Source organism: Globicephala melas, chromosome 4 (genome assembly GCF_963455315.2).
Source record: "Globicephala melas chromosome 4, mGloMel1.2, whole genome shotgun sequence".
Classification (NCBI taxonomy): Eukaryota; Metazoa; Chordata; class Mammalia; order Artiodactyla; family Delphinidae; genus Globicephala; species Globicephala melas.
The window spans coordinates 23,620,860-23,765,038 of NC_083317.1; the positions used below are offsets into that span (position 1 = coordinate 23,620,860).

The 144,179-nt window shown below is 35.8% G+C and overlaps 1 non-coding gene across 1 annotated transcript; it reads left to right on the forward strand.

The window, feature by feature from the left end:
• The first annotated feature begins 83,638 nt into the window (after nucleotides 1–83,638).
• Nucleotides 83,639–83,744, forward strand: LOC115864292 (U6 spliceosomal RNA). Its single transcript, XR_004043887.1, has one exon. It is a non-coding gene; the product is annotated as a U6 spliceosomal RNA (small nuclear RNA).
• Nucleotides 83,745–144,179: the final 60,435 nt, after the last annotated feature.

Sequence of the window (144,179 nt, forward strand, 5' to 3'; positions counted from 1 at the left end):
ATCTCAGCAGGTTTCTGAGGGCCCAAGTGGGCAGGGGAAACCTGGCCACACTCCCTTTTAAGCCTGTGCCCTCCCAATGGTTCCCCAATTTCCCCCTTCGGGTGTGGGATCCCTTCCCCTCCCTCAGCTGTCCCTCAGGAGTGCCAGTCCTGTCCCACCTCCACTTCTCCTCCCCCTTCACTCCCCCCATGCCCCACGTCCTACCTGGTTTCTGGGGGTTCCTCCCATCCCCTTAGGTGTCTGTCATCCCCCACCGGTGCCTGTTAGGTGCCCTAGTTGTGAGGAGACACTAATTCCGTGTCCTTCTAGTATGCCATCTTGACTCTGCCCCCTATATATTATATACATTTTTCAGAAGTATCTGAAATTTACAACAAATTATAATAGAATCAAAACCAAAATTCTATTCATTTATTCTCAATCTCTAATTACATAATTGGGAAGAACCTTGTTATATTTTCAATGTTTTCAGCATCTGCTTGGGAGAGTGATATCCAATTCCTCATATATCAAAAGTGTCAAGGTCCTGATTATTTAAAGCCTTGAAAGCCATGGAAAAGATCATAGAATGCATTCTATGGCAAGCTATGTGGAATGACACTAGAAAGATTAGAATAGAATAATAATACAGTAAAGTTTAGGTTTAAAAAAAGTAAGGTTAGTCTGTGGAGAATATAAATTAATACTCACATATATCATCTTAAGAATTTCATGTAAAAGCAGGAAGCTGGGTACATAAATTCCTATGGTATATATAGCAAAGACTGTAGTAACAACCTACTGCTACTACTGTATCTGCTATACTTATGAGTTACTGTTAATATACAATTCAGTTGAAATGCCATAGTAACAATGAGGAAAAAATTGGACCGTTGAAAATTTCTTTTAATCTTATCTGGTAAGTGTTGCTGATTTCACAGCCAGATTTTGAAGGTAAATATTATTATTATTATTATTATTATTATTATTATTACTATTTTTTGGTCAGGGGAGGTAGGAAACTTATACTGTCCACAATAACATTAATGTTTACAGAGAATCATTAGGAACATTATGGTGTCTGATTTGCACAATTCATGCCTGTATCATTTAATCTTTATAACAACCAAATGAGAAACACAAAGTTCTAAAAGGTTTTTCTTAGAAATGCCAAGACATACATGTAATAAGTGAGAGGTAGAATTCTCACCTAGGTCTTCATTTATCTTTTAATTTTCTTTTTTTCTAAAAAACTAAAAAACAAAACTATGCTAGCCAAAATAAGTTATTCTTTTTTGAGTTGAATGTAATGTCAATGTGAATTTAAAAATACATAAAAGTTTCAATGTAGATACGGATTTTTACTTAAAAATGCTACTCCTAGAAATTTATTCTTAGGAAATAATTAGACATTTAGCATAAGCAACAATCTAATTGTCCAGTGGAACACCACCCAGTGATTAATTACCATATAAGGCTAAAGATATACACTTATTCATATAAAAAGTTGTTCCTGGCCTTCCCTGGTGGCACAGTAGTTGAGAGTCCACCTGCCAATGCAGGGGACACGGGTTCGTGCCCCAGGCCGGGAAGATCCCACATGCCACGGAGCATCTGGGCCCGTGAGCCATGGCCGCTGGGCCTGTGCGTCTGGAGCCTGTGCTCTGCAACGGGGGAGGCCACAACAGTGAGAGGCCCACGTATCACAAAAACAAAAACAAAAAAAGTTGTTCTTGTCATGTTGCTAAGTGTAAAGATGGAAAAGAAAAAACACTGAAAAGAATGCATACTAAAAAGCTATTTGGTTTTGTTTGCTTGCTTATTTGGGTAAAAATAAACATTTCATGTGTCCATGTTTGAGGGAGTATCAAAGATGTCCTACAATTTCTAATTCTTAAAAAAACAATTTTTAATGCTTGAATAACAATCATCAAATCTTTTATCCCACATGATTACTGGAACCACAGGTTTTACCCCATATTCCTGCCCAAATCATTAGGGAATATTTTAGTAATGCTGAAAAAGTTCACACATCCCTTTCAGCCCCAATTTTAGAAAGTCATTTTGCTTCCATCATTCTCTAGTCACTATTCCTTGATTTTCCTAAATATCTTTTAAACTTTACATAATTTCATCTCTACTGCTATCACTATTCTCCACTTCATTATCTTCACCCATCTGAGTTATGTTAATAGCTTTCTAATGACCCTTCTATCGTTAGTAGGATCGTCCTGCAGCTACAATGATTTTCATAAATGCAAAGTTCAGCATACCATGTTTTCTTAAACTTTCCAGTGACTTCCTAAAACCCTTAAAAGAAGTTTTAATTAAATATTTTAACAGCAGTGTCCATGTTTTCCATAACCTGGCTTTTACCTTTTTGTTTTCTGTGTTACATCACATCCCTCTACCTCTTACAACTCAGCCACATTGAACTTGTTTTAACTCTCTCTAGCTTTAAAAAGATTGTTAGTTCCTTTCTAGTGTACATATCAAGCATCAAAGAATCCCAGGAAGAGGAAGCGAAATGCACACTGAGTGAACCAGAAGCAAAGTGCTCTCAGATTGTCAAGTCTGCCAGAACTGGTAGACACAGCAATGATTGTGATAAGAGGTGCGGCCAAGAGAATTTGAAGTTTTTTCATGTATCTGTGATAAAGTTATGCACAGAAACATACTTTATAGACTCATATTTTATAGAATTCAGAATTCCATTTACCCTTACATTTGTTGTTGTTGTTGTTTTAGCACTGCCATAATACTTGTTCTCTATTTGTTGCAAACCTTATTGCTTTTCTTTTCTAATATTTTATACACATGTTCTTAACTCTCTTTTTTTCTCAACAACGTATCTAAACTTTGTCCGAAGAAAATATATTTATTTTATTTTATAAGCTTTTAGATCACACATTTTAATTTCTCCTATCTTTCAGAAGTAAATATTGCTTAGGTAATCTCAGAATCAAAGTTAAGTTTAGGTAGAGCCAATTTGGCCCTTAGGAAATCATATTACCTAATATAAATAGCAAATACCAATTCCTTATTTCTGCCTTTTCAGATAATGAAAGTGTTACCTTAAAGCAATAAAATGAACTTGTTCAGCTCTACTAGATATCTCACCAGCAGAAAGCAATAGAACTGGACCAAATAAGCTACAGAAGACAACAGGGCACATTAGACAATGTTGTACCTTTATTCATCATCAGAATACTTGAATTTTTCTGGAGTTATTTTTTTCTTTCTTTCTTTCTGTTCTTTTGACCTAGTAGCATTGTGTTTTAACTCTCTGGTCCTTGCACATTACTTATCAAACACACTACTTGTCTTATTACATTATCTATATTGTCTATTCTTTCTTTTCCTATGTGTCACCCTATTTCTTGTTAAGTATTTTGACTGGCTCTGACCTAGCAATATTGGCATAGTCTCACTTATTTATGCATTCCACAATTATTTATCAGCTATATGATAGTGACTACACTTTGTTATATATTGTTTTCAGATTATTTAATAATGTTTTATTTATTATTGTCATATGTTACTTATAAAAGTGTATAAAATAAAATACTGTGCTGTCTAAAAGTTCAGAATAAGGATAGCAAAACAATGTTTTCACTAGATAAGATTTGGATTTTGACAGAGTTAATTACTGGGGAAAAAGTGGGAAGCCATCTAAATCAGCTTGGGAAAAATGGGAGCCTTTTAAGAAGAAATAACACTAAAAGGAATTTTCCATGATAATTTGACATTATTGAGGAAAAATGTAATCTTGTGTTTTATTATGAGAGGTACAAGTAATTTCATTTGGCTGTTCATAACATAAGAGTAAGATATAGTCAAAGATGGAGCAAGTGAAGTAGAATGAAGTGTAAATATGATGAATCATTAAAGAATTTTAGATAGATAGAAGGCATGATAGGATTTATAATAGGAAGTTTAGCAATACTATGAACTGTTGGTCAGAGAGCTGTGACTGTAGTAAGTCAGATCAATTAGGTAACTATTTAAGTAATCCAGAAGAGAAGTAATCTAGATCTTACTTTAAGAGGGTATAGAAGATACCTCCATTTGAAGAACATTTATGAAGCAGAATTGAAGGCAGTAAAATACTGAGTTCCTGAATATACATAAGAAGGAAGAGAGAAAAAGAGAGAGAGAAAGAAGAAGAGGAAGGAGGAGGAAAAGGAAGTGGAAGAGGAGGAGGAGATGAGAGAGACTTACTCCATGAAACATGAATTACTCCACAAAGTGTGGTCTCGTTCAATGAGTTAATCACTCCATTAGACTTCTTCCCCATGGGTGGTGAATGTTCATAACTATAGCCTTACATAAACTGTATTGTTTTGAGAAAATTGTAAATCTATTTTTATTTGTTCAAAGCGTTATCATTTTTATAAATTGCCTTGAGGTGCAATTTCATTTACTAAATATTCTATTCAATAAACAAATATTGATTCAATACTCTATGGCAGGGATTATTTTTGGCTATGAGTACACAATGGTAAATAACAGAAATATAGTCCATATCTATCTTCCTTCAGATTTTTTGACAGGATATAAGCACATAAATAAACACAGCAATTACAGATTTGTATAAAAGTTTTGAAGGAAAAAAAGGAGGGTATTTTATAGAGAATAAATTTTAGAACTGTGTAGTCTGATAGTGAGAGATACCCCATACGTTGTTCACAAAATACTTTTCATAAGAGAAGATATTTTGGCTGAGACTAGAAAATGGAGAGGTGCTGTATCCACTCTTTAGGAATAGGATGGACTCTTACTCAAAATTTTGTTCAGATGTCAAGACTGATGAGGCTACACACACTGAAAGGGTATGAAACGTTTAATCACTAACACAGTGAGGCTTCCTGAGAGCAGAGCAGGCCTCTTAAGTTGATCCAAAAAATGGCTTGAGAAAGTAAGGAAAGGAGACATGCTTGGGGTAATGAGTGGGTCCATAGTAAGGGTCCCAGAGCACAGAAAGGGGCTTGTAGTAGTTTGAAACTACTATAGGTGTCAAAGAGCTTTCCTGGGCTTTCTTATCAGCTTGTCCAGATATGGAGCCAAAGAGGAAACACAAGGGGTGAGGCACCTGGCAGAAGTCAAACATCCAAAAATAAAGACTTTCTTACAGAAAGCTACCTTTGGACAGAGCTGGATGATGGGTGAGGAGAGAGCTTGTTAAAACTTAGAACTTAGCCATGAGGCCTGAGAAAACTGAGCATGATCAAAGCAGAATGCTGGTGTGGATGGTGTACGGTAAATAAAGGTGAGGAAATTTCTAAAAACATTCATCATTTTATCCACGTTTCTCTGTATTTTTTCAATCTCTTAACCAGGATGTCATTCAGAATAACATAATCAGAATGGACACCAGCCTTAGCTCTAGAGTAAGATCCTCCAGGCTCCCCACTGAGCCATGAATTAACCCTTTAATATTCAGATTACTTAAAAAGTCCATGATGTCTTAGAGAGAGGCCACGTGCCCAGATCAGTAGGGAAGATAATTGGGAAGCTCAGGGCAGTGGCTCTTTCCCAAGGCACACAGAATATTTCAAACTTTTAAAGCTGGTATAGTACCAGCTGAATGTTGACCTTATTTTAAATATTTTCTACAAGTGAATGAACTAGAAATTGAAACTTATGATCAAAAGTCAAAATGAAGATACAAACATTTCAAATAGTACTATTTCTTAAACTTCAACATAAATATAAAGTATAAAAAAGATATTTTAAAATGACTTGCATCCTCAGTTTTAAAAACATATATGATATTGTACAGGGATATGATTAGCCCATATACAAACTTGTGTAAATTTAAAAATATTTCTCTTCCTCTGGGTGCAAATATCCCCATTCTTATTCTCCTGATTTGGTGAGGACCACAAACTAAATTACAGCTCCTATGTGCCACTCAAAGAGTACCTTTGTGCAGTGAACAACTTGAAACAGTATGTAGGTTGGACTTACTGTTAAAATTCTTGAAAAGTGCTAATAATCTAAATGTTCTTTAATTATTTTGAAAATTAGGGAAGAAAAGAGTAGCTGTCTTGCAAGTAATAGCAATGAGTCTGTACATATTTCGAAGGAGAATATTTTAGATCATCAACATTCAGTTCCAGTTTGGCTAGGAGAAAAACAAGAAACACTAGTCACTAGCTTTCTGTTTTTAGGAAAGAAATTGGTAAGAAAAATAATTCATTTCTTATTATTTTCAGTTGTAGGTTGTTGGTGAAATTATCTCCAATTTGAGGAAGGGAGGACTCTTGGATATTTGCTTTAAAATATCACTAGAGGGCTTCCCTGGTGGCGCAGTGGTTGAGAGTCCACCTGCCAATGCAGGGGACACGGGTTCGTGCCCCGGGCCAGGAAGATCCCATATGCCGCAGAGCGGCTGGGCCCATGAGCCATGGCCGCTGAGCCTGCGCATCCGGAGCCTGTGCTCCGCAGCGGGAGAGGTCACAACAGTGAGAGGCCCGCGTACCGCAAAAAAAAAAAAAAAAAAAAAAATCACTAGAAAATCCTTCATTGCATTTTTTCATGGTTGATGGACACAAAGCAATGGCATACATTTATGTATGAGCAAAATCACCAGCTGAAAATGGACTTTTATTTCCCCGTGGGAACGTAATAGAAAAACTCTTGGAATTTCACTTTTTTTGTTACTTCTGCTTTTTAATGAAAATACTAATTATCCTCAGTAGGAGCTCTGGTAATACATTATTTAATCTTTCTTTTTTGAACTAACACAGATGCTGTCAGACTATTCAAAATAGTTTTGTCAACTTTTAAAAGGCAGTCTTTCTGTCATATGTGGGTGGAGAGGTTGATGAATTTACCTGACAAAATTCATTGGTAAATAATAATTCAGTTTGCTTTATTAAAGCATTTTTCATTTTACAGTTGTGATTAAAAGTCTTAGCTTTTTCTTTTGCATTTTATGATGTTTCAGAGTATATCAGTAAAGCTATAAAAATATTTATTTTTCTCCACTGAAAGAATACTTTGTATAAACACATCTTAAGCAAAAAGGAAAATTCATTTTTATGGTTGATTTTTCACCGTGACTCACAGAGACAAGTGTATAGTATATTTAAATTAAGGAGCCCTTCTTTTCTAAGATGGTTTTCTGTTTTCCACAGCACTTTTTGTGAATCCTCTAGCTGTCTGTATTTTAATAAGAATGTTGGACTTTCCTGGTGACACAGTAGTTAAGAATCTCCCTGTCAATGCAGGGGACATGGGTTCGAGCCCTGGTCCGGGAAGATCACACATGATGTGGAACAACTAAACCCATGCACCACAACTATTGAGCCTGCGCTCTAGAGCCTGCAAACCCACAACTACTGAGCCTGTGTGCTACAACTACTGAAGCCCGCGTGCCTAGAGCCCATGCTCCATAACAAGAGAAGCCTGTGCACCGCAAGGAAGAGTGGACCCTGCTCGCCACAGCTAGAGAAAACCCACACTCAGCAAAAAAGACCCAATGCAGCCAAAATTAATTAATTAATTTAAAAAATAAGAAGTTTATGACCAAAGGAATATATGGATTAAATCAGGTACTATAAGCCACTTGAAAGATCAAAGTAAATTTCTTTAGTAAAACTGTGTGCCCACACTGTGTTGATAATTGAAGAGTTTTAGTTAAATAAAAGATACTGACATCTTAAAAGTCCACATTCATAAATATGCTTTGCCTAAGATTTTGAAGAGCTTCTGGAAAGAACATCGTAATAATAATTATGTTGAGAATATTTTGTTATTTAGCAAAACAATCAAATTGGCCAAAGTTCATTTTAACAGGGTGGAAAACATATATATAATAGACACTTTTAATGCAATGTCATAACAGAATTTCCAAAAATTTGTAATCAAAAGGAACTGAATTGGCATAACTGCTTATTTCAAAGTATTTCTAACACTGACTTTTTAATTGATAAATAAAAGGTTAAAGATTCACACATTTTATTGTGTAAGAATATTACAAAAGCTTAAACTATATCTGATAAAAATATATAATGCATTTAAAACATCTTTCAAAATAAGTTGCTTGGTGAGATATTTGCTAAATAAAATTTTACATGCTCAAATCTTACAGAGCTTTATAGAAATCTTAATAATTCATCTAAAATTATAAAAATATCATTGTATAAAAGTATGAAATAAACTCTGAAATGAAAATAACTGTATTTAATATTTTATAGCAATATTCACTTATAGAATAATAAAAATTTTTTAAAGTAGTGAAGATAAGGGGGGATAATCATAATAGTTTTCATTATATTTAAGTAGCAATTGAAAATATTTCATTACAAGATAATATATTTAATAAATGTTTTACCAAATATTTCTGTTTAAACACCACATACAATATTGGTTCCAAAAAATTAAATAATTTAAATTGCTTCAATATAATATTAAGAGAATTTCAAAAATTTTTTGCAAATATATAATTTTATTGTAGAGCCTTTTATATTAAAATTATAAAATAAAAATTAAAACATTTATTATTTTTCCTTTTTCATACTAAAATATAACTATGATTCTCAAAAATGAGATGCAATAAACTTAAGTATAACAAAATATAATAAGGAGATTCATTTGTTTTTTGAAGGAGTTTCATTTATTCTTGTTTTAATTATCCAGTATTAAATCAACATAAATTTGAAGTGTAGAAGGGAATATACAGAGGAAAACATAAAACAATGGAACTGGAAAGGAAATGGACCATTATGAAAGAAAGTGCATGGATATGTAGGTAAAGGGGGAGCCTACATATATTTTAGTTAAAAAAAAATTGTAATCACAACCTCATGTAGCTTGTAAACCACTTCATCATTCCAGTTCCTATTTGGTATGTTAGTTAACTAGAGTTTGGGTAGCTGCCTCACTTTAGCACAAACAACCATGTTGATGATTCACTCCGTGGCAGATGGCAGATGCTATCCTTGTCCTATATGTAACTCATAGATATCTGAGTGTGCAACTTCCAAATGCCTGAAGGAACTGCTGAAAGATGAACTGCCAGCCTGAAGTGCCAAGGAATGAATACTATGAGCAGCCCTGAAACAATGACGTTTCATATTTCATATAAACATACTCTAGTTATATTTACCACAGGATAAACAGGATAATTTTGAGGTGTGTTCTTTTGCATTGTTTCCATCATTTTTCTGTGGGATTGAGGACCTTGTTCTTCACCACTATATATAAGCCTGAGCTATGATGGGCAGCCACAGAAACACATGAATACGGTAAGTTATTTCTCTACATAATATGTTAATTATTTTATATAGAATAATTCACTGAAGTCAGTCTCTTGTAGACAGCACATATACATGTCTTTTTTTTGTATCCATTCTGCCAGTCTATGTCTTTTGGTTGGAGCATTTAATCTATTTACATTTAAGGTAATTATTGATATGTTTGTTCCTATTAGTATTTTCTTAATTGTTTTGGGTCTGTTATTGTAGGTTCTTTTCCTTATCTTGTGCTTCCTGCCTAGAGATGTTCCTTTAGCATTTGTTGTAAAGCTAAGCTGGTTTGGTGGTGCTGAGTTCTCTTAGCTTTTGCTTGTCTGTAAAGGTTTTAATTTCTCCATCAAATCTGAATGAGATCTTTGGTGGGTAGAGCAATCTTGGTTGTAGGTTTTCCCCTTTCATTACTTTAAATATGTCCTGCCATCCCCTTCTGGCTTGCAGAGTTTCTGCTGAAAAATCAGCTGTTAACCTTATGGGGATTCCCTTGTATGTTATTTGTTCCTTTTCCCTTGGTGCTTTTAATATTTTTTCTTTGTATTTAATTTTTGAAAGTTTGATTAATATGTATGTATTAATAATTTGATTAATAAGTGTTTCTCCTTGGATTTATCCTGTATGGGACTTTGTGCTTCCTGGACTTGATTGACTATTTCCTTTCCCATGTTAGGGAAGTTGTCAACTATGATCTCTTCAAATATTTTCCCAGTCCTTTTCTTTTTCTCTTCTTCTTCTGGGACCCCTATAATTTAAATGTTGGTGCATTTAATGTTGTCCCAGAGGTCTCTGAGACTGCCCTCAATTGTTTTCATTCTTTTTTCTTTGTTCTGCTCTGTGATAGTTATTTCCACTATTTTATCTTCCAGGTCACTTATACGTTCTTCTGCCTCAGTTATTCTGCTATTGATTCCTTCTAGAGAATTTTTAGTTTCATTTATTGTGTTGTTCATCATTGTTTCTTGGCTCTTTCGTTCTTCTAGGTCCTTATTAAACCTTTCTTGTATTTTCTCCATTCTATTTCCAAGATTTTGGATCATCTTTACTATCATTACTCTGAATTCTTTTTCAGGTAGACTGCTTATTTCCTCTTCATTTTTTTGGCCTGGTGGGTTTTTCCTTGCTCCATGATCTGCTGTGTATTTCTCTGTCTTCTCATTTTGCTTAACTTACTGTGTTTGGTGTCTCCTTTTCACAGGCTGCAGGTTCATAGTTCCTGTTGTTTTCAGTGTCTGCCCCCAGTGGCCTAGGTTGGTTCAGTGGGTTTTGTAGGCTTCCTGGTGGAGTGGACTGTGGCCTGTGTTCTGGGGGATGAGGGTGGATCTTGTCTTTCTGGTGCACAAGACAATGTCTGGTGATATGTTCTGGGGTGTCTGTGAACTTATTATGATTTTAGGCAGCCTCTTTGCTAATAGGTGGAGTTGTGTTCCTGTCTTGCTAGTTGTTTGGCATGGGGTGCCCAGCACTCGAGCTTGCTGGTTATTGAGTGGAGCTGGGTCTTAGTGTTTAGATGGAGATTTCTGGGAGAGCTTTTGCCAATTGATATTACATGGGGCCAGGAGTTCTCTGGTGGACCAATGTCCTGAACTTGGCTCTCCCTCCTCAGAGGCTCAGGCCTGACACCTGGCCAGAGCACCAAGACCCTGTCAGCTACAGGGCTTAGAAGAAAAGGGAGAAAAAATAAAAAGAAAGAATGAAGAAACTGAAATAAAATAAAATAAATACAGTTATTAAAATAAAAAATCAAAAACTATTATTAAAATGAAAAAACTTAAAATGTAATAACAAAAAAAAGAAAGAATAGAGCAACCAAACCAATAAACAAATCCACCAATGATAACAAGTGCTAAAAACAATATTAAAAATAAAGAAAACTGGACAGACAGAGCCCTAGGACAAATGGTAAAAGCAAATGTATACAGACAAAATCACACAAAGAAGCATACACATACACACTCACAAAAAAGAGAAAAAGGCAAAAAGAAAAAATTTATATATGAAAAAAGGAAGAGAGCAACCAAATCAATAAACAAATCTACCAATGATAATAAGCTCTAAATACTAAACTAAGATAAACATAAAACCAGAAACAAATTAGATGCAGAAAGCAAACCCCAAGTCTACATTCCTCCCAAAGTCCACTGCCTCAATTTTGGGATGATTCGTTGTCTCTTCGGGTATTCCACAGATTTAGGGTACATCAAGTTGATTGTGGAGATTTAATCTGCTGCTACAGAGGCTGCATGGAGAAATTTCCCTTTCTCTTCTTTCTTCACACATCTCCTTGGGTTCACCTATGGATTTGGCCCTGCCTCTGCATGTAGGTTGACCTCTGGCATCTGTTATTTGCCCAGACGAGGGGATTAAAAGAGTGGCTGATTAGGGGGCCCTGGCTCACTCAGGCCAGGAGGAGGGAGGGGTACAGAATCAGGGCGAGCCTGCAGCAGCAGAGGACAGTGTGACATTGCACCAGCCTGAGGCATGCTGTGTGTTCTCTGGGAAAGTTATCCCTGGATCACTGGACCCTGACAGTGGCGGGCTGCACAAGCTCCCAGGAGGGAGGTGTGGATTGTGACCTGTGATGCACACAGGCTTCTTGGTGGCTGCAGCAGCAGCCTTAGCATTTCATGCCCTTCTCTGGGGTCCACGCTGATAGCTGTGGCTCACGTCCATCTCTGGAGCTCGTTTAGGTGGTGCTCTGAATCCCCTTTCCTTGCGCACCCTGAAACAATGGTCACTTACCTCTTAGGCAGGTCCAGACATTTTCCTGGACACCCTCCAGGTTAGCTGTGGTGCACTAGCCCCCTTCAGGCTGTGTTCATGCCGCCAACCCCAGTCCTCTCCCTGGGATCTGATCTCCGAAGCCCAAGCCTCAGCTCCCAGGTCCCACTCGCCCTGTTGGGCGAGCAGACAAGCTTCTCAGGCTGGTGAGTGCTGGTCGGCACTGATCCTCTGTGCAGGAATCTCTTAACTTTCTCCTTGCACCCCTGTTGCTGTGCTCTCCTCCATGGCTCTGAAGCTTCCCCCCCGGCCACGCCCCATCTCCACCAGTGAAGGGGTTTCCTAGTGTGTGGAAACTTTTCCTCCTTCACAGCTCCCTCCCAGAGGTGCATGTCCTGTTCCTATTCTTTTGTCTCTGTTTTTTCATTTTTATTGTGCCCTATCCAGGTATGTGGGGATTTTCTTGACTTTTGGGAAGTCTGAGGTCTTTTGCCAGCGTTCAATAGGTGTTCTGTAGGGGTTGTTCCACATGTAGTTGTATTTTTGGTGTATTTGTGGAGAGGAAGGTGATCTCCACATCTTACTCCTCTGCCATCTTGAAGGTCCCCCTCCTCAAAAGATATTTAAAAATATTTTGAACTAAATGGAAACAAAAATATAAGCTACCAATATTTGTAGGATGCAGCAAAAGCAGTGTTTAGAAGAAAATTAGCACATAATACATGCGTTAGAAAAGAAGAAAGATCTGAAATTAATAATTTCAGCATCCACCTTAAGATATTAGAAAAAGAATTAAATCCACATTAAGCAGAAGAAAAGAAGTAATAAAAATCAGAGCACGTATCAAAGAAATTGACAACAGGAAAACAACAGAGAAAAACAAAGAAACCTAAAGTTCGTTCTTTGAAAAGTCTGACAAAATTGATAAACTCCCAACCAGTCTAACTGATAAAAAAGTAAAAATACACAAATACTAGTATAAGAAATAATGGAGGCTGTATAGCACAGGGAACTCTACTCAGTACTCTGTAATGACCTATATAGGAAAAGAATCAGAAAAAGAGTGGATATATGTATATGTATAACTGATTCACTTTGATGTACCCCTGAAACTAGCACAACATTGTAAATCAACTATACTTCAATAAAAATTAAAAAACAAAAGAAATGAAGGAGGGCACTCACTATCAATCCCATGGATGTTATAAGGAAAATAAAAAAATATAAACAATTCTATGCCCACAAATCTGATAACTTAGATGAAATGGACCAATTTTTCTTGAAAGCCCCAATCTACCAAAACTAATTAAATATGGAGAAACAAATAATTAAATGCACATGCGAGCACACACACACACACACATGCATATATGAAATAACATCAAAAATAGAAAGCACCAGGCGCGTATGGTTTCACTGGTGAATTCTACCAAACAACAGAAGAGCAAATCATTTCAATTCTCAGCAATCTCTTTGAGAAAATAGAAGCAGAGGGAACACTTTCTAAACTCATTTTATGAGGTCAGTGATACACAAATACCAAAAACAGACAAAGATATTACAAGAAAGGAAAACTACAGACCAATATCTCTCATGAAAATGGCTGAAAAATCCTTAAGAAAATATTGAATAATCAAATCAAAATGTGTATGAAAACTATTATTACCATGACCAACTTGAACTTATTCCAAGAATGAAAGATTGGCTCTAATTCAAACATCAATTAATGTAATCTATAACATCAACAACAGCTAAAGAAAAAAGATTATATTATCATATAGACAGATGCAGAAAGGGCATTTGACACAATCCAACTCTCATACAGGATAAAAACTGTTAGAAAACTACAAATAGAGGGGAACTTCCTCAGCCTGATAAAGAACATCTACCAAAATCCTATAGCCAACATCATATTTAGTGATGAGAAATGAGAAGCTTCCTGCTAAGATCAGGAACAGGCAAAGATTTTCCCTCCCACCAATACCATTCAACATTGTACTGGAAGTTCTAGCTAATGCAATAAGAAATGAAAAGGAATTTAAAAGGTATGCAGATTGAAAGGAAAAAAAAAATATCTCTTCATTTAAAAATGACATGGGGCTTCCCTGGTGGCGCAGTGGTTGAGAGTCCGCCTGACGATGCAGGGGACGCAGGTTCGTGCCCCGGTCCGGGAAGATCCCATATGCCGCGGAGCGGCTGGGCCCGTGAGCCATGGCCGCTGAGCCTGCGTGTCCGGAGCCTGTGCTGCGCAACGGGAGAGGCCACGACAGTGAGAGGCCCGTGTACCGCAAAAAAAAAAAAAAAAATTAAAAATGACATGAACCAAAATGTAGAAAATCACAGAGAATCAAACAAAAATCTCCTGGAACTAACTAGTGATTATAGCAAGGCTGTAGAATATGAGGTTAATATTCAAAAGTCAATTGTTTAAGCAATAAACAATTGGAAGTTGAAATTAAAAACACAATGCCTTTTATATTAGCACCAAAATATTGTGAAATACCTAGGTATAAATATAACAAAATATGTGCAAGATATATATGAGAAATACTATAAAACTGTGAAAGAAATCAAATAATATCTAAACAAATGTAGATATATTCCATGTTCATGGGTAGGAAGAATTGATATTGTTAACATATCAGTTCTTCTCAATTTTATCTATAAATTCAATGTAATCCCAAACAAAGGCCCAACAAGTTACTTTGTGATATAAACAAACTGATTCTAAAGTTTCAAAGGAAAGAAAAGAAGCCAAAATAGTCACTATGATATTGAAGGACAGAGTTGGAGGACTGACATGACCCAACTTCAAGTCTCACTAGAAAGCAACCATCAGGGCAGTGTAATATTGGTGAAAGAGTAGTAAAATAGATCAATAGAATATAATAGAGAGCCCAGAAATAGACCTACACAAATACAGTCAACTGATCACTAACAAAGGAGCAAAGGCCATTGATTGGAGAAATTGTAACAAATGACACTAGGACAATTAGAAAGCTATACGCAAAAGAAGAAAAAAAAATCTAGAGACGACCTTACATGTCTTACAAAAATTAACTTGAAAATTAACTCACAGACCTATACATAAAACATAAAACTATAAAACTTCTGGAAGATAACATAGGAGAAAATTTAGGTGACCCTGGGTTTAGCAATGAGTTTGTCAATAAAAACACCAAAAGATCAAAAGCATGACCCACGAGAGAATGAATTGATAAGTTAGACTCCATTAAAATAGACACTTCTGCTCTGTAAAAAAAAAAAAAAAAAATTAAGAGAATGAAAACAGAAGTCACAGATTGGGAGACTGTATTTGAAAAGCATATATATGATAAAGGGTTTGTATCTGAAATACATATTTTTAAAAACCTATTAAAAGTCAATAGTAAGAAAACAAACAACCTGATTGAAAAGTGGGCAACAATCTGAACAGACACCTAACCAAAGAAGGTATATCAATGGCAAACAAGCCTATGAAAAGATGTTCAACATTATACCTCATTAGAGAACTGCAAATTAAAACAATGAGATGCCACTACTCACTTATCACCCTAGGATGGCTAAATTAAACACACTGACAATAAATTCTAGTGAGGGTGTTGACCAAAAGCAGCTCTCATTCTTTGCTAGGAGGAATGCAAAATGGTACGACTACTTTGGAAGACAGTTTCTTACAAAGATAAATATAGTTTTAGCATATAATCCACTCCTAGGTATTTGCTCAAATGAGTTGAAAACTTAAGTCCATGCAAAAATATGCAAACAAATGTTTACAATCAATTTTTATCATAATTGCCAAAAACTGGAAGTAAGATGTTTTCCCGTAGGTGAATGGATAAACACTGTGTTACATCCATACAATAGAATATTATTCAGTGATAAATCAAAGTGAGCTATCCAGCCACAGAAAGACATGGGAGGACCTTAAATGTATACTGTTAAGTAAAGCAAACCAGTCTGAAAATCTGTTTGATTCTAACTATATGACATTTTGCAAAAGACCCAACTATAGAGAAAGTAAAATGATCAGCAGTTCCCAGGGGTTGGGGATGAGGGGAAAGGGATGAATAGGTGCAGCACAGGTGATTTTTAGGTCAGTGAATCTATTCTGTATGACATTATGATTGTGGACACATGACATTATGCATAGAACTGCACAACAGAAAAAGTGAACCTTAATGTAAACCATGGAATTTAGTTAATAATGATATATCAGTATTGGTTCATCAGTTGTAACAGAGGTATCTCAAGAATGAAAGGTGTTAATAATAGGGAAAACCAAAGACAGGGAAGGAAGCAGTATTTGGGAACTCTTTGTACTTTCTGTTTAATATTTCAACAAATCTAAATGCACTCTCAGAAATGAAGTCTGTTTATTAAAAATAAAAATCACCAACATCCACCCCACCCCAAGAAAAGGATTACATTTCCAAATCACCTTCTTATGGTTAGCTTTTGAAAATACATGTCTGCCAGATTAACAAACTTTGTTTAAAGTTAACTCATGCAATAGCTAGAGAAAATATATTTAAAAAATTAAGCACAACAGTGAATTGTACAGAAAGAAAACAATATGGATTTTGTGAAGGTTTCCCTGATCCTATTTAAAATTATATCTCCCCAAACTTGGAACTCCCTGTTGACACTTTCTGACTGTATTTTTGCTCATAGCACAAACTACCATTTTACCTACTATATATTTTATAACTTGTTTTGTCTCACTAGAATGTAATTTCCTTCAGGGCAAATATTTTTGACTGGTATGTTGACTGCTGTATCTCCAGGGTCATGCACAGCATCTAGAACATAGTAAATGCATTGTATATGATTGGATAAATGGATTTATGGGAAAAGATTTAAAATTGATGTGTGAAATAACAGAAAATATATTGATATATATTGGTCTCTGCCCTTGGTTCCCAGCTCAGAGCTCCTAAAACTGTTGTAACTTTTTAAGTTATAAGAATTCTAGGAGCATCTTTTTCTAATATCTGGTCTTTGATCCTGGTTCCTCAGAGAGAGGTCCTAAAACCCATTGGAATTTCCTGGGTAATAACAGCATCTTTTGTTCCAGTGAGGTGACTCTTGGTGGGCTCCTTAAGGGGGGCTGGTCAGTAGAAAGACCAAGCCATTATTAGAAGCTTGGAACTTTCAGCCCCACCCCCTCACTCTATGGGAAAGGGAGAAGGGCTAGAAATGGAGTTAATGATTGATCATACCTACAGGATGAAGACTCCATAAAAATTCTAAAAGTATAGGGTTCAGAGAGCTTTGGGGTTGATGAACACATTCACATGCCAGGAGGGTGACAAACCCTAACTCCAAGGGATCAGAAGCTTCTGTGCTTGGAACCCTTCCAGAAATTGCACTATGTATCTCTTCATCTGGCTGGTTGTTTATATATTTTATCATATATTTTATTATATAAGAAAGTAGTAAGCACAAGTAAGTGTTTCCCTGAGTGTGAGCTATTCTTAAAAATGATAGAACCCAAGCAGGAGAGGCATGGGAATATCTGATTTACACCTACTTGGTCAAAAGCACAGGTGGCAACCTAGACTTTCCACTGGCTTCTGAGGTGTGGGGTCAGTCTTGCAGGGCTAAGCTCTTAACCTGTGGAGTCTGTGATAATGTCAGAATTGAATTGAGTTGTAGGACACCCAGCTGGTATAGCAGAGAACTGCTTAATGGGGGGGAAAAACCCATACATTTGGTGTCAGAAGTGTTATAAATAGAGCATGAGTACAGCAGAAACAGAGTTTTTTTGAGACAGGACAATCATTAAAAATTTAAGACTCTTCATAGGACTGGCCTTTAAATGATTTGTAAGATTGGAGAGAAGGAGAAGAGAGACCACACTTGGTGGTAACACTATAATTCAAGTCAAACTGATAAATACTGGGTCATACAGAACTGAAAAAACTTTGGATCAGGTGGACCAGAGAATGGGAGTAAATGTGTATAGCATCACAGAAGCAACCTGTATCAGCTATAAAGGCCACAGCTTCCAGACTTCATGATAAGAACTATGTGTATGCTCTTGGTTAGCAGTCAGACCCTAATCCCAAATCCTAATGCATTACAAAGTTTACCGCAACACTTACACAAAAAGTCAACAAGGTATTTGGGGTTATCAGTGCCCAATTTTTGTTGGAAAGACCCCATCCCCGACCCCAGTGTGTTCTACACATCGCCAAATATTTTTTTTCAGTATTATTTCAATGTAAGAAACAAAAAAGCAAAAAGTGTACACACAAATAATACAACTAGAAAATGGTGAATTCAATTTTTCTTCATCAGATACATTTTTGACCACACGTAAGTGGATTAAAATGTAGATAATATAAAGAATGGGATACATATTTTGTAAGTACAATTAAATTACAATCTTTTTTGGTGAACACATCAGAAAAGACATCAATTCTTAACAATGAAGGAGCAAAGCAACACATTAAAAATATATCCAAAATAAGACAGGACAGAGGGAAAAATAATACATAATTATTACTCCAGAAGATCCATAGGAGTAAAAAGCATTGCATATTGTGCCTCAAGTGGCAGAGACATTTCATAGTCAGTGGATTTTAAGCCAGTACAGAAAGATAGAATAAGGCAAGGTACAGAAAATTAGGAAGGTGTTCCTGAGAGGGTTAGATTCACCACTTAATTTAAAATTCATTTTGTGCTCCCCCAACTCTTCCCACTTACATCTGATCTGATACACTTCACTTTACAGCAGAGCTACTTAGCACATGTCTCTGAGCCTTTCAAAAAGTAAGGATTACTTTGTACAACTTAGAACCATCAGTTCTTAGCACTGTGTTTTTTAAATTTCCTAATTTGAGTAGCTAATGAATGCATGCATTTAGGGGAATCAAAGAATTTTAAATAATTAAAACCTCACTAGGAAGATACATTTTGGGGCTAAAATATCATGTGGTGAATCCCAAAGCCATTTATAGCCAGCTTTTGCAACATTCACTGCTCTAAGTTACACTCTAACTTGCTCCAACTCTATTTCACATTGAGAAGAAAATACATTTTAGTTTATTTCAGAAGAGCCAAGAAATGCATTATAAAGGAGCAGTGTAGAAGCATTTACTGAAGATTTATAATAGTTATTAAAATTTTGGCAATTCCTGAGGTAGTTTTTACACGTTTCTTGTTAGATTTAAGAAAACAGCAGCCCAGGATGTCTCCGTTACTTGCCCAAGGTCACACAGTAAGTAAATGGCAAACAATATCTCCATTTCTCCAAAGACTCTCCATATATCACATTAACTATTATACAACAGCAGAGGGGCAGAAATGACTTTTTCTAAGCCGTGGGAGTATTTTGTGTCACTCTCTTTGAAAAATATTCAGCCATGTATTTTCAACCCAGAGTCATAAGGAATAAAGATAAGCCTCTAAAATAGCGCTGAATTGCAGAAGAACATGAAATTTCTTATGCACAATTCCCAGCTCTATCAATCATGAGTTGTGTAACCTTATATAGGTCATGTTAACCTCTCTAAGCTACCAAACTTTCATCTGTAAAATGGAGATTAAAAAATCACATCTATAGTGTTGTTATGAAGATTAAGTAAAACAATATTTTAACGTGCTAGGGGCTGGTACATAGAAATATTCCTTGGGCATGATAGATGCCCTTTTTTACTTTTTAAACTATTCCTCTGACCCCTAAATACATATTCAATCATTGAACAAAAGTAAAGACGCAGACCTCTTAGAGAACGGACTTGAGGTTATGGGGAGGGGGAAGGGTGAGCTGTGACAGGGCGAGAGAGAGTCATGGGCATATACACACTAACAAACGCAGTAAGGTAGATAGCTAGTGGGAAGCAGCCGCATGACACAGGGATATTGGCTCGGTGCTTTGTGACAGCCTGGAGGGGTGGGATGGGGAGGGTGGGAGGGAGGGAGACGCAACAGGGAAGACATATGGGAACATATGTTTATGTATGACTGATTCACTTTGTTATAAAGCAGAAACTAACACACCATTGTAAAGCAATTATACCCCAATAAAGATGTTAAAAAAAAAAAAAGTTAATACAGTATTTGTTATGTGTCAGACACCATATCTAGAATCTTGCTATACTATGATCTACAAAAAGACAGGCTCTTACCTCTCATCCTTTAGAAAACAGAGACTGTAGCAAATCAAAATACTGATGACATATTTAGAGAGTGAGGATCTAGGGCATCATGGTGAGAAACAATACAAAGTGAGGTAAAGAAAGACACAAACAAATGTTTACTGATGTGTACCTTTGGCAGGTGGCTCCACAAGTATAGTACCAGGTAGACTATACAGCATCAGTACTGTGCTGCTTGGCCTACAGGAAGAACATCTCTGGACAGGCTGCAAGGTAAACTCAGGTCTCAGAGTGGTCAATCAAAGAAAAGTAGGAAAGAAATTATGTGCCAATTTCTTTTTTACCTACTGTTTCCTATTGGTCAGAGTTGATCCCGCAGGGAAATACCTCACATCCATTCTAAAATGCACTACCTAGTGACTGGGCATCCCTTCTGGGATCCCAGATCCCCCTGCTTGTGCTATGGTGTTTCATCTAAATGTATCAGGTGAGCTAGAAGGCAGAAATTCCGTGATTTCACTGGTCAACCCACTCTGTTGAAATGGCCAGAGGGAATGGCTCAGAACCTTCATGACAAACGAATTGCTGGCCCTCAGAAATGGCAGCATCTTAACAGGAGGTGAAAACAAGCTATCAAAACTTTGTATCACTGGCACCAAAAGAGAAACATGTTTAGGAAAGGAAAAAATGCTTAGGAAATGAGAAAACGTGTCCATTACAGCCAGAGAAGCTTCCATTGGATTGAATAACATGAACAACCTAGTTAATATATGAAAAAGCATATTGTTTGGAGGAGAGCCCAAAAGACAGATTAGAGCAAAAAGGAAGCAAAAGCAGTCTCTCTCTATCCAACATTCAATGCCAGGCAAGACATGCAAGAAACTACATGATATGCTAAAGGACTGTAGGGCTAGGCTCAGAAAATAGAAATGGTATTTTGATATATCAGAAATACTGAGGCTTCTCCTGAGGGGCTGAAAATACATTGCCTTTGGCCAAGAAAAAGTTGCAATGGAAGCCATTAATTTCAGGATATGTAGGATACAACAAAATTTAGAGTAGTAATACTAGAGACATATGAACAGGATTTTTGGTAGAAATCATAAAGATGTTAAAAACCTGAAAGAAAATAAGATATATATCTATATCTTTATATATATATATATATATATATATATATATATATATATATATATACACATAATCTCACAAGTCATGAGAGGAAGACCACTGCCAGGAAGGAGATTAAGCAGCAGTCAAAAATATGAGAATCAGACCTATACTGGGAAATAAAGACATATATACAACTAAAAATAAAACTGTATTAATTTAAGTACGGATGTTAAATTTTCAATGTTAGAATTAAAATATTGAAATTCACTGTCTATCTTTCCAAGTAGTAGAGAGGAAATATATGCTTAATAAAAGCAATCAATACAATAAAAGGAGAAGAATAAATAATAAGAGGAATAAATAAAAGGCAGGAAAAATAGAGCACATAATTTGAGAATGGAGATATATCTAGATATCTAGATATGAAAAATGTATTAAATTGATTAAATTTATGTGTATATATATGTGTGTATATATATACACATACATATACAAGTGTTTTACTAATCACAGTAATTATAAATGGATTAGATTTTTTGTTAGAATACAGAAATTATCAGATTATATAAAAAAAAACTAGTGATATTTACCAAGGACATACATAAAAGAGAAGAAAAAGTATGATGCAGACAAAACATAGAACTGGTAAATGAAATCCAGCAATGATATATATCAGGGCTTCCCTGGTGGCGCAGTGGTTGACAGTCCGCCTGCCGATGCAGGGAACACGGGTTCGTGCCCCAGTCCGGGAAGATCCCACCTGCCTCGGAGCGGCTGGGCCCGTGAGACATGGCTGCTGAGCCTGCGCGTCCGGAGCCTGTGCTCTGCAACGGGGGAGGCCACAACAGTGAGAGGCCCGTGTACCGCAAAAAAAATAATAATAAAAAATAAAAAATAAATAAATAAAATAAAATAAAAATGATATATATCAGACAAAATTAATGTTATTGTAAAAAACATTATTAGGAAAAAAGAAAGCCTCTATTAATTAATGACTTCAACATTCAAAATAAAGTTAAAAAGCCAGGTAAAGAAAGTAAATTCTAAAAAACGTGTAAGGATTAGAAGAGGTTAAGCAAAAAATATTATTACGTACATAGTATCTACAGTAAATTTTTAGAATTAATGTGTGCAACCATGTTGCTATATGTAATATTTTTAAAAATCAACTGAATTCTTCTTTCTCAGTGGCAAATATTAAGAAATCATAGTTAGTAGATACCATCTGCAATGGCAACAATATATAGTGCATCTTCGAATAAATCTAAAAAGGATGTTCAAAAACTCAATAAAAAATATTATAAAGCTTTACCGAAGTAATTTAAAGACCACCTGAATTAGTTGGAAGATGAACAATTTGATCCTGTCCAACCATATATTAAGGCTGATTTTAAATATGTAATAATTAAAATCCTGAAGCAGAGACATAATAATACATGCAGAGTCCAGTAGAACAAAACAGAGACCCTATTATTTGACAAAGCCCACTTAGTGATATGAGAGAATCGTCATTCTATATTGTTAAAGAGAAAGAAAAAATTGAAATGTTGCATGATAACATGGCCACCATGATCCTAACTACACTGAAAAAATATATAACCAAAGGAAAGTAATAGTATATTAGATGATGATGTGTCAATGTAAGTTTACCAATTGTAACAAATGTACCACTGGTGGCAGATGTTAGTAATGGTAGATGCTATACATGTGTGGAGGCAGGGGTATATGAGAATTCTGTGTACATTCCACTCAATTTTGTTGTGAACCTAAAACAGCTCTAAAAGATAAAATTTACTAAGAAAAGAAGAAAAGAAAAAGGAAATCAGAAAAAAAAAAAAGGGTGGGGCAATGATAAAGCCTTCTATCCATCGCCTCTGTAAGAGATGGGAATATATTCTCCCACCTCTAGAGTTTCTTTCACTGGTTAATGCCAGTTAACATCATTTTAGGATTGTAAAAACAGAAGAAGTGAATGTTCTTGCCTATACTGCCAAGAAAGAGACATTATAACGATAACTAAGACATCTGCCAGTTTATGAATGCCTTTAAAATCTTTCCAGGAGTATTTGGATATTTTGATTGGCTATTATTTTCCATTTGTAAAACCTGCAAATAATTTGTTTGCTAAAATCATCTATTATACCTCAATTTTTATACAATTGACCTATTTAACTGGTATCTAATATTTTACATATTATTTAATATTTGGATTAAGCTATAAGATAAATTTCTGAACTCTTTCAATCTTTTAAAATGTAGTCCTATCAGGCAGAATGCAGGATAAGTAATAATATAATTAAATCCTTTTAAAAGCATGAATGCTTAGCTTGAGGAGTTTGAGTCTCCTGTGTTCAAATTCACACACACCCGTGCACATGCAAAAAGTTTTTTCATTGTTCTGGGAAATATTTAATTAACAAAAATAAAAAATGGAAGAAAAAAGGGATTGTTAACTGATAGAAAAACATTAAAGTTAACTGCTTCCAGTTAAAAACACTCTGTCTCTTATTTTACTGAAAATGAACAAAAATGCTTTGATCTGCAATAGCTATAATAAATAAAGTTACATAATGTGTGAAATCTATTATTAGCAAAGTAAAAAGCAGGTAACTATATCCAACTAAATACTGAAATAGTACACTATGAATTTTTGCAATTTTAATATCTGATAAATTTGATTCTTTTTCTACTCCTCTAATTTTATAAACAGAGAAACTCTTTAATCAAAACAAATTTCCCAATTCCTACTATGGGCTTTATTTTTATCTGTTTTTTAATTTCAGTTTTTCTTTATGCTTTTTTACCTTATGGTTTATGTCCTTACATCTCATCCAATGTATTAATTTCTCATGTTTTGAATAATTTTTTAGCAAATATATTTCTTTTCAGTTTCTTTTTAAACTGCATCTATTTTTTCTATATTATTTTATTGTTTCATAGCATGTTATTTGATGTTTCAATTTTACCACAATGAATTTTAATTATGCAATATATAACTTTTAGATAAGCTGGGGCATATAGGTGTTTATGACATTTTTAAATTTGGTTCTAAAAAATGAAGATAAAACAGTGTGAAAAAAGGTCTATTTTTCTAACCTGTTCTGTTACAATTTGAAGCCCATTCTTTGCTCTATGAGGCTTAGATCACAATTCTAATAATTAATACTTATTAAGCAACTTCAATACTTTGGGCACTGTTCTTAGTGCTTTGTACATACTTTCTATTTTATTTTTTATTGAGTTGGAAACATGTTCATAAATTAATCATCGCTCTCTACTTCCAACCACTTCAACATTTCTTATCCCTCTCTTACCCTCATTTTGAGGAGTTAGACTTTCTTCATTCATTGACTCAGCAAAGTGCTAACCAAAGAAGAATCACAGCCTTACCTTTTGTGCTAAAAGCTTAAGAGCAGGGTGTAATCACTAAATTTTGCAGATGCTAGTTATCAAAGAAAGGTTTTTCTATCACTCCCCCTCATTTCCTCATACCTCCCCACACTACTACTACTACTACTACTACTACTACACACACACACACACACACTTGATTCATATGATTTTGAGAATGATAGCATGATGAAGAGGGAAATAAAAACAAAAATAAAACTTATACATGGAGGAACCTTTGAGAAGGTACCCAATGCTGCAGCCCACACTGTCCTGGTTGGCCATCAGTGAGGGAGAGGATTCTGATAGAGACGGGGTCCAAACTGCTGAGGAAACATCTAACCCTGATATCCAAGTGTTCAGATTCCAGAGTTCTCCTCAGTCAACCAGGGCTCAAGAGTCTCAAGTTAACTGAGGTACTTAAATCCACAGGCCAAAGAGAACTCAGTAGGCAATAGATTTTCTCTTGTGTCAAGGGCCACAGGAAGCTTGGACTGAGGGAGAGTAAGCCTGAAGAGAATGTCATGGCAGTGAACTGCTTGGTTCCAAAGTCAGAGTCTCACCCTGAAATGTGGAAGGTGCACTCAGCAGATGGCAACTTGTGTGGGTGACAACTGGACCCACGGTAATGTGCCCCCTGCACATAAACACACACAGTAGCCATGAAAGGGTCTGATTTTTCCAACTACTCTGATTTAGAATTTAAATGCTGGCTCAAGAAATGATGAAAGGAACATGATTTAAGTGAGAATTTGTCAGCCAGCGGAATGAGAAATTTAATTATATCCCAGTTATAGATAAACAAAGAATATTTTTTGCATATGTGCATTTGTAATTTGATACACATATTCAGACTGATGCAATCTTACCATCCACATTTGATGGATAAAGAGAACAAGGCCCAGTATGACATTAATTTTTCAAGGTCACATAGCTAGAAAGATCTACAGTCAGAATTGAAATGCTTGTAGGCTGATTCTGAACCCACACTTTAAAAAGAGATGTCTTCTGGGCTTCCCTGGTGGCGCAGTGGTTGAGAGTCCGCCTGCTGATGCAGGGGACACGAGTTCGTGTCCCGGTTCGGGCAGATCCCACATGCCGCAGAGCAGCTAGGCCCGTGAGCCATGGCCGCTGAGCCTGCGCGTCCGGAGCCTGTGCTCTGCAATGGGAAAGGCCACGACAGTGAGAGGCCCGCGTACCACAAAAAAAAAAAAAGAGATGTCTTCACAGAAATTATTTTTTATAGTAAAAGTGGCTGAAAAGCTTTTTTTTGTTTTGGAGGGGAGGGGCATTCTGCCACCCCAACACTAAATGGGTGGATTATGTCAATAAATAGTCACATGAGATCTCTATCTCTATCTAGCTATCTAAAATTTGAGGATTTTTGCTTAAATGCTTAATATATTTTCTCACTTTCTTTTTCATTAAAAAAGAAATGAAAAACTGTGTGATATTTTAAAAATTTGCTTTTCAGGTTTATTAAAAATTAATTTATTATCAAATTAAAATAAATAAACTGACATCCTCTTTGTCCAAAATACTGTGTAACTGAGGCACACAGTCCCTGATCTTGAAGAATAAATGTGGACACAGATGTCTTAATGTTAATATCACATAGTTACTCAAAAGTGTGTCAAAAGAAGGTACAGTAAATGCACATGGCTGTGGTTCTCATCAGGAGTGAATGTTTCTATTTCAGAAGATCGATGAAGGAGATTCCATTTGAGCCTAATCATGAGACTATATAGAAGAATATCCATAAGCAGAAACACAAAATAGTAAGAACAATCTAGTTTGGGGAGAATATATCAAAGCCCAAAGGCCAAATGACACAAGAATTTAGAATATCTGTTACATAAAATAGGTAGTGAAAGTAGAAGCTTGAAATATCATTGGAATATTGATCAGAGAGGACCTGACATAAAATATTAAGGAGTTTGAACTTTATTCTTAAGGAATTAAATTATATGACCTAAAATATAAGATACACAGATATTTAAGATCTCTGCGCATGTGCACTCCACAGCCCAAAATGGTGTGTGTCATTCACATAGGCTCCAATATAAGTTATACCCCCTACAGTTGGGCCAAATGGTGGCTCTGAAGACACATTAGTTTGCAGAATAAAGGATACATCGAAATATCAGTGGCAATGGAAAATGAGACAAAGTTTAGCCCCGTGGATATGTGAGATCGTGGTTGTAGAAATATTTCAATTAGACAACCAAAGAAGAATGCTCTGGTTATCAATGGATTGCTCTTGTCTCCAGATGAACTTTACCTGTTCTGCAATAAAGGAGATTTCTGGCAAGCACAATAGTAAGCTTTGTCAGTAGAGAGCACTGGAGGGACATTACGGTAGTAAGGAGCTTCTCTTCCCAGGTCTATTTTTTCTTCTCTTCCCAGCTCCTCTTCCCAGACCATTTTTCTTTCTTATTGCTGAGATTGTGCAGCTGTACAAGGATTCTGCTTGAGCCCAGAGCATGTAGTTTCTCAGCAAGCTTGCAGCCCCTGCCCAGGTCTGGTGACCACCTTTCTGCTGCCCTTCTGAAATAGACACTCAAGACTTCAAGTTGCCCTGGCAGGACAGGTTCACAAAGCTGCGACTCCCCTTCTACCGTTGCTTGCTAGTATGAATGTAAAATATTTATTGCTTGCCCTATCAGTAAACAAAGGATGCTGCAGCCACCAAGCCATCACTTTATGGTGAGCCCTGAGGGAACTCAGGAGGGAGGCAGGATGGCCTGCCCCCACCCCCCAACTAGCAGTCAGCTGCTTCAGGCACCCCCAACTGTACACTCGGAGTAGACTTAGGATGAGAAGCACAGGATACTGGCCCCAGATGGCTGAGGTGCATAGCAAAGGAATGATTTCAATGAATCCAGACGTTGCATCTTCCCATACATAGAAAAGCGTTAAATTATTTAACTTGAGATATCCGGTTTTCTTTATTTCTTCATTTATTTATTTTTAAAGGGTGACTTTATTTATTTGCTTGTTTATTTATTTTCAGGACATTATTTTACTTTTTTAATTAATTAATTAATTTTTGACTGCGTTGGATCTTTGCTGCACGTGGGCTTTCTCTAGTTGCAGCAAGCAGGGGCTACTCTTCATTGTGGTGCACAGGCTTCTCATTGTGGTGGCTTCTCTTGTTGCGGAGCACGGGCTCTAGGCGCGTGGGCTCAGTAGTTGTGGCTCGTGGGCTCTAGAGTGCAGGCTCAGTAGTTGTGGTGCACAGACTTAGTTGCTCTGCGGCATGTGGGATCTTCCCGGACCAGGGCTCAAAACCCTGTCCCCTGCATTGGCAGGCGGATTCTTAACCACTGCGCCACCGGGAAAGTCCTGGTTTTCTTTAATTAACAGTAATATTTTGATATTCCAACCACCTGGTCTTTGTTGCAAAAACTGTATCTCCTGGCTCCCCACCTTGTCTCTTCGGAGCAGTCTCTCAGATCTATCTGAGATGCTGTGTCCCGGGGTTAAGTCCTCAGTTTTGTCTGCCGAATAAAACATAACTCTCAACTTTTAGGTTGTGCATTCTTTTTCAGTTGACACTAGCTTCTCTCAGCCTGCACCCTCGAGGATAAGAGGGTAATTTATGCAACCCTACTAAGAGCACCCTAGGCTTCTGATGTCCCAAACAACTCTGCACACCCTCCTCTCGACCCACCTGCACAGTGGATGGAGTCTTTCCATCCTCTCTGGCTGGGGCAGCCCAGTGTGTTTTTCCACTATCCAATGGGCTGCACCCACAACTTCTGCCAAGGAGACTTGGAGCCCAGCCTTGGGGCGGGGGCACACTTGTCCAAATTTGTCCTTTCTTCCTCATGTACTTTAAAATTCTGTTTATATTTTGATCATGTCTTTGCTTATTGTTAACAATTATTTATATTAAATTTCTCCTGTTCAAATTAAATTGTAGTTTCTGTCTCCTGATTGGATATGAACTGATACCAGAGGATAAAATAAAGGAGGAGGAAAGAAGAACTGGATGTAATTATAATGACTATGTGTTTGTTGCAATTTGACAAAGTAATAATGGAGATAATTTCTGGGAAGATGGTTAGGGAAAGCAGAGAAATATTGCTAAAATGCTTATTTCATTGCTTAATAAAGAAGCTGCTTCATAAATACTTGAATGCCCAAATAACTAAGTTAATGAGATATATCATGACACAGTCACTGTGTCCTTGTTCCACCCCTTACTTTATAGTTTGAAGTTGTTAAATGTATGCAGAAACTATTACAATTTTACATTAATCATATTTACAATGCATTTGTGTTTAAGTAGGTTTTAATTTGTTTACCATGAAAATATAACTCTCTAGTATGGCGTGTTTCTGACAGCTTCTCAATCACATGTTAAATATATGTTTAAATTAGCTAGTCAGTATATCTTCTATCGTTGAAGCTACAGAGGATTTCCTGACAAAAATTTGCTCTTTGATCCCTGTCTTGCTAAATTTTATTGAATATCCCCTTCTTTTATATTGTTCTTTCTTCAGACAGAGGACAATGTAATTGCTTGGGTATGAACTTATTTATTACGTTATGTTTCTAGATCACATCAATTAGAAAATGGTGTTTCTTAATATCTTCAACGATCTATTTACAAATTATTCCTTTGGTAAAATAATTGTTACAGATGGTTGATTCTACTTATTGTATATCTTCATTTTATTTATAATGTGTATATTAGTTTCCTAAGGCTGCTATAACAAATTCCCAGAAACTGGATGGCTTTAAACAACAGGATTTAATTCTCTCACAATTGTGGAGTTCTGGTGTCTGAAATCAAGGCTATCGTTCCTCTGAAGGCTCTAGGGGAAAATCCTTTCTTGCCTCTTCCAGCATCTGATGGCTCTTGATATTCCTTGTTCTTTTTTTTTCTTTTTTTTTTCCTTTCTTTCTTTTTTTTTTTTTTTTTGCGGTATGCGGGCCTCTCACTGTTGTGGCCTCCCCCGTTGCGGAGCACAGGCTCCGGACGCGCAGGCTCAGCGGCCATGGCTCATGGGCCTAGCCGCTCCGCGGCATGTGGGATCTTCCCGGACTGGGGCACGAACCCATGTCCCCTGCATCGGCAGGTGGACTCTCAACCACTGCACCACCAGGGAAGCCCATATTTCTTGTTCTTTGATTGTAGCAACATAATTCCATCTCTGCTGTCTTCATATGTCATTTTTCCCCGTGTGTATGTGTTCTCTTCTTGTAAGGACACAAGTCATTGGGTTTAGGACCTATCTCAATTCCATATGACCTCATCTTAGCAAATTATATCTGCAAAGATCCCATTTCCAAATAATTTCCAATCTCACATTCTGAGATTCCTGGAGCATGAATTTTTGAGGTACATTATTCAACCCACTACTCTAGGGATATTAATTTTAAGGTTAAGGAAATTATCTAGGGTGGCTTCTGAAAAACAGAAATAACTTAGAGATCCATTTCAGTTCTTCTTAGTCCACTTTTATATTTGAAATATAGTACATACTTTTTATACTATAGACTTAAAATGGAGAGATAAATGAATATATCTGGAGATAGTAAACAGCATGTGCCTAAGTTCCAAACTCCTCTTCTGCTACACATTCTTTTAATAGGAATGTTGCTTTCTTTAAACCATTTTATTGACCTTGATAGAGGTGGGCTAAATCTCTGCCAAGATTCCCATAAGAGTCAGGATATATTATCCTGAAAAATAAATAAATAAATACTCCAGGTTGTTAGACAATGATGCATATAAGGATAAAAATCTAAAAGGAAACGTAGATGAGAATTTCAAAGCAGAGTTCATTGATAATGGTATTATTTAAACAGAAGAGGAGAGGGAATTATCATAAAATGATAACCAGAGATGAGCTTTCTGGAGAGAGAAATAGTCAGTGTAAATGTCCTGAGATGGGTGTTGCCTGATGTGTTTCTAGGATAGCAAATAGGTCAGTGTGACTGCAAGAAAGTGAGCAAGGAAGAGCTGCAGGAGATGACAGCACAGAGTTACAAGGTGGTGTGGGATCCTGGGGCATTTCTAGACCATAGTAAGGACTTTTCCCTTTAGTCTGAGTAAGATCAGACACCTGGAGGGTTTTGCCAAGAAGAGTGAGATTATGTAATGCAACATTGCAAGAGCTGCTGTGTTGCAAGTAGTCTTGGCGGTGGGGGGGCGGGGGGAACAAAGTGGAAGCAATAATATTAAATTGAAAAGAGAGAGTTTATTGCAATAATCCAGGTGAGAGATGCCTGTGGTTTTGACCACGGTGTGAGGAGTAGAGGTAGTGAGGTTTAGCAAGCACTTTAAAATATCTTTACACATCCACTTACGAAAACTCGTTGATTTTGTAACTCATACACATTTACATAAGTAAACTGCCTCTTCAAATTCAGCAATGACATGAACATTGTGAAAGGCAATGTTCAAATCTCGTTTTCCATCTCACAGGATACACTCCCTGATTAAAGGTTGATTATCCATACACAGTAGTAGAGAAGTCTATGGATACAAAAGGTTGGGGAGAAGGCAACCAGGAATTCTGTTTCCATGTCTAACCTGAGATATCTACAGGCCACCTAGATGGACATATTGTACAGATAGTTAAATATATGAATCCACAGTATAGGAGGAAATTCAAGCTAGAGAAATAAACTTTGAAGAGATATTGTTGGTACTGTTAGCAAAGAGGTAAAATGAGATCAATATGGGAGTGAGTGTATCTGAAGAATCAAAGGGGGCATTTGATGTTAAGAAGTCAGAAAGAAGAGGAAGAAGGTGGGGGACCTCCCTGGCGGTCCAGTGGCTAAGACTCTGCACTTCCAATGCATGGGGCACAGGTTCGATCCCTGGTTGGGGAACTAAGATCCCGCATGATGTGCAGCGTGGCAAAAAAAAAAGAAAAAGAAAAAGAAGAGGTAGGAAAAAGCAACAAATGGAATGAAAAGGGGTTGTAGCAAGTGAAGAAGAAATAAAAAGGCCAAAAGAAAAAAAAAAAGAGTCCAAAAGCCAAATAAAGGCAGTGTTTCTAACACATGGGAGTAAAGCATGAGCTGTGGTCAATATGGCTGCTGGGTCAAGTGAAATGAAGACTGTGAACTGACCAATGGCTTTAGCAATGTGGAGGTCTTTGGTGATTTTGACCAGAGGCATTCTATTTAAGTAAACTTGGACAAATCACAAAATCTCTGCACTTCTCTGTCTGGACGTACAATGGTAAAATTAAGTGACCCATGTACCTTATTTGCCTGTGGCTCATATAGAAGAAAACATGTCAGAAGTGTCTTAAAATTGGTAAAAGTTTGTACAAACGTAAACCAGTATGCTTTTTGTTATGAATAACTGACATTCCACGCATGTCCTCTCTTTCTTAACTAACTCAAACAACCATTTGCTATGCTTTTTGGTTTGGATTTCACTTCTTTTTATTGAGATGCTCTTACTCTATGTCTTAAAATATAAAGATATGATTTCTGTGAGGTAATAAGTGTTGGAAACTCTTTACTAACACTTTTTCTTTGAACCATGCAATTTATCTTTCTGTTAAATCTCGATTGCACTTAGGTTTAATCTCATTTTTATAGAATCTACACACATCAAAAAAAAAGTATTCAATACAAGGCAGTTAACAAACGATTTTTTAAAAAGTAATATGGACTTGCATCATCTCATAAGTGCAGATGTGGAGTGTACGTATTTAGTGCAATATTTATTTTGTTTGAAAACACGGTATTATATAAAATGTGTGAGGATCTTATTTTGCTGCTGTTACTAAACTGTGGTTAGAGGACATTTAAATCTTTCTATGTCAAATCTTCATCTATGAAATTAATACATTAGTTTAGATGTTCCTCTAAATTCCTTTCAACCTCTTAATTTCTGTGGTTCATTTCTTAGAATAATGTCCAAACATACTTGCTTCCATATTTCTAGGTACTGCCTTTCTTGCAGGTTTCCTAGACATCTCATTTTATCTCATTATAAATAACTCTTCAGTTGAAATATGCCACTCTTTTTCCATAAAATTCTTAAATGTGTCTTTTAATTTCATTTAAATTTAATAGAAAATAACACCCCAGACTGTAAGTATTCATTGCACATGTTGGAGAAAATAATTGTTATTAAAGGATTGACACTAAAAAATTTTATACAAAATCCAGGTATTTCATTGACCTCCCTTTAGGATCCACTTCTGAAAACAATATTACTGAGATGTTAGTCATAACATCATATGTTAGTCATAAGTCATATATCAAAAGTATGCAGGAATATGAGTTAATGTTTATACTTTATGTAATTTCTAAAGCAATTATATTTCTATAGGCATTTCAAAAATTGATAAAGTATTTTTTAAATGTTTAAATATATTTGAGTCAACAATTATTATACACTTACTATCAGGTAAACTAGTTTTCCGGATGTTGCCGTAGAACAACTGTTGAATAAAACACACTCTGTCTTCAAGTAATTAATAATGCAAGGAAAGAGATAAGATTAAAATTATTTATTGTGATTCTAATCCATGTTAGGTATTACGCTAGGGCCTGGGGGCATGACAGTGAATAAGATAGTATTTCTTTTTGGAGTTTATAGTCTAATGTGGAGAAATAAATGAGTAAGTACACAATTAAAATAACATCTGATAAGTGTTATGGTGTTAATGAAAAGAGTACAATGGGAATTCAAGGAAAAGCCACTTAATTCAACTGTATGGATACAAGGAAAGGGTCCTAAGTGAGTATGACATTCGATCCCAAACCTGAAGAAATAGCAAAGGACGAAAGAGTTAAAACCAGGAAATAATATGGAGACAAGCTTAAATTAAGTAAAAGCAAGGCATATTTGGAGAAGTAATGTGTTTCACCAGATTTTAAAGGTGGCATGTGTTCTGGACTGAATTGTGTCCCCCGCAAATCCATATCCTGAAGTCCTAACCCCCAGTAACTCAGAATGTGATTGAATGTGGAGACAGTGTGTTTGCAGAGGTAATTAAGGTTTAATAAGTTCATTGGGGTGGGTCCTAATCTTATACAGCCAGTGTCCTTATATGAAAAGGAGATCGGGACATAGACACTACAAGAGAAAAGACCATGTGAAAACATAGGTGGAAGGAGGCCATTTACAAACCAAGAAGAGAAGCCCTAGGAGAAATCAACTGTGCCAACATCTTGGACTTGGACTTCCAGCCTCCAGAACTGTGAGAAAGTAAATTTCTTTTCCTCAAATAAATTAAACACATAGTCTGTGGCCCTTTGTTACAGTAGCTCTAGCATATTGCAACAAGGTTAAAAATATGTTAGGCATACCATAAGGAATGTTGAAGCTATTTCACAGACTCTGGGCTTTATTGTGAAGTATTTGTAAAAGTTTTGCATTGCTTTCATCAGTGGAGTAATGATTTTAAAATGTCACCCTACCTGCAATCCTTAATGAATTGGCAGGAGACATGACTGAATTTGGAATGATATATAGGAGGATGATGTACAGGTTTCCAGGTAAGAAATGATGATAGTCTTAATTAGAATAGATAAAGTGAGGATGGTAAAGGAAAGTGAAGTGCCTCAAGGGATATTTGAGAGGTAGAATTGTGAGGATTTCATTGACCGTGTGTGAATATTGTGGAAAGAGCCAAGGATGCCACTCACTACTAAAAGATGGAACACTGGTTTGATAGAGATGCCATTCACTGAGTAGAGGATTGTAAAATGCTGACATGTGCAACTAACCTCCCTTTCAGGATGGAGGCACTTATTACCTTAGGTCCTGGGAGGACTGATAGCTGATGTCTCATCTGAGTTGCTTCCAGGAACTGCCCTCAGCTGAAGGAGCATCCTTTCTCAAAGGTATCCTTTTTGCTAGGGAGTAACCCATATCCAATGACTGGTTACTGCAGTGATATAAAACTTAGGCTGCTTCCCCTCAAAGAAGGAAATGCTGAAAGACTAGGGAAGCTTCAGAGACCCCAGAGTATCCGCTATGGCTTATATTCCAACTATATCATTCTTAAATTCAAATGCTCCCATTACCCAATTCTGCTTCCCTCGCTCTTTTATAGGTGTTGTTCCTTAGACACTGTTTAGTAAACCTCCCCCCATACATTTTTCTCTATTTTATATTTCCAATTGACTTAATATAGTTAAGTCAGAAGTCATCCCAGGAAGCAGGTTTTAAAATAAGATTTTTGGACCAGGATCATTCACTTCATGGCTAATTGGCAATGAGGACCAGCATATTAGTGGTATGTGTAATAACAGTGATAGCCCCTGGATACAGTATTGGTACAGTTTGACTACTGATGGGATACTAATGGAAAGAAATGAGCTGAATAGTACAATGGCTCAGAGATTTGAAAGCTGTGGTGGGAACTGACGACCATGAGGACTGTGGAATCAGTTGGCTAAAACTAAGTGCTACCGGGCTTCCCTGGTGGCGCAGTGGTTGAGAGTCCGCTTGCCGATGCAGCGGACACGGGTTCGTGCCCCGGTCCGGGTGAATCTCACATGCTGCGGAGCGGCTGGGCCCATGAGCTACGGCCGCTGAGCCTGCGCGTCTGGAGCCTGTGCTCTGCTGCTCTGCAACGGGAGAGGCCACAGCAGTGAGAGGCCCGCGTACCGCAAAAAAAAAAAAGAAAACTCAGCAGCTGACTATGCCTTACAGGAGAACGTGTGAGGTACTCTATTATTAGTGAAGGTAACAACAATCTTGTTGAGAAGCTCAATGGTGGCCGTCTTCTCTAGAACATGAGTAACTACGTGGTATATTGTTACAGAATCAATCTCCTTAATAGCAATAGGGATGATAGAATCTCAAAATAATAGAGGTCAGATGGCTATGTTTAAATACAATGTTAATACATTCTTTTCTATCCCTGGCAGGAGTAAGGATCAGAATCAGCTATTATTTATGTGACACAAACATTCAATTCTCTAGTTCTCTGACATCAGCAGTGAAAATGAATGGGTTTTTTTTTTTTTTTGGTTCAAGGACCTGGAGATAAATTTTCAAAAAGAGTGGGGAAAAAGATCAAGGATTAAGAAGTTTCAAGAAATAGAATGTGGATGGAACTATGGCAGTGGCCACAACGTATGAAGACCTTTGAAATGCAAATTAGCCACTGGAGAGCACACTCTATAGAAGAGGCTTTAGCTCACCTAGTAAACAGAATAGCATAGTCATTTGACATCAGAAATCTTCTATCATTGATTGTAGGCACAGTGATTCATAACAGAGTGGCCAGTGTGGCAGAGATCATGGCTATGCATAGCCACAACAGCATGGGCTCCTACCCTCCAAGCCTGATGTGCAAATATCCAGTAAAACAGTGCTGAACCCCCAGAGCCTGTTGTCACATTTATTATGTAATACTACTTCCAACCTGAAAAGACAGTGATATACATTTCAGCTAAGGGTTTGTCTTGCCTGCCTATAGGCCTTCGGCCAGCAGATAATTTAGAGACTTGCAGACCTGTAATCCCACATAAGATTGCTTCAGACCATGGAGCTCAGCCCACTTTCTAGCAAAGAAGAATGCCAGTGAGCTCATGACCATGGGATCTACGGGTTATACTGCACACCAGACCACCCAGAAGCTGCTATCCTGATGAGCAAAAAAAAACAGATTTTGAAGGTGAGATGCCATTTTGAAAATGATACTCTGAAGTGATGGGGTTTCATGCTTCCATACTCCAGGATGCAGCAAACATCCTAAAGCAATTATCATTTTATGGTGCTGGGTCCCCAGTAGGTAAAAAATGTTGATACAGGAATCAAAGAATGAAAATAGAAGTGTTCCACTTACTGTCATTCCCCAAATGGGGAATTCATGCTTCTTGTCTTCACAGCATTAGGCTCTGTGGGTCTAGAGTCCCTGGTTGCTTGAGAAGAACACTTCCACCAGGGAAAAGAGTAAGAGTACCAGTGAACTTTAATTTATGGCTGCCACCTGCTGATGGCATCTCTTTATGTCACAGAATAGTGTCATCATACTAACAGGGGAGGAGGTAAAGTCGACGTTACACAGTGGGGACAAGGACGGATTCACTTGGCAATCATTTGGGGTCTCTCTTGTTACCCCCCTGTACAATTTTGATTGCAAATGGACAAATGCAGCAGTCAAGGTCTGAGCAGGACATGGTGAAAATAGACGAGCCCAGATACTTTGGGGATGAATTTCTGAATCACCCCACTCTACAATCTCCTTAGGCTAACAGAGATACTAAAACAGAGTGTGGGGAATCTAGACTGGGTGGTAAGAGACAGAAATGTTAAGTGTTGCCTTGAGAATTATAGCACCAGTGGGAGCTTCATTTGTCCCCTTTTACCTTACTTTTCTAAATTACTTCAGAAAAGAGGCCAACCAGAATCTTAGGGAAACTATACCTAGCTGGAGTTGGATCATGTGTTGCAAATTTATGGTCAGTAACAGATTCTTTCTTGAGTTGCCCAGATCACCCTTCAGAAATGAGGCTACCAGCTACCAGGAATGTTGTCCGTTGCTGGCTCACAACTAAGCCTTTCATAAGGAATTGCTCTTGTCAAGTGCGAGCCCACATCTAGTGACTGGTGAATGCCACAGTACAAAGGTTCAATTCCCTTGCCTCAATTTGGGATGACCCTGAAGGGCCATTCTAGTCCAGAGCTCACTGTGTTACTGGCTAAAACCTATATTACAGGTGTGTTACAGTTCAACTCCTTTCTCTGCCAACCCCATTTCTTTACTCTACTACAGGAAATATTCTCCAGATACTTCCCTAGAAATTTCTTGCTGGCAAATTTTCATGCCAGAGTCTGTTTTCAGGGAAACTTAACTAAGAAAAGAATATACCAGTAAAAGCGAATTAGAAGAAACATATAAAGAACTTAGTTGACTTTTATGGTGTTCTGGAATCTTCAGAAGGCTGGTAGATACATGGACTTGGAGTTAATTAAGGTGATCTGGGCTGGTGATATATTTGGGAGATATCGACACTAGATCTGGTACCTGAAGTCATGAGAATAAAGATCATTTAGTACAAGTGTTCAAGTAAAAAGAGAAGAAAGTCTTGGACAGAATCCTGATAAAACAACAAATTCAGTGGGTTGGCAAAGGGTTAGATTCCAGCAAAGTAAAAGTGGACACTGGGGAAGGAAGAAAGCCATTTAAGAAAAATGAGTCTCAATGAATACAAGTAATACTGAAAAGTCAAGACACCTAAGGTGTAAAAATGTACCTTTCACAAAAACATTAGCACTGATGCCCTGGACAAGAACAAAATTTATTAGTGGTGGCAGAAGCCAGGCTGCAATAGCTTAACCAACATGTGTGGTAAAGATTTGGAATCATGAACTTCAGACAAGGCGTCCAAGAGGTCTAACTGTGCAAGACAAGAGAAAGATGACTGGAGTGTGATCTGGAATTGAAGTTTTTTTTTTTTTTAATTTATTTTATTTTTCTGTAACGGGAAAAGTCTTCCCATATTCAAACCTATTTGTTCATCTTTTCCCGAGTATCTCTATCTTTTCATATATATATATATATATATAATATATATATGTGTGTGTATATATATATATTTAATTTTAGTAATCCTATCCCTTGCAATTCATAAATAGAATTAAAAATTGTGTAGAAAGGGACAGAGAAAAATGAATTTGAAGAATGTACAAGAAGAATAAAGATAAACAGGATAGGAAAACAGGAGGCCAGGGCATATCGAAGGTAAGTGATGGAATTTTTGTAAATAAAAGTTTAAGAAGCAGTGCAAGATTTTTTGTTTGTTTACTTTGATTTTAGTTATGATCTCTGTTATTGGATTTGTTCTTTTGTCCTCCTTGAATTGTACTTGTCCAGTGATGTGAAATGGCTCTTTCTCAGTGCTAATTCATAAGTTGCAAAGAGTATTGTTTATAATTCTTTTTACAATGATATAGGTCTATAAATTTCCAATTTTAAATAACTAAATATCAGTATTTCTGTGTCTCTTTTATTCTTTTACTGGAATAAACTATAAGAAATACCATTCAACATTTGTCACTGAAACCCAAAGGAAATATTCTTATCATCTTTGAACACATTTTTGGGGGGGTAGTTTCAACAATTTATACTCTTGATCCTGGCCATTTTATTTCTTCTCTACTTACAACAGTGCAAATATAATGAAATATAGTGCTATAGGATTGAATTCTTAGGCTGAGCAGGGAATATATTCAGAATGTCATCATCTTCCACTGCATCTACTAGATGTATTCCACTTGGCACATAATATGCTCATGAAAATGATGACCCCCAAAGAGAAAATGAAACTTCCCTCTACACAGTGAAGAGAAAAAAGGTAGGAAAAATATATACACAGTTTATTTTTGTTACACTGGGTAACTGTGTGGACATCTTCAATTCCCTAGCAATTGCTAGATTTGGTTTTCATTTCATTTTCTGAGAACATTCCTCTGCTCTATGTTAAATCATGATCTCCTGGGACATGACATGTTTGATGCATCATGTTTTAAAATAATAAAATATAACATGTCAAGGACTATTACACACCAAAAATCAAACAAAATAAAGGAGGTAAGCATAACAAGGTGCCCCCAAAGCTCCAGAGGACTTATTTATTTTTGTTTGAAATATGAGAGATTGGTTCAGTGCACTTCAACTTGGAAAAAGAGAAGACTACTAATGTCATTATTCCAGGCTCTGCTTCTACTTAAGGGTTACCTTGGACTGTACAATCACAATGAAAGTGAGAAAGGAGCAAAATATAAAAGAAAATGGCAAGCAATCTCACTATCAACAGATTTTCTCATAAGTCTTATAAAATCACAACTTGAGAACTGAACTGATCTAATATTCTATTGAATAAAGCTGTGCAGCTGAGATTTATAATCAATGTACCAACATATGCTTGTGTCAAAAATATTGTACATGCACTCAATAAAACTCTTGAGCACGTAATATGTGTTTGAATATCTAGATGGAAGGATTAAGCCTATCTGCTCAGGCTAGTGAGAAAAGGAGCTATGAAAACAGAACCAAAATTCATCAGTGATGCCTACATATCTGAGAGAGAGAGAGAGAGAGAGAGAGATAGAGAGAGAAAGGTGGGGAATATTCCAAATTTTGATGGGAAGACTATATCCTCAGTCCATTTATTTCTTTGGAAAATCAATGCTGAAAGCTTACAGATTCACCCTAGTCTCAGTCTCATGTATTTTCCTCAACATTTGTCCCTGATTGAAACATTCTTCATCTTATACATTGATTCTGCGACAGACTTGAACCTGCCAATATAGGTAGTCTTTTTCTGTAGCAAGATCCTGACCCCTTTATTGGAGGAAACTGTTCAATCACCCATTTGTGCATTATTGCTTGGAAGTATTATACTTTACCCAAGGCTAGGTCAACTACTGCAAGTTGATTTTACCATAATTCCATTCTTAAGTTCTTAGAGTTTTCTTGCTTTACTGCTTAGAGTGAAGGATGCTCTAATAGATGTAGGGAAATTGACCTGTAGAGTACAGAGGAGAAATAAGTTCTGAATGCCATTATTTCTGATGGTTCATACCAAAATAAGACTTTCTTATATAGGGAGCTTAAAAAAAAATCATGGTGTATGATCTGGGCTGGGATATTCAGTCAGGAGAATGTATAAAAGGCCATTCCAGGCAGAAAGACAAATATAAGTAAAAGCATTGAGCCGTGGAAGTTTATTCTGACTAGAAATAAAAAAAAGAAAAATCACTTAGAAGACACATAACTGCTGACTTGAGAGTCAGAGTAACACTTTTTCCCTCTCTGTCTGCCCTTCTTATTAAGGATAAAAATTTGTCAATTTATTCATATCTTGAATAAGCTCAATTGTGTGCCCATTACCATTCTGTAAGGAAGAGATTATGCCTACTTCAAAACACCCACATCTCAGAGGAGGAAAAGAAAGCATTAAAGATAATTATCATAAATGTGATAAAGATAGTAACAGAGGTACTGTCCAAGAGCAAAGAAAATAATCAGTAACTAAAAAAAAAAAAATCAGTAACTAAACCAGCCTGAGAGCAGAATGGGGGGGATTGGGGGAGGGAGTGGGCAAGGAAGTCTTCACAGTAGAGAAGAAAAAAATGCCTGATTTATTTAAGAAGATCAGTAGAAAATTGAAAAGAAAAGACGAAATGAGAAAGTCCATTTACTTACAGAAAATAACAAAGCTACAGAGAGGTAGGTGATTCTAGGAGTATAGTCTGGGTGCAGTGAAAATTTATGGAAGAGTTGATGTCAACAGGTCATACCAGGAAGGCCCTGTGTTCCATGATAAAGAGTTACACTTTGACCCAGTGCCATAAGAGCAGTTGTTGAAGGGTTTAAAAAGAAAAGGGGGCTTCCCTGGTGGTGCAGTGGTTGAGAGTCCGCCTGCCGATGCAGGGGACACGGGTTCGTGCCCCGGTCCGGGAAGATCCCACATGCCGCGGAGCGGCTGGGCCTGTGGGCCGTGGCTGCTGAGCCTGCGCGTCCGGAGCCTGTGCTCCGCAATGGGAGAGGCCACAACAGTGAGAGGCCCGCGTACCACAAAAAAAAAAAAAAAAAAAAAAGAAAAGAAAAGGACACAGCCAGCTATGTATGTGAGACAGATCACTCCGTAGGTGTATGGATGATGGATTTGAGGTTGCACTATTAAAGGGAGGGAGACCAGGTTACAGTATTTAATTGACAGATTATGAGAAGACTAATTAAGGCATTATTATTAGGGATAGTGATTAGTGAGTGTACTTACCATAAAAAAATTATGAAGCAAATATTTTTGCCTTTGTGACGGAGCTGTAGGGGAGATGAGAGAAAGGAAACAAATCTGAATTTGCTTTCAGCTTTGTAGCCCTGGTAAATTTATGAACAGTGTTGTCAGCAAATAAGATAACATAAAAAGGAAGAGGAGAATTACCTTTTAACTTTCAGACTGAACAAGTTTATCTTTGTTGCATTTCAAAACACCACTAAAATGGCAAGAGGCATATAGGTCCATAAGAACCAAACAATGGAGAGACAAAAAAAAAAAAATTGAGGAAACAATGCCACTGCAACATTTAAGGGGAAGGGATGAACATTTTAGCAGAGCAGAGAAAGATGGACTCTAAGTGAGAAGAGGGATAATAACAGGGATAAAACTAGTCCAATTTGCTTGAATATTTTAAGTATGCAAAGTTTTTAGGGACTATGAGGGGCAGATGGAGGACTAGGGGCTGAAATTAGAAGGATTGGATGAACAGCTATATCTTTACCTCCCTCAGGACCCTAAAAGAATCAGAAGTTTATTCTCTAAAAATATTGAACCATAATGCTCCAGACTCCAGGATATCTGGCACAGGTGTGGGTAAGGTGGGGAAATGGATAGAAAAGAGAAGCATAAGTAGAAGTCTTCACTCTGTATCTTATGACCCCCTAAGTCCTTCCAGAATATTCCTGGGGTGTTTCTAGTATGCTCTCTGACATGTATAAACCCTGTCCCACCACTGGAGTTGGGAATTAATTTCTGGAAAAACTAGTAAGCCACAGAGGAAGTATTTGCCCATCAGAAAAGCCTATTCATTTTTTAATAACTTTAGAGTAAACTGATCAGCTAGAATCCACACTGCCCATTCCCCTTCTCACCCTATATTAATTTCCTGGGGATGTTGTAACAAATTACTACAAATCTGGTGGGTTAAAACAACAGAAATGTATTCTCTCAAAATTCAGGGCTGGGCCAGGGGGGAGAAGTCTGTAATCAAGGAGTTGACAGGGCCACATTCCCTTGAAGGCTTTTGAGGAGAATCCTTTCTTGCCTCTTCCAACTTCTTGTAGCTCCAGGCATTCCTCCAGCATAGAAATCTCTGCCCCATCTTTACATGACCTTCTTCCTTGTTTGTCTATCTTCTTTCCTTTTCTTCTCTTATAAAGACACATGTCATTGAATTTAGGCCCACCTTAATTCAGGATGATCTCATCTTGAGATCCTTAATTACATGTGCAAAAAGACCTTTTTCCAAATAAGGCTGCATTCACGGGTTCTAGAGGTTATGATGTGAATATTTATTTCTGGGACCCACAATTCAACCCACTATGTATCCCATACTCCCAGAGCAGAATGTGTTCTTGTGATTCTTAAATATGAACTGGTAGCCAAGGGATGCTTTGAAGCAGTAGAGAAGGAAAGGTTGATGTAGAAGTGAAAGAGAAAGAGGACATCATGAGGAGAAGAAACGAGATGAGGTCAAGGTCAATGTAGAGGATTTTTTCTTTGCTCTAGAGAAAGGATCAACTTGACATCCAACAATGGAGAAATGGTGATAGAAACTGATGGAAATTCATGATGGTCTATGGATAGAAAGTAGGAAAACATGTCTGCAGGCCTTGCTTTTCTTGGTGATGCAATGTGTCGGTAGGAAGCAAACACTGAGACGGAGTTAGGAATGAAAGTGATTTCTTGGGGGGTAATGCCTATAAAAGATAAATGGGGCTAGAAGCAGGACTGGACAGAGAGCCTCAAAACACATCACATACCTTTCAGTGTCTCAGCCAACACCACAAGAAGCTCTAGAGCCAAGTCAGAGTAGTCCATATTTGAGCAAACATGACCAGGCTGTAGTATACCCACCACACTTGGTCACTGATGGAAGGCTGCCCTGGAAGAGTGTGGCCTTGGTTCAGCTACTGAGGGAAATCATGAAGACACTGCCTCCTTCAGATGAATGTTAGTCCTTTCTTGGAGCAAAGTTCCTCCTTGGCTACTACAATTTGTAGAAAAAGATGTTTGCTGCAAGTAAGTGAGGGCAAGGATTTCACAGAGGAATTGCAAAGAATGGCTCACATAATAAATTCCAAAATGTCACAATATAAAAGATTGGAAGGTGAGTATTTGGAGACTCCAGAAATACGTGATTTCACAAAGAGACAATGACATGACTGATGAAAGAATACCAACAGCCATACAGAATATTTTCTTTAGAAACATAATAAATGAGCCTTTTGAGGGATGTTTATGTACCTTAGGAGATAACACTCTGTGTTTCCAGATGGTGATATGGTTTTGCAGATCCCCAAAATTTCCCATTATTTTTTAAAAATTTGGGTCATATCACCTTCAGGTAGTAAAGATTTTGCCCAGCATAAAAATCTCTTTCTGCCATCCTCACAAGTGATTTTTATCCTCTGCTGCCTAACCCTAACCAAAAACATACAGGACACACAGACACATACACACACACCCACTTGGACACAGCAACTAAATAACATCTGGCTCCTTGGAAGCCATTAAGTATTGCAAAATAAATAAATGAAAAGAAAGAATAATCTCCCAAACTTTCTGAATTGTCTACTCTGAATTGGGTGAGGGGAAACTTGATTCATCAGGGAATATTCTTTGGTAGGCTTAGCCTTCAGGCTTGACTGAGGACCACTTCTGCAAGGGCAAAGAAAGCAGTAGGAGGAAAATATATGTGTAAATGGGAGGAGAGAAAAATAAAGAGATGTGGTGAAATTATCTCAAAACAGAAATAGAGTTACAGATGTAGAAAATAAACTTATGGTTATTGGGGGGTAAGGGGGGGGGAGGAAAAATTGGAAGATTGGGATTGACATATACACACTACTATATATAAAATAAATTATTAGTAAGAACCTACTGAATAGCACAGGGAGCTCTACTCAATATTCTGTAATGGTCTACATGGGAAAATAATCTTAAAAAGAGTAGATGTATGTATGTGTATAAAAGATTCACTTTGCTGTACACTTGAAAATAACACCACACTGTAAATCAACTATACCCCAATAAAAATTATTTTTAAAAAAAGAGAAATGTGGTGAAAGAGGATGGCAGTGATGAAGACTGTGGCTGGATATGACTGCCCTCAAATGCCTTAACTTTTACACAGTAACTTGGGTGAGGGAAAATTTATGAACCAAAAGTTTATTTTCAAATCAGTTTGGTACTAAAAATAATTTTAATAGAAAACTTACATCCATGGGAAAATACTTGATTTTGGAATGGAAGATATTACAGAACTTTAGAACATAATTTGGTCACCTGCCAATCTACAGCTGCTCATTTGATATACAGCATGCCAGTATATGATGTTACACCACTACTGGTCTTTTCCTACTCACTCCTAATAGAAGACGTTTTCACATAGTGAGGGATGAGGAAGTCATTCTGGCTTATACCTAATTTGGTTTGAACTTCATGCTAACTAAACAGCCTGCCTTGTGGCCTGTCAACATAAATTGTATATCTGTTTAACCACTAAAGTAAAATTGGTGTTGCTCACCAACCAATTATACAAAGGGTTAAGTTGCAACCCACTGCAGTCACCCACTGACCATGTGCCCTGAGGGGAATTGAGGGGAAAAGAAAATAAAACAGGATAAGGCTTTCTGTGACTTGAATAACACAGCCCATAGACAGTTAAGATGCACACCTCAGGAAGAATTTTAATGACCCAGATTCTTGTATCATCCCAAATAGAAAGTCACTAAAGTCATTAATTTGCCATGTCTGTTCTTTGTGATTAGCAATAATCTCTTACCAAGATGTACTGGTACTTGACTACCTGTATTTCCCAGCAGAAATATTCATATATAAGCTGGTTCCTCCCCTACCTCTTAGAAACAGTGCCCTCAGAGCTACTGCGAGGCTGTTTCCAGGGCTATAGTCCTCAGTTTGGCTGTAATAAAACTCTCTTCTATTCTTATTATAGATTGTTTATTGATTATTTGCATTGACAATCTGTAGGACTGTAAACGAAAAGAAAAAATTATGTGGTTCAAGGGACAAAAGAAAAAGGAAAGGAAAGAAAATAAATTCCAGCTCTTTTCCTAGGCTAACCCACAAATTTCATTTACTTTTGTGTATGTACTCACCTCCCACTCTTCTGGAGGACCACAGTGCCCACATGCTGGCCTGACCCCTGTGAGGGAGTCCCCAATCTCCCTCACCAACTTAAACTTGACCTACACTCCTACCCACCTTCACCAAGATTTTCATAATCCTGGGTCATTTTCATGTTAAGAGCACTAAATTTTGGTACTAAACACTCATTAACATTTGTTATTGTTTTATATGCTGTTGTGTTTTCTTATACAATAAAGATATGCACACTTACACAAGAAGTGTAAGATTCTGTTTTCAAAGAAAGATTGAGGACTGAATAAACATACAATATCTTTACTGACTGAGGAAAGAAACACACTCTATATTCTCTATAATTTTATAGAAAATAATATACAGGGAAATAAAATTACACAGAATACTGTGGACAGCTAAATAAATTGTATACAAAGGTCACCAGAGATCACCAGGAATTTGAAAGTAAATATATTAAAATAGATATTTGGGACAATAACAACAAAAAACTCTGTAAATAAAACTGTAAAAGAAATTCTGAGTTCTCTGAACAAAAAACCTTTTGTTGTAAGTTCTACATATGAGTTAAAGTTCTTTTGCAACCAATTATGTCTATGGCTTGCAGTAAAGTCATAGTTCTTCACAGGTGTTAAATGTTGAAAAGCACAAAGTTCTGTTGACAATGCGAATATAGTAAACCAATTATGAAAATGACAAAAATGTCTTAAGGTGAAAACAGTGTGTTAAAAAGAGCAGCTTTTATATTTTTGCTATTGTAAAATGTTCAGATAGCAGTTGAATGTAAGGGAAAATAAATCCTGTATACTAGAAACCTTTATAAAAATCCTCACCTACAACTAAAGCAATTGACTGTGTCTTAATGTTGTTTATAAAAATATCTGTGTGTACATATTAATTCATATAATCATATGTGTACATATATATATATTTATACATGTATTAGTTCACACAATTAGTTTTCCTTACATGAAAGAGAAAAAAATTGAAACTAATAAAATAGTTGTAACATGCTTTTGAGCAAAAAAAAGTGTTTACCTACAAAAAAGAATGAAAAGTTTGTTGTATTAATTACTATACAAGATCAAGACATATGTGCTAATGTCACTACTTAAAAATTACTCCATTTTATCCCAGTTTATGACTCCCATTACACCTGTATGACAATGTTTCAAAATGGAAATGATTCTTAAGAGATAGAAGTGAGCATCTTCCTGGAGAATGTGAATGAGTTGCCACACAGGCACACAAACAGAATCTGAAGGGGGTGATTGACTAAAGTGATAATTATTGTTCTTTAATACCTGTCTTTTTGAGTCTTAAAATTGTGTAAAATTACTCCTGATGCATGCAAGTAAGAAGTAAGGGTTAACTTGTCCAATGCTACACCCCTGCAAGAGAGACTCCTAGAGAGGGTGCTAGTCACCCCCAAATCCACTGCTTAATGGAAAAAATTAAGGTCAACCTCAAAGCTTGGACCCCAGTCCCAGTTCACCCAAGAACAACAATGTCACAAGGAGTCTGCCACATAATACAACTGCAGTTGCATGTCTTGTGCCCCAAACCTCAAACATATCCTCCCAGAAAAGGGAGTTTTCCCCTCCAAACCTCAGTTCCCACCTACACTGAGCTGGCAATAGGGCTCCCTGGATTCACGGTACTGAACCGTGAATGTTATTTTGTATGTGATCCCTGCTATCACCAAAGGAGAGGCTCTCTGGTTCTTTCCGAAAGCCCCACAACCCGAAGGCTGCAGTCTATTTCCCCAAGTCTCGCTTCAGGTCATGTGAGCTCACTTCAGATATCAATCAGTTGTCCCAGAATGCAACAGGGCAATGGGGACTGCATGCCTGTCATTGATTTTCATCTCTGCAAGCGTTAACAATAAATGCTGTTCCAGCAAACCTGATGTTTCTGCTTGACCATCTGTCCTTTTTCACATGAGATCCAGAACACATTAATCTGGATACACACAGAAATCATTGTGTCCCCAACTCTGGTTCCTTAAACACAGCTCCAACTAATGACAGTTCGGAGTCCTTTAATATATTGTACTTGAACAAGAATATTCTCTGTCCATCTTTCACTTGGATCACAATGCACTCAGAGGAACAATAACACACATAATATAAATAAAAGGTCAAGACATTTAGTGTGCACTTATGTTCTGTTTGCTCAAAATGATTTACTTCCAGCTACCATTTTATTTTGTTTGTAAAAAGAAAAGTGACAAGAGAAAGATGAAGTGTTTCAAATATTAACTTCCCTATTTAACATTTTCCCCCCTAAGGTAAGTCTCTCTTACAAATATATAATAAATGAGAAAAAGGGCAAAAGACTTATTGGTTTGGGACTAAGTGTACAGCTATGTAAGTGAACTCATCATTTTTCACCTTTTCTTTTCATGCAGTGCATTCTTTGTAGGGTTGTTCAAAATAGAAAGTTAAGTGAATCTAAAAAATGACATATAACACTTGTTTCACAATCAATATATGATGTTTCTGACACATCGAAAGAAATGGTCAGTTTAAAATTATTAATTAAATGCAGGATTATTTTAAGATGTAAGCAAATCTTTAAACTCTTTATTAAAACAACTGGACTCCTATATCTAACCAATGTCTCAATTGAAATATTAAATAATGTAATTTATCATTTACAAATTACTGTATTGCACTGAAAATGGATTTAAATGACATCATTAAAATAATGTCACCACAGAGAAGCACAATAAATGATCTGACTCTCAGTCCCTTCAAATACTTGAAATTAAGATGGAATAAATCTTCACTTTGGTATATTCCTCAATTACTATTGATATTTTATGAATCATTGCCTTTTGGATGCATTATAAATACTATGAGACATTCAATACCCTTGGCAGAAAGGCAACTCTAGTTCCTCTAGTCTAAATCATCTGCTTTCCTGGGGTGACAAAATTCAGGTTTGCTGAAAAAGTTGATTCCCAAATAATCACTCAGCAGGTAGTTGCTGAGTGAAGACTAGGCAATAAATCTGGACAAGGAATTGTGATGTCATTAAGAAAGCGTAATATAAATTCCTTTAATGGAAACTGCAAATGAATAAACGGTACTAAACTCCATGCCATTAGAATGGTTCTTGATGATGTGTGCTCAGCTAACCTCTGCATCCTTCTCTCCCTCCACTCTCTCGTCATTCTCTATGTTTCATCCACACTGGTCTGCTTTCATTTCCATAACCACACTGTGCTCCTTCCTATCTCTAGCATATGGGGTTGCCTTTATCTAAATGTTCTTCCACTTTGTCCCTAGTTAATCTATTCATTCTTTATAATCATTCTTCAGATATTATTGGAGAAAACTTTCCTTTCTTCCTCAGAGTAGGTCAAGCACCCCTCTTCCATTATTTCTTAGTATTGAATATTTTTCCTTTTCCATTTTAGAGTTACATATTTATTTTTGCCATTTTTGAACTTATCTTTTCTCCTCCCTAAGTTGTAAGCTCTATGGCAGTCTGTATGATTTCTTTTTTGTTCAACCTTGTACTTCTGGGGTACAATGCCAGAGAAAGAGAAAGTGCTTATTTGTTAAATGAATGAATGAATGAATGAATGAAAATATGGATGAATAAGAAAATACCACAATTTGTTGTGTAATCTATTAATTATGTTATAGGTCAGGTGATATATCTAAGTATTTTAGTGTGCTCATTGGTATACTTGTAACATGGCAAAGAGATGTAGATGGGAGCACATTCTGTCCAATCTCAGCCATAATGAGGTCCTGCCTGCCTCTGTTGCTAGTACTCGTCCATACACATATTATACATTCTTTCAGCATCATAACATGTTTCTGAGAGTGAGGTAGATAGAATGTACCTGTCCAAAGATGAGAGTGAAGATGAACATTTATGTATGGAATATATTAGAAGAATGTTAATACTATCATCATTTAAAATCAGCATAGTATAATGCTGTCTTATACATGATTGCTTTGTAGCCTGTCCTTAGGGACTAGAACCTTCTTTGTTCCCAACAGTGAGAAATAATATATTTGTGTTTCCTTTGAGTTAAATGACCCAATTGTTTTCCCTTTACTGTCACTTTACTTTATGTTGTATAGCTCTCCTTGGTCAAAAAGAGAATAACCAAATGAGAATTAGAACATTAAAATCGAGTTTTACATTCCCCATCCTACGTTTCCTCAATTTGGAATATGTAACATTTGGGATGCCAAGATAAAACTGAATAGATTGAACTGTTTTTCTGGGAAAGACTTTTCTAAATATGTTTAAAATAAAAACAAACAAACAAACAAAAGAAAATAACTTCAAGTCTTTTAAAATAAATTAGGAAATGGTATTCTGAGTTTTCTGAAAATCATAAGAAAGTTTACGTAAAGTTATTCATGATAAAGTAAATTTTGTACTAAAGTTTAAAAATGTTAACATAAATTGTAAAAAGCCAGTTTCTTGTACTTGAGTAACTTTTACTACAGATTTTCATGAAAATATTTCCAACAAAAGTTCAAAAAATTGTAGATCATTTGTTTCATATAATTTTATATATATATTGCTTCTCATGATAATGATCCTTTAGTTTAGAAGAATTTATAGGGTAAATCACGATGGATATCACATAAGGGTTGAGACATGAAAGAACAATGTTAAAACATTCAAATCAAAACAGTGCTTGTTTGATAAAATAAAATAATTTTTGGTGTATTTTTTTCACTATTAAAAGTCCTGTATGTTCTTTATGTAACTTGAAGTTAAAAAAAAATTATGAGTAATCAGTGTAAGGAGAGTATATGATCAACGATTACACTTTCCTTGGAACCACTACAGTCCATCAATTATTTCAGAAGTTATCATATATTCAAAACCAGATTATGTCTATATCAGACATCATTCATTCATTCATTTTACTCTTTTCTTGGCAAAAGAGAAATTTTTGTACTTGTAAGCCAATAAAACATGTACAGTATATCATAGGATATAGATGTATACACTGCAAAAAAACGAAGTTTCCAAATTTCTTTCAAATATTTGAGTTTATTTTAAAACAGTTGACTTCTAGCTTGACTGGCAATCTAATTCTTCTGCATTGATAAAAAATATAGTGGTCTAAATTCTACTAGTAAAGACCAAGTGGATTTTTTTAATAAAAATATAATTATAGTGTACTAAAAGGTGCTCATTTACTCTTACTTTAAAATTCAAAATTAATTAGTGCCACAGAGCACAATTGTTAAATCATACATGGATATTATTAATTTCATCGAAGGAAATAAAAGTGTAAACACAAATAGGAAATTAAGTAGCAAGGAAACTAAAAGATTCATATTGACCTTAATCCCATCTCAGATTCTGAGTTTAATTGCCAGTTGCAGAGTAAGCTCAATTATAAAATCCCTCTAGTTTATTCAGAAAACTGACTTTTAAATTTTATGGAAATAGATGGAGACTTGATTTAAAAATCTGGAGAAATAAAAAATTCCTTGATGAAAGATTATGCAAAGTAGTATTCCCACAATAAGCACAGTATTCTAGCAACTGTAAAGTCAAACAGATTCTACTCAAAAATCAAAAAAAAAAAAAAGATATTTAATATGTACCTTTTGTTCCCTTTAAAAATGTAGTGTTTGATTTAGTTGTATGAATTTAATCTAGTAAATCATTTACTTAAGCAAAAATAATATTTAATGATTGATTATGAAAGGCCTCATGAAACAAATTTTTATGAGAAAATAGTGATTAGCAACCCAATCGGTTTGAAGTAAATCAGAGAACCAGCAGAGTATAAGTTGAGTGCACATCTTCCCATAGATAAACACAAATATTGTGATAAATAGTTGAATGTGGAGTCTTTCTACCAAGGCAGTTTTTCAATCCCATTTAGAAAAAAGTATAGTATCTGTCTCATTTCCTTCCGATTTATTATATGAAAAATGCTGTTTTGTACAACAGAAATTAAATCAATTTTCTGACCTATACTTTGGCGTAATTTTGTGGTTCATTATTTGTTCATTCTCTAGCTGTGGCTTAACTGTATATACAATCACCCTTCATACTGATGTTCAAAATTAGGCCTGTCTAGGGCTTCCCTGGTGGCGCAGTGGTTGAGAGTCCGCCTGCTGATGCAGGGGACACGGGTTCGTGCCCCAGTCCGGGAGGACCCCACATGCCGTGGAGCGGCTGGGCCGGGAGCCATGGCCGCTGGGTCTGCGCATCTGGAGCCTGTGCTCCGCGGCGGGAGAGGCCACAACAGTGAGAGGCCCGCGTACCGCAAAAAAAAAAAAAAAAATTAGGCCTGTCTTATCCCTCAAGAATTGACACATCATTTATAAGAATCATAGTCAACAGTCTTTTATTTAGAATTCAAATTTTTCTATATAGTTTGATATAATTTGGAGCTTGCTGTAAATTGCCTGGGTTTTTTATCTACCAAACATTTTATTTTAAATAACTCCTCCATCTCAACTACTCGCATTACAGCTTGACCAATATGTTGATTTGATGTCAAGTAAATTCTATTTTTATATTTTTATCCATAACAACTTCTCCTGTAAGTAGCTATATAATTTATATGCATATATAAATGAAATTATACAGAATTCATTCCATGTGTATACAAATTGGAATAAGTTACTACATAATCATACTTTCATACATACATACAAATTTTGAAAGAGGGAAATAGCCAGGTTCATATAAATTTTAACTTTAAGGAGTCTATTTAGAAAAACCTATATCTTTGTATATTTGTTCTGTTAGTGCTCTCCATTTGTTTTTATCATTAATAGCCACCTCCCCAAGCTCCATGTTCTAGGAATCATCCTTAAAGAATCATTTAAACTCCCTGATCTGTGGTTCCTGCTGTAAATTGATTCTATGCACAGCAGTCTAATGAAACCATATAAAAATAGTTTTGTGATTCTAAACCATAGATACATGTGGATGTTTCTTCACTAAAAGATGAACTTAGACACTAATATGATTCTTTATCTCTTCACATCCTTTTTCACAAATAAGATAGCAAAACCACGAAGCCCAGAGAGAGCTCCTGGGTTAAGTGTTTGTGTAACTCTTTTTCTCAGCATGCAATTTCTTATTTTGTGCCTGTATTTCTTTAACTGACTCTCACTGTATGTTCCCATTATATCTTACTGTAGCAATGCTTCAAAATACTGTCCTTAGTGAAAAGACTCTGATCTGAGAGCTAGTGATGAAGGTGTAAATTACATGAGAAGAAGAAAAAATGCACCCTAGGAGGTTAAACCCATTTGCCTTCATGATTTGGACAAATTAATTCAGTGAGGTAATGAGCTATGAGAAACGAGCTATGTTTTGAACGCTGCTGAGTGTAGAGAATGTTTTAGTGTCTTGATTCTATCATTAGAGAGTTGTGGTCTGGTACACTGTTAGGAAATTCAGAATATGTTTAACTAACATGTCTTGTATTTTTAAGAAAGAGTGATTAAAATAGTGGGAATTTTCAAGAAAGTAGTGTTTTTTTCTCTTTTTTGATAAATATGATATATTTAACATGCTTTTTATCGCCAATAGTGTTTTACTTTTTGTGTATCTGTTTTTATACAACTTGTTTTATTCAAGATAATTTATTGTGGCTGACAAAATTTACCAGCAGAGCCTGCTTGAGACTTGGAACTGATGATGTTTAGAAAAATAATTACTTAGAATTGACAGTGAGACCAAAGCTTAGCAAATGGTAAGAAGCAAGCCAATTAAGTGATAGGTACCACATATTAATAAAAATGTAAACCAAATGCAGGGAAACACAGAGGATTACAAAAAGGCTTTCCTGATAATGTCATGCATTCCAAGGAAGGAGTTCTTTACCCATATCAAAGATTATTTTACAAAAACATGGTGAAGCAGCTGCTCCATATTTTCAGGGATGTCTGAAAGAAAGAAACCACCTTCGACTTGCAGCAGTGAGAATTTTTGCTAAGATAACATTAATTGACTTAATAATGGCATGACACAATTCTATTATTACTGTATTACTGTGACCATACTATTTATACACAATAGTATGCTTTTAACCACAACAAAACATCATTACAATTTTTCTTATTTATTTTCAAGTAATTTTATGGAAAATTTAAGAGGCATAGCTTCCATTTCTAGATGACTATGAAAATGACCAATAAATGCAAGGAAAAATACCTTGATCTTATCACCAAGTAGTGAAAAATAAGATCCAGCTGCATTTGTGCCTTTATTAAAATAAGGATGTGGTGAGAAAATACTGAGAACACATTACACTTAAAACACCACAAATAAATAAACCTTTGGGTTTTCTATGTTTTAGGAAGAAGCAATCCTTCCTGTTTTATGATTGTATTAAGCTCATGCAGCATTTTCCTTTTTCATAAACCTTTTTAGTATTGGCTAATAATAAAATAATAGTTGATGTTTATTGAACATGTATGTACTGGTGGCAGGAGTTTTTTAGCTCTCCAATGAATCCATTCTCCTGCTCTTACCTAAGAAGAGCGTTGCTCCTAGGCCTGAGAATTCATTTCTCAGCTTATATATGGACAGAGTCTATGAGATTAAATGTTCCCCAGGCAGTGAACAGCATTGTGCCAGTTTGGGGCCTGAGTCTGTAAGACTGTGGTCTTTCCCATATATTCTTTTCCTCTTCCCCTGCTTGATGGAACCAGACTCACAGAACCACTGTGCAAAGTACAGATTATCACAGGCTATTTGCTCCTGCCTTCCAGGAAAACTGTCATGTGAAAGAAATATGCTTCTTTGTTTCTTTTTTTTTTTACATTATAATATTGCTTTTAAAAAATGTAATAAAGTTAGCCTTTTCTTCCACCTAATAAGTTTAATACATGTCATGCAATCTTCTAAGAACTTTATATGAACTCTATATAATTTAATCATCAAGACAGTTGAAATAGGTGGGTACTTTTAGTATTACCCTTCTTAGAATAAAGCAACTTAGTTTTATTTAGATGAAGTAATTTGTACATGTTCACTCTGCTACTGCCATATTTCATCAACTCTAAGATGTACTTTCTTTTCATATTTCATATTTCATGTTTCATAGGTAACATCTTTGAAATCAAGATGCATCTTGAAATAATTGGTATCCTACAAGTTATTTGTATAGGTTGCCTGTGTGTGTCTAGGAGATGATGTATAAAGTAATGATATGTTAAAAAAAGATGTCCTATTTTTGATAAAATAAGTAAACATGGTGGTAAGTCTTCAAATCCAGGCAGCCCTGCTCCAAAACTCTTAATCTGAAGCATTACTTCGCTTAAATAATAAAACAATTTCAACATAACACAAAACATTATCTAGAAAGGGCAGTTTTGTATGTTTTCCAAGTTGATTGATTCTGTTCATTTTCAGTTCCCCATATCTCCTGAAATTTTGATTTAATAAGTAAACAACTTTTAATCTTTCAGCATAAATAAACAACTTTTCTGAAATATCCAAACAAATAGTAATAGATGGGAAGATCATTGCAACTTATTTTATATTTCCTTGTGATACATGAATACAAGAGAGGACTAAATCTTGTCTCCTGGGATATGTCCTGCTTTAATGGAATTTACAAATCAGAGAAAATAAATGGTTTACGAGTAAGATATGTTTGAAAAATAATCTCAATCAAAAATACGTAGCCCTCCACTTAGTTGCTGCCAAAATTATAATGTATTTTTTCTTTTACCTTTCTTTCCTCATCCTTCCAATAACTATCTCTCCCTCCTTCTGTCTCTCTTTCTCTGTCTCTGTCTGTCTCTCTGTCTCTGTCTGTCTGGCTGTCTCTCTTTGCTTTTCCTTTTGTGGGGAGCAGGGAGAAGATTTAATTTGAGTCATTTGAAAGGTTTTAAAGCAATCAGAGGTGATAAAACTATGTCTTATACTTTGGTTTATCAACCAGATTATAAACTTCTTGAAGATATGCTGAATGATTTTTATCTCTGTTCTCCAGCCCTTGGTACAGAGTCGATTACTTACTAGCTCTTGAGAGTCTGTTAAATTTCACTGTGTTTTGAAAGAATGGGGTGGTAAAATTTTTTTCAATTACTTAACTCAATAATATTGAGTACTCTGTACCAATTCATATTCCTGGCAGAGTTCAAGTGTAAGAAACACACTCATACCTACCTGGGGCTATCCTAAAGGTAATGATTATTTATGTAATCACATTAAAGCTGATGTTTTCCATTGTATATTTCTCCTAGTGTGTTCACTTGCCTCATAAATTTTGACTATGCTCATAAAAAAGAAATATAATCCTCAAAAATACATTTTTATGTGACTTAAACATATAGACACATGATTCCAAACAACCATTCTACTTTATAAAATCTCTCCTAAAGAAATGACCCTAAATATGAAAAAAATATAAGAACACATTTTAAATATAAATACTTATAACTGGATTTTACAAAGCGGAAAATTGGAAACAAGAAGTTACTATATCACAATAAAAGAGTTGTGGTCTTTGAGTTTTCATAACGGGATGTATTTTTCTCTTAATTTTATTTTTCTGTGATTATAAAAGTTTGTTATATATAGATATTTGTACTAGGAACTGTATGGAAATTATAGAATATAATGTAATGCTTTTTGAGGAGTTATAAAGGCCAATCACTATGAAACACAATTTAAAAGAATTATTACTTCATTATTCATTACAAGATTATGAGATATTATACTATTATTCCCATTTTATTTCTGGTGAAACAGCCCAGGCAGATGAAATTATAAAAAAGCTACAAAGTAGGGGAACTAGGATTGGAACCAGGCAATTCCAGAACTGCTTCTTGACTCATCAGTTATATAATTTCCCCGGAAAAAGATGAACAAATATTGTCTCTCTCCTCAAGTAGTAGAGACAATATTATATACCTATGCGACAATGTTAAAGACTATCTGTAAATGAAAATAAAAGTCAGCCTGGACTGAAACGAACAAAAAATCTCTCTCATTAATTAGGCCAGGGAGAGGGGCTGGGTAGACACAGAAAATGACAGCTACTAAGTTAACAGGAATTATTGTATCTCCCAATGTCATAGAGCAGCTACAAATTGACATAATGATCTCCTTTTTGAGTGACTACTGCTTTCTTACCAATCACTTTCTTTGCTATCTTCATTTATAACTAGAGATACACAATTACTAAGCTAGCTTTACTTTACTGAGAGTCTCCAATGCCTAATTAATCCCCACTTCTCCTATCTTGCCTTAGGAAAAGTGACATCCAAAACTAACTCCTACTTTCCTTAGACCCTTCTCAAAATCATTCCATAGGATGCCAAACTTTACAAAAGATGCTCCTCTGGAATGTTACACTTGCCACATCAAGTCAATAGCTCTGGCTTAGATTATAGGTTTGTCCCTGTGGTTTTCTGACCACATGGATTTAGGCCTTGTCACATGGATCGCCTTAATGCAAAACAGAAGTTGATAAATGCTGTTAGATGAGTTTAAATATTCTGCAGTTGGTGCACTGGAGAGGAAATGATTACATTTAGTAAAAGGACCTATGAGAGTGGTTTTAAGTTGTAGACCAATTTGGTTGTGTGACTCTGTTTCAGGATCAAGGAACAGTTTGAACATGAGAAGGATACTGTCAGAAAATATCAAAGTATTCTGCTTTGTTTGAATTAGGATTAAGGATATTAAGTCTGGAAAGGAAAGTTGGAGATATAATGTGGAATGTCTCAAATACTACAAAATAAAAGTTAGGCACGTCTTCCGCAGGCCATGTGGCTGGAGACAAGGCATTTACATGGTGTATGATGGCTAAATCTTTGGATTGGAGCAAAAAAATCTAGTATCAGTTAAAGAATAGATTGAACATGAGATAGAGAGAAGATTTAGGAACGTATCACAAAATCTGAGACAGAGAGAAGGTTTAGGAACGCATCACAAAAATTTGAGTGTATATTCCTGAAATGGGCCAGTGCCAGAATGATTAAAGTAAGGAGATATTTTTGTGTGACAATATTTGATGAGAGATAAAAGAGAAGGGACAAAAAAAATGTGCTAAGAGTTTTAGTAGAACACAGATTCAGAAGTTGGTGATGTTATCAAAGAGGGGAAGATGAATACTTTTTTGCTTGCCAGGCTGCCAAAAGCAGGCACTGTACTAAGATGGAGCTACAAGCTGACGTCTGAAAATAAGTATTTAGAAGAAGAGGAGTGTATCTGAACTGGAAAGGACAATTTGAGGGTTGTCAATATAGAAGTGATTTTATTTATTTTTTTTTTTTTGGCGGTACGCGGGCCTCTCACTGTTGTGGCCTCTCCTGTTGTGGAGCACAGGCTCTGGACGCGCAGGCTCAGCGGCCATGGCTCATGGGTCCAGCCGCTCTGCGGCATGTGGGATCTTCCTGGACCCGGGCACGAACCCGTGTCCCCTGCATCGGCAGGCGGACTGTCAACCACTGCCCCACCAGGGAAGCCCTAGAAGTGATTTTTGAAAGTACATCAGTAGAGGATGTTAAGAAAGTAACTAGTGTGGAATGAGAGGAATGAGTCCATTTAGGAGCCACATTTTAGGAGAGAGTGAATAATAGAATAAAAAGGATGAGTGATAGATGGAAAACAAAAATGTGTATTGCCTGTAAAAACTGACTTTCAAGAAGAAAGAAGTTGACAATAACATTATACAGTGCAATGAGTGTAAGGAGGAAGAAAATAAGATTTGGTGGTTATGAAATCACTACTGCCCCATTTAGAAAGTACTAACACATTCTAAATCTTTTTCCAAAGCTCTTTTTTTTGAGCGGGGGATGTTAATTAAAGGTATTGCCATATTTAAATTTATATAATTTTCCTCAAATCTCTACCCCTTCCTAATTTCTCACTGATTTTATGACCTTTAAAGTCCTGTATTTCTTTAAAGTTAGAAGTTCCTATGAATGATGGTCCTGCTAGAATGTGGCAATGTACTGCAATACTGAATGAACACAGACCTGTGCTAGGAAATAAAGAGCAGTGGAAATTGGCAAGATCATCTGAAGCTACTGCTTGTATTCAAAGCACTCTGCCATCCCCACTGTTCTATGAATCCATTACTTAAGAATAATTGATTTTCTATTTAAATATAAACTTTCAAGGTCGTTTAAGCATAAAGAGTATATGTCATATATTTGAATATTGTGGGTAACTTCAATGAATGGTTGATCTATAATCTTTCCTCGTCACACACATCTGATTTACTGTGGCTCCATTGCTGCTAATTCACCATATGGGCGAAATGCCAAACAGGTTAATTTTCCTATGAATGTGAGTACTTTTATCCCTTATCATTTTTGCCAGTTTTTCTTTTTCCTAATACATGAGTACCATTCTCAACACAGAGCTAGGTAACATTTTATAACTTATCTTTTATCTGTTGAGTCATTCCAGGAATTGCCAGGAACAACTTGAAGAACAATGCTGGGTCAATTACTGTAATCATTTCCTCCTCTTTCTCTCAAAGACATTTGCCATTTAAGACACAGCTCAGGTCTGAATGGTCTCTTGATTTTAAACCTCTCGATGAAAGATTCACTGACTTCTCACATAAGAATCAATTTATTAATGTTTCCAGAGCTTTGACATATTTGAAAAAGTCACCCTCTCTTCACTGTAAATATCATTTTCACCAGATAATTACTTCTCTTTTAATTTAAGTGGAAAAATCCTCCTTCATCTTCATAAACTTTTTTATATTATTCTGCTGCCTTGCCCTAAACATGTTGCATTCTACAACATTCTTCATTTTATATGTGACATGTAATAATCTTCATTTTCTTTTTCCTGCTGGGATACTTTTCTGCTTCAAATGCTTTCTCAAAATTTGCTTATTCATTCCATTCTGAACTCTCCTTTGGTAACTTCATAATTGCTGAAGAAAAAAAAGTAGTACCTACAAGTTGGACTCAGATTAATTTTCTATTACATGACAGTGAATGACAAGGGAGAAAATCTTGCCTTTCCAAACACATGTGAAGAAACTGTTTTCAAAATATCTAATAAGTATTTTGAAACACTTTCATGAGTTATATTACTTTCTATACATGCAAAACTATTTAAAATATTTCTAAGGAGAATACTCATCTAGATACATGACAGTACTTCTCACTGGATATTTTCAACATGTTTAGGTAGGAAACAAATGTCTACCTTTTCTCTCAATGCCCACACTACCCACGGAACATCATTTTTGTCATGCCTGTTATGAAACAGCTTCATTGTCTCAGGATAATTGGTGCTCCTGGAGTTATTTCTGCCCAGGACCTCTTCCAACAATCATTACTAACAAACTATCACAGTATTTTAGAACACATATTTATATAGAATTATATCACTTTCCTTAGTACATTTATTCATGCATTTTTCTCTTCAAATAATTTTCCAAACAACAACAAGTAAGGAGGACGTAGACATTAAAGACAAGTCTGCTTTTTACAGGTATATCTCCCCTCTGGACTGTAAATTTTATGAGGGATTATTGAGTTGATATTTCTTCATATGCCTCAGTGAAGGAGGAGGTCATGGAGAGGATGTGACTGCTAGTTGACCCTCAAGCTGGATATGAGGTATCAGAGATTCCTCACCTCTTTCCCTGACCTTGGAATGTGTATTCCACTTGCCTTCCCCATGCAAGTAGCTGCCCCAGAGTCATAACCTTGAGACTGTAATGTGATGCTGAGATCATCTGGAGGGTGTACATGGCTAATCCCAGTAAAGGTCTCTATATAAACTTTAAAATTCTGGTGATGGGTGCAGAGATGTACTTGTTTTGAGCCACCCAAGATAAGCCTTGTAAGTAAGTTTCCTTACCTATTAAACCTGTCACCTACCAATCTGGAGTGGTCTGCTTCTTTCTTCACTCTCCCTGCCCTCCATATAAGGGGACCAGTTTCAGATTATACCTGGGAAGTTCCCAAGTTTGTGAAGCAGTATTCAGAACAATTAGAAATAAGATTTCCTTGAGAACTTTAGAAGATGGTAGCATAGAAAGACCCTGAGCTCACCTCCTGCCCCAGACACACCAAATATACACCATTACAGAGTCCTCTGTATTGCTGGAGAAGCCAGAACGGCAGATGACAAAGGATACTACAGGGCTGCATATACCTGCAGAAGCCTTGGATCCTAAGGAGAAGATTAAAGAGGCACAGTGAAGATTTATCCCTGATTGGCCAGCTGGCAATGATGAGTTAATATGATGAAATTTGGGGCTTTTCATATATGCAGGAAAATTTTTTCTCTTAACCTGGATTTTAAACTATCTCACTTTTACTGAGGATCTCTTGTGTAATCTATTTAGATATAAAGTTACATTCTAATAAGAAATAGGATCCCTCCCCCCCCAAAAAAAACTGAACTCTTAATTATACCAATTGTTAGTGTTAAAAATGTTGGGCCTATATTTTAGAGATTCTACATACTGAGAGAGTTATCAAAAATCTATAAAATTATCTGAGTTTAAGTAAGTGTGCTTAGCCAAGTTAATCCTGTTTATGAGTTTCAAATACAACAATATTGGTATCTAAAATCTTAGAATAAGTGCCTCTCTTTAAACAACATGCAGAACATGATGCCTGCTTTGGTGGCATTCTGTATGTTAAAAAGATGAAACTGTAAATAGCAGTCTAAGGCCAGTGGTTTCTTCAAATACTGCCCTCCTCCTTGCATTCAGAGATATGAAGATTTTCACTTTTTTTTTTTTTTTTGGTACGCGGTCCTCTCACTGTTGCGGCCTCTCCCATTGCGGGGCACAGGCTCCGGAACGCGCAGGTTCAGCGGCCATGGCTCACGGGCCCCGCCGCTCCGCGACATGTGAGATCCTCCCGGACGGGGCACAAAGCCGTGTCGCCTGCATCGGCAGGCGGGCTTTCAACCACTGCGCCACCAGGGAAGCCCGATTTTCACATTTTTTAAAGCCATTTGTAAGTGAAGGGAAACAGAAGGATGAATTGACAGGTAGGCAATTAGCTCATTACGGGATAGGCAGGTGGAACGCTTGCCCTTTTAAGCAGGGTCTCAGCTGTTTTTCTGAGCTGCTGGTGAAGAAAAGAGATGATCATCAATTCCCATTTACCCTTTCCCTAATCTCTCTATCACTAGGAACACAGTTCTGGCTGAAATGTGTCTGAATATATTTGGCATTTGTAAATGTCAATATAATATCCTGAAATAATAAATACATACAGATATACTCAGAGAAAAGCAATACTGGAGACGCCATAGAAGACGTGTTAAGTCTGGTTTTGTGGGTTTTTTAAGGCAGATTTAGATTTTCTTTCATCATTCTTAAGACTCCAGGAAGGAATCTGGTGAAAAGATGAAACCTAGGGCACTTCCTGGGAGTAAGAAAAATTCTCCCAAAATAGTAGGAACCTCTGTTCTGGCAGATTCTTCTAAAGAAATAATGATACCTTGTCACTTATTGTCACTATGAAGTCAAAACCAAATATCAACTAAACCCTATGCCACCAGAAAGCTGAACTAAACCTCATTGTTTTCTAAGATTAAGTTAGCAGAATTTTAAAGTGGTAGTGAGTATTCCAAGCAGAAAGATGTGATCTTTCATTTCTGTATTTTATATAACAACCGTTATGTAATATTTCCTCTTGGTGTTCACTCATTTGTGATTTTTTTAAATTGAATAACTTCCAACATAGTAAAATATAATGCTAATGGTGATTGATTGGCTTTTACATTTTTGTCTTTAACCCTCAAATATGACTTACAGTTGACACTTGAACAACACCAGGGTTATGGGCACTGACCATACAGTTGAAAATCTGGAAATAACTTTACAGTCAGCCTTCCATATACATGGTTCCACATCTGAGGATTCAATCAACCAAGGATCCTGTAGTTTCAAAGTACTACTTAGCGAAAAAAATCTGCAGTAGACCTGGGCAGTTCACATCTGTGCTGTTCAAGAGTCCACTGTAATTGCAAATCAATGCATTCTTTGGGAGGAACTAATCTACGGGCCCATATGATGACTTAATGACATATTGTGCTTTAATGTTACCCATTCTCTTTTGCTGGCACTTGCCCCTACCTCTATTTTTAATCATATTTAGCATCCTCTTAATAATATTTGGTATGTTGCTCATGGCAATAGGGAGAGAGAGCATGCTTACTTCAACAAAAAGAAGAAAAGGAAAGATTGAAAAGAATGTCAGCATTTCTGGGGGCCAAAGGGAGTGGATGGGGCCTCCCTCTGTGCATCAGTCAGCACATTTCTATAATGAGCCAATGATACAGATGCTAAGGGACTACTTTTTTTTTTTTCCTTCAGAAAGGTATCTTGCATATACAATTTTGCTCAAACACTTGACAACTTCCTAAAATATCTTATGAACAAAAGCAAGGAAAACAACACATAAAAATTTGATACTTGGAAAAAAGTTTGCCTAAATTACTATTATTATTTTTTTGTTCTATGATTTTCCTTTGGTAAATTTTAGGAATAGTTTAATTACCCATATACCTTATTGTCTTCTCTTGTTCCTAACAGTGTCAAGGTTGGAAGCAGGCTATGGAAACATTCATGGGAATACAGATATACAGTTAATATCTAGTAGAAACTGTCATTTCCTGCCAGCTCACACTCTGCCAGGCACTGTTCAAAGTGCTTCATGCACATTTGCACATTTCTGCTTCATCCAGAACTGTGGGATGTAGGTACTCATCCTCGTTTTACAATTGAAGAGACTGAGTATTACAAAAATTAATATGTACCCAAGGTTATATGCAAATGACTGGCAGAAGTGGGACACTGTGAAGCTAGGGCCTGTTATAATAACTACACTCTCCTTTCAATAGATTCAAAATAAGGAACTATTGCAGGAAATTTTGCATCTTTGATGTTAACACTAAAAATTACTGTGAATGCTCAGGATATTTACAGGCATCTAGTTATTTGAATTTATATAAGTTAAAATACTGGAATATTTGACATAATTATTCACCCAACTATTTAGCCATATTTTGTAATGTTTCACTGTAATTTGGTAAGCTGCAAATAAGATTTTCACCTAAAATCAGTTTCTTCTTTAACATGAGCGCTTTAATATTGTATTGCAATATCCAAAACTTTGAATTCTGTATAATAGTATATATGTAGTGTTTACAGCACATATATACACCCTATGCAGTGTTTATATATTTATATATTTACCTATTAAAATGTGATTTATAATACATGTATACATGAGGGTATGTAGATTATGTTTATATATATATACACACACACCCATATATAGGAATATAATATGTGCATATATGTAAACATAATAAGCTATGAGAAAAATGCATAAATTAGACAACTAGTTTTGATTTTTAATTTTAATGATAACATTGTTCTTATTTGTTTTATATGATAACATTTATTTAATATAAATTATTTTGCCCAAAATTTAGATCATCATATCTATTTAAAAATGGATTCTAATCATTCTATGCACTAATGATCAACTTATTATTTTATAAAAACTAATATCTAGTCTTTTAATATCTAGACTAGTATCTAAAAAGATATTAAATATATAACTAGTATAGCTTAAGTAAAGATTAGTTTTATAAGGCTATGATTTTGAACAAGGAGTCATCCATCCTCATAACAACTAGAGGTAGATGATGATCATTTTTAAACTTTTATGTTTATCAAGTTTTTACTTGGTCATTTGTCAAGAACATTTAAAATATTTATGTTGGAAAGTAAAAAGTCATATTATTCATAAAGCAAATATTAGAAAGAGTATGATACAGAGGAGGAAACTCTGTATACGAGTCACTATAACCTTGAAAAAGTACAAATTTGTCCATATTTCAGGTTTCATATGACTTATTTCCTGGAGATTTTTCTGAGTTTCAAGATATTTTCTCACATCTCAGAATAAACTATGCCATTTTAGCATGTGTTCATCATAGATTAAATAATTTATGATACCAAAAATTTTTGTACATTCTTCCAAATTATGCTGATTCAATTTTATATTGCATTTTTAAGGCAAATATATGATTAAAATAAGTTTATATTAAGCAAAAAATTTAACTTATAAAACATTGCAGTAAATCTTTAATTACTGAACATTTCTATTTAAATCAGTGTTGAGAAAGGTAGGAAAGAAGGAAGGGAGGAAAAAGAAAAAAAGTCCTTTGCTTATTTTTATTAGAAGTTTAAGAGTGAAGACTGTATTAATTTTCTTTTCTGCAATTGGATTTGCTGATGTTGTTTAATTAATATTTTGTAGAGGTTCCAGATCAAGATTTAGAAAATGTAAATTATTGATTGAAACTAAATTGCCTTTAATGTATATTTCAAACTTTATTTATATAAAGTCATCCACACATTGTGTCACATTTTGAGTACATACTGGAAATTTCTTCCAAAGAAATACGTTAAATTAGCATTGCACGTTAAATCAGAGTGCCCTTTCTACTAACTGCATTACTTATATTTTAGCTTTGACACCCAGAAAAAATAAATAAATATTAGGTATGCATAATTTGACAAATGATTTAACTAAGTCCAGAGATTTGAAATATATACACATTTAGTAAATGGCAAAACTGATTCAATCCCAAATTTCTCAGCCTCTGAAACCAATGCTGTGTTCACTTGACTATACTAAGCATATTATACTGTAATATAATTCATTTTCTGATTTTTTTTCTCTGTATACTCATCTCTCTGCCTCTTTACACAACTCTACCTTTTTCTACATGTATGCCACTGTTTTCCTGTTTCGTCTATTTGGCTGCTGTCTCCAAGTTTCCCCCCTGTGTCACATCTGCCTTTGCATACTCCCCAATTCCTTTCACTAATTGTTAATATGGAACTGAATTTACTTTATAAAACAACTTTATTATTTCTACAATGTATAAGGTAATTATTTTAAAATCCATTATAAGTACTTAATTTGCTTTCTTAAAAATCTATGCGTGTGTATGTGTGTGTGTGTATGTGTGTGAGTGTGTGAATTATTCCTAACAGAATCTAAAATAGATTTCAAAACACAGATTAAATAAAAGACATGGAAAGGACATCGGAGATCTTTTCATCTCATCTATCTCCACCCATATCCTTCTCCCCTTAAATTCTTTTATAACATTATTAACAAATGATTCATTCAGACTCACCTTTCTGTTTATTTTCAGGATTATTTACTCGAGATAACCAATTGCATTATGAACATTCTACATTTTGTAATTAAAATATGCCCCTACCTAACATTTGTGAGTTAAATAACATCATATTATAGTACTGAAAACTGAACAAAATTGTACCAACAGCTAGAATGGAAATATCTTACTTCCTGTTAAATTATTATTCTAATAATAGGTCCTTATTTTTCTACTGTGTCTTACAGTGCCTAGAATGAAAAAAGTTTTTGAAGTCTTTCCATCTATGCTCATCTCAAACCACATCTACTTGTTTTCACATTATATAATTTATTATTTGAGCATATATTCAAATGTTATAAATGAAGGACTATTTCTACTAACACTTGAGGAATAATACACAGAATCCCAACAAAAATAACAATTATAAACACTAGACAATACTAAAAAACAAAAAAATACTGTCCATAGCAAGTGTTGGTGAGAATGTAGAGCAACTGAAACTCTCATACCTCCTGGTGGGAATCTAAAATGGTATAATTATTTTGAAAAATAGTTTGGAAATTTCCTAAAAATGAATATACACTTACCATATGACCCAGCCATTTCAATCCTGGAAATTTACTGAAGGCAAATGACATCACATATACACATAAAATTGCATATACTTCTATTCATATTGGTTAAAACTTGGCAACAGCCCACACGTTCATCAGAAGATGAAAGGGTAAGCGAATATGGCATATCCACCCAATGGAATACTACTCAGCAATAAAAAGGAATACACTAATGATACAAACATCATAATGGATTAATCTCAAAATCATTATGTTAAGGAAAAGAAGCCAGACACAAAAGAGGACACATTGGAATGATTGAGAAAGGAGGAATTAGGAAATGAGACCATGAATGAGAAAACATAGAAATGATTGAAATGTTTCACATCTTAAATGTGATTGAGATTGCACAAATGTGTACATCATTTAAAATTTATTTACTTGTACATTTTAAATGGATGCAGATTCACTATAGGTAGACTGTATCACAAAAAGTTATTTAAAGTGATATATCAAATTTAATATTGCTGATTTGGAGCTCCAGCATGGATGTTCAATAATTTGAGTGCAGATTTTGCATGCAAGTAATTTGTTATGTTTTAATTTAAAAAAAATATTTAATAAACCAGAAAGCCATGGCTTCAACATTTTACTCTAAGTCCACACTTCTCAAATGTAAATACAGTCATATCCTAGAATAGAAGTAGTATGGGGTATGGTAAAGAGTGTAGAGGGCCCAGACAGTTGAACAAAATTGACATTTCAAAATGATAATTTAAAATAAGTAGTTGCTAATCTCAAACTTATTTTAAACTGTATTGCAGGCACACAGATATCCTATACTTATTAATAAGAATTCTTATGAAAGGAAGATATTTGTAAGGAATTACCACATTATAGTAAGCCCATTAGAGATGTTCACAGCCATTCAGAAGGATAGCTTCACTTTCTTCTCATTTTGCCATTTTAACACCGAACAAATTATTTCCCTAGATACAGCAAACATTTCAGGCCGGTAAATCATCTATGCATAAATCAGAAATATTTACTGACATTTTCTAAGAAGTACAAATCTACTTATAACTAAAGTTTCAGCATTATGCCCGCAAGGAGATTTCTGAAGCTATTTTCCAAACATCTATCAAAAAGTAAATGATTACAAAGTATTTTTCATATGAGCCTATGCTTTTTCAGAGACGATATGCATCTTATAGGTGTAATTCATTCTGAGACGGAAAAGGGTAAGGGAGTATTAATAAAAAGCAACTGGCCTCTTTATCGCAATAAATAATACACAGAAAATAAGTCCTCAAAAGAGGGCTTGTCCTCTACTTCTGGTATAAATAACCTTGTATTTTCTTTGATAATACAGGATGCAATGAAGACTTCTCATATTGTTTCTCAGTTGTTAAGAGTGAGGGCTCTGGTTTCGAACACTGGATGTCCAATTTACTAATCTGATCATGGACGACTTGTTTAAACTATTTGTACCTCATTATCACCTTATGCAAATTGGGGCTGTTACTGATATCTACTGCTTAGAATTTTTTTGTGTGATGTTCGTATATATCAATATCTGGAAAGTGCTTTAAAAGCTATTTGAAACAGGGTAAAAATTTAATACATATTACATGTATTTATTATGTTTAATTTTGATATATTATTCCCAGTATCTGTGAGCATTCTATTAAACACATTATTTTTACATAAATCCTCTTTCATTAAAATTGTCCATCTAATGCAGAATAAAAATTTAGTTTTTAAGACTCAATTTTGGAAATGCTGTTTATGTCTTTCAAAACCAACCTTATATCTGACTTTTAAAAAAAAATACACTCTTATGATTCTAGGGTGAAGTTCTCCTACTTCACCATAAAAAAATATTTAGAATTGACTTTTGCTCATTACTCCATGCTTTCACTCTAATATTTCTGTCCTTGCCATTTTATCAGGCATTTCAGACTTGAGAAGCACTTCCCTGTATGTTTCCACAAAATTCTGAGAGATAAAATGCCATTGTATTAAATCAAGAATTTATCAGACGTTCTGCTTTCAGCTCAGTAAAAGATACAAAGTAAAGAATGTTCTCCTCATCCAGTTCTACAGGGATTGAATCATTAGCTAGTGCAGTTTCAGACCTACAGACACCCTGAAAGGAATTCAAGGGGGAAGGTCAGGAATGAGGCACTCTGTGCTCTGGGAAAACAGGCAGATAGATATCTTCAGAGGAACTTTTTATGAACTGGAATTCTTGCATCTTCCCATACTTAGAAAAGCACTAAAATCATTAACTGAGATATCTGTTCCTCATGACTAGCAGTAACCTTCTACAGAGAAGTATGCTTGATTACACGTACCGCTTTGCCCAAAAGCACACATATACTGCCTGCCCCCCAGCTCTTTGGAACAGTTCCTCCGAGCTGAGAGGCTGTGTCCCAGACACCTAATAAATTCAACTCAGAGCTTGAAGGTTGTGCATTTATTTCTTCGAGTCTACAAAGATGTTTAGGTAGTTCAAGTGGAATGTAACAAAAAGTCCAGCTATTTGAGATTTTATTCTGTCTCATTTTAATAAGAAACATGTAACACTTAAGAATAATTTTGTTCTTTGACAGTCACAATACCTTTTAAAAATTAGTAATAAATCACATTAAAAAAACAACTATTTTCCCTTTTATAATGTAACTTTCATAAAAATTTTTAATTTCTCAAAACAACAATTGTTAGTGAATATACTGATATCTGCAGACTGTAGATAAAATTTTCATTAAAGATAAGCCTTAGTATGATTGGCATAACTTAAAAAAATAAAATAAAGGGGTTAATTTTCTTTTTCCACTGACAAGAAAGAATATATATTAAAATCTTGAAAAGGCAAAACTAGAGTGACAGAAGATCAGTGGTTGCCAAGAGCTGAGGGTGATGGGAAAGGATTTACATTGTAGGAAAAGCAAAATATGCCATCCCCAAATGTGTCTTTTTGGCATGAGGATTAAATTATGCTGTTTATTTTAAAGAAACTGAAGACACGGCGGTCGGGGGAAATCTGAAAACTGAGTAGAAGTTTCTATTTTGTAAGAAACATTTACATTTATAAGAGAACTCCCCATTTGTAAGGGGGTCTCCCTCTCTGTACTAGGAAGAGAAGGATGAATTTAAATCTCTAGAAAGTCTTATCAATAAAGAAGGCAATGACCTAAATTTCTGTAATAAAATTACCCTTGTAGCCTGTGCTTTCCCTGGTAACTTATGATAACTGCCTTTCCCATCCCCCCCCCCCCCACCCAACATCTTCTTTTTGTCTTTAGCTGGAGATGTTATTTAACGTGGTACCTTGGCCATTTTAGGGAGTTACTCTGTTTTCCTGGGTCTCTCCCACGTATACAGGAGGTATACATGTTATTAAACTTTCTGTTTTTCTCCTGTTAGTGTATTAAAGGGGGTATCTCAGCCAAGAACCTAGAAAGGTAGAAGGGAAACAATTTTTCTCCCCCACAAGCAGCCCCAAAATATGGGGTGGTTAGTTTTTATGGGCTGGGTAATTTCATAGGCTAATGAGTGGGAGGATTATTCCAACTATTTTGGGGAAGGGAAGGAAATTTCCAGGAATTGGGGCATCACCCACTTTTTGGCCTTTTATAGTCATCCTCAGATCTGTCATGCCACCTGTGGGTGTGTCACTTAGCATTCAAATGTATTACAATGAGCGTATAATAAGGAAGTTGAATCTTCTGTCATCTTGGACCTAATTGCTTCTAACCAGTTTTGTCCCATCCAGTTTTTCTCAAAGGTTGTGTCATTCTTTAAGGGTTGTGCCCTGCCCCCTTCCCTCTTATCTCAGTGGTGCAACTGGTACTCTACTCTAGGCAGTAGGGCTCTGGAGAAAAGTACAGTATTTCTACAAACTAAAAGGTATGATTTAAATGAAAAAGTAAAGTAGAATAAGATATATTCTTTTATGAAATTAATTAATATTTTAGTCAAAAATTTTGAAGTTTGGCTGATGATTTGTAGAAAAATTGTAGGAAGAAGGAATTTTATGCATGCTCCACAGAGTCAAAATAAGCCCTCGTTCAAATAGCTTTATACCAAATGTTTTAAGTCAGAGTAACTGTGTATTTAACAGTAATTACATCAGGTGACATGGATGGTCACTGCAGAATTTGTTCTAACAACATAATGTCAACTTAAAGAAAAACACACAATATAAAAACTGTGAGGTTAAGTTTTATTCAGGGTCTTACTGAAGACTGTAGCCCAGGAAACAGTCTCTCAGTAGCTCTGAGAGAACTGCTCTGAGAAGGTAGGGGAGAAGCCAGTCTGCATATGATTTTGGCTAGGGAATACATGTAGTCAAGCATGAAATGAAACAGGACTCTGTGGGGCCCTTGCTGGTACAAATCCCTTCCTTGTTCTCTGTTTCTTGTTTGTAGGAAATAGTCTTCATTCAGCCTCCTAGACCTTTCCTGAGTTCCAAAGGGCAGATTCAAGCAGTTGCTAATCAGGTAAGAGAGGGAATGAAGAAACAAGGGAGGAGCAATGAAGAAACAATAATGCAGCCTTGGGGCAGGGTCCTGGTTTCTCCTCAAGGGATATACCTAACAATATCTTTGAGTTCTTCTGCAGGAACTAAGGCCCTCACCCAGGTTGGGGATGGTGACTTTAGGCTGAGCACAAGATTCCTGGAGCACTGCCCTGTTACCTCACCACCAACCAATCAGAAGAAAATCCCACACCCTGCAGCCCTCACCCCAAATTTTGCCCGTTTAAAAACTTCTCCCCCAAAACCATCCAGGAGTTTGGATTTTTTGAGCACGAGCCACACACTCTCCTTGCTTGGTCCTGCAATAAACCTTTCTCTGCTCCAAACTCTGATGTTTTGGTTTGTTTGGCCTCACTGTGCATCAGGCACACAAACTTGCTTTCAGTAACAAGAGTACATGTTGGTAAATGGTTGCTGCTGGTCACAAGGGACAGATATCTCAATGAATGATTTTAGTGCTTTTTTATGTATATGGGAAGATGTAAGAATCTGGGTTCATTAAAATTCTTCCTTAAATATACATCAAACTATCTGTGGGACCTGTTTTTCCAAAGTACAAGTGGCTCATCGGTTTTTCATATTGAACTCCCCTCAGGGTACACTGTTGGCCAGCAACTGCAGTGACCAATGACTTAATCCTTGCAGAATTGGTTGGTGAGCAACATAGTTTGTTTTATAATAATATACATACACCCATACAAATATAAATATACATACATGTCTATTGTTCTATTGTTAGTGTTAAAATTAAAACAAAAAAGCAGAGACCGGCCTTGAAAATTCTCTGAGCAGACAAAATCAGGTTAGTCACACAAACAAAGTTTAATTTAGCTTGTTTTGAAAAACTAATTTGACCTGGGTGGTTTCTTGCTTATGCCCCTGGAAATCATAAGTAAAACTCAAACTGAGACCATGCAACTCAGACTGGGACTTGAACCCACGCACCAGGACTCAAACACAGCCAAAACCCAGACTGGGACTCGAACACACATTCTTTTGACTGAGATCACACACCTGGTCTCAGGACTTAATGAAGCTCAGGTTCTTGATGTCTCATCACAGAAAGAATTCAGTAAGAGACAAAGTGATAAATAAGAAGTGGATTCATTTAGAGAGAAACACACTCCACAGACAGAGTATGGGCCATCTCAGAAGGCAAAAGTGGCACCAAGGTATAGGGTTGTCAGTTTTTATAGGGGTGGGTAATTTCATAGGCTAATGAGTAGTATTCCAGCTCTTTTGGAGGAAAGGGTGGGGATTTCTAGGAACTGAGTCACCACCCACTTTTTGACCTTTATGGTCGGCCTTGGAACTGTCATGGCACCTGTGGGTGTGTCATTTAGCTTGCTGATGTGTTGCAATGAGCATATACTGAGGCTCAGGGTCTAGTTGAATTCAACTTGTCTGCCATCTTGGACCTATTTGGTTCTAATCAGTTTATGTCATGTTCTCCAGCTATGTCATTCTTTTAAAGGTTGTGACCTGCCCCTTTCCCTCCTGTTTCAAAACTGTTTTCCAAAATTGAAATGAGGTAACCAGTAACCAATTCCCTATCATTTAAGAAAATTCTAATATTATAACCAATCATTACAAAGAGTAACTTAGTCATTGCCTTCCCACTATATAAGCTGCTATAAAACAATATACCACTGAGTTCCATTCATGTTTTGGTTTGAGTGCTCCTGGCTTGCAAACTGTTTTTGTGTGTGTGTGTTCATAATAAACTTTTACTAATTACTACCACAGTGATTCAGTGGTTTTACTTCTGTAATTTCTAAACTTTTAACATTGATTTAATATGACATGATATGTATGTGTCCATAAACATATTATATCTTTCACATTTACATATTTTTAGGAAATATTTTATATCCATAAAGCTACTGAGATCTCTAAAGATCTGTACTGTGCTTATTCCAAAAAGAGAAAAACCAAGATTGCAAGCTAAAAAATAAAAAAACTTATTTTTATTAGACATTTTATATTTTAAGGAATTAGGAGTAGGGGGAAATTCCAAGTAAAAAACGATTTTTCTTCAAAAACTTCTGACTACTTCATAAATTGAAACTTCCTGAGGACAGATGGACACCTGCTAGGATTTAATAGTTCATTCTGAGGCACTTTCCTTTTTAGTTGCAAATTTCTGCTGTTCATTTCAAGTATGGTTTTAAACTTTGTTTTTACTTTTAAGTAAAAATTCTTCCTACTCTTTTGATATGCTGATATCCTATGATATCTCACCTTTTATTCAAACTACAGTGAATACTTCCTCCCTAGTCTTCTTTTGCCTATCTTTTTTTTTTTTTTTATTCCCCCAAAGGCATTTCCTTGAAATGTAATACATGGCTTTATACTTCATAAACCCATGGAATTTAAAATCTTTTTTACCTATGATCTCATTTCTTTGATTCCTTCCCACTTTCAAGCAATTCCTGCATGGTTGTGAAACATACATTTAGAATAATTTCTTCTTGTTGAATTCTCTAGTTTAGACAATGTAATTGACCTCTCAGAAACCAGGAAACCTTTCTGGTCTATTTTTAGCTATATTTGTCACCCACCAGCTGTCGAGGTAGTTAAAATTCCCCTGGAGAACACTGTTAAACAGTGTTATTGAGTGTTGCATTTCAAGTTCAAAATTTTACAGCACTGAAACCTGTGCTGTGTGCATAGTGGCTTCACCTCTTAACAGGGATCAATATTGCTTTTGTTCTGCTTTAAACTTAAATAGAAAGAGTGTCAGTAAACTCTGATCAAAATCATATAAATATGATCTCTTCCTTTATCAAATAAAATTAAGACAAATATTTCTGGATAATAGTAGATAAGCAGCACAGTAATTTTATAGATAACACCCATATTTTTTATATGACTATCAGAAAAATTTTCCTCTTAAAAACAGAAAATATGTTTGGAAAATTACTGAAAAAAGGGAGAAATTAGGTCAACATGTAATATAAGTGCTTTGTATTTAAAATGAAATACTGAAGTAAAAAGGAATGAAATAATTATAGATTTGAAATATGTAAACTGAAAAACAATTTTCATCTTTAAAAATAATGCCTTCCTGTTTTCACATAAGTCTAAATTTTGTTGTAAGTAAATTTTAGAAAATAGAGCTTTAAAATAGTATATTGTACTTGGTCTATAGTTGCTAAATTTCACAAAATAAAAGAATTACAGGGCTTCCCTGGTGGCGCAGTGGTTGAGAGTCCGCCTGCCGATGCAGGGTACATGGGTTCATTCCCCGGTCCAGGAAGATCACACATGCCGCGGAGCGGCTGGGCCCGTGAGCCATGGCCGCTGAGCCTGCACGTCCGGAGCCTGTGCTCCGCAACGGGAAAGGCCACAATAGTGAGGGGCTCATGTACCACAAAAAAAAAAAAAAAAAAAAAAAGAATTACAAAGGTGAAAAGCATGTATAGTTTTCAACAGCTCTTCATCCACTGAAATTAATTGACCATAAATTTGTTAGCAGTTGGACTCTGAAGTGGGATGGGACCAAGGTACAGGTACATATTATTTTAATGAACAATGATGTGTGAAAGGAATCATAGCCTTGTCAACAAGATAATGGTGAATTATATAGCCTATTTGTGGATGAAATGCTGTGTGACAAGCACATGGAGTAATCTGTAAAAAATGCCAGTTAAAGTTTTTATTTGAAAAGGAAAAACTCAAGGAAGTGCATTGCTTTCAGGACATGTCCATTAAATAAATATACTGAAGTCCTGTTTCAAAAATTTTGGATGAAATAGAACAATTTATTGGTTTTCTATTGCCTCTGTAACAAATTTACCATAAACAGTAGCTTAATGCAAGACACATTTATTATCCTACAGTTCTGAAGGTCAGAAGTCTGACATAGGTCTCACTGGACTAAAATCAAGATGTGGTCAGGGCTGAGGTCCTTTCTGGAGGCTCTAGGGGAGAGTTCACTTTCTCCTTATTTGGATTCAGTTTCTTGTGGTTGTAGGTCTGAGATCAGTGTATGGGTTCAGAACAGGCTTCCTTAGGATGTGCCACTTGTGGCATGTGGGTTATTTTGAGCTAAAGACAATGAAGACCATGCAAGCTCAAGAGAAACTGCTACTTCCTTAATTAACTAGAAGAATTTAAATTGGGGCTTTTTCCCAGAAAAAAAGTTATTCCCAGAGATACATTTTATCTAGGTGGCCCCATATGTATGGCAGGGCAAACATCTAATTACCAAACATCTGTTCTTCCTCTTATTGTCCTGGGAATGACCTTCCTGTCCTTGAAAGCCCCAGGTCCCTATCTCATTCCTTATCTCTGGATGGCATGTATATCTCATTTTAATTTTTCTGTCTTTGACCCTCTTATGTATGTGGGATCCCTGTAAGTATGAAATTAAATTTGATTTTCTCCTGTTAATCTGTCTCATGACAATATAATTCGTAGACCAGCCAGAAGAACCAAGAAAGGTAGAGGACAGTTTTCTTCCTCCCTGACATCAGCTCTTCCTGGCTGGCTGTCAGCTGTCGCCTCTCAGCTTCCAGAGGCTGCCTTTGATCCTTGAATCATGGCTGTCTTCTTCCATCTTCAAAGCCAGTAACAACATGCTGAGTCCCTCTCATGAATCAAATCTTCCCTTCTTTCCTCTCATCTCTGACAAAGCCAGGAAAGGTCCTCTAATTTTAAAGATTCCTGAAGTAAGATTGGGCCAACCAGGACCCTGCCCTTAATCACACCTACAAATTCTCTTTTGTCATGTGAGGCAACATATTCATGAGGTTCCAAGGGTAGAGTATAGACATCTATTGCAGGGGGCCCTTATGCTGCCTGCCATGACTCTCGACATTGATTACTTTACCCAGTGCATTTGTTTGGTAAGGCTGACATAACAAAATACCACAGACTAGGGGCTTAAACAACCAAAATGTATTTTCCTCACAGTTCTATAGGCTACAAGTCCAAAATAGAGGTGTCAGCAGATTTGATTTCTTCTGAGGCCTCTCTACTTGGCTAGCAGATGGTCACCTTCTTGTTGTGTCTTTACATGGTCTTTTCTCTGTGTACATGCAGCCCTGGTATCTCTTTGTGTGACCAAATTTCCTTTCCTTAGAAGGACACTATTCAAATTAGATTAGGGTCCACCCTAAAGTCCTCATTCTAACTTAATCACCTCTTTGAAGACCTACCTCCAAATACAGTCACATTCTGAGGTATTGAGGATTAGGGCTTCAACATATGAATTTTGGGGAGAGGCAATTCAGCCCATAAAAGACAGTAATTTGGGCATTATGAGAGCTGGGAGTTTACAATGCCACTTCTCTCAAAGTGCAACTGAGAAAACCAGTAATCAGATAAACCAAGTAGCTCAAGGTTATGTAGGCAGTCCATTGTATGTCAAGAGCTCCAATCAAGTACAGCACATTTGCAGTGCAAACTTAATTTTCCCAATATGCCATGTTCCCCCTCCACACAGTCATATAATTTTAATACATATCTTACCAAAATTCAATTGTAGGGCTTGATTTTGCAAAATGAGCACATAAAAGAATAGTAATACGTGCTTATCTACTGTGGTTTCTGAATATGAAACACTATTTTCGGGGGTGGAGGGGTGACCCATGTATTTTCACAGGCTTAAACTTCTGAATGATTGGCTCTCCTGAGTTTTGTTTCGTTTTATGTTTTTACCAGGAGTATGTCTTTTCAGGACTCAAGGAAAACACCACCTCACCACATTAAACATAAACTAAATTAATTTTAAGGACTTAATAGATATATTCAGTCTACCACATAATAATGAAATGACTCTAGCTCTGACTTTAAATAACACATGGTGAATTGAGGCATCAGACAAGGAAACTGGAAATCCTAATAGACTGTGGTTTTATGCTATGACTTGGGGTAATCCAGGCTTCACACAGGAGACACACAGAGAAGAAATGGAGCAGTTGAGGGGTTGGATTGGGACAGCTGACTGGAGGAGATAGCATTGGGTTTGTCAGGGGAAAGGGAGTTGAGTGGAGAGAGAATGGAAGCAGCGGTGTGAATTCAGCAACTATGAGGCTCAGAATAGAGAGACAGTATTGGTAATTTAAAGAATGACAGCATTGTTAAATGTAAAGAACTGAATGTAAGTTAGTTCATTTTGCCCAGAATCTGGAGCACCACGAGTGGATCTGAAAGGTAGAGAGAAAAGGCAATGATTGGAAAATGGTACATTCGTGGAAAGTTATGAAAATAGAGATATAACCTAGGTCCTCACGATGAAAGGCCTAGTATGCTCTCCAAAAACGTTAGGATTTCATCATGAAAGCAAATGAGAGTTCCTGAAGAACTGAAGTAGATAAATAGAATGAACATATTTATATTTTAGCAAAACAAGTCCACTTGATGAGTAAAAGATAAATAGGGGTGGGATATGAGAGTATGAAACAAGAAATAAAAAGCTGCAGCAATAATAGAAAATAATAACTAATTGAACTCTTATTATTTTGGTGGATGCTTAAATGATGCACTTTCTATCGACTTAACTTTTGGAGTAGGTATTCTTTTTAGCCATATTTTAGTAATGAGGAAACTCAAATCAGAGAATTCAAATGACTTTCCCAAAATAAAATATCTGTTGAGTGATAGAGGTATGATTTGAGGTCTGGCAATCTGACTCCTGAGCTCATGCTCTTAAATACTACACAATCCACATCCTCAAGGAAGGTAAGACAATGAAATAAAGTCCAGAGGACACAGGACACAGGAAAAATGGACAAAACAGGTTAATATATTGATTTTAAAAGTTGAGGAAGGTAAGAAGAATGCTAGCTCAGGAAACCCACCTTTACAGAAATCTCTGTGATTCCATGGCAATTTGTGTATTCCTCAATTGCATACATTTTCAAATTTACTTTTAATTGTGGGTTTGCTTTCTCCTTCCTATACCTGACTTCAAACTCTTCATGGATAAGGATTAAGTTTTAAGAGAGAGAAGCCTAGAATAATCTGTTATAGAATGAATCAGAGAAGCTTCTCTTTCCTCATATTAAACAAATCTTGAGTGTTGATTCTTAATTAGTCACCTACTGATTATGTGTTCCTTTGACAAGTTACTTCATTTTGTTAATTATTTCATTAATTACATATGAATTTATGACGATAATGAAGATTTCACTTTAGGATTAATTTGTCTATGTAGCTGCAGCATTGGTTAGTAAACGTTAATTATCTTTGCTTCATTGTTTTGGTCTTCAAGGAAACTTCAATCAGAGGATAAGTCATCTAATACTGTTTAAAGTATCTCTATTTTTCTCATTTCCAAAGAGAAAAGATGCAGTTGATTCAGTATTAAAGGAAGTTAATGTGAAGAAAAAATATTATAATATTAAACTATTATTCAGCTAGATTCTTATGTAAATAGCCTTTGTGTCAAAGATACTTACACAAGCAGAGATCACTACTTTAGCATATCCCATTGCACTCAGCATTACTCCCAACCAGGACCACTGTCACAGGCTGCACGTAGAAGGGCCCCATACTTGCTTTCACGCTCTGTTGTTGATACGTTGAAATACCTAATAATTTTTGAAAAAGAAGACTGCACTTACATTTTGTACTTGGTCCCAAAAATTATGTAGTTGGTCTAGTTCCCACCTATCGAAATATAGATAGCTGGCACTCTCCTCCTTACTCTTTCAACATTAATTAAAATTAAATACATCAAAACCCAATTAATTCTATTTATTACACATAGATATTGAGAATTCTAGAAAATCACAATCTTGCAACTGTTCATTAACATTAAATACATTTAATGGATTTTTAAAATTTAACTGCTCTAGGTCCCCAAGGCGAGGTATCCTCACCAAAAATCTAGGTTTCACAATGTATTTGGTTTTTGACTGAAAATTTTACCCATAGCAGTGCCAGGACTCACATTCTAAGTATCTCCTTTGTGCCTATCCTTCTTCAAAGACTTCAAAGTCAGCTACTGTGGTATAATCCATATGTAAAGAAAGGGAAAGGGAGGGATATTCTCCATTGTATTTCTATATTTTTATTTTTCTTCTATCTGAAATCTTCCCAGTTCTTTTAGAAGGTTTTCTCAAATTTTTTTTCCCACTTCTCCTAGTGATCATCTAATGAAAAATCTACAACTGGTTGGGCTAGGAAGGTTAATTCTTTACACATTCATTTAATAATTTTTATTAAATCACTATACTTCACCTAGCATTCACCTAGCAGAGGATATAGCAGTGAGGAAGCTACAAAATCCTTTCCCTGTGGGAGCTTAAATTCTAGTGGTCATTTATACCTTTTAGGTAACTCTGACACATATAATATCAGAACTACAAGAACAAAGCCCATTAATAACTTAGATATCTTTTCTTTGCTAAATACATTTTCATTTTTCATGGGCAAAATTTTGAGGTTTTTTTTTTTTTGAGCTGGAAGGAAATTTTGATGTCACTAGTCTTAGGAATGATAGGTTTGTGGATAAATCATTCTCTTAAAAATCAAATTCTCTTTAAATGTGAATCTACTCATCTATTTATTTTACGGTATTTGTTGTACAGTTTTCAGAATCCAAAAAAAAGGGTACTAAATGTCAACTAAAATTACGACTGAAAACAAACCTATTAGGGAATACAGCTATGATTGAATCAGATTATCAGCTAAGATTATACTGTTTTTCTGAGATTTAATGAAATTTGTGTTTCCTAAGATATGTCTTAACACTCTGTTCTTCTGTTCTTTCTTAAATTCTTGTCCCCATTTCTGCTTCCAAGTTCCTTCTGCTGAGTTATACATCTCACTTTTACAACTGTTTCCTCTTAGCCTCTCACAAATCCAGTTGTAAAATACAGTTCTCATCAGTGGATGTAGCATATATTAGAAGTTTTGAAACAAAGAAGTCTTTTGCTCCACAAAACTCACAAGTGAATATTTAATTTTTTTATTATTACTTAGCAAGAACTTTATTCTTTATTAAGAATTGTTCTATATCAGTTATTTTGATCACCTTGAAAATTTCCACATAAATTCTAGCTCCAGACAATGATTCTTAGGCTATTTTCATTTTTATATTTTGCCCTCTTTTGGTGTTTAATCCAGCCTGCAAATTCCTGTTCACTTCCTATCAATGTAGTTTAGCTGATTTCTATTTTTTGCCTTATATAATCACCTATATCAAATGAGTTTTTAGCAAAAAATGTCAGTTTTATTTCTTAGAGGTAATTTGCTGTAAGAAGTTTAAAATAATACTTTAAAAACTACTGTAAGTAATTGAGTTATTTAATATAATATGTACAAAGTTAGAGAAGTACAGGGCACTATAGGAATCCACAGGAGAGGTATTTTGGTGATATTAGGATGGGCTGGCTCCCCAGTTGAAGTGGCACTTAAGATGAGAAGCAATGAAACTATGTGCTATATATAGACTGAGGAAAGGAAAGTGTTAAATACTCAAAACCAAAGCTGAGAAGATACTTGGGAAAGTGACAAGAATTCAATATGCTTGGAGGGTGGCGTGTGGACCACAAGGAGATGGATGCAGAAAGGAGGCGAAAGTAGAACAGGGTTATGATCACTAGGGATAATCACTGTAGGCTATTAAAAAGTTTGAACTTCTTCCTAAAAATGAAAACACTGGAAAGGTTTTAAGCAAAGTGATAACAATCTGTTCTCTACTTCAGAAATTTTGCGATGGCTACAATAGCCACAATGGATCCCAGGGAACAAATGTGAAAATTCAGAAACTAGTTACGAAGTACAGTATTGTGGAAATTCAGGTGATAAATGATTGTGGTTTGAAGCAGGATAATAGCATAGGGAATGGAGAAAAAGGAAGAGGTGTAAGAGGGTTCACTGTGAACCAATGTTGACAAAAATTCATTGATTTTGAAATTCACTGCGTGTTAGAGAAGTCAGTTGATTTATATTTTTGATATTAAAGGCAAAGTGTATCTGACTAAACTGATTGTCTGTTATTTAAGTGGTTTTTGTTGCCTGTCCCCAAGATTTGATTTACACTTTGGAAATGACAGAAAATGAAAAATTCCTTTTATACTTTTTAACTTGATATTTTTAGACAAAATACCAATAAAGAAAAACAAATGAGTTACACAATTTTTTCCCTCAGATACGAGAGGTGGAACTTTAAGACTTGCTTCCTTTATCTTTTCAGAGAATCCCATTGAGTTTAGGACTGGGAAAGACTTTAAAGCACTTTCTTTTCAAATTACATATTTGATAAGAGGATTCCATTAAAAGCATCCTTATGAGGGTCACATAATCTGGGGCTTCTCAAACTTCAGTGTGTATATGAATGACATGAGGATCTTGTTAAAATGTGAATTCCAAGTCTGTAATTTTGGGAGGAGTAATTTTAATAAGTTTTAATGTGAAATTTTGAGGCTTTAATACTGTTCCAGCTGTTGCTGATGTTCATGATGGACTATATTTTGAGTACTATGGGTCTAACTTACACTTGAAAACAACTCCTAGTTAAACCAAGTTCATTGCTAATCCTGACATTATGGCATCATGAGAGAACACTGTTGAGTCCAGAATTTAGGTTAAATGAAAAAACTTTTATCTTTTATTTATACATGTTTACTATCTCCTAATCTGAGAGCCAGCTTAAACTCAAGTTTTCTCTGCAAAGTGAAGGGTAGATGGTATCTTTCTGTAGGACTCCTTGAATTAACTGGGGATAACCGATTGAGCCACATAACCCAGTGAATTAACTGAACAAAATAAGCACCATTTAATTTAGTTTAAAAGTGACAGTGTAATATATCTACATCTACAAGCAAATTCCTTCACTTTACGTATTTTTTGAAGATTCATTTACATGAATACTACTTCAGACTAAGCTTTAGAGACATATCACCAAATCTGGAAATACTTAGTTATCTTAGCACATTTCAATTTGCATCTTATCTTATATAAATATTTTGGAATGAATACTGAAAGCCGTATAGTTATAGAATTTGACCCCATGTTTGTCTGTTTGAAAGCCTTTGTTTTTTCCATTATTACTTGACCATCTGTATTTTTTCTCCAAAGTTAAATTGTAAAAAGATCAATTTGAGTCCGTTTCTATTTCTCTTATCTATAACATTCAGTAATAAGAAGAAAAAGAAGAAGAAGAAGGTCACCTAATTCACAGGTTCATTTAGTGAATTAGAGTCAATATGAGTACTCATCTGGTATACAGAAGGTGCTTATAAATTGTACTGGTTGGTGTAATTAGTAGAATTATTAAAGTTACGTCCTCAAGCTCTTAAAAATAGTCAGTATCCTTCTCACTGTCAGAGAATGTGCAGTGAAGTTGGGAAACTTCCTGCCTCATTCACCAGGGGTCTCTCTTGGGGCTTTTCATAGGCTCCTAACTTCTTTATATATATATTTTTTTCATTTTCAATGACATTTATCGTTTTCTTTCTAATTTTATAAGGAATACATGTTCACTGCAGACAACTAGAAATACATAAAAGCACATCAACAGACACTTGGTTTGCTTCCATATCTTGGCTATTGTAAATAATGCTGCAATGATAATAAGTGTGCATATATCTTTACATATTTTACAATTTATATAAATACGGGTGGTTTATAACAGTATAACTTCACATGCAGAAGAGTCGCTCCTATTGTTAAACTAAGTTAGAAATTTAGAATGAAGGTCAAACCAAGACGTGTGATTTCTATAAACGTTTCACAGACTCACTAATACATTTTTGGAGAGTTTAACTTCATATTTAACTTTTATTTAAGAAGCTTCAGTGGTTTTTCACATGTCTAGTGTTGTTTTGAAAAATAAGAAAAGAAAACACAAGACAAATATTATTCCTTAAATTATTTCTGGTTATAATTTTAAAATAAAATAAATATTTGATTTAGCAATAATATGTGAATTACTGGCAGTGGTGAGGTCATGAATGTAAATGAGCTGGAAAAGTTCCACATGACATAAAGTCCATTTAGAAAAAGTGAGAAAATTACTGGTCTTGCCATATGAGAAATATTTATGTAATTAGGTTGATTTTTGGTGTATTTGTTTTATGCTTGAATTTATTAACTGATCATTTGTAAAGTTTATAAAACTTTCTTTTCTGTTCATTGTTTATGCTTCCTATTTAGCTGTGCAGTGGAATCAAAGACACATGAATGAATATAATGTTTTTATAATTATTTGTTCATCAGCAATGAGCATTCAAGTTTTTCTGGTATTATGAAATCATTGGTTTGATACAAATAATACACAATGATTTTACTAAGTCAGAAAGTGACAATATAGAGTTCTCATCTAGTGGAACATTTTTGCTTGGACAAAATTATTTTAAACAAAAAACTAATAAAAGCAAAACAATAGAAAACAGTAACAGTTTTTATTGCCTTTGTATTTTTAAGTTTTGTCTAAAATTTCCTGTTTTCCTTCAATAAATACTTATTATCAGAAAATATATTTGTTTAGTTGACATATTTAATTTTTAAATAATCAACTTGCTAATATTAACTTAGTTAGCAAAGAATTATTACCTCATATGAAGTAGCTAAATCTATTTACACAACTAAAATCCATCTGAAGTGTCAATATCCTCTTCCACCATATTGTTTCACCACACAAACCTTCAGTGGCAAAATCTCATCTTTTATGAAATAAGTAATAATCTTTTTTGTAATGTGATGGCTGTATGGGGGTAATGCTTAGAATTATTATTATTATTATTTTTTTTTTTTCTGTACATGGACCTCCCGTTGCGGAGCACAGGCTCTGGACACACAGGCTCAGCGGCCATGGCTCATGGGCCCAGCCCCTCCGCGGCATGTGGGATCTTCCCGGACCGGGGCACGAACCCATGTCCCCTGCATCGGCAGGTGGACTCCCAACCACTGCGCCACCAGGGAAGTCCAGAATTATTATTTTTAAGAGGAGAATCTCTAGCCCTCCTTGATCTATAGCCCTCTCATATACACAGCCCTTGAAACATGGGGTATATTGATTCCAGACAGCCTCTTATTAATAAAAAAGATCAGGTGCTTGTTTTGGGAGTACATATTGTAAAATTGGAATGAAAACACCTAGACTAGCATGACCCTGATCAAAGATGACAGACAAATTTGTGAAGCGTTCGTATTTTTATTCTCTAATGAAAATTAAAGTAGCTGAGTTTTGTTTTTTCATTTTTAAAGATTGAGCTGTATGATGCCTAATTAGGTTTAAACAAATGAGATACAAATGAAATAAAAATACTATAATTTTACTTAAGAGCTCACAAAAATGAAGTAATTTATAATTTTAAGAAAATTTTCCTTGGTATGTAGCCAAATGTTAATTTTTAAATGATGTGTTTTTACCTTTCTTTCCCTTTGTAACTTAGTTTATAAAAAGCAACTTTAAAAAAGCACTTTTATAAATTCATAAAATTATCCAGATTACCTGTTTTGCATTGCTCAAGTTCATAACAGAATTGTTTACTTCTTCTTTTCTTTTTTTCTAGGTAAACTTGATGCTGATATTGACAACTGATGTAACGGTAGTATTATTAACACTTTGCTTCAAATAAAAACAAGTCCAGGAGTAGATAAGGAGAGACCTTATTCAAAAAGACTAATACAATAGGGGGAAACCTTGGAGCTCAGAAATCTGCAAGTGCCTCAAAATCAAACACAAAAAGGCTTTTCTTTTATAGAGAGAGGTAAGCAGAGCTTAGCAGAAACTTTTAAGAGGAAGTTGGACAAACAAGGAGTGTGTAAATAGCATAATAGATGCAATCTGTTGACTGAAAAAAATGCACAAACTAAAAACTGAGAATTATGTTTAATTTGGTGGACATACTGAGGACTTAAGCCTGGGATACAGCCTCTCAGATAGCTCGGAGGGACTGTTCCAAAGAGGTAAGGGAAGAGCCAGAATATGTAGGAGTTTTTGCACACTCAAAGAGAACAAAAAACAAAACAAAACAAAAACAGGTAGTTTTTTTTAATCTTTTTAATCAAAAGATTACTGTTAAAGAAAACCAGACATCTCAAGTTAATGAATTTAGTGCTCTTCTACGTATGGGAAGATGTAAGAGTCTGACTGGGCTCATTGAAATCATCCTTTTAATACGCACCTTAACTATCTAGGGTCACGGTGTGCAATTTTTTTTGTTGAAAGGTATGACAGGAAATGTGTCTGCCGGGCCTGCTGATTTGGGGATTGGGGGGGAGTGCATATTCTGTACCTTAGCCTTTGACTCAGGGATGGGGACAAGCTAAAGTTCAGGGAACTGTGGGGAAAGAGAAGCCTGAATAAAGTTTGGTCAAGACAAAGCAGAGGAGAAGAAATACACAATTGTGAATACTTGGTCAGGAGCTATAACAGTATATTGTGTGTGTGTGTGTGTGTGTGTGTGTGTGTGTGTAAGTACACTTATTTGTGGCTCAGTGTTTCACTTTGTTTGTGATAAGCTATTTTGATGGTTTGGTATGTAGCTGTGGTATTAGATAAAGATATTTGATTTTTGTACCCTTCCTGTCTCCTAAAACCAAGCTCCTAAAAAGCTTGGAATTTCCTAAGTGATAAGGATGATAAAGGCCTTTTGTTATAAGAGGCAACTCTTGGTGAATGGGACCCTAGATAGCTTCAGGATGGGGGCTGGTTGCCAGAAAGATCATGCCTTGATTGGAAGCTTGGGGAGAAGAAACTAGAGATTGAGTCAATCACCAATAGCCAATGAAATCTCCATAAAATATCTAAATGATGGGGTTTGAAATCTTCCAGGTTCATGAGCACATGGAAAGGCTGAGAGAATGGCACACCTGGAGAGGGCACAGAAGCTCCATGATCCCTCTTCCCCTACTTTGCCCTCTACATCACTGTCACTTTGGCCATTTCTGAGGTTTAGCCTTAATAACAGACTGGAAAATGTAAGTAAAGTGTTTTCCTGAGTTCTGTGAACCTGAAGAGGTTGAACCTGATTTACAGTTGGTGGGTTAGAAGTACAAATAGCCTGAGACTTGTGACTGGCATCTGGAACTGGAGCTGTCTTGTGGGACTGAGCTCCTTAGCTTGTGAGATCTGATGCTAACTCCAGGTAGACAGTGTCAGAATTGATCTCAATTGTTGAACACACATTCAGTGTCTGGAAAATTAAATAAGTGGTGTTGGAAAAGATACCAGGTATTTGGTGTCAAGAACAAGAAACTCTCTTTTGGTGTTAGAAAAAAATGGAATTTTCTAGAACAGCCCTGGCCCAGAGAAACATGTGGTTTGTGAAGAGAAAGAGGAAAAGGGTAGCGAATGAGGAATCTTTAATCCATGGATGGCTACTTAGTCACCAGAGGTATGAAATTTCAGCTGCATTGCAATCACTTACTAAAGGTAAAAGTTACTAGTGGTATTTAGAAATGGTTGCAGACCTGACTTCCAAGGACTTCAGTCACTGGATAACTAAGGAAATGTAAAATAATAAGAAGCATGCCAAACATATAATCCACTGTTGGTTATTATTATCTGTAATAGCTAAAATGAATGAAAATGCTGAGTTGGACTTTGATGCTAGACCAAGCACAGATTTCTCTTGGTGAGAGTCAAGGGACTTGTCCTATCAGGGTGGAAATTTTTAAAGGGTTACTAAGAAATGTAGTGAATAAAGGAAACCTTGACAGGGGTGAAAAAATGAGGAAGAGAAAGGAGAGAGTCAAGAAGCCTCTTGCAGAAGGGTGGGAATATTTAGATGGTTATTTAAAAATGGGATGAATAAAATGAACATTGATGTTATTGAAACAAAGGTCTTAATACACCACTATTGAAAGTTAAGTGGACCAGAGAAAGTCCCTTCTGATCTCCCAACATTAAAAGGCCCCAAATAAGTCCACTCTATGTGCCATCGTTTGGAAGAATTAAAAAAATGAGAAGGCAAATATTTCAATGAGAAACTGGCCCTGGACATACTTGATGCCATAATTGGGCCAATTAATCAAGGTAATGATTGACAAAAGGACTCTGGTCCCTCAGCTAGAAACCCTGCTGTAGACAACAAAGCCTTTTGTACTTATGTGATTATAATGGTCAAGGGGTAGGAAGAAGTTTCTGGGATTTCTTGACATAGGAACCATTTGCACTGTGGTACCAAAACCCACTGGTGAAACACTAACATAGACTTCAATTAGATTTAGCAAATATAGAAATGTAAGAGCTAGTAGGATTAAGGTGGAGGTCTGGAAGAAAATTAGAATGTTTAAACAGTTCCTGTGTGAAGAGGTTTTATCTCCTTTACTTGAATGTTTTATGAGAATGGATGTCTATGGATATTTTGTCTGACTGTGGAATGCCTAATTTACCTAGTATTATAAAACCAAAAACTGTTAATGAAGGCCTGACGAAGGCTACAGTTACAAATGTAAGAGTTAATGGGATTAAGTGAAGTTTGGGAGAAGAGTTGGTAAATTTGAATAGGCTTTATTTGAAATGGTTGCAGCTCTTTCACACGAATGTATTATTAGGACAGACATCATATCTGATTGGGAACATTTCCCTTATCTAGTATTGTAAAACACAAGCCATGTAAATCAACCCTTCAAGCAATATTAATTGGACATGCTAAATGGGAACCAGTAAGATTGGCTGAGCCCAAAAAGCACAGAATAGAAACTGGATTGCTGGTATGGACAAATTCTCTGAGATACCCCTATATTGAGTGTATACTAGGGATTATGGCAAAACCTGTGAGTGCCTCCCTGCAATGACTACTGGGACATTAGAAATGTTCATCTGAGGGGCAATTACCAGTTGGTATCAGAAATTAGTTATAACTGTCCCTATGATTGAAGGACATAAAATAATCTTGAAACGTGAAACACCCATGTCTTGGGTAATGTTGGATAAATGTTCTAATGGGGAGGACAGTGTCCAGAAGAGTTTCATAATGAAATGGAAATGATTTACAGTTGGCCCTCCATAGCTTTAGATTCCACATCCATAGATTCAACCAAGCATGGATGGAAAATATTATAAAAAGAATCCAGAATGTTCCAGAAAGCAAAATTTGAATTTGCCATATGGCAACTATATACATAGCATTTACGTTGTATTAGGTATTACAAGTAATCTAGAGATGACTTAAAGTATACAGAAGGATATGTATAAGTTATACATAACTACTACACCATTTTATATGAGACATGAGCATCTTCAGATTTTGATATCTGTGGGTGTCCTGGAACCAATCCTCCATGGATACCCAGGGATGACTGTATATAAGATCTTTATACTAAGGTAATCCAAGGAGACACCCGTGAGTAGGGAGCTCTTTCCCCAGGACAGAATGTGTAACTGCGTGAAGAGCTGCTGGATTCTATTGTCACTTGGACAGCATCCTATAAACAGCAATCAAAGATGTGCCTGGTTTACAGATGGTAGTCCAAAAGTGAACGGACAGCATCCTGTTTAGAAGGCCATCACTCTGACTGAAAAAGGTAAAACATCAGTTCAGTGGGCTGCATTGCTTGCTGCTTGCCACAGTGTTTCAGTTTTTACTCAATGATGGGTTGCTTCTGGCAGGCCTGCAAGCCCTGTACCTGCCCAGCCTCAAGACTGAAGAAAGAGCCTGGAGTCAGCGACAGAGACATCTCATTCCTTTATCCTTGGCTACTATTCTTTCTATTTTCCATTTATGCCCAAACATTTACATCTTTGGAAGGGATATTAGGGTTGGCCACTGTGCTGGTCTAGAGTGTAGGCAGCAGTATTAGTCTAGCAAGTACTTCCCCTCATCTAAGGAGGGGGTTGTGGGAACCTCCTGATTTATAGCCATTAAGTCAGAAGTAAGGATGGCCCAGGGCTTGTTACTGGTGTCTGAAGTGTGAGACTTGAACCCCTTTAACCTGTGGAATCTGATGCTAAATCCAGGTAGATTGTGTCAGATTTGAATTGAATTGTTGGACACCCTGTTTGTGTGTCAGAGAATCAGAGGAATGGTTGGTATGGGGGAAGAAAAACCCTTCAATAGTATAAAATCAAGTATTAAGTCTCTATTAAAGTTGGACAGTTTAGCTTTTTTTCTATCTATAAGAACATCACTAATCCTGGCCTATTATGTGAGTCCTACTGATCGTAAGAGGGACTGAATAAAGGAGAGTATTTAAAATTGTTAAAAGCTATTCTCAGTGCTGAGAAAAACAATTTTAAGTGCAAGTTCTACTAGTGATGGGCCAGTAGTTGCAAATTTGCATATAAAGGATGGCATATTATTTTCACCTTTCAAGTACTTGAGACTATTATACCTTTAGACAACTGATGCTTAACTAAACAGTACATTTTCTGTTCCTGCAATTTTTTTTTTTTTTTTGTAATTCAGTGGGTTGATTCCATTAATCATTTCTGCTCTCTTCAAAACTCTTTCCAAATCCCTGTAAGTATCGATATTAAGGTAAATAAAGCAGAAAGAAACAAATCTGCTGTCATCTGAGTCACAAGTTGCAGGTAATAGATTCATTCTTATCCTTGATTTAGGAAACGACAGTCTGTCCATCAGTGATGATCAGAAATTATATGCTTTCAATTCTGTGCAGCCCAGCTCTTGGTAGGTGTGGGGTGAAAAGTACCCTCACCAATGAACTCAGCTTCAGCTTCCGGTAAATCCAAGCCCTCACCCTTCCATGACACATGAAAGGAGTCAATGTCTCAGATCAGTCCTAATAAAGACAATCTTGCTATTTGTACCCTAAGTCCTATTACTCCAACTTCTCTTTGGATGTGTGAAATAAAATTAATATTTTATGGCAAGACAAGAAAAATTTAAACAAAAAATTTTCTCTGCCTTTTGGCCTCCTCTCTCCCTGCACTGTGCTTTGTGTATCTGCATTTTGCATTGACCAAACCTCCCCAATGGTAGAAATACCTGCTCAACCATAAAAAGCAACATTCTCCTAGCATCAGTAAGACAAGTCCTTAAAGATAACATTCCTTCTTGATCTCTTAAGGGGTCACATAGTGCTTTTATATTTGGATTATGTAAACTGTCAATAATACATCATTTGATGTACAGCTCTTTGTCTCAAAATAAACTTATATAACTGTGCCTTGACTTCTAATGGTGGAACAGTTCTCAGAGTTTTCTGAGATGCTTTTCCTGGGTTATAATCCTCAAATTTGGCTTGAATAAAATTTTCCATTTCTTTCTTAGATTGACTGGTTAATTTTTCATCAAGAGATGGCTGTGTTTTCTCCCTTTATGTAATCTCAGAAATAGCCTCTAATTGTCATTTGTAATTCTATGGCTGGACCTCAAGCTCTTGTATTTATGCTTCTACTCTTAAATATATTTTTTCCACAAAACAATCATAAACTGTAGACAGAGTAGCACCAGACACTGTAGTACCTGCTATACATATATAATTTCATTTAGCACTCATCGCAAAAATATAGGGTAGATAATATTTTCCCACTTTTTCTGGACAAGTTAAATTAACTGTGATTAACAACTACTAAGTAATAAATGGTCAGCAGGATCTAATCTAGATCGACTCTGTTCTTTCTACTCTACTACACTGCAGCTCCCAGTCCATGGTCCACTTTCCAGTGTGTTCATCTACAATGCCCACCTAGTTCTTTACTTCATATTGCCACTTCCTTATAGAGAATATTACCCCCCAAAGCCACTTAAACGTGCCAACTGAAACCATGGAAATACAACCCTTCTATGCCTGTGGATCATTAGGTTTTCCTACCTCTCCAGTATGCAAAGCAGGGATTCTAAAGGTGGGTTACATGGATCTCCCTGGGTTTAATAATTGGTTTGGGGGAACTCTGTGATATCCTTAAAGCTATGCAAAACAAAGCAAAAAAAAAAAAAACCAAAAAAGTGTGTGTGTGTTTGTGTGTGTGTGAGAATATGTGCTTTCTCCTAGGGTAGTAAGCTCTTTACCGACCACTTATCCTCTTTACAGATGTACAGATGTATAAATCAGGGATCATGTCATTGAAGGGCTTCTGTCATGCTCAAAGCCATTGTGATTTTTAAGGTGGACTCTATGCAACCACTCATAAGTAACTTCTCTTTCTCTTCACATGTGGGAGAGGAATCAACAGCTGTATTTGGTGGTGCCACATGTGTGGCAGAGTGTAGGAGGGACTTTGTTTTCTGTTCTCATCTACTTCATCATTACTATTTCTCACTTTGCTTCTATCATCTTCTGGTGCATATCTCCTTTGTGGCCTATTTTATTTATTTATGAAAAATATTAATATTATGATGTGTATATGCTTATTTTATATTAATATGAAGGGCTATTTAATTATTTTTTCATTTTTTTTTCTTCTATAGCACTTTGAATATGTCATTCTACAGCCTTGTGGGGTTCTTTGGTTTTGTTTTGTGTGTGTGTGTGTGTGTGTGGTACACGGGCCTCTCACTATTGTGGCCTCTCCGTTGAGGAGCACAGGCTCCGGACGCACAGGCTCAGTGGCCATAGCTCATGGGCCCAGACACTCCGCGGCATGTGGGATCTTCCCGGACCGGGGCACGAACTCATGTCCCCTGCATCGGCAGGTGGACTCTCAACCACTGCACCACCAGGGAAGCCCTGGGGTCCTTTCTTTTTTATGAGAAGTCAACTGTTACTCATATTGGGGTTTTCTTGTAACAAGCCATTTTCTCTTCCTGTTTTCAAGATTTTTTTCTTTGTTCCTGATTTTCAACAATTTAACTATGATGTGTCTGAATGTGAATCTTTTTACATCAACACTTGCAGTATGTTGAGATTTTTGGATTTGTAGATTGACATTTTTCATCAGATTTGGGAAAATTTTTCAGCCATTATGTCTTTGAATATTATGTCATGAATATTTTTCATGTCCCTTTCTATCTCTCCAATGCTGGTACTCCCATTATACATATGTTGATGTGCTTAATGGTTTTAAACACTTCTCTCAGGCACTGTTTACTTTCATTCTTTCTTTTTTCTCTTCACCGTATTGCATAATCTTTATTAATCTATCTTTTGTGTGCCTGATTCTTTTTTCTGCCAGCTCAAATTTACTGTTGAGCCCCTCTAGTAAATTTTTTATTCTAATTACTATAATTTTCAACTCCAGACTTTCAACTTGGTTCTTACTTATAATTTCTATCTCTTTACTGATATTTTTTATTTGATGAGGCATTCTTATCTTTAGTTCTTTGAACATATTTATAATGCCTGCTTTTGAAAACTTTATCTGACAAGTCCAACATCTGGGCTTCTTCAAAGGGTTTCTATTGCCTACATTTTTCTTCTTTCTTTTTGTGTATGATTCACACTTTCCTGTTTGCTGTTCTTTATATGTCTCAATTTTTCATTGACCATCCCCCTCCGTGGGTGGTTTGATATGGTGTTGCTGTTGCTTCCTTGGTCATGTGTTTGTTTAGTAACTTGACTGAAATATCTCTGTAGCATCTATTTTCCCCATAATATACAGCATCCGATGGCTCTTGTAATTTTTTTTTCTTGTTTTTATCTTTTATTCTAGTGGTCTTTTATATACCTAGTGGTCACATCTAAGTCAGTTAAGCCACTTGTTTGGTCAAAGATCATGTTTAAACATCCTTAGCCAGTTAGATTTTTATCCTTTACAGTTTTTACTGTTAGATATGTGTCTGACATAGAGGATGCTATCACAATTTAAGGAGTTTATGATCTTGTCCCATGTTCATCTAGTAACTAATCATTTAGATTTTTCCTCTCTGATCATTCCTAAGAGGACACAGCCTAAGGCATGCACATAGCCTTTCACTCTGCCAGGAATGGGTGATTTTATTTTTTAACCCTGGTTTCCTAAGATATGTCCATGAGTCAGAGTAGCTTATTATTCAGCCAGTGTTTTGTCAGAATTGCTCTGACGTCTCTTGTGCCAATGAGGCTTCTGCCTTTTGTTGATGGACCTTTGTGTAGCTTGGGAAGTGCTTTTCAAATCTACCCCATGTCCAGTTCTGACTGCTTCTAATGATCTGGTGCAGCCTAGCACATGCACACAACACTCCCAACCCCCATGATTGACTGTTACTCCAAAGAAGTCTGGTAAAGACAATATTGTCCCTGGGTTCTTTTAAATTTCTGGTTCCTCTTCCATGTCACTTGCTACTAGTATCAGGGCGCTATCTTAATTGCCTCCCTCTAAGGTCTTCATGGTTTTTGACAACAACCTTAGTAATGGAATTCTCTGAGCTTTGTTAAAAATAAAGTCAGCCCCTTCAGGCAGAGCTGTGGATCTCTAAATTATGATGGCCTTCCTCTTCCCCTGCTGGTCTGCACAGGAGTTGGAGGTGAGCCAATGGCCCACTTCTAGAGTGATATTCCAGCTCGATCAGCTGAAACTGCAGGCAGTTAGTAACATCTGATCTTCTTGGCTTTCCCTTCCCTGCATGGAAACTCTGCCCTATAAGCAAGCTGGAGCGGAGAAAACTGTGCCCAGTTTTTTTAGTTTATCATATCTAGAGTGGAGCTTGCATGCTACAGTTAGGGCCTGAGTAGGGACAGGGGGCCTCAATCTTCTGAGTTATGCCTGTTTTGAATAGACCTTCAGCAAAACAGGACTTGAGATGAGAAATTCTTACTACCTACCTCTTCTGAGGTGAAACCATAGCCCTCAAATGAAATTGGAGGAAGGAGTTCCCATCTTAATGTCTGTACCCTCCTGGGGTAGTGGACATGGGTAGAGTTTCTATACATGGAGCTGGGAGGGGGAAAAAGGAATAGGTCATGGCTTAAATGCCATAGTCTCCTGCTATTGTTGAGATTTAGACTTTCTTGAACAAGTGTTGTACCCTTTGCTTTATGGCCTTAAAACAATTTCCAGAGACTTTAAATTATTATTTTGTTTTCTTTTATAATTTTCTCCAGTTTAAAGATTGTTTTGTTGGGAGTAAGTTTCACTGCATTACTCACTCTTCCATTCCAAAATTACTACTTCCTTAATCATAATTCATTGCATTACTTTCATATTGCTCCCAGAGATAAACCAACACATATATGGTCACCTTATTTTTGATAAAGGAGGCAAGAATATACAATGAAGAAAAGACAGCCTCTTCAATAAGTGGTGCTGGGAAAACTGGACAGCTACATGTAAAAGAATGAAATTAGAACACTCCCTAACACCACACACAAAAATAAACTCAGAATGGATTAAAGACCTAAATGTAAGGCCAGACACTATAAAACTCTTAGAGGAAAACATAGGCAGAACACTTTATGACATAAATCACAGCAAGATCTTTTTTGACCCACCTCCTAGAGAAATGGAAATAAAAATAAACAAATGGGATCTAATGAAACTTAAAAGCTATTGCAGTACAAAAGAAAACATAAACAAGATGAAAAGACAACCCTCAGAATGGGAGAAAATATTTTCAAATGAAGCAACTGATCAAGGATTACTCTCCAAAATTTTCAAGCAGCTCATGCAACTCAATTTCAAAAAAACAAGCAACCCAATCCAAAACTGGGCAGAAGACCTAAATAGACATTTCTCCTAAGAAGATATACAGATTGCTAACAAACACATGAAAGGATGCTCAACATCACTAATCATTAGAGAAATGCAAATCAAAACTACAATGGGGTATCACCTCAAACTGGTCAGAATGGCCATCATCAAAAAATCTACAAACAATAAATGCTGGAGAGGATATGAAGAAAAGGGAACCCTCTTGCACTGTTGGTGGGAATGTAAATAGGTACAGCCACTATGGAGAACAGTATGGAGGTTCCTTAAAAAACTAAAAGTAGAACTACCATATGACCCAGCAATCCCACTACTGGGCATATACCCTGAGAAAACCATAATTCAAAAAGAGTCATGTACCACAATGTTCATTGCAGCTCTATTTACAATAGCCAGGACATGGAAGCAACCTAAATGTCCATCGACAAATGAATGGATAAAGAAGATGTGACACATATATACAATGGAATATTACTCAGTCATAAAAAGAAACAAAATTGAGTTATTTGTACTGAGGTGGATGGACCCAGAGTCTGTCATACAGAGTGAAGTAAGTCAGAAAGAGAAAAACAAATACCATATGCTAACACATATATATGGAATCTAAAAAAAATGGTTCTGAAGAACCTAGGGGCAGGACAGGAATAAAGACACAGACGTAGAGAATGGACTTGAGGACATGGGAAGGGGGAAGGGTAAGCTAGGACGAAGTGAGAGAGTGGCATTGACAGATATACACTACCAAATGTAAAATAGATAGCCAGTGGGAAGCAGTCGCATAGCACAGGGAGATCATCTCAGTGTTTTGTGACCACCTAGAGGGGTGGGATAGGGAGGGTGGGATAGGGAGTGTGGGAGGGAGAAGCAAGAGGGAGGGGATGTGGGGATATATGTATATATATACCTGATTCACTTTGTTATACAGCAGAAACTAACACAACATTGTAACAGAATTATGCTCCAATAAAGATGTTTTAAAAAAATTTCATATTGCTAGAAAAATTTTAAGCATACTGAAATTTATTGTTCATTTAAATTGTATGTGGAACTGACTTAAACTTTAAACCAACAAAGAAAATTTTGGTGGTGTATTATTAAATACATTTAAGAATTTGCCTGACATAAATTAAGTAAACTATATGTTAAACACCATTTATAAGTTAATCTTTGGATATACATTTCATAGTGAGACAAGAGCAAATGGGGCAGGGCACAACCTTTAAAAGAATGACATAGCCTTTGAGGATACAATAAAAACTGGTTACAACAGATTAGATCCAAGATGGTGGAAGGTTGAACTTCCAGTAGAACTTGAGCCTTGTTATACACTCATTGTAATACATTAGCATGCTAAATGACACACCCACAGGTGCCATGACAGTTCCAAGGTCAACCATAAAAGGCCAAAAGTGAGTGGTGGCCCAACTCCTGGAAATTCCCACCCCTTCCCCAAAATAGTCGGAATAATCCTCTCATTTATTAGCCAGGGAAATTACCTGGCCCAGAATAACTAACTACCCCATAATTCAGGGCGTCTCTCACTTTCCCAGACAGCCTACATTCTGTCTGTGGAGTGTGTTTCTCCCAGTGCTGATCTCATTTTCCAAGATGACCCCATTCCCTGGGACTGCTCTCGCCTTTTGAGAGGGACCACATTCTGCCTATAGAATTTATATCTCTCTAAATAATCCTGTTTTCAATTTACTATGGCTCACTTTTGAATTCTTTTCTTTCTGAAGCTACGGACCGTCACTTGGCAACGTGTCCCAGGGACTCACCTGAGACCTGGGACATGACCATCCTCTCGCACCCCATTTTCCTGCAACAATAGAGCTTTATATTTTCATGAGGACTCTTTTGAAATAACTTAATATTTCATATCCCTTTTTTTATTTTTGCCTTAGTGACAGATATAATTATCCAACTCTACTGAGAAAAGATGTTGAAATATTTTCTCCTGTAATCATTGTGAAAAGTCAAAAATTTGTAAAAGTGCAACAATAGGTCACATTACAATTTTTGAAAAAATACTTTTTAGGCCAGTAGTAACCATCGAAATGGCAGAGATTAAAACAACAACAACAGCAGCAACCAAGTATGTAATGACTACTTTTATGTGACTATTATGTAACATATTTGCAGAAAATTCCCTCTGTATGTTAAGTATCTATACATTTGTTTGGGGCCCAGACCAACTGTGGGGCTTTTTGTGTTACTCTGTCCTCATTCCTCTTTTCAGGGGTATCTAATTTTCTTGTTGCACGACAGAGTCTTTTTAAAAAGACAAAAACTGTAGCGTCATCTGATTCAACTGCTTTATTTTATAAATCTTAAAAACTATGTTCTAGAGAGAAAAATCAAGGTCATGTGGCTTTTAATGGACATCTGAAACTTGGGTGTCTCAAACCCCTCCCCAATGCATACTTCACTCTGCATGCAGCTTCCCCCCAAAAAATAGCAGAAGGTGATGGTAACTGAACTCAAGTCACCAGAATCAACCTAGCACCTTACTCATTTATTTCCCTGTACAGCTGCTGTTCCAGATGCAGTATTCGGAAATAGAGGTAACACTTCAGAACGGGTCCTTTCTATGTTGGACACTTTATTTTTGTTCACATTTTCTGAAGATCCCATATACTTCTGGGAGATTATTTTTCCTTAACTTTCTTTAAAGGGGAGGGGGATGGGGGAAGACTTTCCTAGGACATCTGCAATTCTGAATAAGTACTGCAGGCAAGGAAAGAAGAAGTGAGTGTTCATAATTGAAGGATATCTCCCAAAGGACAAAGGTCAAGTTAAAAAAAAATCAGGAAGGGGTAATGTTTACAGAGGACAAAGTGCTTTAAACTGGAGAGATGCAATATTTTTACTATAGGATAATGGTAAAAGTATGTCTTTTTCACAAGTTAAAATTTCTGTCCATAGTTAGAGAAAAAAAATGTATACCTATGATATAGAGAATTACTTTGGATCAGTGCTTTTAGTTTATGTAGTACCACTATTTGGAGGAATATGCATTTTCTACATTATTTAAAAATATTTATAACAACAAATAACTTATAAACAGATTATCTCTGACAATGGTGCATATCATTCACTGAAAATCTAATTTATTTATGGTATTTTTAAAGAGAAAATATAAACAAGTAATCTTTAAATAATTTCCAATGTGCTTTGGGGGCCAGTCAATATAAAATTGTGTGATTCTCATTTCCTTTCCTAAACTCTCTGTGGGAATCCTCAGTCAGTTGTTGCAGCGATTAGATCTTAGTTTTGTGGCATGTTGAAACACTCTAAATCAGGACAGAGGAGGTGAAGAAAGCTCTCTTAGTTAAACAGATAACTTGTGTACTGCAAGGCATTCTTTTGTTTATGAACTTCAGAGAGAACTCTTTGTACATTATACAAGCCCACATTGTGAAGAACAAAGATGGGATTTCAAAGGCTGGCCTCTTTTGTGATAGAAGAAAAAGCATTTTTCCTCTCCAGGTGGATATTTCTAAGAAAGATTAATAGGTAGAGGAAAAATCATCTTCAGAAAAGATCAGAGTTTGAGCTGTGTTGTTTGTGCTTCATGGCTTTATATATCCCCTCACTAATAGTGGGCCAAGCATGAAAAAGTTTTTTTCTTTTTCTTCAAACTATCCATTGCATAAAATTAATTGACAAACATAACCATGTCTGACAGTGAAATTTGCAATTTAATGTGCATACACACAGTATGTCTTCTACTTTACGCAAATATTCCCCAGATGCTTTCATTTTGCTGGTAAGGACATATCTTCCTCTTCTACTATCGTCCTCTTTTACTTTTCATTGAGTCATTTCTATACCTTCACAGGCACATTTTCAAGTGCTTCTGAAGAAGGATTGGTCTACACTGCGCCTTGTCTCAACGTGATGTCTCCCAGCCTCTATTATCAGAACCAGTCTTCTTTTTCACCACCCACTTTGTTTCCTTTGCCTGTGAATGTTTTTAAATATTCTAAGTTGTTTTGTATTTCTTTGTAATCTGTTAAAAATCAAGCTCACCCGACAATCTCTGTAACAATGTTCTATTTCCTGCTCTTTTAATATAATTACCAGCATGAATTATCTCATGCCTGACATTTGTACCTCTATAATATATGGCTGTCAGGATTGGACTTTTAAATATATATTCTCAGTAGAGTTTAACCTACTGTAAATAGGTTGCTTAGCACTGCCATTGCATCTTACTTTATACATATTATTCAAAAATAAGCATGAAGAGCACTTCTGTAGACCAAGGACACTTTATAGGGTTTAGAAAGAACTTAAGTGAGTAAATAGTGTTTTGAATATATTAAACAGTCAGCTTATGCACTTTTATTTTTTTTGGAAAATGGAAGTCTAGTAATTCTAAGAAATTCTAGGAAATGTCATATACAGTCCTAAAAATCTTCCAATCAGTGAACTAAAAAATTGCCCTGATTCTTGTTTGCGTAAAAATACTTAGTTAGAAATAATTTCATTACTAGGAAGTATATAGCAGCCTCATTGCTAAAAGAAAATAAGCAAAAAAAATAATAATAATAGATACACAAAATTAAATCGCTATCTACAAAAGTAATGTTGCCAGATTATATTAAAAGTGGGACATAAGATCTTAAGAGAGAGATGCTGGAAGTGGAACAACATGGATCAGGTTCCATTATCCCTTTTTCCTTAAATGAATAAAAGTATTTTCACGGGGGACATCATTGTTTCCCATTTTTCTTGGGCAGTTGTCTCAGCAACAGAAGGCATTTAAACCTACAAAATTTTTTTTGAAAACAAATCAGTATAATAAATAAAATATACAAAATGTTACATTGAAGGATCCAGGAAAAGATTTGTAAAATAAGAAATAGGCTCGGAAAAAAAAAAAGTAATTTTCAAGTTCAAAGATTTTTATGTATACTGTAGGGGCAGAAAAAAATTTCCCTTCTACCCTTCTAGGTTCTTTGGCTGGTCTAGTAATTAAACTGACATAAGACAGATTAACAAGAAAAAAATTGATATCATATGTACAGGATTCCCAAAGATATGAGACCCAAAAGACCATCAAGCAATTGAAGTTTCTATGCTATCCTGAGCTGAGAATTGGGATGGGGGCTTCAAAGAGGAAGAGGGTAATTCATGGGGGCACATTTTGGATGGCATATTCTGTTCCCCTGCAGTAGCCGTTCAAAAATTCATTCATACATTATTTAGATATACATTCAGAATATGTATTTTATTTTATTCTCTAACATTTTTATTTATATCCTTCTCATAATCTTTTGGGTACAGAAGGAATAAAGGAAAGTAATTTTAGCAAAAATCAGTTAAAAAACTTGGTCCAATCCACTAATTTAAACTGGATCTTGAGGTTGAAGTCAGTGTCTTTGAGGTAATTCATTCTTAAAGTTTTTCCATTTTTCCCCTCACTCCTGTCACAGGTGGGATTAGAGATGTGAGCAAAAGACTTCTATGACTCTGAGGCATTAGGAGGAAGAAAAACCTCTCACCTTATTCCCTAGGCTAGTTCTTGGGAATAAAACAAATCTGAACTTCAGCAAGGAGGAACTTATTCAAAAAGAACATTGCAATAAGGGGAGGAAGACTGTTGTGATGGGGCAGGGGCACTCTTGCAATAGGGGCAGGGGGGTTATTGAAATTATATGATGTGGAAAATATGCCAGGAGATCTGCAAGTGTATCAAATGGCATGAGAAATGGACTTTTCTTTTTCAGGGAGGAGTAAACAAGACTAGAAAAAAAATGGATATGGGAAAATGGGATGAGTGATGGTGTGTAGGACAGCTGATGGGGGAATATTTTCCCCTGAGGTCAGCTAACATTCTGAGCAGTGGCTGCAGAAGAGGAGTTGTACAGCGTTGGGATGATCAAAAATGGGTGAAGGCTTAGGGGCCTGGGGAAGGAGAGGTGTCTGATTAAAGTTTGTTCAAGTTAGCAAGCATTTCATCCAGATTGCTCAGTGGGGATAAACAGTTCAGCTCACCATTTAAGAGTCAAAGAATGGGAATTTAGAGAGTATTGGTCAGGCCTTGTCTTAGTAAAATGGGGGATACTCATGGGTCTTGTCTAACTATACAGGGAAGGGTGGATTTTTACAGTCAGTCATTTTGGGGAGCACAGAAAAGCTGGGGTAATTTCCTGACTGTTGCTCTTTGGGGAGAATCAAAGGATTCTGATAAAGTTCAACATTGTCAACCAAGTGGAACTTTGCTGGTCAGTGCTGCAAATATCCTTGGTTGGTGAACTTGCAGTCTCCACCTTCTTAGCTCAGTCAGGGCTGAGAGGCTGCTGTCAGATGGCTCGGTTTCTTATTGCCTCTCATTGGTGCTGAAAACCACCAATGGTGAGTGTGTTACTATGATTCTAGTACCATTTCCAGTGTAGGGGTAAAAGGATTTTCCCACCCAATTCTCTGACATCAGTTGGGTGTCCTATAATTCAACTCAATTCTGACACTATCTACCTGGAGATAACATCAAATTCCACAGGGTAAGGGCTCAGTCCCACAGGACTGCCTCCCCACTTCCAATGCCAGCTGCAAGCCCAAGTTGTCACCTGTGCTTCTGACTCACCTGCTATAAATTGGAGGTTCCAACAGCCCCCTTCTTGGGTATGATTAATTTTCTAGAGCAACTCACAGAACTCAGAGGTACTGGATCACCAGTTTATTAGAAAAGGATTTAACTCAGGAACAGCCAGATGGGAGAGATGCATAGGACAATGTATGGAGAAAGGGCATGGAGCTTTCCTGTGCTCTCCAAGCTTGTCACTCTCCCCAAATCTCCACCTGCTCACCAACCCAGAATCTCTCTTACACCTGCATTTTTAGGTTTTTAAGGAGGCATCGTTACATAGGCATGATTGATGAGAATCATTAGCCATTGGTTCAACCTTCAGCCCATTTCCCCTTCCCCAAGTTCAGGGAGGTGGGACTAAAAGTTCCAATCCTCTAATCACATGGTTAGCTCCCCTGGCAACCAACTGGCATCCTTAGGTTAAGTTTATTGCTCTCATCTCAGGAAATTCCAAAGGTTTGGGAAGCTGTGTCCAGAAATGGGAACAAAGACCAAATCTATATTTCTTATTATAAATCATGTTATCACAAGGCAATCTCCTCACTTCAGCTCTTGGTCTAGAATGTCCTCTCCCCAGAAACAACAGCTCAGACACACAGAATTACAAGTCAGGTCCATAAATTTTCAACTTAACACACACCATAAAGAAACTGAAGGGTACAAACCAGAAAAGCTGGCTGCCTGACCATGCTTATTTACTGTCTTAATCCATCATGAACAAAAATCTTGGTACTAAATCACCCTAAACAGTGACCTGTTCCAAAGTCTGAATTTTGGATTGGTGAACAGCCTCTCTGCTCATAACAGAGCCTTCCTGACATAAAATGCACTTACAGTGCAATGGCTATCTCACACTAAGCAGAAAAACAATGAATATGTGATTACTATATGGAGGAGGTGGAGAAGTCAGGAAAAGACAAAACATTTTCCTTTAAAAATATTACCTAGGGCTTCCCTGGTGGCGCAGTGGTTGAGAGTCCACCTGCCGATGCGGGGGACGCGAGTTTGTGCCCCGGTCCGGGAAGATCCCACATGCTGCGGAGCGGCAGGGCCCGTGAGCCATGGCTGCTGTGCCTGCGTGTCCAGAGCCTGTGCTCCGCAACAGGAGAGGCCACAACATTGAGAGGCCCACGTACCGCAAAAAAAAAAAAAAAAAAAATTACCTAGTTACCCTTACAAAGTAAATATTCAAAAACACATAAACTAAAAACAGATTTGCTATACATCAGCTCTCAGGACAAAAATGTAATAAAATATAAATAATTAGACGTCAATGGAGGAAATTGATCAGATTAAAGGAAACTATTAATTATTTATAATATAGCAAGAGTGAAAGGAAGTAATCAGACACCCATCTAAGAATAGCTTTTTGGTAGCCAAGGTACAGAGCTTGGCAGTGACAAGGGAGCTGAATCAACCTGATATCTGCTAACCAGGAAAGATGCTCTGTTGTAAAAAGCAGAGGAATTAACATGGCTGAGCTTCTTTATTTGACTCTTATGCACCCAGGAGAACTGCATGATGTAATCTGCACAAAACTTACCCGGAACTGATACAGCTGAGAATTCAAAAGCAGAATGGGGGTAGGGGTGGGGGTGGGAGTTAAGCAACACAACAACTATGTTTCCAGAAAGTAGATTTAAACAGAATGAAGGAAAAAGTTTTGTTTTTAAGTCTTGTAGGATGGAAAAATTCAAGGGATAGTAAGGTAAAGATCTGTACCTTCAGAAAAAAAAAATAAGTTCATTTTATTGGTGAAATAAGTAAAGATATGGGGAAAACCTAGTTACCAGATGACTTGAGAGAGCTAAAAAATAAGCATGCATATATATATATATATATATATATATATATATTTAGACAGAGAGACATGGATGACTGCCCAACAGAAATATCTTACAGAGGAGGTAAGGAAATTTAGAGTAGAACACTTCTACAAACCCTTATTGGCCACTTATGTGATATGCACTGGTTTTATTTAATTTAGTCTTCACAATTGCCAGGAAAGACAGTGAGGACAGGGAAGGTAAAAGAGAAGAAACAACAACTGGACAAGATCATATGATCTTGAATGCTTATTCCACGAATGAGTTTTAATGGAGAATTACCCATGTTTTTTCAGACTTAAGGATCTAATGCTTAGCACATTTCTCTGAAAGTGATCTTTCAGATATTGGCTCTCTGCTAAAATATTTCCCCTTTGTCAAGAATATTTGGACTAAAATCTGACTCTTTACTCTAAAATTCCAGATGATTCATTAGTTATTCTTCACTAACCTTTTCATCATCACATATTAACACTCCCTGAAAATCACCCTATATCTTGGTCATGTCAATTTTTCTTAACTTCTTCACACATGGTGTGTGCTATGGTGGCCAGTCCCTTTGCACATGCTGTTCCCTATAGCTGTAATGTCTTTCCTTCCATTCTTTATCTGGTAGTTCTCTACTCAATCATCAAAACACATCTCATGAAGTTTTCTTTGTTCTAACCCAGCCAAGGTAAATGTTTTCCTCTAGGCTCTCACTAGAGAATTTCATCTAATGAAATAAGTATAGGTATCACACATGGCTGTAAAAGTTAATTTTTAAAAATTTATTTTATTTTATTTATTTATTTTTGACTGCATTGGGTCTTTCTTGCTACGCACGGGCTTTCTCTAGTTGCGGCGAGTAGAGGCTATTTTTCATTGTGGTGCGTGGGCTTCTCATTGCGGTGGCTTCTCTTGTTGCAGAGCATGGGCTCTAGGTGCGTGGGCTTCAGTACTTGTGGTATGTGGGCTCAGTAGTTGTGGCTCATGAGCTCTAGAGCTCAGGCTCAGTAGTTGTGGTGCATGGGCTTAGTTGCTCCGCAGCATGTGGGATCTTCCCGGACCAGGGCTCGAACCTGTGTCTCCTACATTGGCAGGCGGATTCTTAACCACTGCACCACCAGGGAAGCCCAAAAGTTAACTTTTTAGTTTAGTTTCCCAGGAGCACATGAGCCCTATTAGTTCTGAATCTTAATCCTGTACATCTCTCTACCCCAGTATCTATCCCACTGCCTGGTATAAAATAAACCCTCAATTTCTATTATTTGAATGGATGTTGAATGGAATGATAAGCACTGACTAAATGACACTACTACTGTACACTGGAATAATTCCATGTGCTCATACTGGCTCCATTCTTTTAAAACCAGTCTAGGGAAACAAGAGATTTTTTTTTTTTTTTTTTTATTCAATGTCCTCCTTGAGATTCCATTCAGAAGTTGCCTCAGACTCAAGTGTTCCTCTCGTTCCTGTCCAGGACTTTCATGTGACACTTCTGACTACCCTCACTGTCCCTCACTTTAACTTATGGTTACATTATATAATAGGATAGCTTTTCTTCTATCTCTTACTATTATGAGAAAGACATATCAAGCTTTGATAAATCTGTGATTAAATTAAAATTACTGTGAGGGAAATATTGTTAAATCATGTGAATAATTTATATATATATATATATATATATATATATATAAAACGTACAAAGGAAAATATTCAGAAAGGTAAACCTTTGTGGGTGTTGAGGTTCTTCTCAAAGCTATTCCCAATTCCTAATGTCACTCCCCTTTTTTCAGAGCCATGCTCTCTGTGACATCCTTTCCTATATTTAAAACCAGCTATGTCTCTATTCAACTTTGGAAAATCTACTTCCTATCCAGAAGGATGATCTTATTTAGCCCAGGCTATAAGCTCCTCCCTCTAGAGTTCATCCATGACCTTGAGCCCTCAATCTAGCCCTTGGCTGAGCTGTGCATCTGCTCTGCTCATTACTTAAAGGGACAGCTCATGTTTAAATTTACTAATCATAAGTGGCCAAAATATAAATCAGTTCATACTGACCTCTTGCTAACATTTTTCAATAACTTCCATTTTCACTTGGATGTCTTAACAAGCCATTGTTCTGTTTTAACCTTGGATTTTTCTCCAGCTTACTTTTGAATCTGTAGCCATCCTGGCCTTGTTTCTACACACTGAAACTGTCAAATTCCTTCCAGCCTTTAGGACCTTTGCATTCCTATTTCCTCTGCCTGGAGCACTCCTCTTTCTAACCTTTACAAGTTTAGCTTCTGTTTTTTCATCAGATGTCACCTCAAGTGTAAAACTCTTAGGAGGACTTTCCTGAACTCCTAAAGAATTCCATGTCAATTTTGTGTTATTTTCTCATGGCACTTGTCATTCATCCAAACGGTCTTGCCCAAATATTTGCTTACTTACACTGTACTCTTCCCACAGCTAGAATATAAGCCTCAGAGAGCAGGGAACTTGTTTCTCTTATTCACTGTCATATCCTCACAGTATAGAAGATCACCTGGCACGTTAGAGTCATTAAATGATGACTGAGTGAATGAATGAGCAGCAGACAGAGAAAATGCTTAGCCTATAGTATAGCCATTCTCATACTCCACTTTTTTGGAAGGCAGGAAGTAAAGAGTAATTTCATTTTTCCAGTAACAACTATAATAGCTCTTAAACAATAGGTCAGTCATTACTGTCACATTCACTATAACAACAAACGAAAAATTATTGTCTGCTGATAGATCAATGAAGAGATCAATTGGCATGGGTTTGAAGACTATGCCAAGAATGTTTGTTGAGAAAGTTATGTGAGAATACTTCTGAGACAGAGTTTAACTGAAAGTTACAAAAGTACAAATTTTCTTGATAAGGAGACTGTTTAGAATTTTCCACATTTCAAACCTGTTAAGAATAGCAAGTCATTGATGGACAAAACAAAATAAAATGAATTCTAAAAGTGCTAGAACATTCTTCCGTCACAACTTAATGTAGGGTATCTATACGAGCAGCAGTTAATCAGAATGTATGGACGAAGGGGCACAGAGCACCTGAGCTACCGGCACACATCCTGCAATATGGTTCCATTTAAAATGCAAAAGTCTTACGTAGTTGAACAAAGCCAGAACTCATAGAGTAAAATTGAAGATATATATCCAAAACACACACAAAAAGAAATTTCTAGCTGATTGCTTAATCTCAAAATAGCATCACTACCTAAATGGTCACCATTATTCAGAGATGCATAGATGCACAATGTCACTTCTTAAATTTCTGCCTGCCACGGGTTGCAAAAATCACCAAAGGAATAAATTAAAGCAGGCTTGGTGTGAGAAGCATCTCTCTTCCAATTTTTATGGAATTCTCCTGAACAGAACAGTTTCATGAGCCTTTTTATAGAAAAGCTGTCTGTATTGCACACGTTTTGCTTCTATGCAAAGATCCTCCCTCTGTCACTTCTTCTATACTTTCATAGAACATCTAGTGGCCTAACTGCTATTCACTTTTGCTTTTTTTCTTAGTAACAAAACCATGAATTTATATGAGGTGTCAGTGTATTTAGCAAAAGTATTTCATTTTTCGAACTTTTCAACTATATATGACCATTGAAAAAAATAGGGAAAAGGAAAAAAAATGGTGCTTTGAGGTAATTCCCAGTAAACCTCTGGAAAAGGGGCTGACTCAGCACATAGATAATGCTCCCTTTCCCTTGATCCTCTCTATCTCCCCGCTCCATTCACAACCACTTGACCTTCAGGATAGAAGTCAGCTACTCCATTATATACTATTTAACCTTCCGGATAGAAGTCACAGGCTAACAATGATGAGACAGACAGGATGAAGGAGCCTGTGTCCTCATGATATGATAGCCCTAGATAGTCTCTTTAGTTAAGAAAGAGAGAACAAATTCCTGGGGTTGGTTTGTTTGTTTTGTTTTGTTTTTAACCCACTACAAATGGGTCTTTAATTTTAGCAGACAGAACAAAATTCTTACTGATATATAAGCTTATTTCCATAAGCAATATGAAGCTACCCTATGATGAGACACAGAAATAATAAAAGCACGATGTCATAAAAGTAAAAATAAATAATAAATAACAATAACAAAATAGCAGTGATGCTTGCAGTTATTTATAACAGAAATCCTTAATATAAAAAAAAGCAACGGAAATTAAAATATATTGTCCCTATGAGCTTCCTGAAAATTAAGAAAACCCAGGAAATTTGATTATTTAATCTTTTAAAGTTTCATGATCAAAAAGTCCTACATCAAAAATGATACAATGCTACTAATATTAAAATGTTCTACTTTATGGAATGCTAAGATATCATGCTGATCACTTTATGTTTTGTTTAATCTTTATAATATGTCCAAGTGGTGGATTGTTTTCCTATTTCCATTTTACACCTGATAAATAGAGGATCACAAAGGTTAAAGGGTCAAATCAATTTTCTAAACTTGAAATAAAAGTACTCATTTAAGGGTAAGGTTATCATTTTTAATAGTGGGGTTTTTGTTTGTTTCTGGACTCCTAGCTGTCCCTACACTTTCTTTTCTGAAAATAGGTAGGTACTGAATTATCCCTATTATTATGAAGATTAAAACATTTAACATAAGTGAAAGGCATGCAGTAAGCCACAGTATTTTAGCTATTATTGATTCTATTTCAGTTATTTTTTATATCATCAGAGGTTATTTTATCAGAGCTTACAATCTTGTGCGTTAATGCTACCCCAATAAGAGGCTCAAAATTTAAGCAAAGAAGCAGAACTTTATCTTTGTAAAAGTATTGTTTATAAATTTTTATAAATCTAAAAATAGACTTTTTTTACCTAACATCTCTTGCCATTCTTGTTTCTTCAATTATGTTTACATTATATATTATGTAAAGAAATGGGACCCTAGTATTAAAGCTATTTCAGAAATATGTACCTGAAATTATTAATGAAATTATTGACATTTTAAGCATAACAGTCACAAATATTTAGATAAGTTTATTGTTTTCCTCTTGCTGTTGTGACAATGAAAACATATGTCATTGAAATTGTGAAGGGCATGAGCCTATGATGTTGACAGGGCATTTTCAACAGGACAAATATGTTAGAGATATTTCTTATTGCCTCAGGTGCATGATTTTCCTCAGAAACAGTCTAACTGGTCTTATATGGCTCTGGTACTGGTCCTTTCCAGCATTCTGATCTCTCCTTTATTAGTGCATCATTTATCAACATGCCTTGCACAAAGACATGCTTTTAAACATAAAAGTGTACTCTTAAAGTTCATGAACTGTTCGTAAGCATGATAGTTCATAAAACTGAATGAATACTTTTTGGAAATGATTCATAACTGCATCTCGGTGTTTATGAACCAAGACAACCTGTACAATTGAATAGATTGTATTCCTTACCTAGCTGATGAACCAAAGCTGATTTGTGTGTGTATGTACTCTGGTCATTCTGTCAAGACCTTTGCAATGAGCATTAAGAATGTATTTGGGGGGCTTCCCTGGTGGCGCAGTGTTGAGAGTCCGCCTGCCGATGCAGGGGACACGGGTTCGTGCCCCGGTCCGGGAAGATCCCACATGCTGCAGAGCGGCTGGGCCCCGTGAGCCACGGCCGCTGAGCCTGCGTGTCCGGAGCCTGTGCTCCCCAACGGGAGAGGCCACAAAAGAATATATTACGTTAAACGTTTTAGTCAATGGAAAAGTTAGTAACAACTTCCCAGTGTCAGTTAAGGTCAATCTGACATATTCCACAATTGTGTGCAGTTATGGTCATATAAGTAATACATCTTAAATGGAACTGTTCAAAAATATACTTGTGTTAGAAAAAAAAAGCCCCAGGAAATTATGTTGGCAAAGAATGAGAAAATTCTCATTGTTTTGTAAGATTTTGCAGGTTTCTTTTTAAATCTAAAGCAATCTTCAGTATCACTAGCAAGACTGAAACTCACCAGTCATCTCAATATATAACCCATGTTCCTGTGCCTTGTATTTTTATAAAAGGAAGGATTTTTTTTTAAAAAAATACATATTTTAAAAGGCATGCTATTACTTTTGTGAAGATTTCTTGAGGACATAAAACCAAAGAAATGGAGTTATTTTCTATTCATGGGTAGCTTATTGCCAACTGTATATATTTATTGGTCAGGCAAAGTTTTTAGGCAGTTTTGACAGACTTTGGGAAACAGGTTGTGGGTAGGTGAGAAGCAAAATGTGGGGGAAACGGAAAGGAAGTGAACAGCGTCAAGACGATAAATTTGTACTAGTTCCCATGATTTTTAAAATGCTTTACTAAATACTAACAATGTACTACACACCCTTTTACATTGCTTACAAAACATACATTAAACATTTTCTTGCTTTTAATTATTTTCAAATTTAAATTGGTTGTCATCAAATGAAATACTGCTTTGAAACCAGAATGTAATTGGAATTAATTATCTTTAGGTTTACTTGTCTTTATTCAAGATATATTTCTTTATAATTATCACTCTTGGTATCTTATCTTTCTTAGTACTATTTGTTTTGTAAATCCCCCAAACACAGTGACATAAATCAATAAACCTTTATTAATTCTGACAAGCCTAGTGTAGGACTAGACAATCGTGCTGATCAATGAGTACGACTGACTTTGACCGGGTTTGTGGGTCAGTGGTCAGCTGTTAGATCAACCAGGGGAAGATGTCTAGGATAGCCACAGCTGGGAAGACTCATGGCTGTTCCACATGGTCACATCTTGCAGCAAGCTAGCTCAGCTTATCCACTGGCTGTTTTCAGGGTTCTGGTGGAGTGAAAGGAAGCATGTAGGGACCTACATGCTTAAGGCCAAGGCTTACAAATGGCATGCCATCACTTCCATGTTAGTCTATTGGTCGTAGGAAAACCCAATGTAAGTCCATACTCAAAGAATGAGGAAACAGACTGTGATCCTTGATGGAAGAGCTTCAAATTGCACCTCAAGGGACACTATTATATGCAGTGAAAAGTGAAACTTGTTTTTTCCTCACAGTACGCTTAATAAAATTAGGTCTGTTTGTAAAGTATTAGTACAACTTGGTCTTAAGTTGTCCTTTAATAAAATACCTCTGGTATTTAAAGAAAAATTGGAAACATAATATTTCTTACTATTTTAAATGTGATTTGATAAAACAAAGAAAGCCTTAATTCATTCACTGTAGAAAAATATCTAAGTGCCTACTGTGTCTCAGGCAGTGTTATAGGAGTGTCCTATGAACTTGGTAGAAAAAATAAACATAGCTTTGCTTTGCTTTCATTTGGCTTGGAGAACTGTCAATACCAGAAATCAAATAGCCACACAAATGAATATGTAGTTTAATATGTGATAAGACCAGTGAATAGTAAGTCTAGAGTTCTGTGACAATATAATTAAAGATTTTAATCTAGTCAGCGTCAAGAGACTTTTTCAAAACTGTTTTGGTCTTTTGCATTCTTATACATACTGTAGAATGAGTTTTTCAACTTCTACAGAAAGCTCTGCCAGGATATTCACAGGGATGGCCATACAGCTGTGGACAAACTTGGAGAGATTTGAGATCTTAACTGTACTGAGTCCTCTGACCCATTATCACAGCATACTGCTCTGTATATAACGACTCTACTAATTTCTTTCAACAATGTTTTTAGTCTTCAGTGTACAGGTCTTGAACATATGATGCCTTTTGATTGGAGTGTTTAAACTATTAAACTAGCTGGGTCTAACAGGAATTGAATATGAGCTCCATATGTAATTTTAAAATGTACTAGCAGTCACATTAAAAAAAGTAAAATAAATAATACACAAGGCAATCTACAGATTCAGTGCAACCCCTATCAAAATACCAGAGGCATTTTTCACAGAACTAGAACAAATAATTCTGAAACTTATACAGAAACACAGAAGATCCTGAATAGCCAAAACAATCTTAAGAAAACAGAGCTGGAAGTATCATGCTCCCTGACTTCAGACTATACTACAAAGCTACGGTAATCAAAACAGTATGGTACTGGCATAAAAATAGACACATAGATCAATGGAACAGAACAGAGAGCCCAGAAGTAAACCCATGCACTTATGCTAAATTAGTCTATGACAAAGAAGGCAAGAATATACAATAGGGAAAAAATAGTCTCTTCAATAGTCGGTACTGGGAAAATTGGACATCTACATGCAAAAGAGTAAAATTGGAACATTTTTTTCACGCCTTATATAAAAATAAACTCAAAATGGATTAAAGACTTAAATGTAAGACTGGAAACCATAAAATTCCTAGAAGAAAATATAGGCATGACACACTTTAACATAAATCATAGCAATATTTTTTTGGATCTGTCTCCTGAGGCAAAGGAAACAAAAGAAAAAATAAACATATGGAACCTAATTAGACTTAAAAGCTTTTGCACAGCAAAGGAAATTATCGACAAAACAAAAACACAAGCTACAAAATGGAAGAAAATATTTGCAAATGATAGGTCTGCTAAGGGGTGAATATCTGAAATATATAAATGGTACATACAACTCTATCCAAAAAAAAAAAAAACTAATTAAATAAATGGGCAGAAGATTTCAATAGACATCTTTCCAAAGAAGACAGACAGATGGCCAATAGGCACATGAAAAGATGCTCAGCATTGCTCATAATCAGGGAAATGTAAATCAAATCCACAATGAGATATCGCCTCACACTTGTCAGAATGGTTATATTCAAGAAGACCACAAATAACAAATGTTGACTGAGATGTGGAGAAAAGGGAACACTTGTACACAGTTGGTGGGAATGTTAAATTGCTGCAGCCACTATGGAAAACAGTATGGAGGTTCCTCAAAAGATTAAAAATAGAACTACCATATGATCCAGCAATCCCACTGTGGGGTATATACCCAAAGAAAATAAAAACACTAATTCAAAATGATGTATGCACCCCAGTGTCCATAGCAGCATTATTTACAATTGCAAAGATATGGAAGCAATCTAAGTGCTAAGTGACCATCAACAGAGGGATGAATAAAGAAGATGTAATTGATATATATATAGATATATAGATATAGATATATATGTAGACATACTCACACACAAACACATAATGGAATATTACCTAGCCATAAAAAGGAATGAAATTTGGCCATTTGCAACAACATGGATTGACCTTGAGTGTATTATGCTTAGTGAAATAAGTCAGATAGAGAAAGATAAATACTCTTTGTTATCAGTTATATGTGGAGTCAAAAAACTCAAAAACAAACAAATGAATATAACAAAAGAGAAACAGACACAGATGTAGAGAACTAGTGATTACCAATGGTGCAAGGGAAGGCGGGAAGGGAAAGATAGGGGTTGGAGATTAAGAGGTACAAACTACTAAGTATAAAATAAAGAATCTATGAGGATATACTATACAGCACAGGGAATATAGTCAGTATGTTATAACTTTAAATGGAGTATAATCTATAAAATTTTTGAATCACTAAGTTGTACACCTGAAACTAATATTATAAATGAAATATAATTCAATATAAATTAAATGAATAAATAAAAGCAAAAAAATGTACTAGTGGCCTCATTAAAAAAGTAAAAACAAATACATGAAATTAATTTTAATAATATATTTTATTTAATCCAATACATTCAAATATAATCATTTCAACATGCAATCAATATTTATGAATAATTCTCATTCTGCTTTTAATATGAAATCTTCAAAATTCAGTGTATATTTTACACTTGCAGCACATCTCTATCTGGGTGAGGCAATATTCAAGCACTCAGTAGTTACAAATGTCTACTAGCAATAACCTGAACAACACAGGTTTAGATCATTTCTCTTCAATGTAGTTTGGAATAATCTATCAACTTTCTGTTTGATTTCTAATTGCCCAGCTCTTTGTTTTTCCTTCTTTCCCCTATTCCTGCTGATTTTTAGATTAATTGTAGTACTCTTTATGATTTCAATTTAACTCTTTTGTTGGCAATTTAGAAATATCTCTTAAGTATCTGTTTTAGAGAATACTCTAAGGTTTACCGTATACATCTTTAAGTTCTCACAATCTACTTTCAAATATTATTATACCATTTCATGTATATTTTAAAATTTACAACATTCCTCCAAATCTCCCTTGTCCTGTTGTATTGCTATCCTATGATTTAATTCTACATATAATCTCCATAATACACTGTTAATTTTGCTTTAAACTATAAATTATCTTTTTAATAATTTACTTTAATGAGAAAAAATATTTTATATTTAACCACATATTTGCCATTTCTGATGATTTTAATTCCTCTTTCTCCATAGATACTTTTATTTCAAACCATGTTCCTTATACTAAAGAACATCTTGTCTTTCAACATTTCTTATAGTGCAAGTATACTAGTGATAAGTTGTCTCAGGTATTTTTTTCTCTGAAAAAGACTTTATCCCTCTTCATTTTTGAAATATATTTTGGTGATCTGAAAGTTTTTTGTTTTTCTTTCAGTACTTTTATGGTGTCTCCCTCACTTTATTTTGCTCCATCATCTTCTGGCTGGTATGGATTCTGATAAGAAGTGTGCTGTAAAATCATTGTTGTGCCATTAATACTATGTGGGTTTTAATTTTTTTTCTGGCTGTATTTAACATTTTTTAAAAGTATTTGTTTTCTACAATTACATCCTGAAGGAAGTTGTGTGTTTTTTTTCATACTATTCTACTTGGGGTTAATTGATCTTGTCTACATGGGTTTATATTTTTCTTCATTATTTGGAAAATGTTTAGCCATTATGACCTTAAATATTTATTTCTATTTTTTTTCCTCTTTCTCTTCTCTTCCTAACATTCCAATTACACGTATATTAAGCAGAATAAGATTTCCCAGAATTCACTGAGGTTCTGTGATTTTTTTTCTTCTTCTTCCATATTTTACAGTGTTTTAACCATAATTACAATAGCTGTCTTCCAATTCACTGAACTCATTTTGCCACGTATTTAATTTGCTGTTATTCTTATTTAGCATATTTTTATTTCATGATATTTTCTTTTCTAGGAATATGATTTGGATTTTTGTTTCATGCCTTCCATTGCTTTTTTAATAAGCCAGTTTGTGCATTTTTTTTCTACCTACAGAAACATTTGGGTGATATTTACAGCCACTGGTTTAACACTCTTGTCTGCTAATTAGATTGATGAGGGATCTTTCTGCAGATCTCTGGATCTCCTCTCTGTTCAGCTTCCTCTTGATTCAGCTACCTTCTCTCATTTGTTTTGCCCTGAAGTTTCTAGTCTCTGGTCTAGAGACTCTAGATCTGTGATGCTTGGCTTCTCAACTCAGTAAGAATTCTGGCCTCTATGTTCCCTCTCCCTTTGCTGAGAGCTGGAAATTCTTTCCAGGAAGTAAACTGGGATATTCGTTGGGCTTGCCCTGTTTTATACTCTTATCTCAAAGATTACTGACCTGAACTGCTTGTTATCCACCATTGAAAAGCCTTTGTCTCAAGTATTGATATGTTGTCTGACCTCCTAGTTGTTCAAGTCGGAAGGGTAAACTAGTCCAGATGTCATTTTTGAAGTTTACCCTAGCTTAACAATATTTCTATACATAATTGTTCCTCAATTCCTGGGTCTAGGGGTAATCCCAATAAACAATTTCTAAAACTTCAAATTATCTTGGGTATAAACTGCTTTTAAAAAGTCCATATTTTCTCCCATGATGTATAATACTAATAATATAAATTAGTGTGATGGTGAAATTAAATTAAATGCACCTCAGCCAAGTTTTCAATCATAATATTAATTTCACAATCTATGGACTAAGAACCAGAGTTGGATTGCTGTGAATACAGCCATAAATCTCATGCCATTCTACTTAGAGTTTTTTGGATTATTGTGTTTGTTTTATCCAAAATCTTTTGAAAAAGAAGTTAGAATCCAATATTTAAATACTGCATGGGTTGTTCTTTTACATACACCCACAAGACAGTCTCATTGTTGCTCTATTAAATTTCAGCCATTCCAGTTTTAATCATAACTCTTAGGATGAATCTACCCTGGATTGCATTCACTTTTTTTCTACATTTCATTGCCAAGGATGAGGTAAAGTTAGCATTTTTTGGCTATACAGGGTAAAATATCTTATATTCTGATGCCCACTTAAAATGAACAAGTGCAAAATTTATAATTCATCTGAGAAAATTTAATATTATTTTATCCTTCAGCAGTTAATATAAAAGGTTCATGGAAAACAGTTTTACAATATGCAGTTTAATGAATAGAAAAACATTCTCTTATCATTTTCATCCTCTCAAACATTTCATCATCACCCCATGATGCAGAGAACAGTTGTTTATATAGAAGTCAAAATCTCTTATGGCATAATTGTTTTAAAAAGTCCCAAGACTTCATGGCAATCTTAATAAACACTAATATTCTCATTTAAAATTACATATTATATACTAAAATGTGTGTGCTTCTCCTCAAGTCATTAAAATTATAATTGCTATATGAATTGAAGATTAAAAGAATAGTGAGCCATGATTCAATGAATTCAAGTTATCAGGAGAGGGCATCAACAAGACTATAGTGTTATTTAACTAAGGCCAGCAACTCTTTTTATCCCCTACATAAATTAATTTGATATTTCCTTTTATATATCTTTATTAATCCAGTTATTCTATAAAACTATTAAGTGTGATTAGATTAGGCAGTATTTATTAATAATAAAAATATTGGTAGCAAATAAGTTTGTTGTAGTCCTTGCTTACAGGTATATGTGTTTAGGAAATATGACCTTTCTTTTTTTAATTTTTATTGGAGTACAGTTGATTTACAATGTTGTGTTAGTTTCATGTGCACAGCAAAGTGAATCCATTATACATATACATATATCCACTCTTTTTTGAGATTCTTTTCCCATATAGGCCATTACAGAGTATTGAGTAGAGTTCCCCATGCTATACAGTAGGTCGTTATTAGTTATCTATTTTATATATAGTAATGTGTATATGGGAAATATGACTTTTCTATCTCTGAATATTATCTACTACATAAAATGACCTAATATATGATACTTAAATGCATGCATATTACCTTGATAAAAATATTATAAAATATTTTAATACTTTAATATATTTATTTTTTGAGGATTAAAATATTAAGTTTTTTATTTTAATATTGGGAGAAAATGTGTACAGAGTGTGAGCCACTTTTTAGGGATGAAATTATTACAGTGAAAATGTAGCCAAAAGAGGAAAGATAAATAAGTGTAATGGTAGACTTCCTAACATTACGTCAATAAATCACAAAACTCAGAATTTATTTACCAAATTTTGTGTTAACTAGTATGTTAGTTATTCCTGCAAACTCAGGAGCTGGCCATTTTAAGTGGCATATATTCAACCTGAATATAAAATGGCATGAATCACAAATAAAAATTCCAATCCCACCAAGCATTTCTGATTTTTATGGGCTTTACTAAAATGTTTGAGGGCAAAAGGATTGTTCACAACCATAGCACACTGATAAATCCACATAAGTCTTTCTGTTCTCACAGGTTTCTTGGTCAAATTGTACCTGACAGTCACTCCCCAAATGGGCTAAATTGTGTCCCCTGCAAAATTATGTATTGAAGTCTAACTTCCAGTACTTCAGAATGTGACTACACTTGGAGAAAGGGTCTTAAAAGAGGTAATTAAGGTTAAATGAGATCATTAGGTGGATCCTACTTCAATATGAGTGGTGTTGACTGGTATCCTTATAAGAGGAAATTAGGACAGATACTTGCAGAGAGAAGACGATGTGAAGACACAGAGAGAAAATGGTCATCTACAAGCCAAATAAAGACGCCTCAGAAGAAACCAACACTGCCAACATCTTGATCTTGGTCTTTTAGCCTCCAGAATTGTGAGAAGATAAACAGTAGAAATTTATGACACCCAGTCTGTAGTACTTTGTATGGCAGCCCTAGGAAAATAAGCAGCCACCCTATCCCATTCAGTGCCTAGTACTTCTTTTCCCTTAGGTATCATGAACACATGACCCAAAGTATTAGAAGACTGTCTATCCTAGAGGTCTATATTATATTAGAGTTTTTAATACTTCTATCATAGTTTGGAAATAGAGCTGATAGAAGCAGTGAAAATGATAATAAAATCTGTTTCACTGGTCCCTTTGACTCTGGAAGTCTATGTATTACTAACTTCTAAAATATGTGATTTATTTTTATTATTTTTTAATTCCATGTTGAAGTACAATCAAGAGAAATTTTAATATAAACTTATTTTCAAGTCTTTTTAACATGTAAGAAAAAATATATTGAGATTTCTGATACAATTTTAAAACAAATTATTTCTGCTGAAAGCCATCATTTAAAAATATCATCTACTAAATTTTTCATACCTTAAAACAATAATGTTTCTCCCTAATTACTACATTTTAAATACTGTGAACAGTCTCACAATTTAGGACTATTTTCTAGTAAACATGTAGAAATACTATTGCTTTTTTAAAGACTGGTAAATCAGGGACTTCCCTGGTGGTCCAGTGGATAAGACTCTGCGCTCCCAGTGCAGGGGGCCCAGGGTTCCATCCCTGGTTGGGGAGCTAGATCCTGCATGCTGCAACTAAGAGCCTGAATGTCACAACTAAAAGATCCCGCATGCCGCAACTAAAGATCACTCAGGCAGCAATGAAGATCCCACGTGCCGCAATGAAGACCCAGCTCAGGCAAATAAATAAATATTTTTAAAAAATAAAATAAAGACTGGTAAATCAAACCCTGTCATATTGTATTTTGTTTATTGTTTATGAGCAAGAATGTATATGAAATAATGCACAGATTTTAATAATGAAAATGATTTGATAGTAGAGCCCAAACAAAAGCTTATTTTTTTCTCAGTGATGTATATTTACATAGATTTCAGATCATAATTTTTTAATGCTTTCAACCAGGTTTCTGTTGTATGATTTATTTTGGAGCTTTCAACTGATCTCTCTACTTCTAGTTTCAGCATTGTGTGACTTAACATCTCTGCTCACTCGACTGCTTATGGGCAGTACACATGCACACATACACACACACACACACACACACACACACACACACATATACTTTGCACACACAGGATTTCGAGGCTTGTAGCTCAAAGCATCTAAGATATGAATTTAAAACACTTATATTGCTTAGACATACAAACATCACAATCTCAAGACTTCTCCAGCATCGATTTCTGGGGTCACAGTATTTGAGAAGGTTGGTCATGGGGAGATGAGAAGTTGTACCTGAGAAGTGGAGTAAACAATCCCTGGGATAAATACTTATTGGCATTAGGCTTCTGGAATTAGGATCAGACACAGAAGAATTGTGTGTTCGAAAATTATGATCTGTGAAAAAGAATATTAAATTCATTTACCCCTGTACTGATATTTTCCTTGAATTTCTCTCTGAAATATATAAGGAACATGACTTTCTGTTTCCCAAAGGGGGGGCGCATATTTCCTCCTCTACGTTCACTTCCTATCTTTGAAAATACTAAATTCCCTTACTAAATCAAGAGTCCAGTTCCTAATTCCTGGCATAATATTATTTATTCATTCCCACCTAACTGAAGTTCAAGTCTTCCTACAGTACTTCCAGGTGCTCTAATTGCTGAACCAGGGCACCGCATTACTTTCCATAAAAGCCAGAGGCGTTTTTTTAACCTTTGCTATGCTTTTCCACATTTTTCCCCTTTTCTTTCCCATGCTACTTGGTATAAGGTGCAACATACGTGGTGATTTCTTCTCTATGATGTCTACATATGAATATAGTCCTATCAGAAATGCTCTGAAAGCTATTCACTTACCTCAATGAACATTATTTACAGGGAGAAAGCCATTTTACTCTGGGGTTTGCTACTCTCTGATTTGATTAGAAAGGTGACATGAGCCCTATCTTTGCTGGCCTACAGTGTGTCAACTTGTAGGATCATGTATCCTGTTGGAATAATACTGAAAGGCTTTTTAATACCATAACCTCCTTGGCATCTTTTTTTTATCCATTAAACACTGAATTTATTGGTGATACTGTACATGGTGGCTGTGGGAGTGGGGGGGGTGGGGATGATGCATCAGATGAAACTTGTTTGCTCAAATTTGTATCAACCAACGGCAGAGCGAAGGAGAAAAATAAGCTAGAAAATTTACCTGTTTTTCCTGCCTTCACTAAAAAGGCTCCTGAACATCTCAAAAGTCTTATGTAAAGATAATTTCTCTTTGGAAGGAAGTCTAAAAATCCCTATCAATACTACTGGTAAATTTATAATTTTGGAATACAATGACTGTAAATTCACACTATATTTGCTAATCACCTTAAGTATAGGAAATTTTATTTGGTTGTTCAACATTTTTTAAAACATCTGTTTTCTTCTAAGTGTAACTGATGTTTTTGCTACAATCCAAATTGTAATTAGAAATTGCCTGCCAAAAGTCACCCAACAGGTTACACCAGGCTTGACATAAGTAATAACAGAGGAAATGAACAGTATCATAAATCTAGTTAGTGACATTTCCTGTAGGATAATATACAAATCACAATTCTATTCGGATATTTTAAAAAAATATTAGGGCTGAAGGGAACACGTCAAAATCAACGAGTAATTACCAATGATATCTGTGAAATTTCCTTAACATTGCTGACAGCTCAAAACTGAAAAACAAGAGCTGCATACAAAAAAGATATATATCATGTAGCTCAAGAAGGCTGCAAATGTGAAGCATCATTCTCACCTGACTACAACACAGCAATGCACTGGGAAGCTAGGGAGGGAATCAAGGACACTTGGCAAGCTAAAGATAGGAAAATTCAATTTTCCAGCTAAGTAGACGAGAAGAATGAGAGGCATACTACTATTTGGATTAGAGTGATATACACATTTTTCCTATTCTTTACAGAATGATATGGGTTCTGCACACTCCAGTGTGAGTCCTTTCCCAGGGCTGTCATTAGCTAGTTGTGTTTCTGTGAACAAATCATTTCTGTGGACCTTGACTTTATCTTCCATAAAATGAGTGAGAGATTGGCAATAAGCAGTCTTCTTGTTACCTTCCACCATGAATACCTAGGCATACATGATGGTCAGAAACATATAAATAGCACTGTTTAACATTAAAGGGAGGTACAGAAATACATGTGGCATACTGCTAATGACACACAAATTTCATTATTCCTTGTTCTTGCCTATTAGGAGCCCATTTTGTTTTGTCCAGGAGGTGAGATATCTCATTTGTTCATTCATCTACATATATTTATTGCATGCCTATTGCACGCCAGACAGTGTCCTGGGAATCAGGACACAGTAGTAAACAAATCAAAGGCCCTGCCTTCATGGAACTCATGTGACCTCTTTAGGCTCTCTTTTAGCTTGTATTGTCTGAATGGAATCCTGCTTAGTAAGATGGGGTTAGTTAAATGGGTGGGGGTGGGGTGGAGGCAGATTCCAAGAGATGTATTTTCTCTTCATTAAAATAAGAAAAGGCTCAGCTGGAATTTTCCCCTTGCCATTCTTTATTCTCCTTCCTCCTGCCCTATTCCTACCTAGAATGCCAATGAAATGTATAGAATTGTAAAAACCATATTGTAGCTTGCAGTAGATTGATGCATCTTAAAAACATAAAACAGAATTATAGAATGTATAGAGAAAGAAAAAATCATGGTCACAATATGTGTGTGTATTGGTCAGCTAGTGCTGCTGTAACAGAATACCATAGACTGAGTGGCTTAAACAACAGAAATTAATTTTCTCCCAGTTCCAGAGGCTGAAAGTCAAAGATCAAGGTGTTGGCAGGGCTAGTTTTGGGAGAGGTCTCTCTCCTTGCCTTGCAGATGGCCACCTTCTTGCTGTGTCCTCACATGGTCTTTCCTCTGTGTGCATGTGCTCCTGGTGTTTCTTCCTCTTCCTATGATGACACCAATCTTATTGGATTAGGGCCCTACCCTTAGGACCATATTTAACTGTAATTACCTTTTCATAGGCCCTATTTCCAAATATGGTAACAATGGGGCTTAGGGCTTTAACTTATTAATTTTAAGGGGAGCACAATTCAGTCCATAACAATGTGGATCCATGTTGACAACTGTTTTTCTTCTTCATGCTTGCCTTCATACGTTTTCTAAGAGCCCTTAAATATGGCATCTTCATTTTCTGTGCTGGCCCCCCATTTAATAATTGACTTTGTTGGCCAAATTGTAATCAATTTCTGTCCATTTTCTTTGACTAACCCATTATCCTCAAAGTTGCCACTCATCTCTGCTTCTTCATCCCTATTAACCCTCAGGGTTTTATCCTCTGATCTACAGTCAGTATGCTGAGCACTTCAGAAAAATACCACATGACTTAATGAAATTTGGCTGGTTGTTTTATTGGGTCCACCCATTCCAAGTTCTATGACCATTACAGTCTTATGCCTCCTTCAGGACTATCGCAAACAAATCCACTACTGTGACACATTTCCTAACCCTAATGCAAATGGTTGCTACTTATCACTGAGTTCCAACTCATGGTAAATTTACCTCTGGTTATTATGCCAATCTTTTGAACAGAAGCACAACAACACAGACCAATGGTTCTCAAAGAAGATAGAATTTCAGTGTTTCTTAAAGCATGAGTCAGATTTGATGAAAATAACTGGTTGGAAAAGAGAAAAGGGAATGGCAGAAATAAATGAAGAAAATCATACAGCGTGTTTGTGGGTATAATAAATAGGAGATCGGCTAAGGTAGGGATTGGAGGAATTGACAGGTTTGGAATGAGAGTTGAGGTCTAACTGTACACTGCTCAAAATTGTGAGCTATGGGGTTTAGTCTTTATATGATAGCAATGGAAGATTTTGAGTAGGGATGAAATATGATCACAGTGCTAGAACATAGACGAAGAAACTAAGGCACAGAGACATTACAAGCACTGCAATTTGGAGAGAAAGCCCATATCATGAAAACATGTAAGCTGGGTATTGATACATATTTTTCAGTCTCCAAGACCCACACCAAGCTCTAGTGCAAATGACAATGTCCCTTTCTTAATTTCCTCAACTATAAAACATAAAAAGGTGAATCAGATGATTGATTTTGCATAGTATAACCAAATAGCAAGAAATATGTTTTGATTAGTTTGTAAAAATGTTAATATATTCATAGCAAATGTTAGAATACTATTTCTCTTTTTTTAAGCACTCCACATTTAATATAACATTAAAATAAACAGAAAGGCCTCATGTTAAACAAAAGATAGAAAAAACTATAATTCAATAGTAAGAAACATATTTAAAAGAATTGAATGCATGAAGTTTGCTACTTATGAATTATGTAGTGATATCTATAAAGACAAAGGATTATCCTCTAATTTTTCTTATATTTCACATTTTAACTTATAGGGTGTGCTTAAAGCAAGGACTACTGTAAGTACATGTCAAAAATCACAGTGATGAAAATTAGTTAGTCTTCTAAGAGTATTTTGTTTATTTAATTTTTATACCAGATTTATTGAGATATAATTTACATAGAATAAAATAAACTTTTTTCAAGGAGACATTCCAATGAATTCTGATACATAAGTATAGTCAGGTAACCATAACCACAACTAAAATATAGACTCTCAGCCCAAAGCATTCTCTTGTGCCCTTTGAAATCAATCCACACCCCTCCTGACACCTGTAGCCAGTGGCAACTACCATGACTCCTATCTTTATAATTTTGACTTTTGCAGAATGTCATACAAAGAGAACCATATAGATGCAGGGTTTTGTTTTGTTTTGTTTTGTGTCCAGCTTCCTTAACTTAGTACAAGGATTTTTAATTCATCTGTGTTGGTACATATGAGTAATTTGTTTCTTTTTATTATTTAGTAGTATTCCATTGTATAGTATTGCCATGATTTGTTTAGCCATTTTCCAGTTAAAGGTCTTTTCATAATTACCTTTGGGGTTATTATGAATAATGATGCTTTGAACATTTCATATAAAAACATTTGTGTGGGCATAGATTGTCTTTTTTATTGGGTTGGTATCTAGTGGGGAAATTGCTTAGCAAAATGCTAAGTGTTTACATTTATAGGAAACAACTATATTGCTTTCCAAAGTGGGTGTATTATCTTGCATTCCCCTCAGCAATGTGTAATAGTGCAGTTACTTTGTATAACTTTTGCTATATTTAGAGATTTCAGAACACTAAACCTCACTACTCCTCCTTTAATGTCTATAAGATTTGGATTTGCATATTTAAAGGTCTATTATTAAACACATACACAATTAGGAAACATATCTTCACGACGAAATAACCATTTTATAATTATGAAATATCCCTCTTCATAAAATGAAAGCTATTTGCAGATGTAATTAAGGTCCAAATCGATTGATTTCCTGTTAATTAAAAGAGCAATTATCCTCAGTGGGCTTGAATTAATCAAAGGAACTAAGCCTTTCCTTAAGTTAGAAATTCTCTCTATGTTGCTGGCTTTGAAGAAGTAAACTCCCATGAAGTAAATAGTCATGTTGGAGAAGCCAAGCACCACGGGTGGCAAGAAAATGAAGCTTCAGCCCTACAGCTGCAAGGAAATGAATACTGCCAACATCCTGCAGAGGCATGGGAGTGTATCTTTCCCCAGTCCAGCCGCTGATGAGGCTGCAGTTCCAACCAACAGGACTGCAGACAAGCGAGACCGTGAACACAGAGCCTAGTTAAGCTGTAGCTGGAATTTTGACCTACAGAAACAGTGAGATATAAATGTGTGCGTTTGTGTGTGTCTTTAAACCACTAAGTTTGAGGAAGTTTCTCACACAGTATTAGCAACTGCCTTTACAATCCTTAAGTAAACTGGCAAGTGGACATCTCAGCTCAGCTGTACCATCAACATGATTCTAAGAACAGAGTATCTCTGTTACAATATATCTCTTTCATCACTTATTCATAGGAAAGCCCCTTTATCCCTTCTTTTTTTTTTTTAAACTACTACTCATTGTCTTCTCTCTCTTGGTCTCTGTCTCTGTGTCTCTGTCTCTGTGTCTGTGTGTGTGTGTGTCCCTCTGTGTGTGTGTCTCTTTCTCTGTGTCTGTGTGTGTGTCTCTCTCTGTCTCTCTCTGTCTCTCTCTCTCTCTCTCTGCCTCTCTATCTCTCCCTGTCTCTCTCTCTCTCTCTCTCTCTCCCTCTGTCTGTCTCTCTGTCTCTCTCCCTCCTCCCCTCCCTCTTGGTATGTGGTAGTTACTGAAAACTTTTCTTGTTATGAAAAAAATCAAAACATTAAAATATATGTTTTATCTAAATCTAGTTAATATGCAAATGGAAGCAGAAATAGAATAACGATAAAAATAATATATTGGTATATAAGTAAACACGTAATTGTGTGGTAACAAAATGACTCCAACTAGAATTATTGTTCATCTTCAAAAAAATAGGTATCCAACTCATATAAATTCCATTTTTCAAATATGAATAAAATAATAAAACCAAGACTTTTGAATGGCATACCTGTGCTCAATTTTTAAGTAAATGGTACTTTAATGAGGAATCTGTACACTTAACAAGGCAAAAGAAAAGTCAACTTTCCGATTTCCTATAGCTTGGGTTGCCCTGAATGCTCTGGCTTTAACCTGTATTTACCTGTCTGGCCTCTGGAAACTTCTACATACCTAATCTCATGGGGACTTAGGTTTATATATTTATGTATTGTTAATAGCCATCTTAAACCAAGACATCTTATTATCATTTTATTCTTCATATGTTGACATGAAGCATTTTACTCCCTGAATTGACTATGTAAATTCAAAGTCTCCCTAAATCTCAAAACGCTAAGAAGGGTTTGCTCAGTGGTATTATTTCTCCAACATTTCATTATTAATATTCCTTAGAAAATGAATCTCATTAGAATTGATCATTTCCTTTTGAAGTGTGGCGCTCTGGAGCAAAATGTAAAGTCACAGAGAAATGTAGTTTTCACAAACCTGCAGTGGATTAGAATTATGTGGAATTTCAGAATTTAAAATGCTCATAAATATTGAATCTGATCTTAATCCTGTCTCTTTTTCTCAGATAAAAATAATCTCTCTCTCTCCCTCCACCCCATACATCTGTGAAAAAGATATCAGCATTATTAATCAAAGGCAGAAGCCTACAAAGTGTTCAGTTTTTGTATCCTCACTACTCTATCAATAGACATGGTAAGACTAGGAGAGAGTGTAGTTTTGTACTTTTTTTTTTTAAAGCAAAGCCCTATAAAAAAAAATCAAAACAAATAGTACTGAGTTACTTAAATTGAAGAGTCAATCACCTAGATTAAATGACATATGAAATGTCACATAAGCGTCATTTTGCATCAAAATGAAAATGTTCTTCCTGCTGCTGAAATGAATCTTAAGCCACCGAGGGCTTGCGCATTTAACAAATTGTTCTGCTTGAGCAATCCTATCAAAAAGGACAGTCAGACTGTCAGACTGAACTACAGAAGTTCCCTGATTAATAGAAGTCCCCATATGATGGAGTAAGTTACAACCTTAATGTACAAATAATGAACCTCTATTAAAAGAAAGGGTATCATAAATCAAAATGTTGTAGAAAAACCATAAACCTGTGGCAACATAATGGCCACCAGGGCCCAAGCTATATTAATCTTGTACGGTGCAACATCATTTCTCTAGGAGAGGCAACTAAATATATCCCATACGAAAGTGAATCATGAGTGTGATAAAGGTTGTAGACTATTCATTTAAGTTAATGACAAGGCTCATATTGGGATACCCCCCTAGTTAACTCCTCCTCTCGATCTACCTTGAACTCTGCTTCAGCTGAGACAAACATGAACATGTTTATCTACATTCTAAGCCTCCCATTTGTCTGCAATGTCCTCAGAAAGAAAGCAAGGAAAAAAGAAAAACACTAAAGGCCAAGAAATTATCTCTCCTTCAAAATATTTTTAGTTTTTCTTCCCTTCCACTAATGTTATTTAAACCTTCCTTATATATATTCTATCTTTACTCATAAATACACACATTATTCCATAACATTTTAGTACTACGTATAGGATTGAAATTTATACCTTTTGATATAATTCCTGCATGTTTTTCTATTACCAATTGCATATTGGAAATAACCCTTCCATATGAATTAAATTCTAAAGAGCAAAGAAAATACTTAACACAAAATATCTTAGTGTAGCATTTGTTTGGAAAATGTTTTCGCTTACATTTTAATGTAACAGAAGACTTTTTTCATTAGTATTCCCTGATATGTCCTGATTTGTAACTACCTCCTATGGATAAAACAAACTCTAGTAGGATGAACAATTCAAGTTGATTGTTTATGTATATTGTGCTTATTAAAAAGTATTTGCATTTAGTCTTATTCTATTAGAAATTTCTCCTGTGTGATCACTGTGCTTTAACATCACCTAGAGCAATATCCGATAGTCTCTGTTGTTTTTAGAAGTACATGTGTTCTTAGTTGTAGAAGGCATGTATTTTCATTATTTTACTGTTTGCCTACAATGAATTTAAACTTAGTTCTGGAACCTCAAGTATTTTTCTATATTGGATACATTTATACAATAAGTCTCCTACATAGAACCTTCAAGTTGCAAACTTTCAAAGATGCAAACATGCGTTTGCAGTCCAATTATGTAAGTAAGTTCAAGTGTCTGGCATACATTGTCATGTACGTGCATCCTCTACAAGTGGTTGTGCTTTTGTGTACTTTACTGTACAGTACTGTATAGAGTACAGTAGTACAGTATCTTTATGTCGAGCCCAGAATGGCTAGAAGCAAGTGTAAAAGCAGCGGTGATGTAGCTAAGAAGCACCAAGTGATAACGATGGAAACAAAAGGGAAAATGATTAATAGCATGGAGCAACAAGAGGAAGAAGTAACTGAAGAAGTTCACGACGCAGGAAATGGCAAGAGGATTTTATCTGAGGAGGCACCGTTAGTTTTTGAGGCACAGGACGGGAACGTAGAACGGTACACAAAGGTTGCAGCAGCCGTTCAGAATGCAATCCAGTGCTACTGTGTCATCTATGGTGAGAGAAAACGATCTACTACCCAGACATCACTGGATGTGTGTGTGTGTGTGTGTGTGTGTGTGTGTGTGTGTGTGTGTGTGGTATGCGGGCCTCTCACTGTTGTGGCCTCTCCCGTCGCGGAGCACAGGCTCCGGACGCGCAGGCTCAGCGACCATGGCTCACGGGCCCAGCCACTCCACGGCATGTGGGATCTTCCCGGACCGGGGCACGAACCCGCGTCTCCTGCATCGGCAGGCGGACTCTCAACCACTGCACCACCGGATCTCTTTTTAAGAGGGTAGATAGAATTGAACCCAGCAAGGAAACAGAACCTGTGCCATCGACCTCAGGCGTGAGTGAAATTGCAGCTCGCCCTCCGTCTCCTAATGCTAACGATCCTTAAGCTCTACCATCTCCCACCTCCTCTCCCTCCTCCAGGCAGTCACTATTCTTGCCTGTTCACTCGATGCCAGCCCCTGTATGCCAGCTGTTGTACTGTACTGCTGTACTTTTCAAGGTACTGTACTGTAAGATTAAAAATGTTTTATTTTTTGTGCTTGTTTGTTATTTATGTATTATTTGTGTGAAAAGTATTATAAACCTATTACAATACAGTACTATATAGCCGATTGCGTTAGTTGGGTACGTAGGCTAACTTTGTTGGACTTATGAACAAATTGGATTTATGAATGTGCTCTCAGAATAGAACTCATTTGTATGTAGGGGACTTCCTGTACTATTAATTCAAATACATCAAATATATCTCAGTCACTTATAGATTTTCCCCTATTTGGTAACTCAGTCAATTCAGGATGCCACCTCTGTCTCTTTCCCTTTTACATCATGATGACCCACTTTTCTAGGCTCACACTTGTTGGCATTTATTCACCCTGAATTCTATAGTCATGTGGAATCCCAGAGAGCCTTTGGTGGTTAATAACTATCTGTTTTAATATCTATGATGTGGGTTCCATTATCATCCCAGGATAACAAGCTTATACAACCTTTGCTCTTCATATCTGAATTCTGAAGTCACTATAAAATCCCTAGTCCCCTAAGGTGGGATCGGGGGTAATTAGTAGGAGGTGAGGGAACTCTTACTTTCCTGTTTGGCTTTGTGACACAGGAGACTTGAGGTGGTGGGGCATATTTCATGACTTAAATTTGCCATAAAGTAGTCTTCTATCTCTAATCTAATATAAACAAACAAATAGGATAATCCCATATCATGATAAAATCAAGGAAGAGGATGTAACATGGTCATGCAGAAGAAGAAAGTGACTGGGTGAATCCTTTGCCTAGGATCATCCTGAAGACATGACATTTGAAATGGCACGTAAAGGAAGAGAAAGTGTCAAGCATGTGGACATTTGAGAGAAGACTTTCAAACTGGAGGACAGACAAAACCCCTAAATTACAAATAAACTGAAAATGCCCTGGAAGAGAAAACTACTTTGTATTTTTGAGGGACAGAAAGCAAGCCATTATGACTAGGCATTGTCTCTCAGGGAGAAAGTACAGACATACATAGCCAGAAAAGACACAGGAGCCAAATTTGTAAGCCATTATGGGGAAGTTGGTACTCATGTTTTAAAAACTTTACTATGGAAAGCAGACTGGAGATGAACAAGAGTAGAAGTAGAGAGATCAGTTTGGAGACAAAGTTGGAGATTTCTAGAGAAGAAGTGATCATAGCTTAGAATGGGATTATAGCATCAGAGAGAATAAGAACTACTAAAACTAGAGGGATTAGGGCCTAAGCACATCTCAAAAATTATGTGTTCAAGGTATGAATCATGAAATAATTTACTTGAATGGAGAAGATTTGTTGTAGGTGGGGAAAATCAAAGACTTTGTTTTGTTCTGGCCACAATAACATAGCGATGATTGTCATGCTGTCTCGAGGCAGGTGCTCAATAACTATGTGTGAATGAAAGGATGACTGAATCAATGAGATGCCTATAAAAATCCAAAGAAGAGAATGTGTATTTGTGTATTATATATTTGTATTATATATGTATGCACACATATATATAAATATACGTTTTTGTGTATATATATATATATATATATATATATATATATATATACACACACACACACACACATCAATATGTGTTCATATCTATATGTGTGTGTGGATAAACATATAATTACCAGGAGATTATTATGGGTACGCTGGGACTGAAAATATATGAGGGGTACATGGAGTGAGGTAGCTGCATCCTAAGCCCTCACAAGTACGACCACCAGGCTCACCCAATTCCGATGGGTGGGGAGGAGGAAGGGGGACAGGCAGGCAGGAGAAGCCCAGGCTCCGGCCCTGGGTGGAGCACGCGTATGCCCCCAGCAAACATCGCAGCCTCTGAGGAAAAGCACTTTCCCGCCTGCCCATCCTGGGGGCAGATCTTTGTGGGGGGCAGAGCCATCAAATACAGAGACCATTGAGGACAGAACCCTGGGAGGCATCAACATTTAGAATTGTAGGGCTTCCCTGGTGGCGCAGTGGTTGAGAGTCCGCCTGCCGATGCAGGGGACACGGGTTTGTGCCCTGGTCCGGGAGGTTACCACATGCCGCGGAGCGGCTGGGCCCGGGAGCCGTGGCCGCTGAGCCTGCGCGTCCAGAGCCTGTGCTCCACAACGGTAGAGGCCACAACAGAGAGAGGCCCGCATACCGCAAAAAAGAAAAAAAAATAGTATTGTAATAGGCAAAGAGGTACTCTAAGAATGCTGCGACAAAGCAGGCCTCAAAGTAGGAGAAAGACCAAGTGACTGTGGCATAATGGAATGTTATCCTACAACACAATTAGATCAGGAGATCAGATATCTAGATATATTTAGATATTCAGTATAAACCTATTTAATCCTTATAGGTCTCTGTGCCAGTCCTTAATACAGAGTGAATAAAAAAGATGCATAGGACATGGACACTGTCTTCGAGACACATTCTAATGGGCGATAAGGCATAAACAGATAAATTACAAGACAGTGTTTGTTACATGTCACAATTTTAGTAATCATCTCTTCTGAACTCATTTTCTAAAGAGAATATATGAAATTGAGTGTCTTTCAAGCATCTAAACTGTAGAGTACAAGGTGACAAGAGAGCTCAGCCAGGCTTCTTGTTCTCATGAAAATAAGGTAAAACACAAAATACTCTTGGGAATCTTTCCCTTGTTTGTGTGTGGTAATGTAGTCATTGTAGTTTCTTTAAATATAGATTATAATCTAAAGTAGTAAACCCACTTTATTTATTTATTTTTTTGGAGTGGACTTTTTTTTTCTTTTTTTTTTTTTGTCTGTGTTGGGTCTTCATTGCTACGTGGGGGCTTTCCCTAGTTGCAGCGATCAGAGGCTAATCTTGATTGTGGTATGTGGGCTACTCATTGCGGTGGCTTCTCTTGTTGCGGAGCACTGGCTCTAGGCGTGCGGGCTTCATTAGTTGCAGAATGCAGGCTCAGTAGTTGCAGCACACGGGCCCTAGAGCACGTGAACTTCAGTAGTTGTGGCACATGGGCTTAGTTGTTCTGCGGCATGTGGGATCTCCCTGGACCAGGGGTCGAACCCATGTCCCCTGCACTGGCAGGCAGTTTCTTAACCACTGCACCACCAGGGAAGTCCTTGGAAGGGACTTTAGAGTGTACCTAGTACAACATTCCCTGTTTGCTTATGAAGAAAAATGGAACCCTAGGAGGCTTGCTACGGATTTGCCCAAAATCACATAATGAATGCCACTGCCATGGTGTCACACTGCCACTTTTTCCTCTCAGATGCTGGTGGCCTGCCTCTAGGAGGCCCCCAGCCCTGCTCCAACGACCATGATGGTGGAGATGAGGGTGGTGTTGAAGGCGTCCTAGGAAAAATTAATAGGAGGAAGGTCTTGCCCACCCCCGAGTCGCCGATCAGCAGCAACTTGAACAGATAACCATGCATCTTTGCCATCTTCTCTCTCCTGCCCTCTGGTAAACCCACTTTAAAAGAAAGCAGAAACCAAATAAAGAAAGCAGAAACCAAAGAAAGCAGAAACAAACCAACAATTGATATGTTGTGGTTTTGACCAACTTGACTCCAATCTGGAGGATTTGGGGATTTTGTTGGTCAAACCCTATAAATAAGTACTCTGGAATATCAACATAACATTAAAAGAAAAGTTCTGAACAATTGTATTTTTTTTGTCTAAAATTTTGTATCATAAACTTTTAATGTTTTAATTGTGGATTATAATATAGGCATATCATACATGGAATTAAAATATTTTTATTAGTAGGGTCCAGAGACAGAAGGTGAATGTTGAAATGCACCTTGACACAAAATCTGAAGGATTTTGTTAAAATTTACAATGTTATTTATAATGTCCTGTATGAAGGTAACCAAGGAAAAAGAACCATATGTATTTTGAGCTCAAAAGAAAACAAAAAAGAACACACATGAACATACTATTATGTTAAACTTGAAGACATTTTAAATGACAATGTTAATATATACATTTTCTATAAAATGATGGTGATGAAATAAAATGTTTCTATATAGAAGTGGATGCCATTTATCAGGCTAACAGGCTGAGTTTTTGTTGAGCACTCATCTGCTGCACAAGAGTGATGAAAGCCACAAACAGCCTAACAGGTTCTACTTGTTTCTTGGACCACTGACAGTGGCTTTCTTCCTAAAAACAATGATTCAATTAAATCTAAACAATTAAAATTTCTGAATCACTACAATGCTGAAAAAAAAAGATTCATTTAATTTAGAATATTTTGTGGAAAAAAATCTGAAATTATTTATATTTGCCACTGAAAATCATGTTAAAATATTGTCACAACACTTTAGGTAATACTCACACACGTATAGTCAATATTTAAATACATGAATGAAGTTAGAAATTACTCCTCTTGTTTATCAAAAATACAGATAGATCTTATTTAACAAAACCCTTAGTGGACATCATCACTAGAGTTAATGGTTTATGTTCAATTAATACATAATGACTCAATGTATAGATGTATAACTTTTTATCTAACTATTCTCTACTATAAAGTAACAGGGAAAAAAGGATACTTGAAGGGGAAAAAGATAAATCGACATTACACTTCCATTTTCAAAAGTGATAACTGTTGACTACATTCACACATTATAAATGTCATTAGACCTTGCCAGGTTATTGTAGCATGATATTAAGTCAAATGGTTCAATTTTAGACCTTGCTTGTATTTTCAGATGTGATGTATTTCATGCAAAGCAAAACAAACTTTCTATATTCAATCATGTAATTGATTTTTGAATATTGTACATGACTCGTAATAGAGGACATTGCAGGGTCTCTATTTTCCATTTTAATTCATATTGAAATGTAATTTCATTAAGTAGTATACAAAATAATTTAAGTCACAATTAAATATGCAAGTTTGGATATTTCCCAGTATGTGAAATATGTTGCAACAAAATCACCTTGAAAACCTAACATTAATTTTTATCTCCAGAATTCATACAGCACATTTCAACAGGAAAAGTCTATAGTTCTGTACAGAAAAAAAAAAAAAATCAAGTGAAAAAAACAGACAATACTCAAAGTGTAAAGAGACCCAGAAAAGTAAATTGTAACTGAGAAAATAAAAGCGAGAAATCAAAAAGAGGAACAATTTTCAGTTATGAATGATAATACACTATTTTATATAATAATGGATTGTCTAGAAATATCATAGTTTTAGTTGATTCAGCTCCTCATCTTTTCTCACCAATTTACATTAATTTCTTTACCAGGGATACAAGAACTCTATTACTGACACTTCATTTTAACTGTTACTGTTCTACTTCTCTACTGTGTGGTCACCAATTTTTTATATGTAGCCTTACGAAATCCTGTGTGCACAGAAACACAGGTGACAAAACATTAGCACTTATAAAATTATGCAATAAACAGTATACATAAAGTAACTTTTTAATTAGAGCATTACTATGGTAAATGCTGTAATACATGAAATGGGAAATTCTTCTAGTGACCTGGAAAATCAGACAGTACTTAAACTGGATGCTATGTCAATGTATAAAAATTGTTCCTGTCAAGCATGTTATTGAAAGTGACATCATCACAACCTTATATGTATCTTAGATTGACAGTGTAGCCAAATAAATGTAATAAAGAACAATGTTAACACTTGATATCTAGTAACATTATCAACTGGCTTTAAAATTTTAGTTTTTCATCCTTACTTCCTGGTGGTTTTAGGGTTTAAAAAGAAAGTTTAAGTGACAGACTACTATTTCACTGTTTTTTAATCTAGGTATATAAATGTCATAAAAAAAATTTGAGATGTTCTTAAATATCCTCACTTGTCAATATTGATCTACCCAAACAACTAAATTTCCTTAGACAATAAAACTAAACACAGAAAATTCATTTCACATTTTATTCTAATTTTGAAGCATACCATGCAATGTTTCACCAAGAAAATACTCTATTTAAATACCTTATATTTTTCTTCAGTAACTTCACTTCCAACAGAGTTCAGCAATTTAAGTCCAATATGTTTTATAAAATTTTATTCCATTTTATTCTGTGACAATGTACTTAGATTCTAAAACATATTCTAATTCTATTTTCATTAGAGCAATTAATGACATAAATTAAGCAAGAATGTTCAGAAATCCTTGAAATAAATCTTGAAATAAACTTGATGAGCAGCTCACCTGATCTTCCCTCAGTTTCCCCCTTTGTGATAATATTTGCTCTCTACATTAGAACAAATGAAATTGTGTTTATGAAAGCATTTGGTATCCTTTAAGCTCAAAGTTGCTATGCAAAAAAAATATTTTATTAACATTACCATGCACATTTCTTGTGTACAGAACTCAAATGAAAGTCAGTAAAGGTTATATGCCTAAGAGATCTGTTCAGTCAAAATTTATTTATATTAATCAATACGGAATGGAAACTGTCATAATGTGTTAAAAGATTGTAGATTTGGTGTGTGTGTGTGTGTGTGCTTCTGCCTGTATGTCTGCCTGTAATTATATTAAAATACTTACTGAAAATGTCCATTTTAAAAGAACATCTGCTATAAATGACAAGCTGATAAATTTGTCAAATTAAGTTATTAAAAAAATCCATATTTTGCATTAACAAAATAAACTTTCTTCAAAAGGGAAGAACAAATAAAAATCTAAAATTACATTTTATAGCAATACATTTTTTATAATCCAGAATATCCTTTATGTTTTTTTCCTTCCTATAGATTTTGTTCAAACATATTTCAAGAATAATATTGTCTCCAAGTAAACCCCTAGTGTCTTTACTCAGCTGCCTATGCAAGTTTTTCTAATCAGGGTACAATACAGATGAAAAATAATTGAACTAGTTTTCAACACAGAGGTTTTTTTTTTTTTTTCCCAATCACATTAACTCACATCATTTTATTTAAATTCTTTCAACCTCTTAAATACTGAGTCTAAGCTGTTAAGAACTTATCCTCTCTCCAGTATTCTGATGGTTATGTAGAATAAATTTGGTGAGAACGAACTCATTTTAAGGCTATTATTTGAAAGAACAGTTTATAATCCTGCAAGTTAGGGATCCATTCACTTTTAACTTGACAAGAGTTCTTAATATAACACTTCCAACTAGGCTGCTATCATGGCTAGTCACAAAAATTCTTTATCAGAATTTTTATACACCTATATAATTTAGTAAATTTTTTACGTGATCAAATAACATAATTAATATGAAAACCTTCTGTAAGAATACACTACTGCCTATTTAAAAGGCATTAGGAGTATTTCACTTCCTCCTCTGTCTTGCAACAATATTGCACAAATAATTTTACTCGTTCTAAGAAGTTTGTAGAGCCATGGATATGAGGAACCATGGATATAGCAATCAGATATTTTATGTAAAAGTTCTTTTAGGAGTTAAGGTCTACTAATATGTAAGAAATTAATGTTACAACATGTAAGTATATAAATCAAACCAAAGAATCCACATTCACTCCATATATATTGGTCAGCTGTCTTTCTTTCACCATCATTTTTCTATTTGTTCTCCTTACTGTTTCAGAAGTGAGGGAATGACATACACAGAGAGGTAAGGATAGAAAAACTACAAATGGGGAAATAGTTTAAGATATCATTTGCTTCTTAATGCTCCCCCAAACCCACAGTATTTGCATTAAAAGAGATGTCTGGACATTCTTCATGGAGAAAAACTAATGAAAGCCTAAATTTACCATTTAAACTGGAGTATCCTATTTACTAACTCATCTTTCATTACTCACCCGTAGCTCTCAAAATCTCTGTCTTACAAACTCACAATCATGAAGATTATCCCTTAATTAAATTTCAAAATGAAAATTATTAAAATTCATGATGAAGTATTAAATAAAGTAATAACATAGCTGTAGACTCCAATTAATTTCTCAGCTAATTTTTATGATGCCAACTAAATTATTCCTTAAATAACAGAGCAAATATTTAAAAAAACAAATAAGGAATGCCTGAAAAGGCCCTTAACCATTCCTTTTATACTCTATTAACATTGTAAGTATAAGCTTAGGAGTTTGAAAATGTGAATAGAGTGTTAAGATGAACATAATAAGTTAAACAATACATCTAACAGGCTTTACATTAAATTAATTCTTACTCCACTATTTTTTCCCAAGTTACAGACGACAAAACCAAGGTACAGAGAAATATACAATTTTCCCAGAGTCAAAATCTAATGAAAGGTGGAGTTGGTCTTTGAACCCAAGAGGTTACACATCACAGTTCTTGCTCTTAATTATTAGAATACACGGCACAATTTCTCAAAACTATTGTAAGAATGAAAACCATAGGAAGCTAATGTTTCACAAATAAGTCTGAGGAGTCTGGCTCCTGGTTAAAAAAACATATGTGATTTTTCAGTTCTGGTCATAGAAAATTACAAGAGCATTGCCTGGGAACCCTCACACGGAAAGTTGCCCTCTGCATACCAGACTTGGTGCCCAGCCAGGGCACTGCTGTTTTTGAAAGGAGTTGCAGTCAGACACTTAGCCCACTTGGCCCGCCATGTTTTGTTTTGTTTTATTTTGCGGTACGCAGGCCTCTCACTGTTGTGGCCTCTCCCATTGCGGAGCACAGGCTCCGGACGTGCAGACTCAGAGGCCATGAGTTACGGGCCCAGCCGCTGCGCGGCATGTGGGATCTTCCCAGACCAGGACACGAATGTGTGTCCCCTGCATCGGTAGGCGGACTCTCAACCACTGCGCCACCAGGGAAGCCCAGCCCGCCATGTTTTTATGCATAGCCACATTCCCAGCCCAGGTGCCTTCATTCAAGGTCTTTTTAGTGGGGGCCTTCAGTCAAGGCCTTCCTCAGGTGCCTCTGCTGAAATCTTCTTACCAGAGGGAAGGAAGGATCTTAAAGACACTGTCCCCCACTCTGACTCAGTATCTGGTACTTCTCTATTCCTAGCCCTCCCCATTGACCTCTCCCCATCCCTGGGTTCAAGAACTTGCAAGCCTTGGCAGTGAGATGACACCCATGTCTGTCCAGATCACTTGACCCTCAACATGACTTTCCTTGGGATTAAAATGAAAAAGAGGAGCCAGTGATATTGAGACTCTTGCTAAAACTACTGTAGTAAGTGATGAGAGGATTGACTATTTTTTATTTGGCTTGTTGTCTTAATGAGCTACTCTAGCATCTGGCAGCTCAGCCTTCTCCAGCTGAGCTGAGCTCCTGATAAGGACATATTCAATTGCATCAAGTTTTTGAAGATGAGAAAGGAAAGTACTCCAAAGATATCTGCTGCAGGAAGACTCTGATGAAGAATGGTGAAGACTGCACCCATGTTGAGAAGTTTTGTGGTCAATGAAAGTCTGAGAGGTAAAAAATCAAAGACAAAATATAGATTACACTTTAGGAGAAAAAAAAAAAACTTTTATGAAAGACATGAGATGATACCTAGAAGCAGCTGTAAGATCAAGGGATTTTTAAATTTTAAAATATAGTGACATTGAGGTGTTGTGATGTGAAATAGAGAGTAGGCTGGAAAATTCTGAAAATAAAAGGAGAGACAATATGAAGGTGGGAGGTTCTAAGAAGGTGGAAGGGACCCAAGTGCAAGAATTGGTCTCAGGTAGGAGAAGGGACAGTGCTTCATTATAATAGAGTAAAAAGTAAAGAACAAGTGCAGATGTGGGCAAACTTGGAGATCTGATGTTAGCAAATTTAGGTAGTTCTTGTTCTGTAACTTATAATTTATCATCAGAAGTTGGAATAAATTATCTAGTAAAAGAGGTGTGGACACTGGGGATGGGCAGATATAGGGAAGAGTGTGAGAAGCATGAAAGAACCAAGAAGAGAGTGTGTTCCCTGCAAAGGCATGCACATGATACTGCAGAAGGTGGGATGCTCAATACAGGTGAAAGTTCAATAATGGGTGTAAACAGCTGGTTCTCCACATTCCCTAAGACCCCATTCAAAATCTTGCAATGTGGCATCTCGCTTCCATAAAGCTTCCGTAGGGCAACAGTTCATTTATTTTCAGAAATTGAATTCCAGGGGTTCTGGTCTCAGAAATAATAGTCAAGGAAAGGCTGGGTGGTTCACATGATTGTACTGAAAACAGGGGGATCCTATGAAAGTCTAAACAGAGAAAACTGAAATCCATAGCCTCCTTTTCTGGCCCAGCTTCACAACACCTAAAGTCAGATCCATACTGTTCAAACAGAACATAAGAGGATCATAAAGAACTTTAGAACTTGACTTCACTCATAGAAAAGACCTTTAGAGGAACCTTACTAAAAAGCCCAATTAATTATTCTGCAGTGATGACCACCAGGACCAATATATATTTCCACTGAATAGAAATCTTTAAACCAGATTTTCAGTTTCTCACTAGTATTCATACAATGATCATAATAAATTTGAGGAATGACTCTAATTCAAAATATAGAAGTGAAAACACAGCCATCTATACACACACATATACATATACATATATACATACAGGAGTGTATATGAATTATAGTATTGAAAAAAATAATACTTCAAAGAAATTGTATATATTTTCTGAAATTTAAGATAGTGCAAAACTGAGAAAAGAACCAGATAATATGAAAAAAAAACAAAAAGAATAAGCAAGAGTTTGTGATATTTAGGAAGAAAAAGAGCAAACATTTTTAAAACTGAGCAAAGAAACAGAAGATAATATTTATGAGAAAATTTCAAAAAGATGAAAAATTTATAATTAAACAATTAAACATTCATAATAAATTTTTAAATTAAGATAATTAGATGTCCAATGCTGTGTTAACAAAAAGATAAGCATTAAGGGTGAATTAAGGAAAGAAGATATTAATTCATGAGTTTTACAAAAAAAAAGAAAAGAGTGGGAAATCTTATAAGAGAGTAAATATTACATAGTGTGAAGGATACTACCAGTTTTTCAGGATCTCTTTGTTTGATTCCTTGTCATTTAGAGATCAGCTGATTTATCAGCTCTCTAGAACAACTTTACTATTGAAACCAAGCAGGACGCAGCAGGGTCTTTCTGGGAACAGACCCACATAACCCCCTCCTCTTATTTGTAGAAAAGCTTTAGCCTCCTAGGCCTTCCCTGAAGCCCAAAGAGCAAATTTAATCAGAGAAGTGAGAAAATGCAGAAACAAAGGAAAACAGTCAAGCAAGAGAAAATAATAATAATTTAGCCATAAATCAAAGTCGAGGGCCTTTATTTCCACCTCAAGGGCTATAGATAATATTCTGAACCATACCCTTGAGTTGTTTTGCAGATACCAAAACCCTCACCAGGCGGAAGAAGTTAACTGAGTGCTGACCACAACCACTAGACTCCAGACTGGCTGGAACCAGAAGGTGGATGATGTTGACTGCTGATTACCTCACTACCAACCAATCAGAAGGATGTAGATGAGATGATCATGTACCCTGCGACCCTTTCTCTCACCCTGTCTTTGAAAACCCCTCCCTGAAAGCCGTTAGGGAGTTTGGGTCTTTTGAGCATGAAATGCCCATTCTCCTTGTTTGGCCCCACATTGGGCACAATAAATGCTGTATTTTCCTTCACCACAATCCGGTGTCAGTAGATTGGCTGTACTGTGCTCAGATGACCAGACCCAAGTTTGGTTCTTGACACTAAACCACCCAATCTAAAGTGAACTCCCTGACCTACTAAAATATATTGCATTAAAATTCTTTATATATCATCTATCAATATCATATTATCTTTTTATTTTTATTGCCTATTTCCACACACTGGAATTTATGTTTATTAGAACTAGAACCTCATTTGTTCTGTTTAATCACAGAATTCCTAGCATGTAATAAATTACTTAAATTTTAGTTGAATTTTTTGTTATTGTTCACTTTTGGTTTGTTTCTTCATTTGAAGTAATTCAGTTGTCTCCTTCAGCTATTTACATTTCTTTAAAAATACCCACCTGCAAACCTGAATGATTTGCCTTCTATTTTAATATTGCAACACTATTTTTCTCTTTTCTGCCTAGTTTTAGAAGAGCTAGGATTTACCATTTCAATGTTAACAAGTATTCCTAAAAGGTGGCAAATTTGGGAGTAGACAAGAGTTGTAAGTGAGCTTCTATTTAAACAAAACATATTAACATTATCAGAGATTTAGATAAAATTCCAGAAACATCATCATCAACATTTAGAATATCTTGGCATTCAATGCATTCTAAAAATTATTGTTCACAATTAATTTATACTTAATGGTTCTGAGAACAGATGGCAAAATTAAATAGCTTTTACATTTTCAGAAACAAAAAAGGCAAGCTTGTTATTGAAAATTCATAGTGAGATATTTAATGGGATAGTTACTTTTCTAGATAAAAACATTTATTTGAAGTCTTCACAACTTTCTGACACACATTTGTTCTTAATCATTTAAAAATTTAAAGTAATGTTTAACCTTGCTTCTGTTATAGTCATCTAGTCCATCTTGTTATCCATTCAATCTGTCTTTTAGTATGGTCCAATATCCCGATTATTACACGATTTTAAATGACACAAGTGTTTGAAAGGATCCTGTTGCAGATGGTTAATTTCTTATTAATGGGTAGGAATGTGCCTGTCATAAATTTATATCTTGAGAAGAAAAGCCAATCAGTTATTTTGCCTAACAGAGTAATTTACTTATTCATATATATTTTTGTCCTCTGTCTTGACCTAAGCACAAAGCCTGTATATTTTAACTTAAAACACTTTCAAACTCTTTTACTTACCTGTGGTAGGCAGAGTAATGGCTGCCTAAGGACGTTCACATCCTTATTGCTGAAACCTGTGAATATCTTATGTTACATGGTAAGGGTGCATTAAGGTTGCTAATCAGTTGACCTTGAGATGGAGAGATTAGGCTGGATTATCCAGGTGGGACCAATATAATCACAGAAGTCCTTAAAAGTGAAAGAGGAAGTCAGGAAATCTGGAAAGACATTCCATGAGCCAAAGAATGTGCAGAGCCTAGAAGCTATGAAATGGCAGGAAACAGATTCTTCCCTAGAGCCCTGCTTGATTTTAGCCCATTTCAGACTTATAACTTCCATATTTTAAGATACTAAATTTGTGTTTTTAGCCACTAAGTTAATGGTAATTTATTACGGTAGCAATAGAAAACTAATTCATCACCTATTTTCTGATATTCCTACTGTCCTAATTCTTCTTTCTACTCCTTGTGTTATGTATCTCACTCGACATAGTTAACACACATTCTGCTACGAGCTGAATGTTTAAATCATGTGCTAATTACTTATTTAAAGCTGCCAGTGTCTTTCATTTGCCCAATGGATTAATATTTCTATCAGCTGCTTTTCTACCAGACCTTCTACATCTGCCAATACCACCAAAAAATCAATATATGGCAGGCATTCTCTATGTGCAAGCATCGTGCAAAGCAAGTTGTATTTTTTATCTTCTTTGCTATCCACTCAGAAATCTATGATGTAACAAATGTTATTATCTTTATTCTTGCTATTTAGGAAACTTAAATGAACAACAAATAATTTGACCGTCATCATGGAGCAATTACATAAAACGACAAATAATTATGTTGAGATGGGCCTGGCTTCAAATCCTTGTGACAAACATGTTTCTCTACTGTCCCTAAAGCAAATACAGATTTATTTAAAATACTTCACCCATCAATAACTCTACATTATCAAGATCATATTAATTGGATGGAGGAAGGGCCAGGGGACTAAGCTTAGGGGTTTATCTGAGATCTTTCCTAACTGCGGAAAAGATATTTAGAGTATTTTTATAAGTCATGATACCACCTCTCTTTTTTTTAATATCATTAATCTCTAACCCATAAAATTGAGTCCCTAGTAGCTATATTTATAAGTTATGAAGCTGTGCTCACTATTTACAAAAGTCAGTCTGTGTTGATCACATGAGTCAAACACAGTCAGATCCTTTCTCATGGGAATTTGGAATTTATAATGACAAATGCTAGCCTTGCTCTGGGTGGTTCCTTTAATAGAAGATTTTGAACATATGAGTTGTAAACTGAACATGTACATGGAAAAGGAGAAGAAAGTTTATCTGCAGAATACATGCACACAAACACAAACTCACTAAGGGGAGATACTGATAAAGATGTGAGTGTGTATGTGTGTGGGGGTGTGTGGGTACGTGGGTGGAGAGAGAGAAAGAGAGAAAATATTGGCTTTTAACACCTTTCTTATACTTTTTGAATTTCCTCTTCACGTTCCCTTTGCCTTTTGTTCCATATATATATATATATGGAACATTCATTATATATATATAATGAATTTCCCACTAACACAGGTTCTTTCTTTTTTACTAGGACAAACAGCAAGTTTTAATTTTGGTATTTGATAGAGAATATAGCCCTCTCTAAGGTTCTCTGTGTATTTTATGAAGATATTTCATGACTCCCTAGGTGTCATGAAATATTATAAATAAATGTGTATTAACTCTTTAGTGTGTTTCAAGATGTTAAGACATCTAGCTATATTCCTTAATTTTCATATGGCTAAAGTGTATTATGGTTGAAAGACTGATCTCAGTCCACAATCAAGATTCAGACAAGAACAGACTTATCCACCAGAATCTTACTTAAACCTTTTCCTCTCATCCAGAAACAAACAACAAAAAACCCATTTCCTATTATCTAAAAAAATATGAAAAAAAGATCCAGTAGAATTATACTGAAATAATTTCCTGTAATTTAGGGGAACAAAAGGTATCCATGGCTTTAATAAAATATGACCTATGCAAGAAAAATGTGAAAAGTTTGCATGTCCTGTTGAAAATACTTGGAACTATTTTTCAGAGATTAAAATGTTATCTAAAAGGTTACAGTACATATAATACCAATACTTATATCAGACTAATAATGCACCAGATGACAGATTCTCCAAGCCAAAATAACTGAGAACACATTTATTTAAATAGCATTAATTCTATAAAGTATTCTATGTAAGTAATACATATAATTCAAAACTTTAAAAGCTCAATATTTATATTTTCCTTAAAAATTTCCTATATATGAGATACAAAACTCACATTATTCCTAGTATATTCTCTCTCCTTCTTTAATTTTCTACAGTTATTAGTTTGTATTGTATACCTGAACTTTGCAAAGTCTTCAGTCAGAAATCACTTATTAGTCCTTTTCTATCTCCCACATCATGACTTCAAGAGAAATAAAAAGAAGTTTAGATAAGAAAATTTCCTATAATTTAAGGGAGTAGGCAAGCTTGAGATTTTGTCTTCTCTCCTTTTAATTTTCTTTTAGTAGTCTTTTTAAAGTTTTTTCTTTTCTACCTCGTTTAACTTTTTTCTTTAATAATCTTTGATAATATCAAAGACTTCTTTAAAAAAATTAAATGGATTAGCCAAAAGCAGGAATAACTAACTGATAGCTACAGGATTATTAGTGTTTAATTTCTTTTCATAATTATCACCATAGCTGAAAGGGGAAAAAATACTTATCAAAGTGTTATTTAACCAATAAAATTCAAGCTTTTATGGCACACAAAAATATTTAGCTAATATTGCTTGTCAATAGGGTCCTTCTTTGTAGAAATAATAACATGCTTTATATAAAAAAAGATGAAAGAAAGCAAATGAAAAATGTAACAGACCTAATAATAACAAAACAAAGAGAAGAGACAATTCTGTTTTGAGATGATTCTCTCAGCTTAGTTGGTAGTTCTTTCAGTGTCTTATGTGTAAACACTGAACAGAACAGCTCTATGATAAAATGGATTTCCCAGGATGGATGTGCACTATGGTTAACTGCCACCTTCCTAATGAACTATAGACAAGTCTACTCCATGAATCATGCTTATAATGTTTTGCATGTATTAATGAGTAATTAGTAATGCTAAAATTGAATAAGATATCACTTTAAAGGTGACAGTATTCTTTCTATTAGTCCTAAATATCAATAGTTCTGTTTAAATTATTAAGCAGTATTGTGGATGGGACATGTGTATCCTCCCAAAGTCCACATGTTGAAGCCCTAACTCCAATCTGATGGTATTTAGAGATGGGGCCTTTGGGATGTAGTTAGGGTTGGATGAAATCACTAGGTTGGGACTCTCATGATAGGATCAGTGTCCTTATAAGAAGAGACATGAGCTAATTTGCTCTTTCTCTCCATCATGTGAGGACATAGTGAGAAAGTTACCACCTCCAAGCAAGGAAGAGTGCTCCCATCAAAAACTGACCATGACGGCACCCTTATCTCTGACTTCTAGACTCCAGAACTGTGAAAAAATCAATTTATATCATTTAAACTACTAAGTCTATAGTATTTTGTTATGGCAACCCCAATAGACCAAGATTGGCAGGAACTTAAAATATATACATTTTTACATTCTGTACCACTAAATAGGATCTTTAAACTAAACAAATGTAAAAAATGCTTTCTGGTATTGTTGTTTAAGGTTTATGACTGAGAGGAAACTCAGAGTATAATTTAATTTATCTGTACAAATATTTATTTGTACTTTTAATATTTTGAACAGTTATATAGAAATATAAGGGGACTGCTATAATAAAAATAAATAGCATTATCTAATTTTTAAATAGTATAAAATTTGTTATTTTCTACATTTAATCAAAATATAGTAGACATTTAATTAAATAATTTTGAAAAATATAAATTTCCTGTGCATAGTAGTTTCTCTCCCACTATTTTGTAAACTTTTCCAGGATGCAGGCTACTTCTTAGGGAACTTTGCTCCACTTAAAAACTGTGCTTTTTTTGGTAGAAGATTCGGAATACACTTTTTGAATATTTTGAATTGAAATGTTTGAATATTTTATATTTTCCACTATATGGTTTAAAATAAATACTACAGATTTTATAGTTAAAACCAACTCTATAGCACTGCATCTCTCTTTTCTCTCTCTCTAGATGGATAGATGCATAGATAAATAGATTTACTTATATCTATACACAGATTTAGAGCTGTGGGCAGGAGCTTGGCCCTGGGGGCATCAGATACTGACCCAGCTGATAATAAGTGGAAAATTTTTCTGTTATTCCTTGAGTGTTTAGCTTAGGAGAAGAGAGAATTGACAGACCAAAATGCAGGTATTCCTGGGCCCTCCAGTCAAATGCCACTTACTAAAACAAAACATCATTTAGAATTCTAATAAATGAATAACCCTGTCTGAGTGAGATGGAGAGGGAGAATGAGGGAGGGCTTCACATGAGAAGTAA